Source organism: Dromiciops gliroides, chromosome 5 (assembly GCF_019393635.1).
Source record: "Dromiciops gliroides isolate mDroGli1 chromosome 5, mDroGli1.pri, whole genome shotgun sequence".
NCBI classification, from domain to species: Eukaryota; Metazoa; Chordata; class Mammalia; order Microbiotheria; family Microbiotheriidae; genus Dromiciops; species Dromiciops gliroides.
This window is the reverse complement of record NC_057865.1, coordinates 85,522,474-85,644,369: the sequence shown is the minus strand read 5'-3', so window position 1 is coordinate 85,644,369 and position 121,896 is coordinate 85,522,474. Positions and strand designations below refer to the sequence as shown.

The window sequence follows — 121,896 nt, the reverse complement described above, 5'->3', positions numbered from 1 at the left end:
TCCCTAAAAATGCACAACTGATATGTGCTGGAAGCCAGAGCATGCATGTTAAGAAATGTTTCATAGAAAATTAAGGGTTTTTTTTTTCTATTGGAGTTCACATCAGTACAAAGCCTAGCTTCACTGATGATATCTCAAGTTCCTACTGTCTTTGTCCTCTAAATCCAAGAGGAGCAGCCTCCACTTCTGATTGGCAAAGGGGTTAAGCAAAATCCATTTTTTTTTGCTTTATATTGGTTTGTTCGTAGCAATCAAGAAAGGCACTGTGAGCCCCAGCCAAGGCTAGAGGGCAGCAGTGCTCCATCCAGAGCCACAAACACACTCTGGATTTTGTCATTCCTACTCTTCCAGACCAGATCAGAATTTCAGCCTTTGTTCCAGATTTTTCTGCATGTATGCGTGTGTGTGTGTGTGTGTGTGTGTGAGTGTGAGTGTGAGTGTGAGAGAGAACTCTAATGGTGAAGTTCCAAATAATAATTTCCATTTTTAAAAATTCAGCAACTTATCTCATGTTTGCTTCTAAATTTTCCTTAGTCATAGAATTTTAGAATTAGAAGGGATTGTACGGGTAGATTACCTAGTCCAAAGGTTCTTTGCATCACTTTTCAAAGAGCCACAGAATCTTTCATTCTGTGTGTGTGTGTGTGTGTGGCAATTGGGGCTAAGTGACTTGCCCAGGGTCACACAGCTAGTTAAGTGTCAAGTGTCTGAGTTCAAATTTGAACTCAGGTCCTCCTCAATCCAGGGCCGGTGCTCTATCCACTGTGCCACCTAGCTGCCCCTAGTCCAGAGGTTCGTAACCTTTTCTGTGTCGGGGACTCCTCTGAAAGTCTGGTGAAATCTACGGACCCTTTCTCTGAATAACATTTTTAAATGCATAAAATAAAATACACAGCTTTATAAAAGAAGTCAAATATATTGAAATAGTTATAAAAATCTTTTTTCAAGTATATAGACCTCCTCCCAAAAAGTTTATAGACCAAAAAAAAAAAAGTTTACAGACCAGAGGTTAAGAACCCCTAATTCTAGTTCCCCTTGCCCCTTATTTTTAAAAGGGTGAAACTGGCGCACAGAGATTAAGTTAATTGCCCAGGTTTTAAAACTCCAGGTGTGGTTTTCTTTCCATTCCATTTTGGGGGAGGGGGTTCTTTGGGGTTTTTTTTGCTACACCTTTAACCTACCCTTTTTAATACACAATAAACTTTTATTTAGAACAAATCATCGCCTTGTGTAGAATATATACATATATGTATATATAATTGCTACATGGGGAAATAGGCTTTAAAGGACAGATTAACTCCTGACAGGATTATTAAGGGTGGGGGCAGGACTGAAGAAAGTGGGAACTGAGCTGTCTTGAAGGAAGCCAGAGAAACCAAGAGGGAAAGAGGGTTGGAGGCTTGAGGGCCAGCCCGGACAAAGGCAGAGTCAGGAAGTGCTGTGTTATGTGTAAGGAACAGAAAGGAGGCCAATATAACTGGATCACAGAAGAGAGTAAAGAGTAAGAAGACTGCAAAGGTGGGGGGGGGGGGGAAGGCCAGGTTGTAAAGGCTCTTAAATGCCGAATTTTATATTTGATCCTGGAGTTAATAGGGGGCCAATGGAGTTCATTAAGTGAGAGGCTTCGCCAAAAAAAAAAATGGCATTTGACCTCGGTCTTGAAAGATGGATGGATTTAATAGGCAAAAAAGCTGAGTGGGGTGGAGTGGGGCGTGGCATTCCAGGCATGGAAAATAGCATGAGCAAAGATACAAAGATAGAACTGTACGGGACACTGAAAGATTATGGGCAGAGTTCCCAGGGCTCTGCCGAATCAGCCCGAGCCCAAAGAAGAGGCAACCGGCGGCAACCTCTCTGCTGTCCTCGACTAGTCCCCGTAGCGTCCGCGGCCCTTGGGAAGAAGCAGGGTGGTTCGAAACCATCCACTCCTCAGAAGGCCAGGCCAGCTTGGCCCTTGACCAGAATGGTCCGGCATGGGCGGGTCCCGAGACGGGTCTAAAAGGATTCCCTTGGCCTCCTGGCCCCGCAGGTGTGAGGGGTTCTACCGACCACATCCAGGGACCTCCTCCGCGTCTAAGGCCGGCGGGGATGCCCGGGTTGCATCCCCGTGATGTCTTCACTCCGGCGCCCCAGTGCGCCCGCTGCTCCTGCCCGGCGGGTGCGCGGCCAACATACTGAGCTGAAGCTGCTGTGGGAGCTTCCTCCCTCTCTGGACGGGCGAAAAGCGCGCGTGTCCTGTGCTCCTAGGCCAGGCCACCTCCCCACGGACACGCACGCAAGCACACACACACACACTCCCTCTCACCTGTAACATACCTGTAGCCAATGGGCAGGGTCCGAGGAGATGCCACTGATCCGCAGAGCTGCGGAACTTTCCCCCAGGCCTCTTCTCCCGACAAACTTTTATTGGCTTCGTATGTTTTTACGCCTTTATCATTTTTCTGAACCGTAACGTTGTGTGTAGGAGTTTGGAACAAGTATATCTTTGTCACATTTGGCCGGGCTCCTTTGGAAATCCCCATTTGTTTCTAAAGGCAATTGACTAGGCAGACGATGCCGGTAGGGTTGTTGCTGTCTTTTGTTTTCAAAGAAGACCGTGACAACGTGGTGATGTCATGACTTGTCTTGAATTGGATTTAAGTGAGAGAAGACGTCAAAGTCACCAATCTCACTCTCTCCTCTAGAGGCATCTGGGTCCAGTGGCAAGATATAGATCAGGACGACTGGAGATGGCCCCGGATATTTAAGACAATTGGGGTTGAGCGACTTGTTCAGGGTCATACATCTAGTAAGTGTCTAACAGGGTCATATTTGGACTCAGGTCCTCCCAACTTCAGGGCCTATGTTCTAAAAATATGCCGCCTAGCTGCTACTGCTGGTAGGGAGAAAGCAGTTCAGTAGCAGAGACCCTCCCCAGCCAGACCTCCCAAACAATTGGGGATTGCCACTTTCACCAATACTGATAAGAAATGTGGTGACTTACTAACTTATGCCAGCTAGGAGCTGTTCATGTGTGTGCTGTTTTTCCTTTGGGTGTGGTGCGGTCTTACCGATACCATTATCGGAATGGAGTACTCCAGAGGCAACAGCAAAAAAAAAAAAAAAAAAAGGTTCCAGTTTGGGGTTTTCACTGACATTCTTTCATCTTTGCCATCTGTTGGCTTTTTCTGGACAACATTGCCATTCCAGTCAGCACACAAGGAGCGACTAAAATCTAGGAAGGACAAAAAGGAAATGGGTGCTCCAGAGACAACCTTACTGGGAACAGTTGCGTCTACATCAGTGACTCAGAAATTATTATTGGGGGATGAAGTGTACTTGGGTCTACTTTTGCTGCCAGAGATGGAAGAAAGGTGACAGTAATGGAGAGAGATGTGAAATAGCCTTGACAGGATACAAGCCTGGAGGGGTTTGTGCTCTTAAAGATCTGGGTCTTGAAAGTACAGCTGAGGGGGCAACTAGGTGTCGCCCTGAATTCCTGGATTCAGGAGGACATGAGTTCAAATCCGACCTCAGACACTTGACACTACCTGTGTGGCCCTGGGCAAGTCACTTAACCCTCATTGCCCCACCAAAAACAAAACAAAACCAAACCAAAAAAAGGACAGCGGAAGGCTTTGATACCTGTAGTAAATGGCTATGTAATTCATGACCATGGGTGCAGTGCAGTATGGGAGTTGAAATACCGTATCCAGGCTCAGCAAACAGTCAAATGCAGTGTGACCAAACATTTCATTATGGAAAATTCCTCAGGAGTCTTTGAAAGGCAGCAATGGCAGAATCCAATACAAAGTACATTGAAGGGGTTGTGTGTTGAAATTGCTAAAGGAAGAAGATATTGTGATGGGATTAGTACAGAGATAAAGAAACTGGAGAAATGGAGCGACTTGGTGCACCATGGGCAGTTGTTGCAGATGGACTTTTTTCCAAGTTCAGGAAAAACCTGGTTTCCAGTAAAGTGTCTGTCACATTCCATTTTTTTGGCTTCCTTATGAAGGATGTACCACAATTTAAAGAAAATCATGCTGATCTCATTTTAGCAGATTCTAGTCCAATTCTCATTTACCAAGGTCTATTCAATGGAACTCAGGTTTTGGTCGATATTCGTGGAGAGTTGCCAAGAACCTTAACAAACCATATGGTGGAGAAAATTAATCCGCAGTTACCTGATCACATAAAAGAACCATTCCTACAGGGAGCTCAGAATGATCTTTTGAGGTCCATGACTGCAAGTTTCCTTCCTCTGTCACCATCTTTTTGTTCATCTTTTGTAAGATGCCTATAATGTATAGGAATGAGTATTGTTTTCAATGCTATAAAAATATGCTAAAGAGCATCCCCAACCTTTATGATTAAAGAGTGATTCGTCAGGCCAAAAATTAATTCTGTGGGTCTAGAAGAAAGTTCCATTCATTTCTTGTGAATGTTCTTGCTCAGGCTTTTTATGAATTATTTTCTAGCAGAGATGAATCCCTGCATCAGTTAAGAAAAGCATGTTTCCTTTACTTCAAGCTCAGAGGAGAATGTATTGCTGGTCCAATTGGGTTGTTCTCTGTATTCTCACCTAATCCCATAATTTACTTGGACATTTCTTTAGTGTTGCATTATATGCTATTTACTTCTCTCTTAAGGCAGAACCCTGGATTACAAAACCATGAACCCTTTTCAGCAGTGGTGTTATCTTTTACAGAGCTGGCTATGTCATATTTCCTCTAATTTATTCAGAAATTAAATACTACTTAAACTTAAGGGAAGCTCATTGGAGAATGAATCCATGGAATTCACAAAGCCTTAAGAGACTTTTGAGAGGACATGTACTGCTGAATGCTAAACTGTTACTAAAACACAGACACATGCATCAAGATGGGGATTAATTTGTTTTTTTAAACTACTTTGCATATAAATAGTTATAAATAAATGGGGTTTTTTTGCAATTTTAAAAAAGATTATAGGCAGCCAAATTTGGCTGGGACCGAGTATTTGATTAATGACCCTCTGATAATAAATATGAGGCAAGACATAAAATGGGGAGATGTACGATTGTCAAAGGCATTTGCCATTGTGACAAAGAAGACCCAGCACCAAGTTAGTCAATAAACATTTATTAAGTGTCTACCATGTGCCAGGCACTGTGCCTGGGATTGGGTTCCAGTTGAAGCAATGATATCCTACAGATGCTACTGATTATAGAAGACATTGTGCTTATTGAATCAATCCTCTGAACACTTGGAAGAGATCTATAACTATTCAAAATATTTTGGCCTGAAACAAAGACCAAGTGGATGAAGAATGTCTGCTTAGGATGTTCATTTGAGCAGACACTCTGTATGGCTTTGAGCATGCTGTCTTTCAGTATGTATAATTAGGACAGTCATTATAGATGAACTAGTTGGACCAGAATTGAAGAAGAGGAGGACAGAAGGTTAAATTGCAAAGATCTTTTAATGACCCCATGCTTCCTATGGAAACAAAGGCCCATTTTTTTTGTGGGAAAATGGGGGTTAAGTGACTTTCCCAGGGTCACACAGCTACTAAGTATCAAGTGTCTGAGGCCAGACTTGAACTCAGGTCCTCCTGAATCCAAGGCCCGTACTTGATCTACTGTGCCACCTAGCTGTGCCTGCCCCATATTTTTAATACCAATTCTACTATTGTAACTGCTTGGCAAGCAATACATAGAACACAACAGTCTTTGAAAAATTAAAAAATGATTGTCACTGTTGTTTTTGTAGTTGTTTTGTCCTTCATTCTCAAACACGACCATGACAAATGTCATGACTTTCAATGAATTGGATTTAAGTGAGGAAGGGCTCTGCAAAGTCACCAGCTTCCCTCTCCTCTGGAGCCATCTGGGTCCAGTGGTAAGATATATTATCAGAATTCACTGCAAGTCATGACATCCGTCAAGGTCCTCTTTAAAAATGAAAGACGGGGGCGGCTAGGTGGCGCAGTGGATAAAGCACCGGCCCTGGATTCAGGAGTACCTGAGTTCAAATCCAGCCTCAGACACTTGACACTTACCAGCTGTGTGACCCTAGGCAAGTCACTTAACCCCCATTGCCCCGCAAAAAAAAAAAAAAAAAGAATGAAAGACAAGGGGCAGCTAGGTGACACAGTGGATAGAGCACCGGCCCTGGAGTCAGGAGTACCTGAGTTCAAATCCGGCCTCAGACACTTAACACTTACTAGTTGTGTGACCCTAGGCAAGTCACTTAACCCCAACTGCCTCACTAAAAAAAAAAAAAAAACAAAGAATGAAAGACAAACAAGACCCTGTGAGTAACAGCTGTCCCACTGGCCCACTCCAGTTGTGCAATACAGTTTCTTTCTTCCTTCCTTCCTTCCTTCCTTCCTTCCTTCCTTCCTTCCTTCCTTTCCATCCTTTCTTTCTTTCCTCCCCCTTCTCTCCCTCCCTCTTTATAAAGAATCATACCCTTACCTATGGGTGTTCTGGTCAAAGGAATACAAATTTGCCTGCAAAAATCTCACAAGATTTCTTGGGGTTTACCTGCAAGGTACCTTCTAAGGATTACTCCTTAGACCTAAATAACTCTGGCCCTCATTGATTGGCCAACAATAGCTGACAGCCCAAGCCTCATTTTGTCAAAAATGGTTCTCACACAAAGGGCAACAGAGAGGCACATGGTAGGCATAACCAGGTTGGAACCTATAGACAATGAGAACTATAAAGCACAGGAGTAAAAGATCTCAATAAGGTGTGTGTGTGTGTGTGTGTGTGTGTGTGTGTGTGTGTGTGTGTGTGTGTGTGTGTGTGTGTGTGTACATACAGGAGGAGAAGATAAAATGGTTGTATTGATGGATGCCAGGTGAGCAGCCAGAATGCTCCTCTGGAATCTCCAAGAAGTTAGAAGAAAGTGAGGAAGACTTCCAGGATATTGGGTGGATTTTCTGCATTTGAAGACATGGACAAAGAATCACACAGGAAGGGCAGGTATGAATGGGTTATGATTTTCATGGTTGGAGGACTAGATCGCAGATCCATTTATGTATTTGACTATTTAGATTTGGGAGTCATTTGCATTGATTTTAATTTAATCCATAGGAGCTAATGGGAGCACTATAAGGGGCTATATAGAGGTTATTCTTGCATCTGATAAGTTCATCACATCTAAATTCACCACTATGTAGCTAACTCAAGCCTAGATTAACATCCCTCAGCCTCCTCTCTCCTCTAACTGGAGGGCTAGAGGGCAGAATACAAAACTCCTCCCAATGCCTTCCTTTACAGAAACAACTCAGATCACTCCACTTTGCATCTACTGCCGGCCTGCTTTCAGTTCCACAGAAAAAGATACCCCTTTAGTGTCTTGTGCCTCCAGGCTCCTTTTGTGTGTTATCTTTCCTTTGGGATTGTAGACTATTTGAGGGCAGGGACTCTTTTTAAAGTTAATTAATTAATTAATTTTTAATTAATTGTATCCCCAGTGCTTAACACTGTGCCTAGCACCTAATAGGCACTTAAGAAATGTTTATCGGATTGGAGAGAGCTCTTGACAGAACCCCCTCAAGAGATGGGCCCCGGATAATGATCTAACAAAGGAGACTGAAGAGCAAACAAACAATTAAGAAGAGAATCTGGAGAAAGCAGTACCATGAAAGCCAAGGTAGGTGTATCCCAAAGGAAGAAGTGATCAAAAACCTGCAGAGAAGTCAAGAAGGATAAAGACTGAGAGACCATTGGATTTTTTTTTTTTAATGATTTGAGTTAATTGGGACCTTGGAAGAGAGTCTTGGAGAGACTTAAAGGCTCCTCCATATCACTGAGACATCAGTTTCAGTTGAGTGATGAGAGCAGAAGCCCATGAATAAAATGTGAGGAAATGGAGGCAAATGGAGGATTTTTCTAGGAGTTTGGCTCCGAAAGAGAAAAGATAGAGGAAATGAATGTGAGTGGAAAGGTCAAATGGGAATTTTTTTAAGCATGAAGGAGATCGGAGCATATTTAGAGGCAGTCAAGGAGAGATTGAAAATGATAAGGGGGGGGGGGCGACTAGGTGGCGCAGTGGATAAAGCACCGGCCCTGGATTCAGGAGTACCTGAGTTCAAATCCGGCCTCGGACACATAACACTTACTAGCTGTGTGACCCTGGGCAAGTCACTTAACCCCAATTGCCTCACTAAAAAAAAAAAAAAAATGAAAATGATAAGGGAGGGGGCAGCTGGGTGGTGCAGTGGATAGAGTGCTGGCCTTGGATTCAGGGGGACCTGGGTTCAAAGTCTGGCCTCAGACACTTGACACTTGCTGGCTGTGTGGTCCTGGGCAAGTCACTTAACCCCGGTTGCCTCACCAAAAAAAAAAAAAAGAAAGAAAATGATAAGGGAGGGAGAAGACCAAACAAAGGGGCAAACTTCTAGCAGAAAGAAGAAGGCATAGGATCAAGGGAAAAAAGTGGATGAGTTAGCCTTGGCAAGAAGAGTCTACTGTTGCTCAGAGACTGCAGCAAAGGAGAAGAGAAGGGGAATGAAGTCGGGGCTTAGAGAGTTCAGGTTTCTATATACACTTAGGGTAATCTGGAACGAAGGCATAGTTGAAGCATCATTTTATATATAACACTAGATGGCATCATATACTGTAAAGTGAAATTCACAATAAAATATTCAGGAAAATTTTTAAGAGATATTTTTTTTTCTAAAAAATACCTGCTTTTGTTCCAGCATTGAGCATACTTTTAAAATTCAATGTTCATTTTTCATAGTGGTTGGCCCAAGGTAATTATTTGCCTCTTCTCCTCAGTAATACATTTACTATCAACATATTACATAAAAGGATTTCATATGAATTCAAGGTTGTTTTTAGATTTATAGGCCTTTCAAGTGAAAAAGTGTTTTTCAGAGGTGCTTCCGATTTCCAGCGTCTGGGGAATCTTCTCTTCACCATCAATAATGCCACCTGCAGAAATTTAGCTTCAAATAAATCCAGCATGACATTTTCTATAATGTACAGTGCAAAAGAGTGCTCTTAGGGCAAGGAATAATATCCATGTGAATTATATTAGGCCAGTATGTGGAAAAACATCTGTCTCATAATTTATAGATTCTGGACATTTCCTGGACGTGTTTCAGTATACCAAATAAATTTTGGTGTTTTTATATTAGTTGGCTATTTAGATGAGTGTGCTCTACAAATGATACTGACATCTAGATAATCTTTTCTGCAATTCTCCTTTTAAACCTGTGTTCAAGGTTTATTACTCATGGGACGATATTTACACAGTCTACTTGCAATAGTCACCCAATTTTGCTCTCTTTATTTAATTCGGCAGTTCTCAAAATGTGATCTGCAGACCTCTGGAGGTCCTGAGACTCTCAGGGAGTCCGTGAGATGAAAATTATCTTCATAATAATACTATAATAGAAGAAGAAGGTTATTTGCCTATTAAAACACTCCTCTTTCTTCTATCTACATATCTGTGTAAGGCTAGGTTTTATTCATATACTTCAACCAAAACAATGTCATAATACATTGAAAGCAGAAGCAGATATAAGAATTCAGCTATCTTCTATTTAGCCAGGCATTAAAGAAATCTGCAAAAAATATTTAAAATAATGCCACTGATCTCACTTTTTTTTGTCTTTTTTTTTTTTTTTGGCAGGCCAGTGAGGGTTAAGTGACTTGCCCAGGGTTACACAGCTAGTGTCAGGTGTCTGAGGCTGGATTTGAACTTAGGTCCTCCTGAATCCAAGGCCAGTGCTTTATCCACTGCGCCACCTAGCTGCCCCCCTCATCTCACTTTTTTTTGCTGTGGAAAATATATTTTTCTTCCCCCCCCCAGCAGTCTATGGGTTTTTTTTTTAATTACTTATAAAAACAATTTTTTAACTTTCATTTTAAAAAACGTTGTGTTCCAAATTCTCTTCCTCCCTTCTTTCCCTCCCCCTCCCTTAGAAACTGATCGTACATGTGAATTCATACCAAAACATAGAAAATATATTTTCACAAAAATGTTATTTCTGTTAACATGTAATGTATTTATTATTGCTATTTTAAATGAATAAATACATTTTAATGCACCTCTTTAAATTTCTAATATGGTAAATAACGGCAGGTATAATATACCTAAATAAAAACATATTGGGGGTCTTCGGTAGTTTTTAAGAGTTTATGAGGGTCCTGAGACCAAAATGTTTGAGAACTACTGATTTAATTCAATGTGATTTAGTTCAATTCAATAATAAGTACTTATTATGCACCCAGCATTATATAAGCACTGAGAATACAAAAACTAAACAGTACCTACCCTCAAGAAACTTACATTCTATTTTCGGGAAGCAATATGTACACAGAAATAAATAAATACAAAATATACATACCAGAGAACCTGAGTAGAATGAGGAGGGAATCAATTAAAGCTTCCTTAATCAGTAAGGAGCACTTGCACTGAGCCCTTGAAGGAAGCTAAGGATTCTATGAGGCAGAGGCAGGGGTATGTTTATATATGTTTAACAACCAGCTTTTTTTTTGGCGGGGTAGAGTATATGCCTGAAACAGTTTTGTCTGCATTACTAACATTTTCCTCATCATTTTCTTAATTCTACACCATGAACAAAACAATTAATCAAGCCCTTATTTGTAGTGTTTGCTGATTTCTAAGATTTAAATACAAACATGGAAAATTTAACATTAGAGCACACCTCCAGCAGAGGTGAGGTGGGAGTGTATTCCAGGAACAGATGGCAAACATTTATTAATTGCCTACTATGTGTCAGGTACTATTATATGATCATTCACATATAACTAGTTCCTGTTAATGGTGCCAGCATTCTTATAGTCACAAGGTCCAATAATTCAAAGCAAGGAAGGGAACCAGACATGAAACCCACAGTATCTCTCTACAAATGAAAGATCCCAATACAAGGAGGCAAACTCTTCCTTATGATAGTGTGGCCTAAAGGTTAGAGACCTGGCCTTGGCGTTAAGAAAGCTCTAAACTCAAACCCTACCCCTCCCACACATTGACTCCATCACTCTGAACTTCTAAGGGCCCCCAGGCAACTTCCCAAGACTCATTTGCCCAGAAGATGAAGATCAGCATTAATAGAAGACATTTTCCACCTGGAGTTCCCCAATACCATTGAAATTACAGGTCCAGTAAAAGCAATGCAGTATCACTCCTACTCGGGATTCATGACTATGAAAGTATATTTCTTATTTAAAAGAAACAAAGTAGAGAGCCTTTAAAACTGCCCATTAATCTATTACATCCAACCTTTTTTGGTAATCAACAAACCATTACCTAGGAGTATCTTGTAGTCTCTATTACTCTAAGTCATTTGTGTGACTGTGAAGACTTGGTCTGCTATGGAAGGTCATCCCTGGAAGCTGGCCTGTTCCCTTCTTGTATTTTTGTCAAGGATATTCTCAATTCGTGCATGGGCCATTCTTATATAGATGTTGTTGTTATTGTTGTTGTTTGTCCTTCATTCTCAAAGAGGACCATGACATCAGGGTGATGACATTACTTGCAGTAAATTGGATTTAAGTGAGGGAGGGCTCTGCAAGGTCACCAGCCTCACTCTCTCTTCCAGAGCCATCTGGGTCCAGTGGCAAGATACAGATCAGGATGACCGGAGATGGCCCTGGATGTTTAAGGCAATTGGGGTGGTGACTTGCCCAGAGTCACACTCCGAGGTGAGATTTAAACTCAGGTCCTCCCAATTTCAGGACCAATGCTCTATCCACTGAGCCACCTAGCTGCCCCCACATAGATTTGATAGACAGACAGATAGATAGATAGATAGATAGATAGATAGATAGATAGATAGATAGATAGATAGATAGATAGATAGATAGATTATATAGATAGGCACATGGGTGAGTAGTTGCTGATATCCTATATCTATGAGTTATTTGTGTATTTAAAATGAGATATTTGTAAAGTGCTTAACACAGTGACTGGCATGTTAGTAGGCACTTATTAAATGCTTATTCCCTTCCCTTTCCCCCTATCTTATCTCTTATATTAGATGGCAAGCTCCTTAAGGTCAGGGACTATTGTGTCATCTTTGCAAACATCCCATTTGCCCAAAGGAATACAAATTTGTCTGCAGAAACCTCACAAGATTTCTTGGGATTTACCTGCAAGATGTCTTCTAAGGACCACGCCACAAACCTAAATAACCCTTGCCCTCATTGATTGGCCAACAAGAGGTCCCAGCCCAGCCCCATTTTGCCATTGTTTAGCCTCTGGATGGCTGAGAGTAGGACTAAATAGCAATTGTATCTCTTTTAGCCAGAAATCCTGAGGATCTTCCTCCCCTCCCCTCCTTTATCTTTGTTTTTTTTGACTAGGTAAAAGAGGCCTTTCTTTGCCTCCTTTCTTACCTAGCTTTAATCGCTGAATGAGCATTGTTTCAGGCAAACTGAGGCCTGTGAAAGGCCTTAGCTTAAAAGGGCAAGGTCTCCCACTGCATCCTGGGCCATCTTCAGGTGTCCTTATGTATATCTTGCTACTGGACCCAGGTGGCTCTGGAGGAGAGAGTGAGGCTGGTGACTTTGTACAGCCCTCCCTCACTTAAATCCAATTCACTGCAAGTCATGACATCACCTCCCCAATGTCATGGTCTTCTTTGAGAATGAGGGACAAACAACAACCCAGTGCCTAGCAGAGTACCACGCATCCGGTGAGAATTTAAGGATTTTTTTCTGCTATTTTTATATTTCTTTATCTGTTCTGTGGTGCTCAGAACAATTTCTTGTATACAGTCAACGGTAAATAAGTAATTTGAAATATAATTCCTTTTATTATAGGCTCCAACATCTGGATGAACCCATTGTTTCATTAGCCACATGTGATGGAAGTTGTGTTGGTTTTGTGTGGGCAGGAGTAGGATGCTAAAGAGCAATGCTACTGTCCCTATGCTGAAGGCAGAGGGTCATGTGGAGGGTGGGAAGCCCAAAGCCTCTTCTTCCTCATTTCCCTTTTACTCTCTGCTGGTAGCTCCCCTCGATTCCTTTTGGGTGTAGGGGGGATATTGCCTATTGACATATAAAAAGATGAGGCACCCGCGGAGGGTGGAAATCATCTCTGAGGTTATTCCTAAATGCCAACTGCCTGGAGGTTAGCTTCTAGAAGTCCTTACCTGGAGACCCTGGAGGCTAAGGTAGATAGCCTTTGATATCCTTTTTTTTTTTGGCGGGGCAATGGGGGTTAAGTGACTTGTCCAGGCTCACACAGCTAGTAAGTGTCAAATGTCTGAGGCCAGATTTGAACTCAGGTCCTCCTGAATTCAGGGCTGGTGCTTTATCCACCACGCCACCTAGCTGCCCCCCCCTCTTTGAAACCCTTTAATTTCCTAGCTATGTTCTTTTAATCCCTTCTTTTCCTCATGAGTACCTCACTGCCCTTTGAACTTGGAGTCTGAATCACTGGTCTGGCCTAGATTTAGTCCTGGCCCAGAACCTTTGGCAAAGCCATAGTGGCTCTTTTGTTATGACCTTATGGTGAAATTGCTTTTTTAAGTGAGGAAAGCATATTAGTAAAAGAAAGCGAGCTCTGGCTAAGTGAATGGTCTAATCCTGGACCCTGGTTTCCGGTAGATAAAATTGTTCATGGGTTTATTGAGAGGCCTGCCTATGGAGATAAGAAGAAAGCTCCTATTCACCCTGTGGAATTGGTGGGATGAATGCTCAATGGGGAAAGTATGCAGTAGTTTTTATAGATGCTCTGAAGAGGCTGGATTACTAAAAGAAAGAGAATGAAAAAACAATTTTCCTTGCTAAGACTCTGCCTTAGAGGTAGAAGACTGATAAAAATGGCTTGGGTAATCTCACTTGTGAAAAGTTCTCTATTGAGGGGACCTGGATGAGCCAGAGAGTGTCTAGAGAAGGGGGAACAGGATGGTGAGGGACCTCAATATCACACCATGTAAGGATAAGGTGAAGGACCTGGGGCTAGTTAGTTAACCTAGAGAAGAACAGGCTTAAGGTCAGGTGTCTTCAAGCAGGCCGAAGGTTGTCATGGGACACAGAGCAAGATGAGGGCTGGATGGGGAGTCAGAGGATTACAAATCCTGACTTTACCTCTTACTACTTCTGAACAAGTCAATTAATTGTAGGATTAAGTTTCCTCATTTGTAAAAGAGGAGGTGGATTCTCTGATCCTAAGGATGGGCGAGCAGGGGCTAGGATTTCTTACCCAGAGGACAAAAGTAGGAGCCATAAGTAGAAGTGGCAAAGACATAGATAGAGCTTTGATGTTTATGAAAAACTAACCAATAATTAGTGTTTGTCCTTACTTTCCAGGAAGGAAAATACTGGGGAGGCAAGGAGAATGATCCGAAAAAAAAAAATACTCCTGCCTGGTACCACCACCCAATGGGAGGAGGGAGGAGAGAGGGAAGGGAATAAGCGTTTATATAGTGCCTACTTTGTGCCGGAGAGTATCTCATTTGATTCTTGCAACAATCCTGTTATTATCCCACTTTACAGTTGAGGAAAACAGAGATTAAGTGACTGCTCAGTCACACAGCTACTAAGTGTGTGAGGTTAGATTTGAACTCAGGTTTTCCTGACTCCAGGCCCTGTGTTCTATGCTAGCTGCCTCTATGTAAGAGGCATCTGTATAGAGCCGAGAGCCTATACCAAGATCACTAAGGCCCAGAAGGCTGGAGTTTTTTTCTGGACTACATAGCATCTGACCTTCCTTTGCTAGGCCAACCCCAAGGACTAGCCCATGTAAGTAACTAGCAGTAAACTTGAGTCAGGCAGCACAAAAGCACCCTCACTGGGGCAATGACAGAAGATGAGGAGAATTCTCACCTCTCAAAGGGACACAAAGGGAAAAGGGTTTATTGTACCTTGCAGGGCATACCGGGGCTCACTCGCTGCCTAGTTCTAGGATCACAGAGCCAAAAGAGACGTCTAAAACTCATCCAGCCCTGACTTCAGACTCCAACTGGATCAGAATATAACGCATTCAGATGGCAGCAACCCATTTAGGAGGTCAGCACAGAGGGCTGTGCACTGGACCAGAAATGGAATTGTGCCTTGGCCAGCTAACAGCTGTGTTATCCTGGACAAGTCTCTTCCCTGCTCTTAGCCTCCCTTTCCTTACCTGCAAAATGAGAACTCAATTGGATTCAATGGCCTCTAAGGTCCTCTCTCCCAGATCTTCTACCAGGGTTATAAATCTCTTACAGTGATCCGTGTTCCTAATCCCACCCCCCATGAAAACTGGCAAACACCCCAATTACATTCCCTGTTAAACCAGTGGATGATCATTTGTTGGAAATGTTATGGAGAGGATTCTTGTTCCGTGGGTGGTTCCGTAGGTCTCAGATCACTTCTGGTTTTTTGTTTTGTTTTGTTTTGTTTTTTTGGTGAGGCAATTGGGGTTAAGTGACTTGCCCAGGGTCATACAGCTAGTAATTGTTAAGTGTCTGAGGCCGGATTTGAACTCAGATCCTCCTGAATCCAGGGCCAGTGCTCTACCCACTGTGCCACCTAGCTGCCCCTCAGATCACTTCTGACTCAAGATTCTGTGATTCCATGTGATTTTACCTTTGCAGGTAGTGATACCCCAGGAGCTCAGCTCATTTTAGAGTTACTGGAGGATAGAATTCAGTTCATTAGCTAAATGATTATCATGTTGGCCAACACACGATGAAATGTTCTAACTTCACAGAGATCCAAAATGAAATTAGGAATTATTTTTCTGTCCTGGAGTTTACATAATCACTTTGTTCAATTAAAGTATTGATAAGAAGCCATAGGCTATAAATTTTCTGAGACTTTTCCCCAAAGCATTAGAGAATCTAAAGGAAATAAATCAGATTCATTTTCACAATTAACAAGGGCAGAATTTATTCTGAAATCATGGGTATTCGGTTAAAATTAAAATCAAATGTGCTTAATGCCTCCCAGGCACATTAGGAGAATAAATGAGCTTTGGGGAAACCTTAATATCCTTGAGTCCTGTCAACAATTATACTGGGTGACTTAAAAAGCCTGATGACCAGTATCTGAAATACTCAGATCTTCACCTTCTCTCTTTACAAAAAATTAATAGGCTTGTCTTTTGGGTACGGTTTAATTTTGAGAATCCAGTGTTGTTCAAGGGTACTTCCAAGACTATTCAAGGATTTTGTTTATCCTGACCTCCTAAAGTGTAAGAGGAGAAAAAAAAAAAAAACCTTCCATCCTTCCACGCTCCTGGAAGGATCTCTTTGGTTAAGCTTGGTTAGTCAAAGGAAGAATGAGGGGGCAGCTGGGTGGCACAGTAGATAAAGCACCAGCCCTGGATTCAGGAGTACCTGAGTTCAAATCCAGCCTCAGACACTTGACACTTACTAGCTGTGTGACCCTGGGTAAGTCACTTAACCCCCACAGCCCTGCGCAAAAAAAAAAAAGGAAAAAAAAGGAAGAACGAGCTCCGTGCTGCTGGCTGCTATACAACCCTTTGCAAAGTCATCAGGACAACATCTACTTGAAGAAACTGTGTCCTTGCTTTTCTATATTAACAAGCTATGCCATATTTACAATGCTAAGCACGATGCCATCCCAAATTCTTTATGTCCTCTAGGACTGTCTGCCTTTTTTTCTTCTTCTGTGGTTGAGAATTCGCTTACCCTTCTAGGCCTGCTCCCGCTCCCAGCATCCCTGCCTGAAGATCATAGTGGAGAAATGAGTATGGGAGTTAGCTATGTCAGACTTTCCCCTCATGCCTGATTTCATAACCTGATGCAGATAAGGCAACTCAATGGTAACCTCAGTGAGCTGCCTAGCGCACAGAGAGGTCAGGACTAGTCCAAGGTGATACAGGACTTGAACCCAGGTCTTCCTATGTGAAAGGTTAGTCCTCTCCACTATGCCACACTGCCTTTCAGTTCATACTTATATTTTTGTTGTTGTTAAGTCAGTTTCAGTCATATCTAACTCTCCGATCCCATCTGGGGTTTGCTTGGCAAAGACATTGGAGTGGTTTGTCATTTCTTTCTCCAGCTCATTTTACATATAAAGAAACTGAGGCAAACAAGGTTAAGTGACTTTCCCAGGGTCACATAGGTAGTAAGTGTCTGAGACCAGATTTGAACCCAGAAAGATTGCTCATACTAATATAGCCCTTTATATTACAAAGTACTTTACTCCAGTTGATCCTTATAATAACTCAAACGGGGGCCTGGGGATGGGTTTCAGGGGATCTCTGAACTTGAATGGGAAAAATCACATCTTTTTTAAAACTAATTTCTAATTCCTTCAATTTTTGAAACCACTCCCCTAACAGGGGCTCCTAGGCTTTGCCAGGGGTCAAAGTGTCCATGACCCCCCAAGAAGGTTAAGAACGCTGTCCTTGAAGCATTATGACCCCATTTTGCAGGTGCAGAAGGCACCCTGAGGAAGAAAGTGGCTTATCTTAAATCATCCAGCTAGTAAGTGACAGGACTGAAAGCTTAATCCAGATCTTCAGACTCTTATCAGGGATTCCCAACCTGGTGCTGGTCCTCCCAGGCTGCATGAGAAACTTGTCAAAGGGGTGTGGGAAATATGTGATAAGTAACTATATTATCAAAATATTCCAAAAGTAGTAGTGCTAGTGGAAAAAAAAAAAGCCATGGATCACAGAGAGAACTGGTGAAGAGGTGGGGGAAGGGTCAAAAAAGGGAGTAGTTTTCTGGAATCTGGAAAATGTGAAAAACAATGAAAAGAATAGTTCCTATTGGCCAAAACCAATGAAATGAGGTTTGGACATAAAACCTTTTTCACACTGAGCTAGAAAAAGAATCAGCAACAACCCAGTGAAAAATGAGCTCATCAATCACTGCAATAACCATTAAGTCTAAATTGATTTCCAATAAATGAAGTTACAAAACTTTTGGTATACCTGTACAGAAGCATATTTCAATCCTAAAGCATACTTAAAAGGCTTGAATTCCCTTTATGACAACTTATCCCTAGGAATGAGGATTCTCAGTCATGATCTTAATAAAATCCAAAGCAAGGACCAAACTAGATGCTCAGTAAGATATTTCTTTCCAAAACTACACCACGAATAAAAACTGTTGGTTGACAAGAAATAGAATTAAGGTTCTTACCGTTTTATTTGACTATGTTCTGGTAAATATTTAACACTTTTAGAGTAAAAAAAAAAGTGATGTACAAAGTAAAGTTTTCTTTATGAAAAGCTAATCTTTTATGGTATTTCTTATGGAAATATGCAAGATGCACACTAGAATTTATTTCCTTTCATACTGAATAGGGGGTCTAGGAAGGCTGACTGAAAGCTAAGGAATATAGGAACTGAAAAAGATTGGAACTCTCCTGCTTTAAGCCCAGTACTTTTTCTTGTATTTAATTGGAAGGTCTGTTTTATTTCCATTAGGCGACATCACTGGCCACATGCTGGGTTAGTTTCATGTTTTAGCAGCAGAGGGCAAAGCAGGGAGATGTGTGGAGTTCTCCCTGCCCCAGGCCAATGAAAGGTGGATGCTCAAGCACAGGGTACTTTCTAACAGTCTTCTGTTAAGGCACTGGCTGCTGTAGTTTCTCTTGCAGGATTGAAGGGCTTGAATGCAGCAGATGGAATTTCACATCCTCCACCGTTATGGGCTCAATGATGTGACCCTGCCTGACCACAACTCGAGGTGCAGTCATTTCTTGGAAAGCCCTTGGTGTGTTCCAAGTAGAACCCCCAGGGATCTAGACAGTTTTTTCAAACTGATGTAGTGGCTGAAGGGAAATGGAATGACGTTCACCTTATGGGCAGCAGTCTGGATGTTATGCTTCTCATTGATGATCACATTTGGCAAACTCTTGCCTTTTCTTGGGAGACCATCAGGGACTTTGATGAGAAACCTGCATCTCTTCTCTTCCTGGTCCTCATCTCAAGGCCTACCCCCCACCACCACCACTCCACTGTCCCCAGCCAGGCAGGCTGAGGACCGCGGCCTTGGGCTTGCTTAGCTCCTTAGCTTCTTGCTTCTCCCTCAGGAAGTCAGCAATGATGTCATCCCTGACAAAGGCCTCCTTTATTATCTGTCTCTGGGCTTCCACCTCATCCAAGTCCTCCTCTACCATAGTGGGAAGAGATAAAGCACTGGCCTTGTGGGATTTCACAGTGAGGTTGGCCTGTAGGTCAATCACTACCTCTGTTTTTACCTTTGGGGAACTCCTCTGCTCAGCTGTGCTCCTCAGAGACTGCTGTGGCTGCCTTCCCACTGGAGATCTGAGTAGTCCCTGTTCTTGAGCACCTTCTCTCATGCCTGGAGCCTCTGTCTCCTCCAGCATCTGTACTTTCTCTGGAGTTTTGGGGAGCAAGGGTTCTTTCTCATCCTGGGCAAGCCCCCTCCCTGGATGGGCTCCTTGGGAGCTGTGGGAGCTGACCTCTCACTTTGCTTTCTATCTTGCCTCACCTTCTTTTTGGTTTTCTCAGTGAGAGTTCTTAGTTCATCCTCCTGCCTTCTAGGTTCCTTTATCCTCTGTTTCTGTGACTCTGAGAGGACACCTTCCCTTTTCCTAAGGGCCCTCCTCTTTTGAAGTTCTTGTAGCAGAGCCTTCTCCTCCTCTGCTACACCTTCTCCTTCCTCACTCTCAGATTCTTCTCTGACAACAGCCTCTGAAGGTTGTTGAGGGCCCTTCAGGGCCTTGGATGCCTCAGTGGGAGTGCCATGATCTCTCTGCATCCAGGGGTTCAGAGGCTCTGTACGCATCTTCGCTTCATTCACAACATGAGGGATGAGCTGGTGCTCTTCTACATCTTCCTCTTGCTCATTCTCAGTTGGCCCTCGAGGTTTCTGGGTCAGTTCTTTGTTCCTGGATTTCTTTATGGGTCTTTGGGTCATGCTTGGCCATGGCAGCCCTCGCCTTGACCCACCTCCCATTGCTCTGGTGACTGAGGCTCATCTTCTCTACCATTCTGGCCACTTCTCTCTTTTCAGCTCTTATAATGAGGCAGGAAGTGTCCTTTGCTCTGCCTGAGGGCTTCTTTGACCTTCTTTTTCCTTAACACTTGGTGAAGGTTTTTGCTTTTGCTTTTCTTCTCTCTTTGAGCCCTGGCCTCATAGTAGGACTGCAGAGCCCGGGCTTTCTGAAGCTCTGCTCGGCGCTGCTTGGCCTCCTCCGGGCTCATGGCTTTGAGGGAGGCCTTCTACACTGAGGTCAGTAAAGGATCCCTCAGTGGCTGCTGGTTCTTAGGGAGGAGGTTAAAAATTTCCTGTTCCAAGGGAGTTCTTGCCTTCCAGCTACCCTCCTCAAGGACCTTCTCAATAGGGGCTTGTATTTGTTTCTCTTACAGGGGAAAAACTAGCTGTTCTGTGTTCCTGTTCTTCAGAACCACCGGATCCCACTTGGCCATGGCCTGGGAGGTTATACTGTATGCAGCTTCCCTGTACGTCGGCTCAGTATCTTCTTTGCTGAGGGCTAACTCCACAGTCTTCTTATTTTTGACTTTCTTCGTCTGTCTTTTTCACTTTGAACAATGAAGAAGAAGTCTTGATACGTTCAAGCAGTTCCGAAAGGGCGAGCTTCCCCTCGATCCCTTCGGTGCTGACACTGAACTCTGACACCTGCAGACTGGCCTCGGACCACTCAGCCTATTTCAGCCTATTCTTTCCATCCAGGCAACTGATCATCTGTAAGAGCTGTAGATGTTTTCTTTCTCCATCACTGTCTTCCTCATCCTCACTGGCACTTAAGGGATAGTTGTTTGGAAAATCCACTACTTCTTCCTTTTGGCACAATGCCAGAAGGCTGCTCTGCACAGCCAACATCCTGTTCATCTTGGCAGGCAGCTTGTCATTCCTTATGCAGGCTGTCGTCCAGTGCTCTTTTCACAATACCACGTTTCCTCTCAGCCCTACAGAGAAAAAAAAAATGAAACAATTAATGTTATATAAGTGTTCTGAAGGGAAAATTAGTATATGGCCCCAACGCATATCCTTATAATTCATTTTTTTTTAAAACAAAGAGGCAGAGAGCATGAGGATACTCCCCCAGCAAAGGTCAAGTGGAAGAATCACAGGGAAGCTGGATAGTTTAGTGCTGTGGTGTCAAACTCAAATAGAAACATGGACCACTAAACCATACACAAGGATCCCTGTGGGCTGCAAATTGACTGTTTACTGTATTTTTATTTATTTTGTTGAATATTTCCCAAGTACATTTTAATCTGGTTCTGGCTGTGCTCAGGAGTGTTGTGGGCAGCATGCAGCCTGTGGGCTGTGTATTTATTTGACACTTCAGATTTAGGACTGAAATGAATGAAAACCCTGAGAGACAAAGTTTCTGGGTAATTAATTATCAATTAGGCTAGCTGGCAATCAATAAATTGATGGTCAGTGGTTTCAATAACCAAAGACACCAAGGGAGACTCTCAAATGCCTTAAATCCCTTCTGAAAGAGGATTCCCCTGACAAATGAGAAATCAACCCAGATTGGTAGACATTTAATGGGGAGATGGGCTAAAAGTCTTCAGGTCCTCCTGCTTGATTATGAACATGGCTTGATTATAAGACTCAGCAGCCTCAAAGCATCTGGGCAAGGGGAAGCCATCTCCATCCTGAGCCCTTTAGCTGGTTTTCCCTTTCATAAGCTGGGTCACACTAAACTCCAAAGGAGGAGATCAAGGGAAGGGATTCCTTTCCTCAGGGTATGGGCTTGCCCAGACTGAATTCTGTTTATAACCTAAACAGAAATTCGGTCTCCTAAAATTGACAAACAGGTTCCTTGAGGGCTAAGAACAATCTTATAAATCACCCATGTCCTTCAGAGACTGACTGATCTTAACCAGAATTGGGTCTTTACAGAAAATAGAAAGAAAAAAGGTGGGTTGCACTTAATAATTAGTTATTAATATAATAGTATAACATTAATTTCTCTCAATACATCATATTTTGTCTTGGGCTAGCTCAACTAGCACATAACTTCTTCACATTTTTATGATGATACAGAGAGCCTGCACACTAATGGATCACAGATCCGTTACCATTTCCCAAGGACCCTATGCAATGTCTTACTAGTAAGAGAGTCCCATTCTAGTATTAGCCAGAGAAGACGGTATCAGGCAAATAGGAAAATATTCATTTTATGATATATAACTCAGGTCACCCATTGACAAAAATAGAACTTTTAGTCAGTTATCTGAATGAATCCATCTCTCATGCTCTTGCTCTCTGCCTCCCTATATGCCCTCCCAGGCAATCAGGTCCTTGCTTATTTAATGAGTAAAATGGGGAAAAATTATAATTTTGGTAGAAGTGAGTTTGTCCAAATTATCCTGATAAGTATGTTAATTTTACATGCTGTTTTATTAGTGGAGCCTTGGATAGTGTCATGAATGTCTATGTTGCAAAATGAGACTTCTAAAATAAAAATAAATCAGTCCTAAAAAAGTTTGTTCTTTGAATTTATCTCAAATATCATAGGAGAGGGGCAGCTAGGTGGTGCAGTGGATAAAGCACTGGCCTTGGATTCAGGAGTACCCGGGTTCAAATCTGGCCTCAGACACTTGACACTTACTAGCTGTGTGACCCTGGGCAAGTCACTTAACCCCCATTGCCCCGCCAAAAAAAAAATTTTTTTAAATATCATAGGAGGGCACAGATGGCTGCCCCTAGAGAATGCACTAATCAGCAAGAAAAGTAGTGGGACAAGGTGGTGTGGAAAAAGCCTGGCACACAGTTTTCTGATGAAGAAATCAAAGTTATCTATTGCCATATGAAAAAATGCTCTAAATCACTATTGATTAGAGAAATGCAAGTTAAAACAACTCTGACCACTACATGACACCTATCAGATTGGCTAATATGACAAAAAAAGAAAATAATAAATGTTGGAGAAGCTGTGGAAAAATTGGAACACTAATGCATTGTTGATGAAGTTGTGAACTGATCCAACCATTCTGGAGAGCAATTTGAAATTATGCCCAAAGGGCTATAAAGCTGTGCATACCCTTTGGCCCAGCAATACCACTTTTGGGTCTTTTTTCCCAAAGAGATCATAAAAAAGGGAAAAGGACCCACATGTACAAAAATATTTACAGCTGCTCTTTTTGTGGTGGCAAGGAATTGGAAACTGAGGGGCTGCCCATCCATTGGGGAATGGCTGAACAACTTGTGGTATATGAATGTAATGGAATTACTGTAAGAAATGATGAGTAGGCAGATTTCAGAGAAACCTGGAAGCACTTGCATGAACTGATGATGAGTGAGATGAGCAGAACCAGGAGAACATTGGACACAGTATCATCAACATTATGTGTTGATCAACTGTGATAGACTTGATTCTTCTCAGCAATACAACGGTATAAGATAGTTCCAAAGGACTCATGATGGAAAATGCTCTCCAAATCCAGAAAAAAAAAAAAAAAGAACTGTGGAATATGTATGCAGATTGAACCATACTATTTCTTTTGTTTTTGGTGCTGTTGTTTTTCTTTTTGGGGTTTTTTCCTTTTTGCTCTGATTCTTCTCTTATAATATGACTAATGCATAAATATGTTTAATGTGATTGTACATATATAATCTATATCAGATTACTTGCTGTCTTGGGGGGGGAGGGGGGAAGATATGAAACAAGAAATCTTATAAAAAGAAATGTTGAAAACTATCTCTACATGTAACTGGGAAAATAATAAAATACTTTTTTTTTTTTTTGGTGAGACAATTGGGGTTAAGTGACTTGCCCAGGGTCACACAGCTAGTAAGTGTTAAGTGTCTGAGGCCGGATTTGAACTCAGGTCCTCCTGAATCCAAGGCCAGTGCTCTATCCACTGCGCCATCTAGCTGCCCCATAAAATATTTTTATAATTTTTTAAAAAGTGGAAAAAAAAGAAAAGGCCTGGCACAAAGGAAAAAGGAGAAAGAGGGTGGCTTGACTCATAAGGACAGAAATGTTTTTAAGCCTTTAGACTAAAAGAGGAGGCATAAAGTCAAGTGAAGATGGTACAAATGACGAGTAAGATGGTATTGAGGAAAGGGAAGAAGACAGTCATACAAGATGGCCTTCAAAAGAAGTAATACTTCCCAATGTGTCACCCAATTGATTCCTGTGTTGTTTCTGCTTAACTGTTAAGTATCTTTGAAATGCTCACTCTGCAGTGCCCATGACATGCAGGGTGCCTACTGAAAATACAATAAGAGTACTCTGTGGATACCAAACACCCAGATATTTTATGCTTATTCTCTTATGAAAATGGGAACTTTTTTTTTCTCCATAAACTCCGAGCTGTGTTCTAGCCTTAATGATCTTCTTAAAATCTGTTGTTGGGGGCAGCTAGGTGGTGAAGTAGATAAAGCACCAGCCCTGGATTCAGGAGGACCTGAGTTCAAATCTGGCCTCAGACACTTGACACTTACTAGCTGTGTGACCCTGGGCAAGTCACTTAACCCTCATTGCCTCACCAAAAAACAAACAAAAAAAAACCTTGTTATTCTCTAATCTGAGCAATGACAAGTGTAATTTAAAGGCATTTCATCCAATTTCTCACAGTGGAGAGAAATGAGAGTTTATCTATCCTAACTGCAATGTAATCTGGCTTTTATTTGGAACTCATGCCAAACCTTAGCAAAAAAGGACTTATACTCAATTTGATATATCCTAGCAACAACCTCCCATATTCTAACTGTAATTTTTATCCCACTTTTACATATTATTTCTTTGATAGATTTTAAGAAAAACATATTAGATAAACAACATACATTATGACTAAAATCCATATTTCAGGAGGAAAGCAGCTGCCAAGAGGGCTGTTCCAGTAGCACCACAAGCAAGGGCCTCCCTCTAATATCTCAAAGTATGAATTTCCCCTTGGGTATTTGTGTCATTTTCCTCAAAATCATGAGAGTCAATAGGGAGGACTTATATCTACTAGTTTTGAGGGATTAAGAAAAACTTTATTACTTGAGTTTTGCTGTCAGTAATATTTTGTTAGTGTAGTTCAATTTCCCTCCTGTATCACTTCCTTGTGGCAGAGAAGCTTGTGTTACAGTAGAAATCATGAGCTATGTTGTGCAGGGCTACCCAAAATGGACAGGTCATAGTGGAGAGTGCTGACAAAAGGTGATACACTGAAGAAGGAAAAGGCAAACCACTCCAGTATCTTTAACAAGAAGACCCCACAGACAGTATTAAAATGATAAAAGATATGACACCTGAAGATGAGCCCTTCAAATCAGGTGTCCAACACATTCCTGGGGAAGGGTGGAGGACAACTAAAAGTAGTTCCAGAAAGGACGAAGCAGCTGGGCCAAAGCCAAAAGGAAACTGAGTTGTGGATGTGACTGGTGATAAAAGTAAAGTCCAGTGTTGTAAAGATCAATATTGTATAGGAACCTAGAATATAAGATCTATGAACCAAAGTAAGCTGGACATGGTCAGGCAGGAGATATTAAACATCAACTTCTTGGATGTCAGTGAACTTAAATGGACAGGAATGGGTGAGCAAGGTTCCCTTAGAAGAAATAGACTAGCCCTCAAAGTCGATAAAAGGGTGAGAAAAATAGTACTGGGATATAGTCTCAAAAATGACAGAAAGATATCTATTGGAATCCAAGGCGAACCATTCAATATCACAGTAATACAAGTCTATGCTTTAACCACTGATGCCAAAGAGGCCAAAGTTGCTCAGTTTTCTGAAGACCTACAGCATTTTCTAGAAATAACATCCAAAAAAAGACATCGCAATCATCACAGGGGATTGGAATGCTAAAGTAGGTTAGCATAACAGGCAAGTTTGGCCTTGAAGTACAAAATGATGCAGGGCAGAAACTAATAGAGTTTTGTCAAGATAACTCATTGGTCATAACACTCTTTTTCAACGATCCAAATATGACCCTACACATGGACATGACCAGATGGTCAATATCAAAATCAGACTAATTATATACTTTTCAGCCAAAGATGTAGAAGCAAGTCTAGAGCTGACTGTGGCTGACAGAATGCCTGAAGAACTATGGACAGAGGTTCACAATATTGGACAAGAGGTAGCAACAACAACAAAAAAATGTCCCAAGAAAAAAGAGCATGAAAGAAAATGGCTGTTTGATGAGGCTTTACAAAAAAGTTGAGGAGGGGCAGCTAGGTAGCGCAGTGGATAGAGCACTGGCCCTGGAGTCAGGAGTACCTGAGTTCAAATCCGACCTTAGACACTTAACACTTACTAGCTGGGTGACCCTGGGCAAGTCATTTAACCCCAATTGCCTCACTAAAAAAAAAAAAAAAGCTGAGGAAAGAAGGAAAACAAAAAGTAGAATGGAAAAGATAAGAGATCTCTTCAAGAAAATTAGAGATATCAAAGGAAAATTTCATGCAAAAATGGACATGAAAAAAGACAAAAATGTGTTAGGGACTTAAGAGAAGTAGAAAAGAGTAAGAAGAGGTGGCAAGAATATATGGAAGAACAGGGGGCAGCTAGGTGGTGCAGTAGATAAAGCACCTACATGTATTCAGGAGGACCTGAGTTCAAATCCAACCTCAGACACTTGACACTTACTAGCTGTGTGACCCTGGGCAAGGCACTTAACCCTCACTGCCCCACAAAAAAAGAAGAAGAAAGAATATATGGAAGAACTATACATGAAAGATCTCAACATTGCCAATAACCATAATGGTGTGGTTACTGATCTAGAGCCATTCATCCTGGAAAATGACGTCAAGTGGGCATTAGGAAGCATTGCTAACAATAACCAAAAAGATGTTGCCATTAAAGTGGTACAGCCTATGTGGCAGCAAATTTAGATTGGAAAAGATCAATCCTAAAGAAATGCAATGTCAAAGAATGTTTAAAATTACTACCCATTTCACACACCATAAAGGTTATACTTAAGATTCTGTGAGTTAGGCTTCAGTAATATGTAAACCAAGAATTACCAGTAGAGAAGGCTGGCTTTTGAAGAGGCAGAAGAACTACTGACCAAATTGGCAAAATTCACTGGATTATGGAGAAAGTGAGAGTTCCAGAAAAACATCTACTTCTGCTTCGTTGACTACCCTAAAACCTTTGGCTATTTGGATCACAACAAAATGTATTAAGTTCTCAAAGACACAGGAGTACCAGATCCTCTTGCTTGTCTCCTAAGGAACCTGTATTTGGGTCAAGAAGCAACAATTAGAACCAAACACAGAACAACTGATTGGTTTAAGATTGAGAAAGGAGCACAACAAGGCTGTATATTGTCACTTTATTTATTTAACTTTTATGCTGAATAAACCATGTGGAATGCCAGGTTGGATGAAATCAAAAGCCAGAATTAAGGTTGCTGGGAGAAATATCAATAATCTCAGATATGTAGATGATACCACTCCGATGGCAGAAAATAAAGAATAATTAAAAAGACTCTTGATGAGGGTGAACGAGGAGAGTGTAAAAGCTAGCTTCAAGATTAACATTAAAAAAAAAACTAAGATGGCAACTGGTCCCTTCACTTCCTGGTGAATAAAGGGAAAAGAAATGGAAGTAGTGTCAGACTGCAGATGGTGACTGCAGTCATGAAATTAAAAGATGCTCACTCCTTGGGAGAAAAGCTATGGCAATTCTAAGAAGCAGAGACATCACTTTACTGACAAAGGTCCATGTAGTCAAAGCTATGGTTTTTTCCAGTGGTAATTTATGACTGTGAATGTTCAACTGTAAGGAATTGATGCTTTTGAATTGTGGTTCTGGAAAAGACTTTTGAGAGTCCCTTGGACAGCAAGGAGATCAAATCCGTCAAGACCTAAATTAATTCAGACTACTCATTGGAAGGACAAGTACTGATGCTGAAGTTTAAATACTTGGCCCCATAATGAGAAGACGAGACTTATTGGAAAAAACCCTGATGCTTGGAAATATTGAAGACAAATAGAAAAGGGAGGATGGAGGGAGACACGGAAGATGAGCTGGATAATGTCATGGAAGCAATGAACATGAACTTGGACAGACTTCAAAAGATAGTAGATAATACAAAGGCCTGGCAGGCTATGGTCCATGGGGTCACAAAGAGTTGGACATGACTAAAAGAATGAACAACAATAAATGGTTCGATGAAAAGCTGTATTATTTAATTTCTAGTGATCTGCATAGCTGTGAGTACAGTCTGTATTGTATGGGATCTTGAGCTGAACATATGTCCCAGAAATACTGAATTCAAATGAAGTGCGGGGATCTCCAGAATGAAGTGGGAGATCACTGCTACACAGCAATATGAGTGTTTTGGAAGTAGTGATTAAACTCTGGCAGATGTGAATTTAATTCAGTTCAACAAGCATTTATTAAGTGCCTACCATGTGGAGGGCACTATGTGAAACACTAAAGAAGCATATCTACCAACCCCAAACGGTACTTGCCCTCCAGAAACCAATGCTCTATTGGAGGGGTATAAAACACAGATAAATAAATATAATGTAATCTAAGTGGGAAAGAAGAACTAACAACTAGGGGAAATCAGGGAAGGCTTCACGGAGGAAGTGGCACAAAAAGCTGCACTGTTTAAATGAAGATAAAAGGTTCTGAAAGGAGGAAGTGAGGAAAGTGTGTATTCCAGTTATGAGGGTAGATGACTTATGCTACACAGCGCATATCCCACCTAGCTGCCCTCCTGTGGACTTTCCCATCATGCCCCTGGGTCAGTGCCTTCCTCCTGCCCCCCCTTGCTTTTCCTTTCTTTTGTGTGTCATCTCCTCCATAAGACTATAAGCCCCTTGAGGGCAGGGACTGTCTTTTGCCTTTCTTTGCATCCCCAATACTTAGCACCATGCCTGGCACATTGTAGGTACTTAATAAATGCTTCCTGACTGACACAGGTGCATGACATGAAAGGTTAAAGGAAGAGCTGCTAGTCCAGTTTGGCTGGGATGTAGGGGAACACTGTAAACAAGCCTGGAAAGGTAGAGTGAGATTGTGGAGAACATTGTTCATGCTTCTCTCGTGATGTTTATCACATGATAAATGGCAGTACAGTTGGTTGTATGCTTTTCTTGCTCTCCCTACTAGACTAAATTCTGATAGCTCTTCTTTCTAGAGCGTTTTACAATTCATTGTTACTACTACTATTGATATGGCAATTATGACTGAAAACAGATTCATTTTACAGAAAAGGAAACTGAGGCTCAGAAATGCCCAGACTTGCTTAAGGCCCCAGAAGTAAGAAATTCCAGACCTGGATTTGAACCTAGGTCCCTGATTCTGGGTATAGCATTCTTGCCACCAAACCACACTAGGCTTTCCTCACAGTGGCCCCATAAGAGAAATAATACAAACAATATGATCCCCATTTTACGGGTGAAGAAACTACCCTAAGGAGCTGGGAAGTTCAAGAGACTTGCTCATATATATAGACATACATCAGAAACAGAGTTTAAACTCAGGTCTTAGGGATCAGAGGGTCATGGACTTTAGAGCCAAAAGGAACCTCAGAATGATTCCCAAGGGTGGTTATTTTGTTCCTACAATGTGCTGCTTGCTCATTGTATCTTCTGTCACATAGTGTTTTAGACACAGAGGGTATTCAATAAACATTTCTAGAAAGAGTGAAAGGATGAATAGGAAGAGTTAGCCTCTAGTTATTCCCAGGGTCCTGGATCTATACAATTCTAAATTTATGAGTCTTATTTATAGCAGTATTATCCAAGGCAAGTTGCTGCAGCGTTTCTCCTTGATCTCAGGAATAATTTTTTTGTTTAGTGTAAAGGGAAGAGGAGAATGAGGAAGAAAAACTGTAAATAAAGCAAATGAATGATCTGACTTCTGCTTTTTTTTGATATACTCTCTTGGCAACCCTACACATCAATCAATCACTCTCTGAATCAACACCAGTGAATGTGCCCTAGGCTAGCGTTGGGGATCCCATGTTTATTTCTTTAGGCCTTGTGCCATAGTCCCACGGGCATCTCTACCTTTTTTCCAGATGATCTGTCTCAGAAGCCTGTTTGCAGCACAGAAGAGTCTAAACAAAGGGATTTAATATTCATAATAAAATCCAAAATAATGGTCTCATTCACACATTTAGTTAAAGTGGAAACACCTAAATGTGCCAAGGAAGTGAAGCCAAATCATCCAATATGAAAAAATTACATTTGCATGTTATGGTGAAATGTACATTAACTGAGGCATCATCATCATTCTTTCTCTTTGGTGATGGTCTTAGGGGCTCTACAGAAAATACACATATGCCTTAAATATTGCAGATTGTATCCAATTGACTAAAACAGCCTGTGTACAAGTCCAATAATGGATGAGACTGAGGTGCCAAGATTAAACTAAACTAGATTAGTGACAGAAGCCTAGTGTGCAGTTTCAATGTAATTAAATTGATGATTTAATGTGTTTTTTAGCCCAGAATCATTTTAAGAGGTTCTGTGTAGGAGCACAGAAATGGATGTGCACTCATCCAAGCTGCAGACGAATAAGAGCTTGTAATATTTTGGAGTCCTCTTGGCAAAATAATCCATTCTCATCAATCTTAACTCTATGGGAGAAAATAAGGCAGAGATATTTCTCAGCCAATCATTCACAGGCATTACTTAATATAAGAGAACAATCACAGTCTTCATTAATATATTAATCTATAGCCCAAGAAGGCTTTGTAGTCAATGGCATGAGAATACCTCACCACAGATGTGTCCTTGACATATTCCAATGTCTTCATTAGTGGAAGTGGAAAGGACTCTCTGGTGGCATTCACTAGCTTCAATATACTGGTAGTGTGCTATGTGGAAGTAGTCATCCTTGGTAACACTGGCACAGAATTCATATTAATCTTTTAAAATTTTTTTTTATTTTCCAGTTACATGTAGAGATAGTTTTCAGCATTTGTTTATATAAGATTTCAAATTTTAAATTTTTCTTCCTCCCTCCCCCCCTCCCCTAGACAGCAGGCAATCCAATATAAATTATATATATATGCATATATATATAATTTATATTAATCTTAAACATTTCCCTCTGAAATAAAGTTGTTAAGTGCCAGAGAGAGACATGTAAATTATAAATCCTAGATTTTCTAGGAAAGTTGTGTTGTGTTTGGGGTTGTGTGTTTTTTATTTGATTTTGTGTGTGCATGTGGGACAATGAGGGTTAAGTGGCTGTGTGTTTTTTAAAGAAACTTCTCTGCATTCTAGGCAAGTAGTAGGAAATCATGAAATTTTAGTCTACAGTTAGTCATTTAACCAGATAGTAAACTTCACAAAGGTAGATACTCCCTTTACTAAATAATAATAAAAATTTAATATTCATAATAATTTAATTCATGATATATAATAACCAACATTTATACACATATATGCCTTATATTCAACCATCTCATCTGAAGCTTACAACAGTGCTGCAAGGTGGATTCCAAGGATATAACTATTTCCATTTTATAGTTAAGAAAACTGACCATCAGAGGTAGCCATTTGCCAGGTTCACAAAGTGAATGCAGGAAGAGGGATTTGGACTCAGGTCTTCCTGACACTAAATCCAGCATTCTCTCCAATATGCTATGCTGCCTCTCAAATAGTACCAAATGAGGTGCTATCTAATAAATCAGTATCTTTAGCTAACTGGCTAATCTGAAGGGATTATCCAGGTTTATTCCTCTGAATCTAAGCAAATTTCATAATCCTAGTAGAATCAAGGAATCCTACAACTAGAAAGCACTTGTAAGAGACCACACTTATTCAACCCCCTTGCTTGCAACAGCACTACACCAAATATATCCCACATGGATGGATGCTATTTTTAGATTCCTACAGAAAAGATTCCAAACCCTTCTTCAGTATTACATTACAACCTTCACTGTCAGGACTTCTTCTTTAAGTCTGCCCTAAATCCCTCCTTACATTGCAATGTAAGCCTACTTCTTGCTGTTTACTAGCAGAGATAGAAAACAGCTGGCTACCATGCTTAGACTAATAATCTCTTACATGTCATATTTTCTCAGTGACTCAGTGGCTCTAGATCCTTTATCTTTTTTTGCCACTATTTTCTGAAAAATAAACTTGTTTTGCACTGGATTATTTTAAGGCAATTAAACTTATTACACAAATTACTTTATATTAGCATTTTTAAGCCTGTAATTTAAATTCACCCCCAAACAAGCATTTATGAAGTACCTACCGACTGTGTGTCAGACCCTCTGCTAGGCACTAGGGCAAGCTAGCAGAAAGAGATCTGATACATGTAAATGATGGAATTGTGCCTTAAATGAACCACTGGAATAGATAGATAATAAAAAATGTCATGTAAATATTTACTTGAGTAAAACTGGCATCATTTTCATCAGAAAATAATCAAGAAGACTAGATTCTTCTCACCAATACAACAGTACAAGAAAGTTCCAAAGGACTCATGATAGAAAAGGCTCTCTAAATCCAGAAAAAAAAATACATATATCAGATTACCTGCTGTCTAGGGGAGGGGGGAGGGAGGGAGAAAAATTTGAAATTGGAAATCTTTTAAAAACAAATGTTGAAAACTATCTCTACATGTAACTGGAAAATAATAAAATACTTTTATTTTTTTTTTTTAAAGAAAATAGTCAAGAAATTAAGGTTAAAATCCTGGCTATACAGACCACAATCTGTTGGGTCTTGGTAACTTCATCTCCCTTTCCTCTAGGCCTGAGTTTCCTCATTTGTAAAAGGAAGGAGTTATATGTTCTATAAAGTCTCTTCTAGCTCCAAACCCTATAATTTCTGACTTGGCTCATTTTCCAGAATTCAGACTGTCATGGGGCACAGAGCACCTCAGAAGTTCTCTGGGGCACATCAAGGAATCTTCTCCTTGAGAAACTAAATCAGAGGACCGATACCCTAGAGAAATAAGCAGAACCAGTTTGGACTGAGCTAGCTTTGGGACCTCCCACCCTTCATTCTGGTCTCCCTTACCCTGGGGAGATAAATTTGGGTGTGGCTGCAGCCTTTGTGTCCTGAAGAGGGATCCGTAGCCGCCCCTCACCCAATTCCTCTAGTCACTACCAGTGGGAGATGGTCCTCCCTCACTAAGGGAGCTTTCCACAGTCAAATGGTCACCCCTCCCCTCATCAGTCCTATAAAAGTACCTGCCAATCTCCTGCTCGAGGAGATTGGTACCTCTGAGCCTCATGCTTTGTGCCTATCTCCCCATGAGAAGTCCAAGGATTTCTGTCATGCTTTCCCTTCCCACCCCCCCTTCCCTTCCCCTGCCCCTAAATAAACTACCACCTTATTCTAACTACTTTTGTGTGCAAGAGAGTGTAATTCTTTAAAGAGGAATTCCTAAGAACCCCAACCCCTAATCCAAACCCGTACCCATTTCCCCCCATTACAAGATCTTGACAGTGATCTCTGGCCATTGCCACCAAGGTGTGTTTTCTTCTAGTCCTCCCAAATGCATACTAATAAGATCCTCATTCTTGAATTGTCAGGGTAAAACCTAGGTACCAGGAAAGTCAAGTTTATATGCCTACATTTCTAAGCAAGGGAGTAACTTCAGCATGGCATAATCCAGCAATTATTATCAGTCAAGCAAAGAGAGGACAGAAAGCAAAGTAAATTCACCTTGTTAAATGCTTACCGCTTGAGCACTAATGAAAGCTGCACTATAAATGACAAAGTAATGGGCCAGCTTTTGCAGTCCATAAGGAGGCAAATGGGCAGCAGGATCAGACCCAATACCAGTAAGTGTTCCCAAGGTGAGGGCAACTTTCATCTCCATGCTGAATCTCAACAAACAGGAAGAATTACTTTCCTTGGCAACAGATAGATGAATTGTATAAATTACACAAAGGAAATGCAAAGTTCCACAATGCAAGACATTGATTAATGATGCTCTCCTGATTTATGGTTGTGTATTTTTAAACCAAGGCTATTTAAAACAGAACTAATTTAAAAGCTGGTATTTAGGCAACACTTGATTATTGCTTAAGATTGACTCTTATGCTAACAAGAAAATTATTCTGACTACATTTTTCCAGTGTCCTGGTCAAAGGTTGAACAACTAATAAAGTGACTGGTCAGGTGGTAAGGACTCAGAGGTTGTTTTTTATGTACCCGTTTCTTTGTCTCTTTAATTGTTTTCCATTATTCTTGAGGATGTTCTTGAAGTCTCATTCTATAGAACCAGCTATTTCACTGTTATTAACAAATGGATGCTTTCTATTTACTTAGCAAATGTATTTCAATCAGTATAGGGAACTCCCTTTCTTTCCTAGAATATCTCAATTATGATGCAAATCACAATTGTTAGTGACTTAATAAACACATCTTAGAGAACTGCCACAGGTATGTAGAGATTCAGAGAATTAGCCAGAATCACACAGCTATTTAATGTTAAAGGTAAAATCTGAACCCAGGTCTTCCTGGCATCAAACCCAGCACTCAATCCATTATACCACAAATAGATCTTAAATTTCAAATATTAAGCAAAATTTCTTTTCTGCATATATATATATATATGTATGTGTATATATATATACATATATATGGCCCTGCTAAAATCCCCCAAAACATGTTAAATATGTCTATGTGAATAGTTAACCAAGGAAATTAAACATGAGATCTCATGCAGATACAAAAGGGCCACAGAGAGTTCTGGAGGCAGAGCCAAGGTGGCGTAGTGAAGCCAGGAAGCTGCCTGATATCCCAAATTTCCCCAAGAAACAACATTAAATTAAGCCTCTCAATGGATTTGGAGCTGCAAAACCTACAAAATGATGGACTGAAACAATCTTCCTGCTTATGATAACCTAGAAGGTCTTCAGGAAAGATGTCTCACCTGGGTAAACGGAACACAGCTCAATGCAGAGTAGTTCTGGGCAAGCCAGAAAAAGGCTCTTAGCCACAGCACAGATCAGCAGCCGAGAACCCAAGGTCTTAGCTCAGCAAGCTAGTGGCACAGCAGGCCATCAGTGAGGCCCCAACAGGCCCAACTAGGCTAGGTCACTCCAGTGCAGTGAGCAAGCTACAAGTGGCTGAGGCTTCAGAGCAGAAAGCCAGTGACTGGGCCCCTGGCCCTGAGCAAAAGAAGCTTGGGACACTGCATGCTGTATCCCAGGAATAAAACTCAACTTTAAAAGGCATGAAAGAGGCTAAAATATGAATAAGAAACAGAAAAAACCCTCACCATAGAAAATTAATATGGTGACATAGAGGATCAAAACTCAGAGGACAACAATGTCAAAACACCTACACTTGAAGCCTTAAAGAGGAAGAGGAATTGATCTCAAGACCAAAAAGCCCTCTTGGAAGAGATTAAAAAGGATTTTATAAACCAAATAAAGATAAGTAGAAAAATAACTGCTTTTTTTGTGGTGGCAAGGAATTGGAATTGCCCATCAATTGGGGAATGACTGAACAAGTTGTAGTATATGAGGATAATGGAATACTATTGTGCTGTAAGAAATGATAAGCAGGCAGATTTCAGAGAAACCTGGAAGGACTCACATGAACTGATAATGAGTGAGATGAGCAGAACCAGGAGAACATTGGACACAGTATCATCAACATTATGTGTTGATCAACTGTGATAGACTTGATTCTTCTCAGCAAAACAATGGTACAAGATAGTTCCAAAGGACTCATGATGGAAAACGCTCTCCAAATCCAGAAAAAAAAGAACTGTGGAATATGTATGCAGATTGAACCATACTATTTCTTTTCTTTTGGGGGGTTTTTCCTTTTTGCTCTCATTCTTCTCTTATAACATGACTAATGCAGAAATATGTTTAATGTTACATATATAACCTATATCAGATTACCTGCTGTCTTGGGGAGGGGGGGGAGGGAAGAGAGGGAGGGAGAAAAATTTGAAACTAGAAATCTTATAAAAACAAATATTGAAAACTATCTCTACATGTAACTAGAAAATAATAAAATACTTTTATAATTTTTAAAAAAATATAGGTAGAAGAAAAATTGGGAAAAGAAATGGGAGTTATTCAAGAGAAAGTCAATAGCTTGGGAAAAGAAAATAATGCCTTAAAAATACAACTTGGGGGGCAGCTAGGTGGCACAGTGGATAAAGCACTAGCTCTGTATTTAGGAGGACCTGAGTTCAAAATCCAGCCTCAGACACTTGACACTTATTAGTTGTGTGACCCTGGTCAAGTTATCCCTCATTTCCCTGCAAATAATAACAATAACAATAATAATAATAATAATACAATTGGACAAATGGAAAAGGAGGTACAAAAGCTGACTGGGGAAAATAATTCCTTAAGAATCAGAATTGGGCAGATGGAAGCTAATGACTCAATGAGACAAGAAGAAGTAAAGCAGAATCAAAAGAATATAAAAGTAGAAGAAAATGTAAAATACCTCTTCAGAAAAACAAAAGACCTGGAAAATAGATCTAAGAGGGACAATTTTATTTTACTTTATTTTGGTGGGGCAATGAGGGTTAAGTGACTTGCCCAGCGTCACACAGCTAGTAAGTGTCAAGTGTCTGAGGCCAGATTTGAACCCAGGTTCTCCTGAATCTAGGGCTGGTGCTTTATCCACTTCACCATGTAGCTGCCCCCTAGGAGGGACAATTTAAGAAAAATTGGACTACCTAAGGACCATGATTGAAAAAAGTGCCTGGACAGCATATTTCATGACATTATCAAGGAGAACTGCCCCAATGACTTAGAATCAAACTCCAAGGAATATCATAGTGAAATTATAGAATTATCACATAAAGGAGAAAATACTGTAAGCAGCCAGAAAGAAATAATTTAAATATCAAAGAGCAACAATCAGGATAACACAGGACCTGTCAGATTCAACATTAAATGATCAGAGAGCTTAGAATATGATATTCTGGAGGGGAAAGGAACTTGGATTACAACCAAGAATGTACTACTCAGCAAAATTAAGCATAATTTTTCAGGGGAAAAGATGGGCATTCAACAAAATAGGGAGTTTTAAAACAGTATTTCACCAATGCTGTGTCAAAATCTGTAATCTAAATCACCCTAGAGTACAAATGCTCAACCTAGTCTTAGCTTATTCCAGTTCCAAAGGACTGCTTTTTGTATTGTCATTAATACGCAGTCCAGATGAGGCAAATGTTTATAACTAGTAGCAAAATACGGCAGACACACAATCTATATGATTCAAAAAATATATTGCAGGTCATGGATAGCAAATTTCCATCAAATAATAAGTAATCTGATATACCCTCAGTTCCTATAGAATAAATTGTGTTCAATAATGCTCTGAAATCAAAAGTTAGGAAACAATTTTTATAGCAAGTCTCTCTGGTAAAAGCCTCATTTCTCAAATATATAGAGAACATTGTAAGAATACAAGTCATTCCCCAATTGACAAATTATCAAAGCATATGAATAGGCAGTTTTCAGACAAAGAAATCAAAGCTATATATAGTCATATGAAAAACTGCTCTAAATCATTATTGGAGAAATGCAAATTAAAACAGCTCTGAAGTACTATCACAACTATCAGATTGACTAATATGACTGAAAAAGAAAATGATAAATGTTGGAGGGGATGTAGGAAAATTGAAACACTAATGCATTGTTGATGGAGTTGTGAACTAATCCAACCATGAGAACAATTTGGAACTATGCCCAAAGGGCAATACCCTTTGATATACCCTTTGATATAAAGGTATACCCTTTGATCCAGTGATACTGTTACTAGGCCTGTATCCCAAAGAGAACAAAAAACAAAAAGGAAAAAGGCGTATATGTACAAAAACATTTACAGCAGCTCTTTTTATAGTGGCAAAGAACTGGAAACAGAAGGGAAGTCCATCAATTGGGGAATAGCTGAACAAGTTGTTGTATATAATTTTATTGGAAGACTATTGGGCTATAAGAAATAACATGCAAGATGATTTCAGAAAAACCTAGACTTAGATGAACTCATGCAAAATGAGCAGAACTATGCACAGTAACAGCAATACTGTACAATGACATGAATGACTTAGCTATTTTCAGCAATACAATGATCCACGACAGTTCCAAAGGACTCATAATGAAAAATGCTCTCCACATCCAAGGAAAGAACTGATGGAGTCTGAATGCAAATTGAAGTTTACCATTTTTCAATTTATTTTTTCATTGTGGGTTTTTTTTTTTAGTCCATGTCTCCTTTCACAACATGATTAATATGGAAATATCTTTTGCATGATTGCACATGTATAACTTATATCAAACTGCTTACAGGAGTTAAGAGCAAGGGAGGGGAAAGAGGGAGAAAGAGAATTTGGAACTCAAAAAATTTTTAAATGAATCTTTACATGTAATTGGGAGCAGGGAAAAATTAAATTAAAAAAAAAAAGATTGACCTGAAAGCATATGTCTTTTCTAGCCCTTGTCCAGAGAAGATAGGCAAAAATGTGATGCAAGTGTTAGGGTTGCAGACTTAGAGCATCTGAATGAACTGTCTAACTAGCACTAACTACTAAGTCACATGACCTCTCTAAGTCTCATTTTCCACAGCTGGAATAGATAATCTCCAAGATCCCTTCTAGCTTTAAAATGTTAGGATCCTTTGATTGTAGAGCATGCTAAATTGGCTTATGGTGTGATACTATTAGGAGCCAATTAATGTACTCCTGAAAAACTGCTCATGAGAAAGAAACTGCATAGATAGAAATATATGCATAAAAATAAACAGCCCAACATGAATAAAAAGCAGGCCCACAATCATACATGGCATTAAGACAGTCAGTTAAAAATATAACCCAAGAAATGCAAAGTCAAATCAATGGGACATCTTTTATGACTGAAAGAAAAAGGCATGATTTAGATCAAAAAGGTAAATTGTACCTGGAACAAGAGAATCAGAATCCTGTAACCTCTGGCATCTAGATTAGAGGGTGTCATCATGCAAATGGAAAAGTGTCTAGGTAGAATATGAAATATCTAATGAAAATTAATGATACATCTGAGTTTCAGCCAAAATTGGATATAACTACCATACTCAACTGGACAAGAACTGACAGCAATGGGATCTGAGCCAGGGGACAAAGACTTTGCTTGGACTTTGGTAATAATGACTGAGATGGATAACCATAAAGAGAGCTATGACATTAATAATGATGGGATCAATGACACAGACAAATCTAATTTAAAGATCATAGCCTCAGTTGGAAGCTTAAGGAAGCCCAAATGTGGACCACTATTTTTTTAAAAAATTATGTACAAGTCAGGGTGCTTGTTGATATGAAATGCAGTTCTGGCTTTTAGAAAGAAAATACTAAGTATCACAATATGCAATTAGTTATCATATTTCCATTTCTTTCTTATACAAGGGTTGTGAACATAGATCTGTAGTCAAGAGACATCCTTTCCCAAATGATGGATAGTGTGAAATGATGAGTAGACCCTCCATTCAATTCAACTTCTATTAAGCAGCAGAGCTAAGACCCTTCTCAGCAAGTTCAGACAAGCCAAGGTTTTATTACATATAGTGTTCATGGAAATGTTTTTCTGATATAAGAGCTGAGTGGCACACTGCTTAGTGCAGCTTACTTCTGTAAAGATGACCACATTCCAAAAAAGATAAGGTATCTACCATCAAAAACAATTAACCATATTGGATTGCCTGCTGTTTGGGTGAGGGGGAAGGGAGGGGAGGGAGGGAGAAAATTTTGAAATTGGAAATCTTATGTAAACAAATGCTGAAAGCTATCTCTACATGTAACTGGGAAATAATAAAATATTTTTATTTTTTAAAAATTAATCTAGAAAACAAATTGAAGACATATAACCTAAGAATCATCAACCAGACTCCCTGAAACCATGAATAAGAACAACAAATCCCACCTGAATATTTCAAAAAAAATCAGAACTAGGGGGCAGCTAGGTGGCACAGTGCATCTTTATCACCAGCCCTGGATTCAGGAGGACCTGAGTTCAATCTAGCCTCAGACACTTGACACTAACGAGCTGTGTGACCCTGAGCAAATCACTTAACCCTCAATGATCCCCCCCCCAAAATCAGAACTAAACACTTCCCTCATCAATTAAAACCAGAAAGCAAAAGGAAAATCTACTAGACATTTCCTGAAAGAAACCCTAAAATGAGAATTCCAAAGAATGTCAGAGCCAAAAGCCTGAGCTTCCAGATCAAAGATAAAAATACTGCAGGCAGCCAAAAAGAAAGAGTTTAAAATTACAAGGAACCACATACAGTAAGGACCACAGAAAACTGGGCATCTGCTACTATAAAGAAGAGATTTTAGAACATGCTATTCCAAAAGACAAAAGATAATGGCTTGGGGGCAGCTAGGTGGTGCAGTGGATAAAGCACCAGCTCTGGATTCAGGAGGAACTGAGTTCAAATCTGACCTCAGGGGGCAGCTAGATAGCACAGTGGTAAAGCACCAGTATGTAAACTCCTTTAGGTCAGGGACTGTCTTGCTTGCTTGCACTTGTATTCCCATCACTTAGCACAGTGCCAAAGAATAATAAATGCTCTCCAATGTCTGTCATTAGCTGTTGTCACACAAGCTATCATTTGATTCTATTAACTTATTCAGGGTGAAACAGTAAGAAGAGGTTTTTGAGCTCTCTTAGATTCAGTTCTTGCTGCTGACACTGTAATCCTCATTTAATCCCAGAGACAGGAGCTCACCTGCCATCTGTAAATTTGTTTTTGCTTTAAAATAATTTGAAAACTCTTTCAATATAATTGGCTTGTTGTTATTGGTTTGTTATATTGTTGTTTCCCTTTGACTGCTATGCATTTTATTTTATGTTCTTAAAAACATTACTCTGAGAAGGGTCTATAGGCTTCACCAGAATGCCTAAGGGGTCCGTGACATACATCAGAAAAGTGAACAAGACATCTCACCCTGCCTCGGTTTGCTGACCTGTCTAATGGGAAGAATAAAACCCAGCACCTACTTCCCAGGACTATTTTAAGGATTACATGAGATAGTATTTGTAAAGGGCTTAGCATAATGGCTGCTATATCTTAGTCATTTGGTAAATGATGGTTTCCTTCCTTTTCCTCCCTTCCTTCTCTCTTTCCTCTTCTCTCCCTTCTTTCCCTTCTTCCTTCCTTGTCTCTTCTTTCCTTATTCCCTTCCTTCTCTTTTCTCTTCATTCTTTCCTTTCTTTTCTCCTTTTTCTTCTTTCCTTTCATTTTCTCCTTCCCTCCTTTCTCTATTCTCTCCCTTTTGTTTCTTTCTTTCCTTCTTTTCTTCCTCCCTTCCTTCTCTCTTATCTTCCTTCCTAGAAAACAAACTGCAGAGAAGGTGCCCAGAGGGGTTGGTAAAGGGTGTTTCCTCCCCTGGGCGTTCCCGTCCCTATGAAATCGCAGGTCCGTCCCCATGCCTAGTTAATGGAAGAGACTATAAGCCCCTCGAGGGCAGGGCCCCCTACCTCTCGAGGCGAGGGGGCCGCAGCTCCAGGTCGCTCGCTTTCCTTCGTCCCAAGCCTTCTCCCCGCCCCCGCCCCCGCCCCCCACCTCCCATAATAATTACTTGTGTCCAGAGGGGTAGATACTTCCCCTAGACCCCGTCCACCACATCAAACTTGGTCGAGGGCCGGGTGCCCGGAGAGCCCGGGGTGGGGAGCCTGTGCCAGTGAAGCCGGCCCTTCGAGGCGGGCTCTGGGCTGGCCTTCCTCCCCTCGGGCCACTCGCCCTCCCGCCAGTAGGTGGCGCTGTGACGCGCGCCCTCCCCCGGCTCCCATCCCGGATGCACGGCTGTCTGCCGCTCTTCTTCCGCCCGACGGGAGCCTCGCGACCCTAGAAAGATGGCGGCGCCCACCTACATGAGGTAGTGGCAGATGCGGGCTAGAGCCGGGTGCCCCAAAGGGAAGAGGCCATGAAACGCAAAGCCGGCCCGGGCCGCCACGGCGGCGCGATGAAGCGGCTGCGGCTGGCAGTACAGGAGTTTGTGCACGCGGCCGAGGAGGACGAGACCTCCGGCGGAGGGGAGGACGCGGGTCACGCCGGGCGGCCGCTGGCACCCCCGCGTCCCAGCGGGAAGAAGCGGCGCAAGGAGCTGAAGAAGGAGAAGCGGCAGCTGAGGAAAGCCCGCCGGCTGCAGCGGACCGGGGAGCCGGCTAGGCCCCCGGGAGCCACGCGGGAGCGGCCCGGGGTGAACAAGCGGGCGACTGAGGCTGCGGCCCCGGCCCCGGCCCCGGCCCCGGCCCCTAGAAAGCCGCAGCAGCAGAGGCCGCAGCAGCCGCCGGCCAAGGACAGGCCCCTCCGCGAGTCCGCCCAGGCCCAGGCCCGGGGGCTCGGCACCGCGGCGGCGGCGGCTCGGAAACGGGCGCTTCTGGCGGCCAACGAGGAAGAGGATCGCGAGATCCGAAAGCTGGAGCGCCGCCTGGGGCTGAACAAGCGCCGTCGGAGGAAGAAGGCCGACGGCGCCGGCGACGGCGGCCCCGGCCCCGCGGCTGTGCCTTCCAGCTTCGTCCGCGACGGCCTGGACTACATCCTCGGGGCGCTGGAGACCGGAGGCGGCTTGGCCTTGTACGAGGAGGAGGACGACGAGGGCGGGGAGGGAGAGGGGCAGGGGGCCCCGCCGCCCCGAGGGGGCGGCCTGGACGGGGACTCGGGGCTGGACAGTGACGACGACGAGACCGACGACGACGAGGAGGAGGAGGAGGAGGCTGTTCTGGAAGAGGATCTCCAGGAGGAGGAGGAGGAGGCAGACACGCAGGTAGAGGCCCAAAAGGAAAAGAAAAAGGGAAAGAAGAGGGTGCGTTTTGCGGAGGAGGCTCGTGAAGATTCCTCTTCTGAGGAGGCGGAGGCGAGCGCCCCCAACGAGGTAAATAAAGTGCCCCAAGACGTCGCCTTCTCGTCCGATGCCTTTCTCTCCCCCCCCCACCCCCATCTCTCCCTGAGGATGAATGAGTGAAAAAAACGCAAAACATTTGCTAAGCGCTTAATGTATAAAATGCACTGTGCAGAGAGAGGCCTGGGGAAAGGAGAATTAAGGCAACCTTTCCTTTCAAGAAATTCACACTCCAATAAATGCAAAGATCACATAGTCACCATAAAAATCACATAGCTCTTAATGTGTGCCAGGCACTTGACAATATTTTTGATCTAGGGATCAAAAAGTTGTAGGCAACAACTCTGGGAGGTAGGTGTTTTTATTGTCCCCATTTTACAGATGAGGAAACAAGTAACTTACCCAGGGTCACACATATCAAGTGTCTGAGGCTGGATTTGAACTGGGGGGCTTCCTAACTCCAGGCCCAGTTGCTCTATACACTGAACCACCTAGCTGCCCCAATATAGGAAGTTTCTGCTTCAAGTCATGTAGAACAGCAAGGTGGCTGCATCTTCAGGAGTGTCATTTTTATTAACAACATGATACTATTTTCTGATGTTGAACCGTTGGATGTTACCAAGGACAATTTTCTGGGGTTTTGGTAGCTGGGACTTGGGTGGGGTGTGGCCTGCAGCAGCACTGGGCAGTTGCCAGGTAGTATTTCTGCAAGGGATTTATCAGTCTGGGAATTTATCGAGCAAGAGACAGATTTTTGATAACTGCTTCTTGGTGTTTTGGACAAATATTAAATTATTTCAAGCTATTTTTACTCTAGAACTATGTTAGTCAACTGAAGCTACTCTCTAGACTCTAGCTTCTTAAAGAAGTCCAGACCCCATATGGAGTTGCATAACTGAATGTAGGGGTTGTGAAAAATTTGGCAACAATAAAAGGTTACATATATTTTATATACCTATATACCCAGGGTTGAGTGAAAAATTTGTTGGGCAAAAAGGGGTCGCCAGTGGAAAAAGTTTAAGAAGCCTTGCTCTAGAACACTGCTGTGCATGCAGTAAATTTAACATGTTCTTAATATGGAAGAATCCCTTCTGTGTACCATTTGATCTAGTTTAACATTGTATCCATAGTGTGCTGTGATACTCATACACTCACTGAGCACAAGCTGGTACAATAGAGGATATTAATACATGCATTAGTATGAAACAGGCCATTGTTGAGAAATAGATATCCATTCTGTGTAATTTTTTTTTTAGATAGGCAATTGGGGTTAAGTGACTTTCCCAGGGTCACACAGCTAGTAAGTGTTAAGTGTCTGAGGCCGGATTTGAACTCAGGTACTCCTGACTCCAGGGCCAGTGCTCTATCCACTGCGCCACCTAGCTGCCCCTGTGTAATTTTTTTCATTAATTGTCTGTAATAATAATTAATACTTAAGTTTATAAGAAAAGTATTCATAAACTTTAAAGCCTTAAGTGAATATTAGTTGTTATGCCTCTATGTAGTAGATCTGGAACTTGGAATCAGGAAAGGTCAAAATTTGATTTAAATCCCAACTTAGAAGCTTTAACTCTGACCCTGGGGAAATAATTTCATCTCTCTAAGCTTCAATTTCCTTAGTAAAATGGAAACAATAATACTCATACTACCTACTTCACAGTTTTTGTGGGGGGTGCCCTTTATAAACCTTAAGACACTACATAAATATGAGTCCTTATAACCTTTCCCATTAATTTTTAGTTCTTTAATACTTTAATGGGATTATGACAAAAAGCAATTTGGAAATGAATTTAGAATTTTTTTTCTAATAGAAAATTTATCTCACTAATTTATTTCTATCTTTTTAATTAGGTTCTTTCGAAAAATGCAAAGTATATCCCACCTCATGTAAGAAGATCTGAGGAAACAGTGGATGCCAAAAAGAAGGAAGAACTAGAAAGGTTAAAGAAAAATGTGAAGGGTCTAATTAATAGGTAATATATCTCAATTCTTGAGAACAGTATTGTGTCTTGAAATTGTTCCTTCTCCATAGAGATGTAGAACATTATTTTTAAGTGAATTAAATTTTAAACAGCCAGCAGGAAAAATGATTAGATTATTATTGAATACTTTCAACAGGGATTTTATTCATCCTATGAATTCTCTTCCTCCTCCTCTCTGCTTCCTCCCCTCTAAGGCTACCATTTCTACTCTCTCCCTCTATACTAGCAAAAAGAGGGGGGGAGACTAAAATATCATATACTACAAATCACACTCAACGTACTTTGGAAAGGGTGGCCTTGTCTCCTTATGGGAGGAAATCAGAAAACGTGTAGTTTTAAGTTGTCTCTAAATAAAAAGTGTTACAGTTTCCTGAGAAATCAAGTCAATTGCCCATGGTCTCAAAGCTAGGGTCAGAGGTAAGAATAAATCCAAGTCTTTCCACTCTACAAGTCTCCTTTCTGGGAAGAAGTAGAGGTATTAAGTATACCCTACAATAGTGGGTTTTGACTCAGATTCAGAGAACACCAGCTTTCCCACCTCTGCCTAGGAATATCCCTGTCCCCTCAACTCCCTACCAAACATTTTGCTATCCTTTTCTGTTTTTCTGTTGTCAATTATAAGAAGTCCTAAGATTCATGTAATTTCCCTTTGTCGTTATTGATATCATCATTGAAGGAACGAGAATGAAATGATACTAATTCGGTTGTTTTCTATTTTAGACTCCCTACCCACAAAAGATTTTAAGAAGTGTAGTTTAAATGAGGAGACCCAGACAAAGAGAATACAGTGTCTTTGAAATACATACTATCCATAGACCAAGTGGAAAAGAAGTCATTCTGCTCTAGGTGGTTACACATTAAGAAATGACTATTGTATAGTTACTGACATGATAGCACATTGGTTGGGAAGAAGTAGATGAACATTGTTTGGTTTTTTATGGGTACCTTAAATAAGAACTACAATGTTTTATTCTATAAAATATTCTAGACTTCAATATGATTAATAAGATATTGATACAAGGTCCTTGTTGATCTATTTTTAATAAATAAATTACTTAACTTCTCTCCTTAATTTTAAAGTTCTAGAACAGGGATTAATTTGGGGGGAGAGGTCTGAGAGGTCACTGCTTTTCCTCTTCCATCTTCTAGAACAGGGATTCTTAACCTGGTGTCTGTGAGCTTGTTTTTAAGAAAATAAATAAATAAAAATAAAGATTTAGGTAACTATTTCAGTATGATTGGATCCCCTTGTAATCATATGTGTTTTATTTTATGCATTTAAAAACATACTGAGAAGAGGTCCATAGGGTTCATCAATCTGTCAGAGAGATCCATGACACCAAAAAAATAACTCCAGACCTAGAGAGGTCTTTCTGCATCCCGAAGGTAAAAGGCTTATAGACAAAATTAAGTATACACTGTCCTTGGATTCTCCTTTGCTGAACTCAGGACATAATGATAAAAGAAAAATATGTAGGGACCTTTGTTCTTCTAAGGGGAGAATCACTAGCATTATATTTTAACAGAAAAACCAATGGGAGAATGACAGTGAATGATCCCATTATGCTAGCCTTAGTATAGCATTCTTTCTATAATAACATCTAGTAACATGAACTGTAAGGAGTGCATTATTATTATTTTTTATTTTAAATGTTTTTGAGTGCATTGTTTTGAAAATATATTTATTATCTTCGAATAGCATATTTATTCAATATATTAAAAATTCTCCCAGTGGAATAAAAGTTTGAGGGGAGGGAGGTTTTTTTATCCTCAGTACCTTACACAGATTAAGGGTTTATTAGTATTTCTTAAATAAAAAGTGAATTGAATTGAATTGTTTAGTATCTGTTCAGAGTAAGGTAAAAGTGTTTTAAATGGAAAAAATACTTAGGATTAAAAGGATACAGTGGTGGTGGGTTTTTTTTTATTTATATCCAGGAACTTTTTAAAACAATAGAATTTGACACTCTAAGTACAAAAAATAGAATTAATTAATCTTGAGAGCACCAAAAATGTTATAAGCTAACCTGAAATAAATTTTTGAAAAGAAATATAATTTTTACTATAGGTTGAGTGAACCTAATATGGCATCTATAAGTGGACAGCTGGAAGAGCTATACATGGCAAACAGTAGAAAGGATATGAATGATACTTTGACAGATGTTCTTATGAATGCTTGTGTAACTGAAGCTGTGATGCCTGCCAGGCTGATGATGGAGCATGTCCTTTTGGTTAGCATTCTTCACCACACTGTAGGAATTGAGGTGAGCAGTTTTTACCTTCCTCATTTTCCTTCCTCTGTCTTTACTGCAATGAAGTTATACAGGCCCATTGTTTCCATTCTTTCCTATTGAGAATATTTTAAAATTCATAATTATTTTAATTCTCAAACTTATAATTCATAATACCCAGTTTAGCGCCTTATTCTGCCTTGTGTACTTCACAATTGATCCTTTTGTGTTAGCCCAGTCATTTTAGGTATGGGGAGCTCCCAATAAGGAGCCTTCCTTTACCTATGCAAATTGAAAATTTCTCTTACAACATAGTGTTAGAGGCTTCAAGAATTTCTTGGTCCTCTGGAGGACCAAGACTTACCAAAGGATACAGTATGTGTCAAGGGTGGATTCAGGTTTTACTTGAGCTTAGCTTTGTGACTAGCCTGTAAAGCATTTGAAGGTAGGAACTGTATTTTATAATTTTCTCCTACAGTCCAAAACAGGGTAGCTGGGTGGCGCGGTGGATAGAGTGCTATGCCTGGAATTAGAAAGGTCTGGGTTCAGGGGCAGCTAGGTGGCGCAGTGGATAGAGCACCGGCCCCGGAGTCAGGAGTACCTGAGTTCAAATCCGGCCTCAGACACTTAACACTTACTAGTTGTGTGACCCTGGGCAAGTCACTTAACCCCAGTTGCCTCACTAAAAAAAAAAAAAGGTCTGGGTTCAAATCCAGCCTCCAACATTTACTAGCTATGAGACTCTAGGCAAATCACTTAACCCTGTTTGCCTTAGTTTCTTCATTTTTAAAATGAACTGGAGAAGGAAATGGCAAAGCACTCCAGTATCTTTGCCAAGAAGTTCTCAATGGGGTCACAAAGAATTGTACATGACAACATGAAATGATAACCAAAACACATAGTAGATGTTCAGATCAATTACTCAAATGATACTTATTGATAACTGTTCCCAGTTTTCCCTTCTATCCTTTCTAATTTTTCATATATTACTCTCAGATTTCATAGATTTCCTTAGTTGGAAGGGACCTCAAAGCTTGTCTAATCCAACCCCTTAACTGAAGTGAGAACCCTTTCTAAACACTTCTGACAAGTGGTCATCAAGCTTTTGCTTGAACACTTCCCTTAATATTCTGAGATAACTATTCTACTTTTAGACAGTTCTAATTGTGCCAAACCACTCCAGTATCTTTGCCAAGAAAACCCCAAATGGGGTCATGAAGAGCTAGACACAACTGAACAGTGATTATTGGGAAATTTTTGTTTATATCAAACTGAAATCTGCCTAACTGTAACTTCCATACTTTGATCCTAACTTAGCCCTCTGAGTTCAGCTAGAACAAGTAATCCCTCTTCCATAGGACAACCCTTGAAGACAGTTCATCCCTACCCAAGGCTTCTTTTATACAAGTTGGACAGCTTCCATTCCTTCATTTGAATCTCTTATGGTGTGGTTTCAAGTTCCCTCAACCATTATAGTGGTTCTTATTTGAATATGCTCAAGTTTATTAAGGTCCTTCCTTAATGTGTCACTGAAAACTGAATTCCAGATATTGTCTGCCTAGGACATTATAACTACATCCTTCAAAATGCTCCTCAAATTTTGTCTTTTAAATGAATTCCTCTGAGCTCCCTCCTTAGAAAGTTTTTCCTCTGACTTCATGTAGCAGTTTGTACCAATCTCATTCTCTTCTACACGATAGTTTTTATTACATTCCATATTGCGTATGTCACATCTCCCCGTTTTAGAATCTGAGCACCTTGAATCTAGAGCCATGTCTTAATTATCTTTGTTTCTCCTCAGCACCTAACACAATGTTTTCTCTGTGGAAAATGCTTAACAAGTGGCTAGTGAGTGAATGAGAGAGAAAAACAAATCAAAGAGTGTCCGTAATTTCCGTTGTGAATAATCTGCACATAAATGGTTGGTAATTAACTCTGCGTATTAAGTTATCTGTTATTTCCAGAAGAGATACTCTTTTCTTCTGTACTTTAATGTTGTAAGCCAGTTCTTCCTGTCCATTATGAAATGTAATGAAACACCTGAATGCCATTCTTAGTACCTTTTGATTGCAATCACACAGTGCCATTATATGGTCATTTCTGGACGTGCTTAGGTCTTCCTAAATCACATTGTTACACTTTTGAGCAAAGTTACTATCAGGTTTTAGCACTGATAGTGTAGCATTTCAGTGAGTTATGATAACTCTGGACGATGACCATTCACAGCATGTTGAGGGTTTACTTTATCTGCAAACATGAGATTATTAGTCATACTTATCATCCATACCTTAGCTAATAGCATGAAAGACAGTTGAAATTACTTGTTCCGAAGGGGAAGTCATTACAGCAGCTTGCCTAATGACATCCACTGAAGCTTTTGCCAAGGTATAATGAGCTATTTCAGGATGCTAGTTCCATTAAACTTTCTTTTAATTCTATAATGGCAGAAACATCCTCACAGGAACTCATACAAAAAATGTATTAAAGACCATGGTGTCATTTAATGAAATATTTTTATTGGTCTTTTCTGAATCAAAATTAAATTCCGGATGGATGTAAACTTCCTTAAATTTCCCATATTAGAAATAATGTGTAAAGTTGAATAAACTTTTAATTCTTCCAGTTATTCATGTAGTGATATTGCTGACCTTCATATGTCTGTATTTGTAATATTAGACTATATATTAAATTTCCTTCTCAAATTTTATTTTTAATGTGTAATTTTAAAAAGCAGGTTTAAAGTAAAAACTTGAGAATTCTGTTCTGTATTTAAATCCATTCAAAAACAGAAAGTAGGGGCAGCTAGGTGGTGCAGTGGCTAGAGCACCTGCCCTGGATTCAGGAGGACCTGAGTTCAAATCCGGCCTCAGACACTTGACACTTACTAGCTGTGTGACCCTGGGTAAGTCACTTAACCCCAATTTCCTCACCCAAAACCAAAAACAACAGAAAGTACACATATGAATGTTTCTTTGTGTCTACATAATTCTACTTTGTGTTTTGTTTACTAAAAGATCCAGTTCACATCAAATGGACTCAATCAATGTCCTTAGCCACCTTTTCTCATTCTCACAGAGGAAGAGACAGCCCTCTAACTTAGCAAAGCTTAACCCTCCACTTGTGTCCTTAATCATCTTATTTTACATTCTTGTTTCATTAGTCATTCTTTCATACATTCTCAGTCTTTTTCCATCTCCCATATAGGTCTCTCTTCTCCTATAAAAGTCTCCCCCTTATTCTTTAATCTTCTCTAACCATTACATTTTTCCCCTTTCTCTTTACTTGTAAGCTTCTAGCAATAACAACCCCACCACTGGAACAGCTTTTCCAACATGAATGATGACCCTCATTGCTAAATCTAATGGCCTCCTTTCCACGTTCCTCTTGACTTTCCTATGACTTCCACCTTCTTGATACCTTCTATTCTCCTGGATTTTGTGACACTGTTCATAATCCCCTCTTCCCTTATCCTAGATTCACTTATCTATTTCTGAAAATGACTTCATCACCCTCTTAGCTACTCAGCTTCATGATCTTAAAGCCTTTTCTGCTCTTATTTTAACTCTGTGAATCTTTATGTTTCTGGAAAACAACCTATTGTTGGATTCTGCTTTCTGACTTCTGTTTATAGATGAGTTTATTTGTATATTTGCTTCTTGTCTCCGTTTTATAAAGAAGAGGGAGGGTAGTGAGAAAGAAGAACTGTGTTCAACACCATTGCTCTGAGTCTGGTACCATCTGCTTCTGCTCTCCTGCCCCTCATCTCTTTCCCTGACCCAAGGGCTAATCTGGAATCTTCCCTTTCTTTTAAACCCCTCTTCAAGATCTACCCTTCTTACTTAGACTTTGTTTTACTTAGGACTCATTCTTTCTTTACTGTCTTCTCCCTCTTTTTTTCTCTCTCACATCTCCCCTTTCCACTTCACTGTTGAGTGAACTCTATTTCTGTATCCAATTCTGTGTGTGTGTGTGTGTGTGTGTGTGTGTGTGTTTGTATTCCCTACTTTGAACAGTCATATGAGAGTGAGGTTCACCCCTTCCCTCTTTCCCTCTTGTTTGTGTAGTCTTCTGCTTCCCTACTCTTGGTTATATATGAGCTAATTTTCCCACCCTCTCTCTCCACCTAGTGTGTGTGTGTGTGTGTGTGTGTGTGTGTGTGTGTGTGTGTGTGTGTGTGTGTGTATTTTTTTTTAAGTGAGGCATTTGGGGTTAAGTGACTTGCCCAGGGTCACACAGCTAGTAAGTGTTAAGTGTCTGAAGCCGGATTTGAACTCCTGACTCCAGGGCCGGTGCTCTGTCCACTGTGCCACCTAGCTGCCCCTCCACCTAGTATATTCCTTTTTTATTCCCTTTCCATTCTTTTAATGTTTCTCTTAACCCTTGTGTTTGCATTGCAAAGTTTCTATGGAGCTCTGAATTTTTCATCAATAAATCAATAATGCTTGGAAAAGCCTCTGTTTCATAGGAAGCCCATTGTTTCCTCTGTAGGATTATACTCAATTTTGCTGGATGTGATTATTGATTGTATTCCTGTACTCTTTGCATCCTGAAATATCATATTCTAATCTCTTTGTCCCTCTATAGTGCTAATTACCAAATATTGGATGATCTTGACTATAGGTCCTTGTATTTGAATTCTTTCTGGTTGCTTCTTGTTGCTCTTTTTGTTGCTTTTGTTTTTTTTTTATTTAACCTAGCTCTGGATTTGGGCTATAATGTTCCTGGGAGTTTTTGTTTTGGAGTTTACTTAGACCTCTATGTCTCCATATTCTGACCCAGAGAAAAATGACTCACTGTGATTTTTTTCCCTCCTTGGATTTCTTTATCAGGCCTGTTTCTAGATCTGTGTGGAAGAGTTCTAGGGTTGGGCTTAAATGTGCTTCTTCCTGCTACTCTGACATCTTGGCTTCACTTATCCCATGGAGTTCTTTTTTTACTTTACGTGTACTTTACATATAGTCAGTTGCCAAGTCCTTTTGTTTCCATCTCTGTAAAATGTCTTGCATCTGACTTTCTCTTCATACCCACTGAAGACATGCCAGTTCAATTCATTTCTTCTTGCTTAGACACTTCTCAAAAAAAATTTTTTTTGTATCTTGATATTTATTTCCTTTTTTCCCATTAACTTTCAATTCCTAGTAACTCCCAAACCCCTCAGTAGAACTGTTAAGGGCAAAAAATCTAGCTAAACTTTCTAAAATATCTAATGAGTGGTCGCCAATAAATTATAAGCTTTAGCAAGAGTTAGACTTTTAAGCATTTATTAAGGAGAATAAGAATTTGGTTAAGAGAGAGAAAAAGGCCTACATTCCTATCTATTAAAGCGAGAGCACATTTCTAGCTCCGCTCTCCACCAGAGTCCAAAGGAAAGAGCCTGAGCGCGAGCACCAGTCTCTTCCTTCCTCCTCCCACTAGCCCGCGTCACTTCCTGACGCTAAAGAAAAGACTCCTGGGTCTTGCCCTCAAAGACCTTCGCTTCATGGCAGAACTCTTCTACAGTAAGTCTCCAGCAGGTGGCGTTATTCCAATCGTTATAGAACCCTCCCTTGTAACAAACAATTACAGTCAGCACTCTAATTTTGACTGAAAATGCAGGCTTCCTTCTGCCTCTGTAGTCTACTTCCTGTCTTTCCAGGGTGGGAGGAGTGTCATTTTGTTCTGGCAGTCCTCTCAAGTCATAATGGTCACCTAAACTATTTTAATAGTGTTGTAACTAGTCTTCTTGCTTCCAAGCTCTCCCTTCTTTCTTCTCAATCTTTCTTGCCCATAGCTGCCCAAAGAATATCCATAGTGTATTTACCATAAGGATATTACTTCACCAAATCTTAACTGATTGACTATGATTGTATAAAATAAATTACAGCAAGAAAGCTTTAAAAAAAATCAGAAGAGGATATTGAAGAAAACAGTTGTTTTTATTTTGTTCACATTTGTTGTTGTTCAGTCGTTTTTCATTCATGTCTGATTCTTCATGGCCCCCATTTGAAGTTTTCTTGGCAAAGATACTGGAGTGGTTTGCCATTTCCTTCTCCGGCTCATTTTACAGATGACGAAACTGAGGCAAACAGGGTTAAGTAAGTGCCTGAGGACAGATTTGAACTCAGAAAGATGAGTCTTCCTGACTCCAAGCCCTTCTTGTTCAAGTTTACACATTGTAAATAATTTGAATTTTAGGCTTTATAATAACTCACATCTCCATAGAACCTTAAGGTGTGCAAAGTAGGTAGTGGATATATGATGGTTCCTATTTTACACATGAGGAAAGAGACTCTAAAAGAATAAGGGACTTTCCTGTAGATACCCTGACACTAAATCTAGTATTCTACCATGCTGCACTGCCCCTTATATACTGGAATATGTTTTGTTAATGATTACTTGGCTTAGAATCTTAAAAATTAAATGTATGGGGGGCAGCTAGGTGGTGCAGTGGATAAAGCACCGGCCCTGGAGTCAGGAGGACCTGAGTTCAAATCCAGCCTCAGACACTTGACACTAACTATGTGACCCTGGGCAAGTCACTTAACCCCCATTGCCCTGCAAATAAATAAATAAATTTGAATGTACTGCTCAGATTGCCTAAGCACATTGTAGACATCAAACATGTGCTGAATTAGTATCTGTAAGACTCACCTGTAATATAGACTTGGCTAGAGATCAGCTCTGTGGTTCCTCCATGCCTGTACTTCTTCACTGTCTCTTCATTTAACCACCTCTTTATGGTCCAGCCAGTCTCTTTATAGTCCTGTTGGTTCCACCTTTGTAACATCTCTCATGTCCTTTTCTTCCCTGCTACTGTGAACACCCCAGTATAGGCCATCATCACCTCATGCTGGGACAATGTCATATTACAACAGCCTGCTCTTGATTTCCCTACACCATTCAATCTTCCACTCAGCTGTCAAATTGATCTCCCTAAAGCTTAAGTGACTACATCATCCCCTAAGTTAACAAACTCCAGTGGTTGCCTCTTGCTGCCAGAATAAAATACAAAATGCCATTTGGTTTTCAGAGCCCTTCTCAACCTAACCCCCTTCTGCCTTTCTAGTCTTACCTTTTACTTCCCCTCATGGACTATGCCATCCAATGACACTACCCTCCTGGCTCTTCCTCACACGTGACACTCCATTTCCCAACTCAGAGCAGCTCCATTCACCCAATCTCCTATATTTCAAATCTTGAGATAATTTTTGATTTTTTCTTTTCCTTAACTTCACATATATTTGTCAAGTATTATTGATTCTACCTTCCTTCATATGCATTCCCTTCTTCCTCTCTAAATGTTTGATGAGTTTGAATTTGTGTGAAATTAACCTGAAATTAAAATCAGTATGTATATGAAAATTATTCTGAGAAAGGTTTTGTTTAAATATTTAGTACTAGTTTTTAGGAAGTAGTACGATCTTTTAAAAGAAAACTAAATCTTAGAGAAATGTTCTGCAGATATTTTTAATGTTTCAGGTGATGAGTAACTTTTTTTGTTATTAAATACTTGTGCAAGGCATTGTACAAATGGACTTAACACTAGAGATTAATATGTTCTGTTGAAGCTTATGTTCTGTGCTCTGTGGGTGTAGTATGTTCATGAGAAGTACTATTTTAAATTTGGTTAACAAAGGTGGGGATCCCAAGAAAAACTTACTCTTGCTTTTAAAAAAATGCACTTTTTTTCTCTATCTACTTTCAGGTTGGTGCTCACTTTTTGGAAGCTGTGGTGAAGAAATTTGATGAAATACATAAAACTGGTAGTGAGGGGAAAGAATGTGACAACCTCTTTGCCATAATTGCCCATCTGTATAACTTCCATGTGGTACAATCTCTACTCATCTTTGACATTCTAAAAAGGCTTATTGGAACTTTCACAGAAAAGGACATAGAACTGATTCTCCTAATGCTGAAAAATGTTGGTTTTTCCTTAAGAAAAGATGATGCTTTGTCCCTGAAGGAACTGATCAGTGAAGCCCAGACCAAAGCCAGTGGAGTAGGCAAGAAGTTCCAGGATCAGACTAGGGTATGATTACATAATTTAAACTATGTTGTTCACCTATTGGACGCCTGATGAGAATATTTAAACAAACAACTTTTGATTAGCTATTGGATTTAATTTTCTATAGGTAATCATGTAACTTAAGCTAATTTTATAAGTTTAGTTTAACATGTGGAAAACCCAACTCCTTAAAATTGTCAGACTTCAGATAAATGTAAATCTGAAGTTTTAAATTCTAAGTATAAAGAAACATGATCAATAGCCGTTGTTTACATAATGAATGGCTTGTATTCTATTGACATTTAAATGATGTTGACTTGAATTTTGAAGACTATTTTGAAACAAGCATAAATGGTTATGTTAATGCAGGTTCCTTACATCCTACCTAAAGAAAATAATTACCTTAATATAATGAGTCACTATATATGTGCATACAGGGCTATGTTTTTTGCCCATTTAAGTAATGCTCTATTTACTATAGTTTTAAGTGTTTCTCTCTCTCTTTTTTAAAGATTAGATTCATGCTTGAGACTATGTTGGCACTAAAGAATAATGACATGCGCAAAATTCCAGGCTATGACCCTGAACCTGTGGAGAAACTAAGAAAACTACAGAGAACATTGGTAAAAGAAAAAAAAATGTTTAATGTGCATTTATATTATAGACTGCTGTGCCAGTCCTCCTCTGGTACATCATTTGGTCATGGAGGTGACCCTATGTCTTCAAGGCTATTCCAGTGTAGTTTCTATTAAGCTGGAAAGGCTCCACTTATGGGCCTGAAGAGAATGTTTGCCTGTAGTCTAAGAACCAGCCTTGCTAATGTAAGGAATAATTTCTATCAGATTAGATTGTTCATCATGATGTATTTTTTGATTTTAGTTAAAAAGAGAAGTTTTCTGCATTGGCAAAGATATTCTCAGTAAGTGGAATCAAATATGGTTAAAATATTGAAATATGTTGGTTAATATGTACCCATGATTATAGATTCATAAGTGAAGCTGTAGGAAAGCAATAATTTTAGTAAAGGTCAAAGTCTGACCCAAATTTCAGAGTACAAATAAGAATTATTGTTGAAATCATAATTATAACTACTGCAGATCTTTAGTCATAGTGACTAGTCTAATGGTCTCTAATCTGTTTTGCTACTATTTACCACAATAATCAATCTCTAAAAACCATGTACTAAGAAAATCTTGGGTGAACTGATATTGTAGACTAATGGCAATACCTTGTCTTTCACTTTACAGTGTCATCTAAGTGAGAAAAGCCAGTTCTGGTCCACCACTTTAAACAAGCTATAATCATTTAGGTTAATATCACTTAAATGACATTTCTAATTTTAATTGAATTTTATAAGTAACTCCATATAAATACATTTTTATAAATAGATTTTAATTGCAGTAGAGGAATTCTTGTTATAAAAGATTTTTTATAGTATAAATCATTATTCCCTAATAGTGCTTTTTGGCAAGTTTTGTTATTTATAATTTTTTTTAAATGAGGTCTAACTAAACTTCAACAAAACTGTGCTATTTGTTTAAATATGATTATTGAGATTATAGGGGTTAACAAATATATAATAGTACTGCTTGTTAGAAAACTTCCTTTACAACCTCATTTTTTAATTAAGAAGGTATTTGGGCAGCAGACATGTCAGATCCCCATTTTGAGACCTTTGTTTTCATACTTTAAGGGAGAACAATAGCAAAAGGAAAACAAAAAGATTAATTTGCCCAGTCAAGCCTTAGACTTGGTTTTATCCCTGAGCTCTACTAGACAATTTGTGAAATAAAAGATAATGATAGCTCTTAGAACTTCATTAACAACTTCTATATGTCTTTTTCAGTTCTTTCCTTATTCTGAAATTCATGAATTATCTACTGTTATTATTCCCAGCATCCTTTGTGGTGATAGTGATAAATTTTAAGTAAAGACAAAGCTATGTAAACTTATTATCTATATCCTATTTTTACTAATTTCTGGAATATAACAGCCTTTTTAATTTGGCGAAAGACCAGAAGGTCCTTAAATTGTGCTTTCTACTTTGTAGATTTTATTCTGCTTTTAACTCTAATAAATTTTAGAGACTTTTACTAAATAATTGATGTCTGAAAGCACTACATTTCTTTTTTTTTAATTAATAAAGTATTTTAATTTTTTCCCGTTACATGTAAAGATAGTTCTCAACTTTTGTTTATACAAGCTTTACAATTTCAGATTTTTCTCCCTCCCTCCCAGCACTAGATTTCTTAGGGCATGCATAATACATGGAGTATATACTTTCAAAAGAAGAAACTAACTCATTGAATAGTTTCCATAATTTCAGGATGTGTGTTTTTAACCAAATGATTTAATTGGTACAGGGATCTCCAAGAGAGGCAGTTTCTTCTACCAGTACAAATCTTATATTCTTTTTTTGGGCAGGGCAGTGAGGGTTAAGTGACTTGCCCAGGGTCACACATCTAGTAAGTGTCAAGTGTCTGAGGCTGGATTTGAACTCGGGTCCTCCTGACTCCAGGGCCATTGCTTTATCCACTGCACCACCTAGCTGCCCCCCAAATCTTATAGTCTTAAAGAATTCCCAGGGTGTACTAAGAGGTTTGGTGATTCAGTCAGGGTCTGTGTCAGATGCAGAGCCTTCTATATGTCTTCCCTACTCTGAGGAGATAGCTCTCTCTCCACCTTGTCATACTGTTTCTTGTACCCTTAATAATGACAAAAGCCTTTTTTTTTTTTTTTTTTTGCACGTTAAGTAAAATCATTTACAGGAAAAACGTGGCATAGGGCATAAGAGCTCTAGACTTGGAGTCGAGAAGATTCCTGCCCTTGACACTTAATATCTTTGTGAGCATAGCAAATTACTTAATATCTATGTGGTGCCTGTGGCAGATTAGCTGTGATCTTCATTGATAGAATGATTACAAGGGAATTCCCTACAGGTCCTTCAAATATTTATGTATGTTTACTGCCATAATATCACGAATACAGACACAATTAACACACATACCAGTGAACTAACAATCGAGTCAAACATAGTAACCAGATCCTAACCAAAACCTCCAAACTTGAACATAGTAATCAGACAGAAAAGGAGAAAGCGATATGATATCAAACATTGTAACAGGATAGAATCAAAGGTAACTTGAAAAGATTGTCTTCCATGTTATAGAAGGGTCAGCATTTGTGTGGATGGAAAAAGGAAACTATATTTATGAAATCCTGGATTATTGAAGTATCGAAGCAGTGCTGATATCAATAATTTAGTCTTTTAACTTTTTTTCCAAAATATTAAATTCACTAAGAATTGACATCATGGCAACTGGGTGGCGCAGTGGATAGAGCACCAGCCCTGGATTCAGAAGTACCTGAGTTCAAATCCGGCCTCAGACACTTGACACTTACTAGCTGTGTGACCCTGGGCAAGTCACTTAACCCCAATTGCCTCACCAAAAAACAAAAGAATGGGCGTCATCCTGGGATTACATAGTTTCTTAACCATTTCAGAAATCTCTAAATTATTTAGAGCAGGGGTGCTTAACCTTTTTTGTGACTTGTACCCCCTTGGCAGCCTGGTAAAGCCCGGGGACAGCTTCCCCCAATAATGTCTTTCAATGCATAAAATATATTACATAGGATTATATAAAGGAAACCAAATATACTGATATGGTTATCAAATTGTTCAAAAGTTCACAGATTCTGGGTTAAGAATCCCTTATTCAGAACATCAGAAAACACTGAGCAATATAAATTGACTATTGCTAAATAGTTCCCACTATTGTTAATATGGCTCTCAGTTCTAATTAAAGGGGCATACATAATGTATATTTAGGCAAGAAAGCCTCTAAAGCTTAATAAAATCTTAATAAAAGCTCTTGAAAGAGTTTCAACATTTATTTTTATATAATGAGTTTTTATTGAATATAGTTGATCCATACTTGGTATATCTACTCATTAAGTAGGCAACCTAGCCACCAGTCAGGGTAAACTCATACCCAGTTATTCACTTGTTGACAGTAACAATATATGAACCCCTTCTGCCTCTTATCTTTTCACCTAACAACCAACAACAGGTCTCTGTCTGAAAACAAGTAGCAAGTCATCCCTTCTTGAGTATCTGTTGTCCTCTTGGGGAAGTGTTTGTTCTATCTCAAGTTGTTTGAGAATATTACTCTCAGTGGATTGTAGAAGTAGGGATGTTACCGTGCATTGTCATGCGCCAGCTAAACTTCTTTTTTAAGCACAAAGAATAAGCTGACATTACCAAGCATACAACTGGAGAAACTTTTCTATGTGTTTAATATCTGAAGACAAATTGGCAAATTCATAAATTCAGGTCTTATTTATTTTTCTGCTGTTCAGGCAATTTAGTTCTTGGTTTTAAGTGAGGTCGTCTTTGAATAAGGCTATTAATGGTTAAAAGAAAATGTTGGACTTTTGTGCTCTTGGCACCTATGGAGGCATGGTCTTAAAATAACCAGTGATATGCTTTGCAAGAATTGGCTAATTATTCTGCTTTGTTAATATTTGCCTTTTCAGAGAAAAGTGGATCCAGCATCCCATTGTATAAGATAAACAAGTTTGCATTTCCATTCCATCTTTGCATCAAATTACAAATTATAAAGACAGAATTGGGGGGCAAATCATACTGTTTTGCTAATAACTAGTATTCTTACATGATTTACTATAACTAATTTTCTCTAGAGCATGAACACTAGCCACTAATAGACCTAAAAGGGACATAAGAGGTCAGAATCTAGACTTTTCCTTTTACAAATAGGGAAACTGAAGCCTAGAAAAATAAAGTGACTTTTTCAGTCAAATAAGCAATAAGTAACAGTTCAGATCCAGTGATTTGGAAAGTGATCAAGCACTACCTCGACTCTTTTTGCTTTTTTTTTTCTTTTTCTTTTTTTTTGGCAGGGCAATAAGAGTTAAGTGGCTTGCCCACAGTCTCACAGCTGGTAAGTGTTATGTGTCTGAGGCCGAATTTGAACTCAGGTCCTCCTGAATTCAGGGCCAGTGCTTTATCCACTGTGCCACCTAGCTTCCACCCTTGATTCATTCTTTTTTTTTTTTTTAATTTTGGGGGTGGGGTAGAGCAATGAGGGTTAAGTGACTTGCCCAGGGTCACACAGCTAATAAGTGTCAAGGGTCTGAGGCTGGATTTGAACTCAGGTCGTCCTCAATCTAGGGCCAGTGCTCTCTATCCACTGCGCCACCTACCTGCCCCCTTGACTCATTCTTTTTTTGTTTGTTTGTTTTTTTGGTGTGAGGCAATTGGGGTTAAGTGACTTGCCCAGGGTCACACAGCTAGTAAGTGTTAAGTGTCTGAGGCCTGATTTGAACTCAGGTCCTTCTGACTCTAGGGCCAGTGCTCTACACCACCTAGCTGCCCCCCCTTGACTCATTCTTAATAGTAGGTCCAAAGAGTACCTTGAGATCAAACTTCAAGCCTTCCTTAGTATGACCCTCTTAATGTAGAAAAAGTTTTCAGAAGCAGAAACTGAAAAGGCAGAGAATGTCTGTACTAAAATCTAACACCAACTTTTCTTACTTTAGTGTTTGTGATTTTTTTTTATTTTGATAATTATATTTTAATATAATTGGTTTCCTTTGTAATCATATGTTGTTGTTTTAATTTTATTCATTTAGAAACATTGTTCTTAGGTTTTTTCCATAAGCTTCAGCAAAGGTGTATATAACACAAAAAAAAAATGTTTTAGAACCCCTGCTATAAACCAACCCTGAATGAATACACACAGTCATACTCACATTCACGTAGTATCACCAGATTTAAGGTATCCTTTTGTGACAATTGGAGGACCTCAGAAAGGCTTGATTTTATAACCCTGACCCCTTAAAGAGAAGAAGAGGCATGGGGTTACAGAACATGAACTCTGGCATAACTAGAGAAGTTGGAAATCTGATTACTAGTGGGGAGGGTGGGTTCCTTGATAAGACTAACTTTAGCTTTTGAGTTAACAGTATGTTCTTGAATTCTTCTAGGAGTATGAAGTTCAAAATAATAAAAATAGATAAGTAAACTCCAATACTGAAAAGTTCTAACAAAGTAGACTAAAGCCATCAATTAAAATAGATGTTCCAAATAAAATAAAGTGTGTAGGATTAGAATATAGTCTATACATATAAATTGTTCATTGCCATGACTAAATTATTATTATTATGATGTTTTAAATATAGTTGATTGTCCATGAACTAACTGTAGGAAGATTATAGTATAAAATAAAGACCAAATTTTAAAGCTACAATAAGAACTTGTTTCATTTTTTAAATAGATACGAAACAGTGGTTCTGGTAAGGAAACTCAACTTCGGGTCTCTTGGGAAAGCCTTTTGAATGCAGAGCAGATTGGCAGGTGGTGGATTGTAGGGTCATCATGGAGTGGAGCCCCAATGATTGAAAGCAACAGTAATAGCCAGCAGAAACAACCTAAAGGAACGGTAAGCTAAACAAATAATAAGGGTTCTTGTTTGGATTTCATTCTTATTATGCTATTCTATTTATAGTTCCTCTAAAATGTAAGCTTTTTAGAATAATAACTACCATGTATACATGCACATAGTAGGTCCTTAATGCTTCTTGAATGAATAATATTATGCAAATACACACACATCTTTGAAAACTAAAAGAATGATCTCTAATTCCAAGGTGGAAGCCACATAGTGATGCATTTTTTTAATTCTGAAATCTACTTCCTATAAGTATGTAAGCTTCTGTTGTACTAGAAAGTTACTGTTGGAAGGGACTTTAATGGTTATACTTAAAGAAGTTAAGAGTAGGTGACATAGGGAGAAATGTAATACTGATCAGAATAAGTGGTTTTGAGTCTTGAAAGAGGTCTTTTACAAGATGGAGGAGAGAAGCCAGGAAATTGCCTGAGCTCTCCCAGGTTTCCCTCAAAAACAACATTTAATCAAGCCTCTAAACAGATTCTGAAACTACAGAACCTACAAAAAACCAGTCACAATCTTCCAATTTGAGATAATTTGGAAGATTTCAGGAAAGGTCAGTCTCAGTTGGGCAAGGGAGGAGCATAGCACAGTTTACAGCACAGCTTGCAGCACAGCGCTGCCCTGAGGAGGTCTGGGCGAGTCAGCAGGAAGCTCTTAGCCACAGTGGAGCAACTGAGACCCCTTGATCCTGTCTTGGCAAGCTGTTGTTGCAGCAGACCAGTGGTGAGATCCACCAGCACCCGCTGAGAGGGCAGGCTGCCAACTGGAGGGCCACCCACAGGACAGGCTCAACCAGGCCTCGCCATTCCAGCACTCTGGGAGCAAGCACAAGGAGCAAGCCCAGGTGATGAGAAATCCACAAGCCATAGAGGCCTCAGAGTAGAAAGCCAGTGACACAGCCCCTACACCCCAGCACGAGAAGCTTGAAACAGTCACCCTTGTGCCCAGGAGCAGACCTCAACTTTAAAAATAATAAGCTGCAATATGAGTAAGAAAGAGAAGAGGGCTTTTACTATTGAGAGCAAAACAGAAACTCAGGTGAAGATAATACTCTCAAATCACCTACATGTGAAGCCTAAAGAGGGAAAATGAGTTGGTCAAGACCAAAAAGCCTTCTTGGAAGAGCTCAAAAAGGATTTTTAAAATCACTTGAGAGAAGTAGAAGAAAAAATGGGGAGAGAAATGAAAGCAACACAGGAAAATTATGAAAAAAGAATCAGCAGCATGGAAAAGAAAGCACATTCCTTAAGAAATTCATTTAGCCATATGGAAAAGGAAGTGCAAAAGCTTACTGAAGAAAACAGTGCCTTAAAAATTCAAATTGGACAGATTTAAGCTAATGACTCCATGAGACCAGGAATCAGTCAAACAGAATCAAAAGAATGAAAAAAATAGAAGAAAATATGAAATACCTCATTAGAAAGACAGCTGACCTGGAAAATATATCCAGGAGAGACAATTTGAGAATTATTAGACTACCTGAAAGCCATGATGAGAAAAAGAGCCTAGCCACCATATTCCAAGAAATTATCAAGGAGAACTGCCCTGATATTATAGAATCAGAAGATAAAATCATCATTGAAAGAATCCACCGATCACCTCCTGAAAGAGATCCCAAAAGGAAAACACCAAGGAATACTGTAGCCAAATTCCAGAATTATCAGATGAAGGTGAAAATGCTCCAATCAGCCAAAAAGAAACAATTTAAATATCATGGAGCCACAGTCAGGATTGCACAGGACCTGGCAGCTTCAACATTAAAGGATCACAAAGCTTGGAATATGATATTCTGGAAGGCAGAGGAGCTTAGATTGCAACCAAGGATGAACAAAAGTGAGCATTCTCTTTCAGGGGAAAAGATGGATGTTCAATGACATTGGGGACTTTGAAGGTTTCCTGATGAAAAGACCAGAACTGAATAGAAAATTCAATCTTAACATACAAGACTCAAGAGAAGTTTAAAAAGGTAAATGGGGAAAGAGGTCTTTTAGTTTTAGTTAAAGGTCATTTTAGGTCATTTGCTTTAGCAAATGCTTTTTAAATCTTTATTTTAGTCCATTGTTTTCATGATCCACCTCAACTATACTGTTACCATGTAAGATTTCCTTAGTCAGGCATGATACCCATCTATTCCTACTGCTTTCTCTTAAGTCTTTTCTTATTTCTGTGTTTTCTCGTTGAATTAAGGCACCAAAAGTTAAATGATTGTCTCACTGTTGAAAGGTTTCATTTATAAGACTAAGTCATTTATATTGAAGCAGTTTGGTTCAACAGATTTTTGAGTACCTGATAGTTTTTTTTCTAGCTGCATTAGTTATGTCTATGTAACATAAAATTTATTAACTTTTAAACTTTGTGCAGAACAGTGGAGGTTTTTTTTTTTAATGCTGTAGAATTTCACTAACAACTTTTGATTTTATTATTTGGCATCAGATTTCTCCTTATACTTTATTTTGGGGTCAAGATGCAAAAAAAAAATTTTTTTTTAATTGAGGGTTTTTTGCTAGAGATTTAAATTTTAGAAATTTTCACTATCCATGGTATGCATAAACTCATGGATTTTTCCTTCGAGTCTTGTAAGAAAAAGAGTTTTTGTTAAGATATATGCTTATTAGCCATGACTTATTTTTTCTTCTTTCAAGGTTAGCTCAAAGATACTAGAGCTTGCCCGAAAGCAGAGAATGAACACTGATATCAGAAGGAATATTTTTTGTACGTTGATGATTAGTGAAGATTTTTTGGATGCATTTGAAAAGCTTCTGAAGTAAGTACATGTAGGAATTTATAAGTTTCTTTTGTAATTTGACTATTTTTGTCTCCAATTAGGGCTAAATCAAATAATTGGTCCTTTCTGATCTTCAGACTGAAAATGTTTCTAAAGCACATTGGCTGGGGAAATTTGCTTTACTTGACTATTATGTGGGTTTTCTTTTCCTTTCCTTTTTTCATTGAGAGGGAAATGTTCAGGAGAAAGAATAAATATTTGTTAAGTGCTCTTTTAAGAGGCACTGTGTATATACTGAACATATTTGAATTTTGATTAAGGATGGACTTTTAAAAACCTTTATTCTAAACATATGTGGTACTTTGGTCTAGATGGTTTAATGGATGGAACAGACTGATTACTTAAGAAATTTTCTACTGCTCCTTTCTTCCTTTTTATAAAAACTAAGCATCTCAATTCAGCTTACTTTCTAGTACTTGTCTTTCTCCTCCTGGTGAAGTACAGTAAACAACTTGAAGATAATTGAGGAATCTGCTGTTTGAGTTTTTTATTTAGATAGAACATTTACTTCACAAATTCTGGCACTTTCTATTATGTAAGACAAGAAGCACTCACTTTACTTTTTTACTTTTGCTCTAACTACTCTAATAACTACATTTTGTATCTATTGAACTATAGTTTATTTCATTTTCTTGAGATGTTTGGTGCTTGCCATTTCTAGTGCCTTCCTTTTCTTCATAAGTACTAAATGCTATACAGGCATGAAGCTTCTGATTTTGTTTCTTTTCCAAACTACTTTTTCTACCATATGGGGGGGGGGGGGGGGGGGGATGAGGGTTAAGTGACTTGCCCAGGGTCACACAGCTAGTAAGTGTCAGGTGTCTGAGGCCAGTGCTTTATCCACTGTGCCACATAGCTGGCCCCTATACCCACCTTTTCATTGAAATTACCAAGGATCAAGGTATATGTTGGCTTGGTTTCCAGGATCTTGTCAAATTCTTCATAGATTTATCTTCCTCCTCAGCAGTCGATGTTGGCATATAAACTGCAGTTATTTTCATAGTCATCTTTATGCTTATGGGAGGCCTCAAGGTAGAATAAGTACTGGCTCTGGAGTCAGAGGATCTGGGTTCAAATCTCACTTCCATTGCTTAATACCTGCATGACCTTGGACTTTCCTTGGACTCAGTGGCATCCAGCTATATATCTGTGATGATCCCACCTTCATAAATACTGCAAGACAAGATCATCAGGTGTTCCTGTAAAATGATGTTTCTTATTGCCTATGAGCATATGAAACCGATTCATCCAATTTCTTATTTGCCTCTCCAGGTAGAATACCTCCATGATTAATCTTTCCATTTCGCCACAACTTTCTGTTTTTCTGGTTTCGTTTAAATATTAGAAAAATCCTTCCTCTCCTGCTGGGCCTTTGCACCACTGGCTATGGTTGCCTTTCATATTAAAAGTAAACTATAGGGGCAGCTAGGTGGCACAGTGGATAAAGCACCGGCCCTGGATTCAGGAGGACCTGAGTTCAGATCTGGCCTCAGACACTTGACACTAGCTGTGTGACACTGGGCAAGTCACTTAACCCTCATTGCCCCCATACACACACACACACACACACACACACACACACAAAGTAAACTATAGGCACAAAATAATTAGTATTAATTTATCAGCAATTTGTGTTGATGTCGAATGATCTAGTTACAATATTCAGGTAGAGAAAGAAGCAGAAAAAAATTAATAGTTTTAAGTGGTTGGGTAGGAAAACTTTAATGCATTTTATTTAAAACTGAGAAGAAAACAAGGGAAAAGTTTCTTCCCCCATGACTTCAAGATTTCTGGAAACCCTTCTACCTCTAAAGTCAGACAATTTTCACTTTTTGAGGTCAAAAACACTAAATAGCCAAATGATTTCCTTAAAATAGATCTAATTCATAAGATTATATATGATTTGACAACAGCATTGATCTGGCCTTAATTCATAAAATTATTGAATTTTAGAGCTAAAGAGACCTTAGACATCTGCTTTAACCTCAGTTGAGGGGGAAAAAAAGGAAAAAAGATTTTGTCTATAGTTATACAGATAGCAACAGATCCAAAACTATAATCTCTGGTTTCCAACACAGTGTTCTTTCTTTTCTAATGCTGCCCTCTGTTAACAGATTTATTTTTTTCTTCTTATTCCATCTTTTGAAATTTATTTCAAAGAGATTTTATTCTCTTTTACTTATGTATAAAATAAATAGATCCTGTCTTAAAACAGTGAAAACTTTGGAAGTTAAATGATTTCTAAGCCATTGCTATTTCTTACTTGCAGGCTTGGACTCAAGGATCAGCAAGAAAGAGAGATAGTTCATGTCCTCATAGATTGTTGTCTGCAAGAGAAAATATATAATCCTTTTTATGCATATCTGGCTAGCAAATTTTGTGAATATGAAAGGAGATTTCAGGTAAGATGAATGCTTTATGACTACTTAGATGATAAGTACTACTCAAGTTTACTCATTGGCCAAATATGTTTTTCTTCTCTGTCTCCTCAATAATTTTTTCTTCCTCCTCACCATGCCCCCAGGTCCAGATGTATGGTATAAATTATGTTATAGCTCAAGTTAGTTTCAGAGCCAAGTTTATAACTTGAGTTCTTATTACCTAGTTGTAGGTCTTCTGCTAAAGAGTTTCTTTAGCAGTATTTGAAATATTTCATTTCAGTGTATTATCATCTACTTTAAATTAGGAAATTAGGTGTTGACAGTAATTGTTATAAAAATCCTTAGCTACATAAGAAACTGGCATGTTTGCTTTCAGAAGTCTTGACATGTTTAGTAATATTAAATACATTTTAACTTGTTACTAACTGAAATACTTCATTTTATAGGAAGTATGCAATTAATAAGGGTCACATTCCTAAGTGCTTTTCATATCACTTTTCATTGAAATGTCAACAAAAATGATGATTTGTGATAGCATTGTTTTAATGAGAAAAAAATAGAATGGCATTGTATTATATGATGTTACATCTCACTTCTACCTATGCATTTGTTGCATTGTGACTTTTTTTTTTCATTTGGAGTAGATGACATTCCAGTTCAGCATATGGGATAAATTTCGGGATTTAGAAAAATTGTCAGCTACTACATTTTCCAATTTTGTGCAGTTGGTGGCCCACTTGCTGAAGAAAAAGTCACTTCCACTTTCCATCTTTAAGGTTTGTAATTAGTTACCAAATTAATATTAACCTTTAAAATGTTTTTGTTTTAAACATAAATCTTTTTTTTTTTTTTAGTGAGGCAATTGGGGTTAAGTGACTTGCCCAGGGTCACACAGCTAGTAAGTGTTAAGTGTCTGAGGCCAGATTTGAACTCAGGTACTCCTGACTCCAGGGCCGGTGCTCTATCCACTGTGCCACCTAGCCGCCCCAAACATAAGTCTTTTCTTTTTTTTTTTTTAAGCGAGGCAATTGGGGTTAAGTGACTTGCCCAGGGTCACACAGCTAGTAAGTGTTAAGTGTCTGAGGCCGGATTTGAACTCAGGTACTCCTGACTCCAGGGCCAGTGCTCTATCCACTGCGCCACCTAACTGCCCCTAACATAAATCTTTTTAAAATGACTTCTGCTGTCTTGTTTTATCTCTTTATAATAACTGAACATCGTATTTGTATCCAGCGACCAAATAGCTTATTTATTCCATACGCCAGTACATTCAATAAGCATGTTCAGAGGTATTTTACTAGCCTAGCTAAGTGCTTATATAACAGAATTTAGTATTTATGTGCGAGTTGTGATTGTAAATTCTCAGGCTGATAAATCTCCATATTACTTGGAGATGATGGAAATATACCTATGCCAATGTTAAGAGAAAATAAGGAAACTTAGTGGATGTGCCCACATTTATAGAGGTAGGTTAGTGTCTACGGAATTCTGTCATTTGGTCTGGAAATGGGGTATTGGATCAGAGTCCCTGGTGTTAATCATCAGAGATTACTTTTTTCTCTCCCATCTCTGTTTCTGGGTACCTGGCTGAGAATGGGATTTAGTCTTATCCCTTGAAGTCAGTTGAACTTTTCCAACAGATACCCTGAGCTACTTGGCTATGTTATGGGCTTGAGAGTCTATCCAGAGTATCTGAGAAACATTCCCTTCCTTGGCATCTCTGCTAATAATGAATGACTTAAGTGGCTTCTCTTCTTCATCCACCAAATGGAAAGGTTGAACTTAATCCACAACCATCCTAGAGTCTTGTTATTGGGGGGGAGGGGAGGCAGAAGGATTGTGGAATATTGTAAAGGCAGAAAAATTTAACTTTTTAGAGAGCTTATGGTGAGGGATCTGTAAGAGCTGACTCCAGAGGGAGAGCCACCACTAGTGAGTCGTCTTCCTATGTGTTCCTCCCATAGAGCTGGCATAGAAGACAGACACGTCATTGTGCAGCCAACGTGTGTCCAGGACTTAACCCTATGCTGGGTGCTTCTAGCTCCTGACTTAGATTGTCAGTCACAAAAGAATGTGATCAAATATCTGTTAAGTGCATCATCTGTGTGCACTGTGAGGCCACAGTTTTTCCTTAAAGTATCATGTCTGCTCAAGGAAACTTTAACTCTTTTCTGCTCTACAGGTGGGCTCTTAGTCATTTATTTCAGTTTGGACACTAAATATTGACAGCTGTGTTGTTTTGTTTTTTAAATTTTTTTGGCTGGATTTGAATTCAGAGTTGTTGTGCTTGTAACGATTGGAATGACGCCACCTGCTGGAGACTTACTGTAGAAGAATTCTGCCCATGAAGCAAAGGTCTTTGAGGGCAAGACCAGGCTTCAGGAAGTGACTCGGACTAGTGGGAGGAGGAAGGAAGAGACTGGCACTCGGTCTCACGCTCTTTTTCCTCTGGACTCTGGCGGAGAAGGGAGCTAAAAATGTGCTCTCCCTTTAATAGATAGGAATCTAGGCCTTTTTCTCTCTCTTTACCAAATTCTTATTCTCCTTAATAAATGCTTAAAAGTCTAACTCTTGCTAAAGCTTATAATTTATTGGCGACCACTCATTAGATATTTTAGACAGTTTAGCTAGAATTTTAGCCTTAACATGCTCAAATCCTGGTTCTGCCACTTGTTAGACTTGTGTGACTTTGGACAGGTTACTTAGCCTCTCTGGGCTCAATTTGCTTTTCCACACGACGACAAAGTTGAACTAGATTATCTAGTGTCCCCATCCATAAGCTTGCTAATTTGCTTATTTTACATAGTTTTGTTGTTATTTAGAATTTATAGTTTGCTGTGAGTTTGTACTTTAAATTTTTTAATGGAGAAGAAAATTGAAACAAAGACAGTGCATGCATGCAGTCTATAGTGATGTAGTAATGGTTTTGCCCTTCTCTTTGGTAAAGAAGCCCATGAAGATTTGGCCTTTCATTTCTTGACCAAGAAGTAGTGGTTCATTAGAAATGTGGCAGTGGGGTATTGTACTGTTGTCTGGTTCATAATTTTATAAGGCAAACTAATAACCCTTTCAAAATTGTTTTTCTTCTTTTTCTGGAAGCCATTAGAACATTTTTAATAGAATTTAAAATTCTTTTTCACACTGTAATTAATATTTATCTTAGGTAATTGAATTCAGTGAACTGAACAAACCTAGAGTCCACTTTTTACGGAAAATATTACATATGCTATTAATGGAAACAGAAGTTGAAGAACTTACCACGATTTTTGGCAGGTATGTAATCAGATTATGAGATGTGGGGAGAAAATGACTTGAACAGTGAAATGTTCCTGGTTTTTTTCTTCAGTTCAATTGATTCCATCTACAAAGTTAAATTTTATATGGAAAGAATTTTTGAAGCTTCATTTTAAATAGATATTTTAATTATTTTGCCAGAAAGTGCTTGTTATAGAAAACAAAGCAACTAAATGCTAATCTGTCAGTACATAAAATGTTCTATATTTAGTATTATTAGAAAATGATGATTTTATTGCAATAGTCAGTCCTTGATTTTTTAAATTTATTTTTGGTAGGGGGAGGTATATAAAAGAAACTCCTTTTGTTGATTCTCATATTTTTACACTTTTTTTTTCCCCAGAGTATCTGATAACCCAAAGCTGGGAATGTTGCGGGAAGGTTTGAAGCTTTTTATTAGCCACTTCTTACTGAGGAATGCACAGGCCCTCCAGAGTGCTGAAGAAGCCAGTGCACTTAAAGAAAGAGCCGATCTTGCAACAAAAGCTTTGCAAGGAAAATCATCCTTAAAAATGTAGTGTTGGAGGAAAGGGTCATGATTGGAGTAAGGTGGTGAAACCAGAAAATCTGTAGCCTTACAGAGCAATGTTTCTGGATATGAGAACTCTGAGTGAGACATCACAAGAATCTATTTATTTTTATATATCTTTATTGTTTATGTATAAAGTATATTGGGTATAAATTTATACTATTTTTATATTGAAAATTGGTTTTCTTTTGCTGGATGTAATGAGACCGTGATACAAATTAAGAGCAAACCACTAGATGGTGCAATAATCATGAAAAAATTCAATGTCATTGGTGACTTTTTTATAAAAAAAAAAAGAATTTCCTCAATAAAATTATGTAAATGTAATTTTTATTGTATTTGTTTTTTAAAATATTATTGGGTATTTCGTGTATAAATTTTTTTTCTTTTACTTCTCTTTTTAAATTTATTGCATTTGTCTAAATAATTCTTTGTCCTCCCAGGATATGAGGATAAAATCTGCAAAGGGGAAAATGAAAAAGATGTAAAAAGCTCAAATTCTTAATTGAATAATAAACCTTACCTTGAAAAAGGCAACAAGATCAAACTACTTGCACTTGGGGGATAAGCATATATGGTGTTGGCTTCCAAATGTTTTTTAGTTAATAAAATAATGTACATAGAGGGCTTGTGACAGCAGCAGTTGCATTAGTAGTCTTAGAATTGTTGCTGATCTGACCAACTCAGTGGAGAACTGGGCCCTCTCTCTGATTTTCACAACCTCTTTCATGTCTCCAAAAGGAAGATTCTGCGCCAGAGCTAAAGCATCTTCAGCTGTCTCCGTGGTCTGGGACAGAGGATTCCAAGCTCCCTGCCCACAAAATTCCCTAGTACAGCCCAAACCAGATGGAAATGGAATTGAGAATTATTTAACAAAATAAATAAAAATATACAACTTTAAAAAATAAAATTTACTCCATTTAATGAAGTAAGGATGCATAAAAGAACTCAGAACTTGCTTTGGTAGTTTACGTTTTTTAAGTATTTTTCCTGTCTCCCCAACTAGAAAGCTCCTTGATGGCAGTAACTGAAGAATCTCCAATGCCTAGATGTAATAGGTGCTCAATATATTCTTGTTAATTATTTCTGGTTTTTAGAAACAATTTGATCGTCCTATTTTCAACAACGTGATATTAAGTACTGCAGATTTAAGTTTCCATGACAGTATTTTGAACTCTTTGGAGGAAAGATACTCTCTAAAAGGTGTTTCTTGTAAGTAATATAACTGAGGTGGTTTTTTTGTTGTTGTTGTTTGTTTTTTTGAGGGGCCAATGAGAGTTAAGTGACTTGCCCAGGGTCACACAGCTAGTAAGCATCAAGTGTCTGAGACTGGATTTGAACACAGGTCTTCCTGAATCTAGGGCTGGTGCTTTATCCACTGCACTACCTAGCTGCCCCCTATAACTGAGTTTTTAAAATTTTTTAACAAACTAACTGGTCCTTATACATCCAAACGAGTGTTATGTCCTTCATAGCGGTCACCTTTGGAAGCTATACATTTATGAAAACGTTTGTAAAATTCCTCTTAGTTTTGGTTTCATGTTATTTTAACTCTTGACAATAGCAAAGCTTGTCCTTCAGTGGTGAGTCTAGAAATCACAAATCATTTAAATCAAATATGGTAAATGAGATGGATGATATAGCTTAATGGTGCATTTAGACCAAAAAAATTTTTGTGACTAGAGCAGCTCTTTAAAAAGAGCTTCCAAAATTATTCTGAACGGCATTACACATTGTCGGAATAATTATTTGTCTTCCACAGTGATTATTTTAAAGGCTCCAATGCTGTCATTCCTGTACATGTGTGTGCGTGTTGTATATGTGTATATACACACACATATGTGTGTATAATAAATTCTAGTGTATTTTTAGAGTATCCATTCAATTTCTTTGTAGTTATTTCTCCTTAATCCACCTTCTATACCAGAACCTCCGTATTTCATCCTCAGATTCTATATGTAAGTGAAACCACTTTATGCTGTGTTTCTTTTAGTAAACAGCCTCCTTTGAGTAAAATCCAAAAAAAAAACCCAACCATTTTATAATGAATTTTATTTTGTAGTCAATAAATTGGGTAAAGCACATACAGCATAATAAGTTTTGACATGAGATATGTTAGTTTAACACCCACTTCAGCTATTTTTAGACATCTCTAGCTTCAATTTTTCCAAACTAGAATGAAATTTTTTACATTCAAGATACAAAGTCAGTTTTTGTAAGCTTTATTTTGTTTTATTTGTTCTAATCGTTCAAAGAGGAGTATGTAAAACTTTCAGATCCCAGACATAAACAGCACAAGATCTCCCCAGTTGCCCATTACGTGCTGATTGTCTCTTCAGTGGCAGCCTCTACTCCCCTCTGAGTCAAATTAAAACCCTATGTATGCCCCTCTATCAGTCTCTGGGTTTAGACAACAAAGAGTAGAGGCTGCAGGTGTTAGAAAGAAGTGAATTAAGTGAAATCCTGCTAGTCACAAGTAGGCTTTTATTTCAAGCTTCTCTAGCCAAGCTCCTAGGTGGTTTTTAGTGGTAAAACACAGACTGAAAGGAATGAATCACAGACACAGCTGTCAAAAGCAGAAATAAACCAGCACGAGTGGAATAATACTGTCCAATTTCATCATCACATAATATGTATGAGTTTCCCCCACTTAACAGAATAGATGAGTTCCACAAAAATACTGTTAAATTTTACTTAATGAATTTGAAAATGCATTGCACTGTTCTTTAGAATGAAGTTTTGACTTGACCTATTCCCTAAGAATAGGTTTTTTGCAAAGTGAGGGATACCTATATTAAGTTCATGTTTGCATGATATACCAGGGACCATAGAAGATTGCTAAAAAGACTGACTTCAAAGGGCCTACTTTCTATTAGAAGCATCTTCTATTTTAAAAATATGAAAAAAAAATCTATATTTTGTTTGGTTCATATTTTTTTTCCTGAAGGAATATTTTGTTGATTAACAAGGTCGAGTGAATATCTAGTCATCTTAATTTCATTTTTATTTAAGAAATACTAAAAGGAGGGAGATGAAATTTCAGGTCAATTAAAAAAGTGAAGATGTTTGACTTTTCTGACCCCTCTAGCATTTATCATTTTTCTTTTCTGTCATGTTAGCCAATCTGATAGGTGTGAAGCGGTACAGAGTTGTTTTAATTTGCATCTCTCCTCATTAGTGATTTAGAGCATTTTTTTGTGTGATTATTAATAGCTTTGATTTCTTCTTCTGAAAACTGTTCCTATCCAGAAAAGGGCCTTGTTAATGGAAAAAAAAATGTAACTGAATCATGGGCTTGTCAGGAAAACCTGGTTCAAATTATGCTCAGCAGCACTGACTGTGGGACTCTGGGCAAATCTCAACCCCTAGGCACCCTCCTAAGTGGTAGAGAGTTCCCTAAACTGATGCACTCACAGGCCTTCACATCTTCTATCTGGAGATAATGAATGCAGGTAGATCCCTTTAGAACTGCCTAACTTATCTTAGAGCTTAAACTGAGATAGTAAAGCCAGAATTACAATCAGGCTCTTTGTCATAATGTTATTGTTGAGTCTATTTCAGTCAACCCCATTTGGGGGTTTTCTCGGCAAAGATACTGGAGTCTTTTGCCATTTCCTTCTCCAGATAATTTTACAGATGAGGAAACTGAGGCAAAAGAGGATAATAAGTGACTTGCCCAAGGTCACACAGCTAGTAAGTATCTGAGGCCAGATTTGTTCTTAGGTCTTCTTGACTCCATATCTGGCCCTCTACTGAGCCACCTTGCTGCTGCCCATCTTAATGTTTTTTAGTAGAACTTTTTTTTTAACTAGTTAAACACCATTTATTTGGAATGTAAATGGTCAGTGGTTCCATTAAAATGAACAGCTAGGGGACTGGGACAAAAACCTTCCCTGTTTCCTGGTTAGAAGAAATTCAAGGATGAGGAAACTCTCAATGAAGGTCAGCAATTGATAGTTTTGTAGAATTGCCTACCACAGGGCAGCTAGGTGGCACAGTGGATAGAGCACTGGCCCTGGATTCAGGAGAACCTGAGTTCAAATCCGGCCTCAGACACTTAACACTTACTAGCTGCGTGACCCTGGGCAAGTCACTTAACCCCAATTGCCTCACCAAAATAAATAAATAATTGCCTGCTACACCACGAATTTAATTAAGGTACTTATTTTCCCAGGATCACATATCCAATATTCATCAAAGGCTGAATTTGAACCCATATATTCCTAGCTCTTAGGCCAGCTCTATTCACTAAACCATGATAGTTTGAATGACAAATACTCAGAAAGATAGTTTCAGTTTACCAGTTAGCCAACACTTTTTATTATTATTTATTTATTTGTATCAGAGGGCCAGCAGTTATTTTAAATCATACACTGTTTTGCACTAATAACCATTATTGGCTTTCTGGGCTGTGTTGAAATGGATTTGGCTCCATCTGGTGTGAATTAGGAAGATTTAACACGTTTAAAAAAATGCCATCTCCCACATCTAACAGTAAACAAAATAATATATCCTTTGCCCCAGCTTTAGAGGAATATTGTTTATTACTGGTGGAAATAGCTTCATGCCTTTTTATGGTTCTAATTACATTAAAAGTAACAGTTTGAGGCATGATGTAGCAGGCAATGCCAATCAGAGTAAATATAGTGACTCACCCCAGGAGGCTGGTATTCAGACACCATTGTAGATCTGCCTGTTGTGTTTCCCTGCCTCCCAAGGTTGTTAGAGTAAACGAGATAATGTTTGAGAAAGCTCTTTAAAAACCATTGCATGCTTTACAAAATGTAAGGTATTGGCCATTTTGCACAAGACAGTTTTTACTAGAATTTCCTTTTGGAGGGGCTAAAAAAATCAGTCTTTGTGACTTGAGGGAAAAGACCTTCATTTATATTTTTTCACATGCCCTTTTAGCTCCTGGGCCAGTGGTTTGTGACGTAGTAGAGGATAAATAAATGAATGAATGGGGGCAGCTAGGTGGCGCAGTGGATAAAGCACTGACCCTGGATTCAGGAGGACCTGAGTTCAAATTCGGCCTCAGACACTTGGCACATACTAGCTGTGTGACCCTGGGCAAGTCACTTAACCCCAATTGCCTCACCAAAAAAAAAAAGAAAAGAAAAAAAAAAGAAAGCAGTCTGGGAGAAATTGGGCATAGATCAATATCTTACATCATTCACCAAGATAAGGTCAAAACAGATGCATGACCTAGATATAAAGTGAGATATTACAAGAAAATTTGAAGAACATGGAACATATTACCTATCAGACTAATGGATAGGTAGGTTTGTTTGTTTTTTCAGGGCAATGAGGGTTAAGTGACTTTCCCAAGGTCACACAGCTAGTGTCAAGTGTCTGAGGCTGGATTTGAACTCAGGTCCTCCTGAATCCAGGGCTGGTGCTTTATCTACTATGCCACCTAGCTGCCCCAAGACTAATGGATAGATGAATGAACAAACAAGAGATAGAGAGCATTGTGAGAAGTAAAATGGGTAATTTTGATTACACTAAATTAAAAACCTTTGTACAAATAAGACAAATGTAGCCAAAAATCAGAAGGAAAGCGGAAAACTGGGGGGGGGGGGGGAGAGTTAGAATTTATAGACAGTTCCTCAGATAAAGGTCTTATATCTCAAATATATAAAGAACTGTGTCGAATCTATAAGAATGTGAGTCATTCCCCAATTAATAAATGGTCAAAGGTTTTGAACAGGCAGTTTTCAAAGATCAAAACAATTTATAGCCATATGAAAAAATGTTCTAAATCATTACTGATTAGAGAAATGCAAATTAAAACAACCTTGAGATAGCATTTTATACCTATCAAATTGGCTAAAATTATAGAAGGGGGAAGTGACAAATATTGGAAGGGACTGGAAAAATTGGGACCTTAATTCATTTTTGGTGGATCTGTGAGCTGATTCAACCATTTTGGAGAGAGCTATGGAATCATGCCCAAAGAGTTATTAAATTGCTTATACTCTTTGACCCAGCCATACCATTCTTAGGATTGTTTCCCAAGATCATTAGAGAAAAAGGAAAAGAACCTACATGTTCTAAAATATTTATAGCCATTCTCTTGGTGGTAGCAAAGAACTGGAAATCACAAGGATGCCCAGCAATTGGGGAATGACTGAACAAATTGTGATACATGTGAATGATGGACAATTACTCTGCTATAAGAAATAATGAGCTCAATGATTTTAGAAAAGCCTGAAGAGACCTCCATGAAATAACGAAGAGTGAAATGAGCAGAACCAAGAAAACAAATATTTTATTCGGTAACATCTGTATTGTTTTAAGAACAACTTTGAGCAACCAAGTTATTCTTTTACAAATACCCAGATTAACCACAAAGATTCTATGAAGGAAGAAGCTGCTTGAATACAGAAAAAAGAACTGACCTACATACACATACATATGCATGCATATATTTTTTCACTATGTGTATGTGTGTGTATATATGTATATATATACATATATATATACACACACACACACACACACACATACAGATGTATGTCCAATGGTGACCATTTCAAAGTTTGGGGTGTGGGGAGAGAAGGAGGGGGGGAAAAAGAAAGTCACATGATAACTGGGAGGTATATTTGCAATGAATAGCAAATTGTACATAGTGAATTGGCAATCTCAGGGCAATGCTCTGTTTTTCTATCCAACTTTGTTATGGAAATGCTTGTTTTATTTCTTAAGTTCAGAATATATAGAGATATAGATAGATAGATTTTCTTTTTTTAAATCTTTGGACATTCTCAGAGGTGGTGGAAATGATACTCAATTCAATTTCACAGGCATTGCTCAGGTTCATTGATGATGGTTCCTCTTAATTCCCTAACATTTCCTCAGCCTCCTGGACCTGCATTCTAAATTAGTCACACATAAAGACAGTCCCACAACAAATCTCACTGTTACCTGTTTGTTAGTGTTTCGCTTCTTTAATTAAAAACTCTGATATTCTTCCATCTGGCCATAACTACCCAACATTCCACATCTCGCTATGCCTCAGCCCTCCCAAACTTATTCTTTGCCTTTATTGAATCCTCCAATTCCTCCATTCCATGGTTAAGTGGATTAATGCCACCAGGGTTGGGAGGAACACATAGGCAGTTTTTCTCAGACTGTCAGTCCTGCTCTGTCTTCACTTTTCTCTTTCTGATCTCAGTTCTATTATAAACCATTTTAACTCTGCACTCTCCGTTACTCTTAAACCCTTCATCCCCTTGTGCTATTGGCTACCCATCACTAGGTTGTTTCCACCATCTGCTTCCTACTTGGAGATGGAGGAAGTAATAGCTCTGTTACTTATAAAATTATGTTATCTGAGTCCAGCTGGGCACTCATTGCAGCAAGCCAGCCCGTTTCTTCTCTAATTGGCCCCCAGCCTCATTGCCCACAGAAGCCATCCTATACCACTTCCCTTCTCAAGTCTCACACATTTCTCCCTCTCTCTCCCCACTAAGTTGAGGGACTTGCCTTTTACTGTACTGAGAAAATTGAAGCTATTTTACTTAAGCTACCTCTTCTCCCTTTTTCTTTCTTTCTTTTTTTTTTTTTTTTTTTTTGCAGGGCAATGGGGGTTAAGTGACTTGCCCAGGGCCACACAGCTAGTAAGTGTCAAGTGTCTGAGGCCGGATTTGAACTCAGGTACTCCTGAATCCAGGGCCGGTGCTTTATCCACTGCGCCACCTAGCTGCCCCCTTTTTTCTTTTTCTCAAACACCTTGACATCATCCCCAACTCCTTCCTTCTTTTCCCCAATCTCTAACAAAGGGGTAGCCCTTCTGCCAAGGCCAATCCCTCCACATATGGGCTTGATCCCATCTCCCAATTTCTACAGGAGATTGCAACCTTAATTGTCTCCTCTTTTTCTAGAATTCTCAAGCTCTCCCTATTTACTAATTTCTTCCCTACTACCTTCTCACAATCCCTTAAAAAAAAAACAACACTTCTCTAGTCCCTAATACTCCTGCAGCTATTCTTCTATACCTCTCCTTTTCTTCTTGGATAACTAAAAAAAGCTGTTTACACTCATTATCTCCACTCCTTACTCTTCAACCCTTCACAGCCTGGCTTCCAAACTCAACACTTAACTGGAACTTCTCTTTCTAAAGTTACCAAAGGTCTCTTTTTATTTATTTATTCATTCATTCATTCATCCATTCATTCATTTATTGCAAAGCAATAAGGGTTAAGTGACTTGCCCAGTATCACACAGCTAGTAATATGTCAAGTGACTGAGGCTTGATTTGAATTCAGGTCCTCCTGGATCCAGGGCTGGTGCTTTATCCACTGTGCCACCTAGCTGCCCCCCAAAGGTCTCTTAATTGCCATATTTGGTGATCTGTTCTCAGTCCTCATACTTCTCTACCTGTCTGCCATATTTGAACTGTTGAACACCCTCTCCTGGATACTCTCTCCTCTCTGGGTTTTTTGTGATATTACTCTCTCCTGGTTCTTCTAACCAACTGCTTTTTGTGTACCTCATTTGCTAGTTCATCATCCTCATCAGTCATCAATTGTGGGTGCCTCCCAAAATTCTTCCCTAAACCCTTTTCTTATTGTACTCTCAGTAGCCTCATCAGTTCCCATGGGTTTAACTACCATTTCTATGCAGGTGACTTCTAGAAAATCTAGAAATCTAGTCCCAATCTGTCCCTTGGGGTTTAGTCCTGTATTACCAATTATTATTATTATTTTTTAATTTTTTGCAGGGCAATGAGGGTTAAGTGACTTGCCCAGGGTCACACAGCTAGTTAAGTGTCAGGTGTCTGAGGCCAGATTTGAACTCAGGTCCTCCTGAATCCAGGGCCAGTGCTTTATCCACTGCGCCACCTAGCTGCCCTATATTACCAATTATTTAGCGAACATTTCAAATTGGATGTCCTGGATATATTTCAAACTCGCTATTTCCAAAACTGAACTCCTTATCTTTCTCCCTTCAAAAAAAAAACAAAAACAAAAAAACCCCACAACCCAACCCTTTTCTTTTATAAACTCACCTTTTTCTGCCAAAGACACCAATATACTTTCAATCTGCTAGGACAATAATTTTGACATTATCCTCGACTCCTCCTAGTCAGATTCCAGATCTTGCCATTTCTAACTCTACAACATCCTACTCTTTCTGTCTATTCACACAGCTACCACCTAAGTTCAGGTGTTCATCCCCTCCTGACTGGTCCTCAAGCCTCATACCACTCCAGGCCATTGCACATACTCCTACCAAAGTGATTTTCCTTCAACACAGATCTCGCTGTGTCACTTCTCGATCAACTCCAATAACTCCCTATTATTTCTAAGACAAAATATATAAACTCTTTAGCTTTTTCAAACCCTTCCCAACATGGCCCCAGCCTATCTTTCTGGCTTTACTGAACGTTATACCCCGTCTTTTACTCTTCAAACCAGCCAACCTGGCCTTCTCTCTTTGCCACACGTGTGATATTTCATCTCTGTACCTTTGCCATGGATGAATATACTTGCTCCTCACCTCTTCCTCATAGAATCTCTTTATTCCTTCAAGACATAGCAGGATCTTCACCATGAGAGCTTTTCTCTGATCCCATCAATTGCTAGTCTCTTACCTTCTAAACTTCCTTGTATTTTGATTATTATTGTTGTTCAGTCATTCAACCATGTTCAACTTTTTATGACCCCCATGGACTTCTGTCCATGGAGTTTTCTTGGCAAAGATACCAGAGTGATTTGACATTTCCTTCTCCAGGAGATCACCTTTAATCAGAACTCTTCACTATGACCTATCCATCTGGGGAAACCCTGTATAGCTTCACTGAGTTATGCAAGCCCCTCTGCTATGACAAAGCAGTGATCCAGGAGGGGCGTATTTCAACACCTTGTATTTATAATGTTGGTATTTATTACATATATGCCTTTTTGTTTACTTGTCTTCCCCATTAGAATGCAAGTTCCTTGAGAGTAGGGATATTTTTCATTCAATGTATTTCGATTCCCAGCACCTAGCATGGTGCTTTTAAAGCTTTAAATCATATGCTTCATTTGCTGAAGCAGGAATTGAGAGAAGACAAAATCCGGCTATTCCAAGAGGTTGAGTCCGTTCATGCTGGCCCAAATGTAATTGATGATGTCTACATGACAAACTGGTAGATGAGGGGGGAAATTTTTGTTTTGTTTTGTTCAGTCATTTTTCAGTTGTGTCCGACTCTGTGATCCCATTTGGAGTTTTCTTGGCAAAGATACTGAAGTGGTTTGCCATTTCTTCCTCCAGCTTATTTTATGATGGGGAGACTGAGGCAAACAGGGTTAAGTGATTTGTCCAAGGTCACACAGCTACTAAGTGTCTGAGGCTGGATTTGAATTTAGGTCCTCCTGACTCCAGGGCAGGTGTTCTATCCACTGCACTACCTAACTGCACCTGAAAAAAAAAATGAGGATCAGTTTTAAATGTTCTAAGAATGTCGAGGTGATTTTTGGAACACTGGTTGCTATGTTTACTTTGACAAACAATTCCTCACACAGATCCCAGATAGGCACAGGCTTCCAAAGTGGAGCTGCTTTGACCCAAGCATGCCCTAACACTGACTTTCCTTGGATTATTCAGTCACAGCTTTCCCACCCTCTCAATATGGGGAAAAAAATTAAAAGACAAAAAGAATGCTATTCTGGGAGACTCCGTTTCCCTTTCATCTTGTACCAAACCTTCTCTGTTCCACTAGTTTGCTCTGGGCTGTGATAGATCATTCACTGTGGCAGCAGCTCCCATACTGCCTTTGTGAATGCCAATTTGATCCCCCTTTTTCAAAGCTAGGCGCCGGTGATCTCCACTGCCTGGGGTGGATGTCGCAGTGAGTACCTTCCCTTCACATAGTAAAGGTGAAAAATAAAAAGAGGATTAGATTTTTGGCCTGTAATGTCAAGTTTGGGCTGCTAGGTGGCGTAGTGGGTAAACTTCCAGGCCTGGAGTTAGAAAGACTTAACCTTCCTCAGTTCAAATCTGGCCTCAGACATTTACTGGCTGTGTGACCCTGGGCAAGTTCCTTTACCCTGTTTGCCTCAGTTTCCTCATCTGTCAAATGAACCAGAGAAAGAAATGGTAAATCATGCCTGTATCTTTGCCAAGAAAACCCCCAATGGGGTCAAGAAGAGTGAGACACATCTGAAAAACGACTGACTGAAATATCATGCTTAGCCTAGGAGAGAGAAAAGGACAAAGAGGATGCTCCATTTATCTTCTACAGTGGTGTTTCCCAAATGCTGCCTGAACCGGGACAAAATGTAATTGGGAAATGTTTAACAAAATAAATAATACAATGCAACATAGATGATGTTAATTTTTGGTTTTCTAAGTCAGTATGTGGATTGTAGAGATGTGGTCCTCTAGGAAGGAAGGAAGGAAGGAAGGAAGGAAGGAAGGAAGGAAGGAAGGAAGGAAGGAAGGAAGGAAGGAAGGAAGGAAGGAAGGAAGGAAGGAAGGAAGGAAGGAAGGAAGGAAGGAAGGAAGGAAGGAAGGAAGGAAGGGAAGAGGTAAGGAAGGGAGGGAGGGAGGGGGGAGCCAAATCCCAACCCTCTTTCAAGGTATAGCTAGCATGCCTTCCATGCCTGACTCCTGTTAGTTTTCTCCATTAATCTACTTTATTTTGTATTTATTGTGAATAGCATACAATTCAGCACTTCATTGTTCCCTTGAATGAGTTTTGGTTTGGTTTGGTTTGGTTTTTGGATCCTTTCCCCTATAGGGTATTGAGCATATAGTAAGCTTTAAAAAACAAATAAACAGGGGGCGGCTAGGTGGCGCAGTGGATAAAGCACCGGCCCTGGATTCAGGAGTACCTGAGTTCAAATCCGGCCTCAGACACTTGACACTTACCAGCTGTGTGACCCTGGGCAAGTCACTTAACCCCCATTGCCCCGAAAAAAACAAACAAAAAAACAAACAAACAAACTTGTCCCTAGATTAACAGCAAAATCTCAATACATCTCACTGAAGATTCATTCTAGAGAATATTACAAATCATTTTCTCCACCTTCCCCCATATTTTGTGATATTTAATCTCTGACAAATGCTCCAGGATGATTTTCTCTGTCATTGTGAATATTTCTGATGTGGGGAAAATGGAGTAGGGGTTTCAGGATAGGGGTTAGGGGTCCTTAGGAATTCCTCTTTAAAGAATTACACCCTCTTGCACACAAAAGCAATTAGAATAAGATAGTAGTTTATTCAGGGGCAGGGGAAGGGAAACCAAGAGAGAAATCCTTGGACTTCTCATGGGGAGAAAGGCATGGCACAGAGCGTGGCTCTGAGATACCAATCTCCTGGAGCAGGAGACAGGTAGGTACTTTTATAGAGGACTGATGGTGGTGACCATCTGACTGTGAAAAGTTCCCTTAGTGAGGGAGGACCATCCCCCACTGGTGGTGGCTGGAGGAGTTGGGTGAGGGGTGGCTGCAGATCTCTCAAGCCATCTCTCTCCTCCTCCTGCCACAAAGGCACCCAAACTTATCTCCCCAGGGGTGAGGGAGACTGGAATGAAGGGTGGGGGTCCCGGAGCTAGCTCAGTCCAATCTGGTTCCACTTATCTCTCTAGGTGTGTCTGTCCTCTGGTTTAGTTTCTCAAGGAGAAGGTTCTTTGATGTGCCACAGAGAACTTCTGGGGTGCTCTGGGACCATAACATTCCAATGAAGGATAAATTCAAAATATGCAAGTCAGGTATATTAAAAGGAGATTATCCTGTTCAGCCAGACTAAAAATTCTCCCAACAGTGCAGGTAATTTGTCCCATATCTAGTCTTGAATGTCTCAATTCAGAGCATCCTTAATTTTTTTTTTTCTGGCCAACTACTCCATTTGTTACCTTGGATATTTTCAAACCCCTGATCTCTACAAGATATGTGTATATTTAGGAGTTTGGCTCTGTCAAATGGCATCATTAACAAGCATCTGTTGAGTGCTTACTCTGGAGAGAGAAAGAGAGAGAGAACCATGGTCCTCAACAAACTGAGGTCATAGGGACATTCTCTAATAGATGAACCTTAGCTCTGCATTCACTCACTGCCATGTGTGACCTTGTACAAGGTTCAAGTCACTTTAGTTCCCTAAGCCTCCATTTCTTCATCCATAAAATGATGGGGTTGAACTAGATGTCTATCTAGGGCCCTTCCAGCTCTGAAGTAAGAGACCCACAATCCCAAAGCCATATTATTTTCATCATTGAGAGTAGAGAGGGAAAGGGGTAGGTGGGAAAGAGATTCCTTCTACTCATTCAGATAGCTGACCCCTCTACTGATTATAGTGTGTTTGAGAGTTGCTACATTGGAGACATTCATCATGCTGAGCCCAATCTAGTGAGGAGCCTATTTGTAGACTGGTTCTCAGATACTGATATATATATATAGTTAGTGCCTGAGCCCTTACTGGAAGTCCTAGAAGAATTTATACAAAGAATATGCTTTATTGGAATAATGGCAGAGAACCTAGGGTCACCTGCCACAATCAAATGTATTATGTTATGTGACATTACATATTATTACATAATTATCATGAATTTAAACTTATATAACAATGGTCTATAATGAAATATGTAATGAAAGGATTCTAGTAGAAGAATAAGTAGATGTTTTATATTTAATTAGTTAATAATCATTGGAAATTTCTTTTATCCATACCTTTGTATAATAAAAATGATAGAATTGATATAGCATTTTAAGGTTTGAAAAACTCTTTACACATATTATCTCATTTGATCCTCACAACTCTATGAAATAGGAACTATTATGATCCCATTTTACAGATGAGGAAATGGAGGCTAACAAGAGGGTACAGATAAGCAAATGTCTGAGGCAAGATTTGAACTCAGGTCTTCCTGATTCTCATTCCAGCATTATATCCACTAGGACCATTTTTTTTACCAGAAAAGGAAATATATTTCAGTCTGAATTCAAGCTAGCTAATAAAATCCACTGCATAATTCATTAATGGGCAGCTAGGTGGCGCAGTAGATAGAGTACCTGGCCCTGAGTCAGGAAGACTATCTTCCTGAGTTCAAATGTGGCCTCACAAACATATTTAGCTATGTGACCCTGGGCAAGTCACTTACCCCTGTTTGCCTCAGTTTCCTCATCTGTCAAATGATATGGAGAAGGAAATGGCCAACCACTCCAGTAGCTTTACCAAGAAAACTCCAAATGGGGTCACAAAAAGTATGACATGACTGAAAAAAGTATTAACATCCCTCTGTGTCGGGTTAGGTTTTTTTTTTGTGGGGGGGGTGTTTAGTGGGGAAGTGGTTGTCTTTTTGTTTTTGTTCTTGTTTTGTTTTGCTCAAATGGACAATCGGATATTCAGAGTCCCTTTCTGTTTTCTAAATCAAAAGGCCCAAGGTCCAGAGTCTGGTTTTCAACTTTGTGGATTGTTTAACTAACACAGACAAATCAAATTTCAAATACCTTTGGCAATATTTTTACCCTAAGTCTTAGAAAACCCAAATTTTCTGCCAGACTTCTCTGGTCTCTGTGCTTCCTCAGTCTGAATAGAAAAGGTGGGTAATTATACTGGGAGTGGAGGGGAACACATATATCCCTATTTGCTTCGTTTTGTCCTAGTTTGGGGTTTTTTTTAAAGTGTTACTTTTAGAACTACTCAACACAGATGTCAGGTAAATAGGTGTCACAGTGGATCGAGTAGAGTGCTGGGCTTGGAATCAGGAAACCCAAGATGAAATCCAGCCTCACACTTACTAGATATGACCTTGGACAAGTCACTTAATCTCTGTTTGCCTCAGTTTCCTCAAGGGTAAAGTCAGGATAATAATAGCACCTACCTCTCAGGGTTGTTGAAAGGATCAAATGAGATATTTTTAAAGTACTTAGCATAGTGCCTGGTACATAGTAGGTGCCATGTAAATCCTAGCTATTATTATTAATACTGTTGTCTTTTCGTATTACATTGTAACTTCCTTGAGAGTAGACTCTATCATATCTATTCTTATATCTGGAGTATAGGAGGTACAGGTAGATAGTACAGGAGTGTAGGAAGTGTTTATAGAAGGTTGCTAGGTAGCTCAGTGGATAAAGCACCAGCCAGGCAGTTAGGAGGAAATGAGTTCAAATACAACCTCAGGCACTTACTAGCAGTGTGACCCTAGGCAAGTCACTTAACCCCCATTGCCCTGCCCCCCCCCAAAAAGAGCTCATCAGAAAAAAGGGGGGGCAGCTATGTGGCACAGTGGATAGAGTACCACACCTGGAGTCAGGAGGACCTGAGTTCAAATCCAGCCTCAGACACTTGACACTTACTAGCAGTGTGACCCTGGGCAAGTCACTTAACCCTAATTGCCTCACTAAAAAAAATAATAATAATAAAAAATTTTTAAAAAGAATTCATCAGAACTGCAGAGAGTAAATGGCTATCTTTCTGCAGTTGATTTTTTAATCAGTCTAACCTACCCCAGAACACATAATTTTTTTATTGGTACAATATCAGGAAATTGTGGTTGATGGAATCATCATCATTTCATCACACATCCTTTTTCATGATCTCATCTCTTTAAGGCTTGCCCCTCCTCCCCTTCTCCCCGAAATCAGTCCATAGTCACACAGGTAGATGGGAGAAACAGTATTAGAACCTACATCTTTGGGCTCAGAGACAGTTGAATGTTGGGTTTTTGAGTTTTTCCCCACTATACCATGAAGCCCTGTACCAACCTCCTTTGGAAATTCTTTCCAGTGCCTAATAAAACTCATAGTCACCTAATACTTGTATGTGAAACACCTTGCAAATCTAAAAGTTCCTTAACTGCTTAATAGGAATAATAAAGTACTTTGTTATCCCTGAATGAGAGGCCTGATAAAGGCTAAATCTTATCACTCCCATCAGTAATTAGGAGGCAGCTGGGTAATGGAGACATATTAACATTTACGAGTAAATATAATTTATTTCTGTTCCCTGATTATGAAGGTCACAGTGGTTTAACCCAGTTGAAAATGCCCCAGACGTTTTATCTGGTTAAATAGAACTGGGAAAGAAAACAAGGACAGTCATTAAAAGGGAATTATTTTGTTTTATGAAGATAGAATTGAAAAGACCTGTAAGGCCTGTCTGTTTCAGCTTAGGTAGTGTGGGTCCTGTGATGTGTCTTTAGTTTTCATAAAGTAAATATGAAAGGATAGTGGGCTAAGGCATGAGGGAGAAAGTGATTTTGACTGACAAAGAAGGCTTACAGCGCTCTTTAAAAAAAAAAAAACTTTTAGGGGCAGCTAGGTGGTGCAGTGGATAGAGCACCGGCCCTGGAGTCAGGAATACCTGAGTTCAATTCCGGCCTCAGACACTTAACACTTATTAGCTGTGTGACCCTGGGCAAGTCACTTAACCCCAATTGCCTCACTAAAAAAAGAAAGAAAGAAAGAAAGAAAGAAAGAAAAACTTTTAGTTTTTTGAGAGAGGCTCTAGGGAGCTGTTTGTTCAGTGCAGATTTTGACTAATGAACCATTCCCTTCGGACTTTCTTGGAAAAGCTTAGCAAACCTCTTTTCCTTCATTTATTGAGGTCTAGATGATATGCAGACTTGAAAGTTGCCAATATTGAGGCATATGAGGTGACTCCAAGTTATCATTTTCTCTTTTTCAAAAAAATAATAAACATTTTTATTTAAAGTTTTGAATTCCAAATTCTATCTCTCCTTTCCTCCCTCCCTTCAGCCCTCCCTGAGGTGCAATCAGATATAGGTTATACATGAGCAATTATGTAAAACATTACCACATTAGGCATTTTGTATAAGAAAACAAATAAAAGGCAAAAAAAGAAAGAAAGAAAGTGAAAAATAGCATGCTTCAGTCTGTGTTCTTTCAGTATCAGTTCTTTTTTTGGAGGTGGATAATATGCTTGATCACTAGTTCCTTGGGGTTGTCTTGTATTATATCTTTTTCTTTTAAAACTAATCAGGGGGCAGCTAGGTGGTGCCGTGGATAAAGCGCCAGCCCTGGATTCAGGAGGACCTGAGTTCAAATCCAGCCTCAGACACATCACGCTTACCAGCTGTGTGACCCTGGGCAAGTCACTTAGCCCTCATTGCCCTGCAAGAAAAACAAACACCCCCCCCCCCAAAGAAAACTAATCAGGGAGGGGCAGCTAGGTGTCAAAGTGGATAAAGCACTGGCCCTGGATTCAGGAGGACCTGAATTCAAATCTGGCCTTAGACACTTGACACTTACTAGCTGTGTGACCCTGGGCAAGTCACTTAACCCCCAATGCCCCCAAAAAAACTAATTAGAGAAAGATTTCTAATAGCTTAGAACAAAAAAATAGCCTAGATCTCTAATTCAAATCTTACAAGAATTTTTTTTTGAGGGGAAATATCTAAAATTTAGCCATGGAAGATATTTTCCTTCTATATCCCTTCCTACTTACACTATCACTACTTTCTTCCTCCTCCTCAGCCTATCTTACCTTTTACAAACCACAGTGGATAGAACACTGGCCTGGAGTCAGGAAGACCTGAGTTCAAATATGACCTCAGACATTTACTACCTGTATGACCCTGAGCAAGTCATATGACCTCTGCTTGCCTCGGTTTCCTCAGTTGTAAGACAGGGATAATAATAGCACCTACCTCCTGAGGCTGTTGTGAGGATCAAATGAGATATTTGTAAAGTGCTTAGCACAGTGCCTGGCACATAGTAAGCACTTAATAAATGCTAGTTATCATAATCATCACATCTTGAAATTTCAATCTACTCCAAAGAATACATCTTTAAGAAGGTTTTTGGTAAACAAAAACCAATGGATCAAAAAATAATTTCTTTAACTTTTAATAGGACTTGCAGTAACTCATAATAGGACACTGGTCTTATTACAAAATATCCTTTGGAGGTTTTAAAAGAAAGGCATTAAAAATTTTCTCAGGGGGCAGCTAGGTGGCGAAGTGGATAGAGCACCGGCCCTGGAATCAGGAGTACCTGAGTTCAAATCTGGCCTCAGACACTTAACACTTACTAGCTGTGTGACCCTGGGCAAGTCACTTAACCCCAATTGCCCTGCAAAAAAAAAATTTTCTCAGAGAAGTTTAGATGTTATTGTTTCTTAAGGCAGTAAAACAGATGTATTGTGAGGTTCCTTCTACTCCTGGGGTTTTATAATAATTGTGAATATTACTTAGTCATTTCCCCACATAAAGCATGTCTCCTATTCCCTATTTTCAGTCTATCAATAGGCATAGGATTTTACAAAAGAAAGGACATCAGCTTAATTAGAGTTTACTTAACATAATCTCCTTTGAAGGAGACTGCCTGACCATAATGCCTGCAGTGTATCCTGTTGAGAAGTTTACAACATGGGTAGCAAAATGACCAAGATATCTGATTAATGGCCTCAGCCGAACTGGATTCCACACATGTGGAATGCACTTTTCTGATGAGCCTTGGTATAATTTAGCATCCTCACACCTGATCAAATTTCCAGCCTAGGAAAGGTCTTATCTATCTGTAACCCCCACCCCCAAACACACACACACACACACACACACACACACACACACACACACACACACACAACTGACTTAATGAGAGTTAAAATTCTCAGACTGATGCTTTGTGTTTGGACCCCACATCACACACCAAACTGGAATACATTGGAATTACCCCTAGCATAGCACCCATATTGTCCCAATTTGGAAAAGGATATTAGCACTGAGAGAATCTTAGAATTCATCCAGGCTCCTAGACCCATAGAAATAGAAAGGCTCTTTGAGGTCCTTTAAGGTCAGTGATTCCAGTACTCTGATTTTACATATGAGGAAACTGAGGAACAGACAGATGAAATGTCTTGCCAAAAACCACAGAGGTAGTAAGCAGCAGAGCTAGGAATCTGAGATTCTCTGACTCAGAGTATAGGACTCTGGCCATATACAAAGTACTGAGGACTCCCGATTCCCAACACCACTGAGCTGGAAAACACCCTAAGATCTCCAATGTCGCAAAAGGTCCTTAAATCGACCCTGGGTGTTTAGGGCTTAAGGAGCATCTTGACCTTTCTTTGGTAGGGGGAAAACACCATCAACAATCTATATGTTAGGGGGCAGCTAGGTGGTGCAGTAGATAAAACACCAGCCTCAAGAGTACCTGAGTTCAAATCCAGCCTCAGACACTTGACACTTACTAGCTGTGTGACCCTGGGCAAGTCACTTAACCCTCATTGCCCCAAATAATAATAATAATAACAATCTATATGTTACTACCTTGTGATGAATACCCCACAGAAATGAAGTTCAAGGATTTTGGAAAATGTTATTGAAAAAGCTATTGATACAGATCGAGACTTTTTTTTGATGTGTTATTTTGTTTGTGCATATTTGTTATAAAGGTTGTGTTTTTCTTTTTTGGAAGATGGGTAGGACAAGGTAAAAGGAAGAGAAAACAGATTTTTGTTCACTGAAGAAAAAATTTTAAATATTTTTAAGCAAAAAGAAAATTGCACTGTCTCACAAGAGCCATACCTTTAGGCAGCCCTCCTTCATGGTGAAATTTGGAAAGCACTTGTAAGGTCTTCTCCCTTTAACTACTCCCCAGCCTATTACTAATGTCTGAAATTTTGCCTTTAGAGATTCATTTATCTGAATCAAGGGATTGCCCCTTATAAAACAGAAAATCCCCTAGACAGAGTTGCATATTTTAGCTCCTCTTGAGGAAATGATTTATTGGATATTTTCCAAAGTTTGAGCTAAGAGCAATTTTTTTTTTTTGGTGAGGCAATTGGGGTTAAGTGACTTGCCCAGGGTCACACAGCTAGTAAGTATCAAGTGTCTGAGGCCGGATTTGAACTCAGGAACTTCTGAATCCAGGACCAGTGCTCTATCCACTGTGCCACCTAGATATCCCCTAAGAGCAATTTTGATGGCAGGCAGGGCAGGGAGGGGGAAAAGTATCCCTGTCACAGCTCTGGACAGCAAGTCTTATTGGAGTTGTAGGAGTGGGGTGGGAGGGAAGCAGCCAGGAACAGCATGAGAGTACTGGATAGCTATTGAGTATGTTGGAGGGAGAACATGCTAACTAACACTCAGGAGAAAGAGAAGACTAAAAAAAATAATGGAAAAGAATTTAACTTGTTGTTTCCTTAACAGTTTGGCTAAGCCTAACCTTGATGCTAGATGTGTTAACCATGGTTAAATTTTCATTTAAATATTTTTTTTTTGGCAGGGCAATGGGGGTTAAGTGACTTGCCCAGGGTCACACAGCTAGTAAGTTTCAAATGTCTGAGGCCAGATTTGAACTCAGGTAGGGCCAGTGCTTTATCCACTGTGCCACCTAGCTTCCCCAAACCCTTACATTCAGAGGAGTAAAATTACTTGTCCAGGGTTACACAGGCATTAGGACAAAGAGCCAGGATGCAACCCCAGTCCTCTGAATGTGACTGCAATTTCTTCTATACCTTGCCTTTTTCATTAGTATAAGGGTCAGTCCACTGAGGTGTGTCAAATAAAATATTTGATCCCATCCTGCTGAAATTATACTGTGTCTGATGGAGTGCAGAGAATAGAATTCGCTTTTCCTGGGGACACAAGAAGGGCAGGGCAATATAATTTTTACTTTCCAATTGAATCTTACCAAGAGATTGCATTGGAAAACAGTTGATTAGATTTTCCTTCCCTCTTGTACGTCCCTAAATCAACCCAGCTGCCCTTTCCCCTCCAGTAGCGTCCTTGCTCATAGCAGCGTCCCTCAGGATCAGCTGATGTCTTCCATGGAGGATTTGGGACTTTTTATTTAGCAGAGGCAAACTGCTTTCAATTTAGTTTAAGAAGCATTTGTTAAATGCCTAGCAAGTGCCTGGCCCCCTGCAACAGAAAGGATCTATATGCATGCAATTCCTGCCTTGAAGAATCTTACAGTCTGGAACATTCATGAAGCAATTAGAAAGGAGCCTAAGACAAAGGAATGAGCTCCAAAAGGGGAGGCAGAAGCAATAAATACAACTTTGTCTTGCTACAGTTATGGGGAAGGGCTTCCTGGAGGAGGTGGGATTCTAGCCGGGCCTTGAAAGGTGAAGGGAATCTGGAAAATAATAGGGTTAGGGCGGAGAGAAATAAAGGGAACATTGCAGGGAGGGCAAATATCTGGAGCAAAAAACAAGGCTCTGTGCAAGTAGGAATGAGTTTGCAATGTTTGTAAGCTTATGGTAGAGAGCCTGTTGTATTTGTAGTCTGAGCAATTGGGTTCAAGTCCCAGCTACCTACCCTGCTACTTACATGTGTGACTAAGGAAATCACTTAACCTCCTCTTCATCTGTAAAACAAGAAGGTTGGACTAAATTACCTCTGAGGTTCCTGCCAGGTGTCTCTGATCCTATAAGACAGGCTTTGGTGGAACTAGACATTGCTCCCATCTGGCTTCTGTTCAGTTCTGTTAACAAATTCTCAAGTGGGGGCTATAGAGTCCACTCTAAATGGTACTCAATTCGCTTGAGTTCAGTCATTTTTCAGTCTGACTTTTTGTGACCCCATTTGGGTTTTTCTTGGCAAAGATACTGGAGTGGTCTGCCATTTCCTTCTCCAGTTCAGTTTTACAGATGAGGAAACTGAAGATGTGGGGGCAGCTAGGTGGTAAAGTGGTTAGAGTGTCAGGCCTGGAGTCAGGAAGATCTGAGCTCAAATCTGGCCTCAGAAACTTACTAGTTATGTGACCCCGGGCAAGTCATTTAACCCCATTGGCCTCAGTATCCTCTTCTGTAAAATGAGTTGGAGAAGGAAGTGTCAAACCACTCCAGTATCTTTATCTTTTTTTTTTTTAAGTGAGGCAATTGGGGTTAAGTGACTTGCCCAGGGTCACACAGCTAGTAAGTGTTAAGTGTCTGAGGCCGGATTTGAACTCAGGTACTCCTGAATCCAGGGCCAGTGCTCTATCCACTGCACCACCTACCTGCCCCTAGTATCTTTATCTTTACCAAGAAAACCCCACGTATAGTACAGTCCACAGAGTCTACAAGGAGTTGGACATAACCTGAATAGCAAAGCTGCCAAACACTATTTCTCTCATTTTGCAAAGTTCGTACAAAAGTAACTTATAGGATTTGAAATGGGAAGGGCCTTTAGAGAGCTGAACTCTTTCATCCCACAGATGAGGAAACTGAGGCTCAGAAACAGAAGTGATTTGCCTTTCTTCACATTGGTAGCAAGTAGCAGAGTTGGTATTTGGACCGGATCTTCTCACTCCAAGTGTAAACACTTATATCTATTTTTTTGTTTTTAATCACCTTCCTTTCCAAACATATGTGTTACCCCCATCCATGCCTTTGTAATTAAGAATAAAAAAGAGATTTTTTTTCCAGCAAAACTAAGCAATGAATCAGCTGAATCTGACAGCACATTTAGTGTTACATACCCATAGTCTTCTACCTCTGTGGAAAAAGGTGAAAGGTCTAGTGCTATTTTTAAACAGCTAATTTTAGCTGATTTTCTCTACAGAGAAATTTAGTATAGCGTACTCAATGTGTTCTGTTTTTGAAATTCTCTTAAGTAATGCATAAAAACTTTATCAAGTGGAAGGAAAGTACATGGCTCCCCTGTCCTGGAAATTAGCTCCACCCAAAGGGTTAAGGTCATTTGAAAATGTTTTTTAAGATGCCCATGATCACTTCTTTTATTTAATATCTCACTAGAAATGTTAGCTATAACAATAAAAGAAGAAAAAGAAAGGAAGGGAATTAGAATAGGCAATAAGGAAACAAAACTATCCCTCTTTGCAGATATGATGTTATACTTAGAAAATCCTAGAGAATCAAGTAAAATATTGCTCAAAATTATGAACAACTTCAGCAAAGTTGCAGGATACAAAATAAACCCCCTTAAATCATCAGCATTTCTATACATGACAAAGTCTAGCAGCAAGAAATAGAAAGAGAAATTCCATTTAAAATAACTGTAAACAATATAAAATACTTGGGAGACTACCTGTCAAAACAAACCTAGGAACCAAATGAACACAACTATCACTTTTCACATAAAGTCAGATCTAAACAATTAGAAAAATATTAACTGTTCATGGGTAGGCCAAGCCAACATAATGAAAATGACAATTCTACTTAAATTAATCTGTTTATTCGGTGCCATGCCAACCAAACTATCAAAAGCTATTTTATAGATTTAGGAAAAATAATAACAAAATTCATCTTGAACAAAAGTTCAAGGATATCAAGGCAATCGGTGAAAAAAATGTGAAAGAAGGTGGTCTAGCTGTACCAGATCTCAAACTGTATTATAAAGTGGTAATTATCAAAACAATCTGGTACTAGCTAAAAAATAGAGTGGTGGGGCAGTGGAATAGATTAGGTATAAATTACATTATAGTAAATGACCATAGTAATCTAGTATATGATAAACCCAAAGATCCAAGCTTTTGGAACAAAAACTCATTATTTGACAAAAACTGCTGGGAAAACTGGAAAACATGGCAGAAACTAGCTATAGACCAACATCTCATGCTGTATACCAAGATAAGGTCCAAAGAGCTGAATGATCTACACATAAAGTGTGATACCATAAGCAAATTAAAAGAGAATAGAATAGTTTGTCTATCAGATTTATAGATAAAGGAAGAATTTAGGACCAAAGAAGATATAAAGAGCATTACAAAATATAAAACAGATAATTTTGATTATATAAAATTAAAAAGTTTTCCCACAAACAAAACCAATGCAACCAAAATTATAAGGAAAGGAGAACACTGGGGAAATTTTTTGCAACAAATATCTCTGATAAAGGCCTCATTTCTCAAATATATAGAGAACAGAGTCAAATTTATAAGAATACAAGTAATTCCCCAATTGAGAAATGGTCAAAGGATATGAACAGGCAGTTTTCTGATGAAGAAATCAAAGCTATCTATTCCCATATGAAAAAATGCTCTAAATCACTAATGATTAGAGAGATGCAGATTAAAACAACCCTGAGGTACCACCTGACACCCACCAGATTGGCTAAAATGACAAAAAAGGAAAATAATAAATGTTGGAGAAGCTGTGGAAAAATTGGAACACGAAATGCATTGTTGGTGGAGCTGTGAACTGATCTAACCATTCTGTTTTGTTTTGTTTTTGTTTTGTTTTGTTTTTTGCAGGGAAATGAGGGTTAAGTGACTTGCCCAGGGTCACACAGCTAGTAAGTGTCAAATGTCTGAGGCTGGATTTGAACTCAGGTACTCCTGAATCCAGGGCTGGTGCTTTACCACTGCGCCATCTAGCTGCCCCTGATCCAACCATTCTGGCGATAGATTTGGAATTATGCCCAAAGGGCTATAAAGCTGTGCATACTCTTTGACCCAGCAATACCACTTTTGGGTCTTTTTCCCAAAGAGATCATGGAAAGGTGGGGGGGGGAAGGACCCACATGTACAAAAATATTTATAGCTGCTCTTTATGTGGTGGCAAGGAATTGGAAGTTGAGGGGATGCCCATCAATTGGGGAATGGCTGGACAAGTTGTGGTATATGAATGTAATGGAATACTATTGTGCTGTAAGAAACGATGAGCAGGAGGAGTTCAGAGAAACCTGGAGGGTCTTTCATGGGCTGATGATGAGTGAGATGAGCAGAACCAGAAGAACATTGCACACAGTATCATCAACATTGTGTGTTGATCTACTGTGATGAACTATATTCTTCTCACCAATGCAATGGTACAGAAGAGTTCCAGGGTACTCATGATGGAAGAGGATCTCCAAATCCAGGGGAAAAAAAAACTGTGGAGTATAGATGCTGATTGAACCATACTATTTCTTTTGTTTTTGGTGCTGATGTTTTTCTATTTTGAGGTTTTTCCTCATTGCTCTGATTTTTCTCTTATAACATGACTAATGCAGAAATATGTTTAATGTTATATATATATATAACCTATATCAGATTACCTGCTGTCTAGGGGAGTAGGGAGGGAAGGAAAGGAGGGAGAAAAATATGAAATTGAAAAGCTTGTATAAACAAAAGTTGAGAACTATCTTTACATGTGACTGGAAAAAAAATACTTTATTAAAAAAATAAAAACTAAAATGAAAAGATAAGCAAATATGTAGCCATTTTCTGACATTTATATTAAAGTAACATGGAATGATTAATTACAAAAACATTTTTAACTGAATATTGGGATGCTCAGAATAAATCTTTGAACATGCCTCAAAGACCACTCCCACTCAGCTCCTTAGTAAGACCTTAGTATGCTCTCCCCAAGCATTCTGATCACTACTACAACATATTAACTGTCCTTAGCCAATCCAATGGAGAGTGTGATTGAAATTTTTCATTTATGTTCAGTTGCGGGGGGGGGGGGGAAGGGGAGGGATGCAATTTGCCTTTGGTTTATAATACATTTGTAAGTTTATAAAAATGTAAAACCAGAAATAATCAATGGCCCTTTCAGTTAGAAAGTACTGGGGGGGGGGGAGACAAAAAAAGAAAGAAAGAAAGAAAGAAAAGAAAGTACTAGAGCCACAAGAATTTCATGCTTTGTCCCTTATATTTGGAGGACTTTTAGGAGGTTCAAGGTATAAAACAACAAAAACCCAGAAAGGCAGTTTGCACATTTTCCAGGGCAGCTGATCCTCTAAAAGACTCATGGGCAGTCCATACTTTCACACAGAGAAGGCTTTTGGACTGAATTCTCACAGATTGTAGAGGAGCAATGAAGAAATTACTGTTCAAATATAGAGTTATAGTACATGTCCTATCTGGGTGGGGTGGGGAGAGACAGAAAAACGGTTTATATTTATTCTAGGGGAAATGTTTTATACCTCTAGTAAAATTCTTCCATCACAAAACACAAAATCCATGTCAGACTGTTACTTTAAATTTACAGCTTATTATTTTCCTTCTATTGAAGAAGATCAGAGGCAAACAGACATTAAGTGACTTTCCCAATGTCACACAGCTAATAAGTGCCTGATGTTGGATTTGGAATCATAAACACACGCACATATATTTTGCCAATTTATAAATATTATCTCATTTGACCCTCAAGACAACTCTGGAAGGTAGTTGCTATTATTATCTTCATTTTATAGATGAGGAAACTGAGACAGTCATTAAGTGGCTTGCCCCATGTCACACAGCTAATAAGTGTATGATGCTAGATCTGAACTTGATTCTACCTGACTCCAGGCCTAGCTGCCTCCAAGTGTCCTCAGATAAGCAAGCCTCCCTCTAGATCCTGAACCTTGACAATTTTGAGCTACTGAGAAAAATCACTGTGCCTTCCCAGGGCCAAAGGAAAAAGAACATTTCTAGCTGGAAACACTGGATTTTGAGGAGCTCAGAGAGATGGGGGGAGGGAGAAAACAAAGATCTGAACATTTTTTTAATTGTTTTTTGGTTTTTTTTAGTGAGGCAATTGGGGTTAAGTGACTTGCCCAGGGTCACACAGCTAGTAAGTGGCAAGTGTCTGAGGCTGGATTTGAACTCAGGTACTCTTGACTCCAGGGCTGGTGCTCTATCCACTGCGCCACCTAGCTGCCCCTGAACATTTTTAAAAATAATGTAACGAATTAAAACAAAAATAATCATTTAAGGAAAGGGGAAGGGGAGGGGAGGAACAAAAGCAGGACAACTTCCCACCTATATTTCATCAGAAACATTTATTAAGGGTCTACCATGAACCAAGTGAGAAATAGATTGGTATAGTTCAGTGGTTCTTAAATATTTGGGACTTAGGACCCCCTTTGTACTTTTTAAGAATTATTCAGAATCTCCCCTCCCCAAGAATTTGTGTTTATGTGAGTTATGTCTATCCATATTTACAGTTTTACAAACTAAAACATCTTTGTATTATTATGAAAATTGATCTCACAGAACCCTTGGAAGAGTCATTGGACGCCCGCCACCACCACCCCCCCCCCCCCCCGCCCCCCAGGGATCCCTGGATCACCTTATTAAGAACCAGACAGCTTCTCTTATAGTCAGAAAGCCTTCGCATCCTTTTGATTCATCCTAGTTGAATTACTGTGGACAAGTTGCTTAACCACTAACAGTGACCTAACTGACAGTGACCTAGGGAATTCTCGATTTCCACCAGTGGAGAGAATTTCTACACTTATGAAATCACGGGTCTGGACAAAGAAAACAAAACCAAAAAACCAAACATACACAAACACAGGTCAGAGTGCTAGGCCTGGGCAAAATCGAAAGTTAAATTTTCAAGGACCCTGACTTCTTGGAGTTTATGGTCTTGTAGGGAGGGTGTGTCTCATACAGTAATACTGAGTGGTACATAATTAGGATCTCCACTATTGAACTTTTTCAGACGCAACGGTAATTATGACCTATTCTCCCAGGCTATTTGTCCCTCATTCTTCACCTCACTTCACTTTCCTGGAAGAAGACTCAGCCGAGCATCCAATGGCTGCAGCATCTCTCTCTCCTCCAACCTGCTCCCCACCCACGGTCCTAAAGTGAGTGACCTTTGGGTCCCTGCGGTGCTCCGGGCTCGCCCTCCGTCTGACCCCGGCGGCCCAGGTGGATCGCCCCCATTGACATAGATTCGTTCCAGGGGCCCGGGGTTTGGCCACCCCTCCTCTGTTCCGGGCCGGCTTGGGGAGAGATAAGCCTCCTAGAAGCCTTTGTTCCAGCTCCCAGCTGGGTAAACCGGCAGTGGCCTCAGTTATTGCCACCTTCGCCTCTCTCCCCGCCCCCCCCCCAGCATACACATACACTCTGTCCCCCGGTTCCCAGCGCCCCCTCCCACACCTCTCCGGTTACCCCTTTCCTCGCCCTCCCCGCCCCCAGCTGAGGCGACTAAGGGGAGGGCACCCTTTGTCCTCTCCCGGTGTCAGGACCGGACATTTGCTCAGAAGGACAGAGGCATTGTCTCGCACCTTGTATACATTTTAGTCGAGGAAAAGAGGGGAGTAACCAGGTGCTGGGGGCTGCGTAATGAGGCTGAGGTCGGGATGGGGATGGGGATAAGGGTGGGGATGGGGGAGGGGAGGTAGCACAACGAGCTGAGACGTTTGGCTAAGGAGAAAAGAGTGGTGGTTGGAGCTGGGCAGATACCTGCCAAGGAACCGGAGGAGAGAAGACACCCCCATCCTCAGGCTCCCCAAGGTCCCTTCCTCTCCGGGTCAAGCAGTCGTTTCTTCCCTCCCCTACTTCTCTCACTGTGAGATTCAGCTGCAGACCAGTCCCAACCCTAGGGCCTACTGACGGTACGGACGTGCCCCTCTCTAGTTCCGCCTTTTCTCCCCAGGAGAGATAAAGAGGAGAGATCTGGGCTAGTTTTCCGGCCACCTTTCACCCTCCCCCATCCCCCTTTCCTCTCATGGGGAACTGACTGGCTTTTTAGGCCAGGGGGAACCGATTACTTCTCCTTTAGGTAATGGATTCCTCACTAATCGCCTCAAAGCCTTTTATTACACAGCCGCCAGGAGGGAGAACTGGACTCTGAGAGTAGTTATCGCGCCTAGCAAGGTGTCGTTCCCAGAATCACCCCCACATTAGGGCTCCGCCCTTGTTCCACTACACCCAAACCCAGAGAGGGTAGAAGGACACCGGGGGTTTTGTCTCTCTTAGTTTTAAGGAGCTATAGACAGATTTTCAATAGGTTTAAGGTTTTGTGGGGGTAGGTTTTTGATGGGTTATTATTTTTTTTTTGTGGTTGCTTCCAGTTTTGGAAACACCTGGCAAGTTGTAAAATGATTTATGAAGTGAAAGTGTTAAATGAGGCCACCAGCTGGAGGACTGACAGAGCTTTATGAGTTTTATTAGGTGCCCTATTATGGAAAATAAACTTTAATCCGACCATAAAAACGGAATCTGAAAAACATATTTGCCCTTGTAGTCTGGAACACTGCAGCATTCTTGTTAGAGGTTACACCTTTAAAGGGATTAGTTTTATTGAGGTAGACACAATACACCAGTAGGACTTTGATACAGAGCCCAGGAGTAGTGTGCCTATGTCCTGCTAGGTGATTTCCCCCTGGTCGTTGATAGAACACACACACACACACACACACACACACACACACACACACTTTTTTTTCCCTTCTACAAATGAGTATTATAATCCCGAATTTACTAATCTTTTTCAATTCCTGGGAGTTGTCTGCTTGGGAGAACTCAGAGAGTAATAAATTCTTTTTGCTGGGAGGGTTGTTTATTTCCTTTCCCGTAGCAGGGTCCCCAATCTGGCTGGGGTCTTGATTTCTTCTCCTACCTTCTGATCCTAGTCTCCGATGAGGATTCGAACCCACGGATTTTGTTTGCTAATCCGGCCCTGAACCGTCAGATATTTTCCAGGGACCTCGGAAAGGAAGGAGGAAGCGATGAGGATCCCTCTAGTGGAATCCAAAATTACTCTTCCTTGAAGCCACATGTGAAATGCGATTTATTTGGCTTTTCACCCACCCTTCCTCAATTTCCCACCCTCCCTAAAAGATTGAGTACTGAACCACCCTTCTCATCATTATCAGAATCCTGCTTGTCTTCAAGTAAGAAATTTAAGCCTATGGCTTTATTGTTGGGATATTCTCTCATTGAAGGTGCAGGGAAGGGCCAAGACTGAACTAATATGTAAGTTTCCTTCTTGTAAACATTTTTAAACTTCACAGTTTACACTTTGGATTAGCGACACCTGAAGCAACCAGAGGGGCTGTGTGTGTGTGTGTGTGTTTTCTATTATAAGAAATAACTCTCCTTTTTTCCCCCGACCAGGGACAAGGGTGGGTGGGTGGGTGGGAGATCGTATTGTTTTCATTTTGAAGGAGAGCACTGGTTGGTCTCTGTTTGACATTAAAGGCTTTGTTTCAACGCATACATACAGACACGCAAGATGCACCGTGGAGGAAGGAGTCAGGGAGGGAGGGAAGGAAGGAGGGAGGGAGGAAGGGGGGCGGGAGCCAGCTTTCCAAGAAGGGCAGTACAGAAGTGTTCATTCCTGAAAAGAACAGAAAGAGAGCACCGAAGATCTCAGTTCTTAAAAGCATCCAGGAGAACTGGAGGAGGCGGGGACTGAATCATCGTCTATTGGATTTGTGCTGATTCCAGGCTACTAGGGTGACAGCCTCGAGGAGTCACCTTTTTGGCAAGGGAATGACAAATAGAGTTCCATTTCCCTTCCCCATACAGTAACCGATAGAGATGTTTTTAAAAAGACGGGGAACAATTCGATTTGGTCCCTTGGATTGCCAGACTTCGAGGAAGCTTGAGGATGGTTGGATGCTTTAGCTCAGAACTCAGCTTAAGGTCTCCCTTTCCTTAGACCAGGTCAACAACTTCTTTACTGGGGTGGGAGAAAGGGAATGGCTTACGTAGGTTTTCTGATATCTGTCTTTGGGGGAGGAAGATGGAAATTCAGTTATCCCAATAATTGCATTAATTTGGGGGAGGGGGGAACTTAGCTTGGGTTGCATAGACTCGGTTTTTGGTGCATTAGGAATCAGGGCCTTCGGTAGGAAAAAGCTGTGGTTCCCCATGGTATCGTTGGGGGCCACCCTGGTTTTCTCTGTTCCGACATCCCGGCCTTGCTCATCTCGGTTCCATTCTGTCGGGAGCTGCAGCCAAGCCAGCCCCCACTGGGCACGAAGCCGGGGAGGGCGGCGGGGGAGGCAGAGGAGAGCAGGGACACGCAGTCATTCATTAGCGGGAATGAATTGTTCGTCGTGGCCCCGAGTGGGTGAGGATGAGCCAGTGATTATATTTAAATTTGCTATAATTGATTTGGGGAAGAGCTGCAGTGACAAGAACGAATTGATCATTAAATTTATTAGCGAGATAAATTCCGCTGCGATTAAGCAGCTGGCTGGAGACACTGGGGCTGCCCGGCCTAGCCCCATGCCTTTCCCAAGGCAACCCCCGACCAAGAACTCCAAGTCCAGTGCCCGTCCCCAATGACTGGTTTGGGCGTTCAGTTTGGGGTTTGCGGTCTAAGAATTGGATGTGGGACCTGGGTCTGGGGGTGACTCGTTTGAAAAAAAAAAACGAGTGTTGGTTTGTCTCCTTTCACCTCAAGAGAAATTGCTAACACTTCTAAGGGTCGCTAAAAATGCCTAAGGATTATATCCCAATGTGTCCCTAGGGTCGTGTTTGGCGAGGGGATTGGGGTGCAATAAGGAGGGGAGTAAATAGGTAGATTGGGGCTTCAGCGGAGGATTGGATCTCAAAGAAGACCAGAACTCAAAGGTCATCCAGGCCCCAGGCGAGATAGAATTAATAGTTTCATTTTCTGATCCTGACCTCTCGCCCCACCCTATTGCTCTCCTCGTGGGACCTGGCTACTTGCAATGTGGTCACTGCCACAGAAGGGGAGGCCCTGGCAGAATAGGCCTGGGTGAGAAATAGCCCCTAGACGTGATTTCACTTCAGGCTCACCTTCGTCCAGCATTAGAAATTTTAAAGTATATGAGTGTACACACAAACAATGCATCGTTATGGTTCTTCCACCCATCCAATGGGTGAAGCGGGTGGGGAACTCCCGCTAAAGACTTAGGAAGAGAGGACTCCCTGCGTATTTGTCTCTTCTCTTCTTCTTCTTCTTCTTCTTCTTCTTCTTCTTCTTCTTCTTCTTCTTCTTCTTCTTCTTCTTCTTCTTCTTCTTCTTCTTCTTCTTCTTCTTCTCCTCCTTCTCCTCCTTCTCCTCCTTCTTCTCCTCCCCCTCCTCCTCCTCCTCCTCCTTCTCCTTCTTCTTTTTTCTCTCTCTCTCTGGAATCCCGAGTGGGGTCAGTCCTACAGCAGCCTAGTAGCTGCTAGCTTGATATCAGAACAACTGCTGGAGCCCATATTACCTTTGGACCCCGAGGGAGCCTAATAGTGCTTCTTCCCCCACCCTTTCCCACATCTCTCTCCCAATGCCCCTCCCCTCTTGGGTCCTCCCTAGCTTTGGCTGTGATTGGTTTTCTGGAAGGAGCGCAGGGTGATAATGATCTGCCACAGAGGATATTAATCTCCCCCCAGCCCTATAGGTAGATGAGCGTTGGGCTGGCCTAGGCTGTAATCACCCAAATGAAATACCAGACCCTTCTGAACTCATTTATCAACTGGGAGGAGGCAGGGGGTGGCAGCTGGTGGACACCCAAGTGCTTATAAAGAGAAAAGAAGAAAAGCCACCTGTGTCTTCTCCTCTCCCTTCCCTTGGAGATTGTTGAAGAAGCTTACATTTTCATGCTGCCAAGAAAAGGAGCAGAACCACAGATTGTTAGGGCTGGAAGGGAACTGGGAAGTTCACCTAAGGTCCATCTGAGAGAGAGAGAGAGAGAGAGAGAGAGAGAGAGAGAGAGAGAGAGAGAGAGAGAGAGAGAGAGAGAGAGAGAGAGAGAGAGAGGAGGAAATAGAGCTTCAGACTAGGGCAGACAACTTGTCTAGGGTCCCAGGGCTGGTAAACAGCAGATCTGACTCACAGTTCTGGACTTTTCCCATTAGGCCTCTTTCTTCCATATAGAGTGCAGAAAGCTGGGAGGATCCTGTCTGACCCCTTTCAGGCTTTTCAGCTCATGCCCTGGTCCTGCTCCCAGCTACTTGGGGATCTCAACCTGGCACTAGTTTGTGGCAGTAGGTTGGACTAGGAACCGATGCAGCAACAACTGCAGGCTTTTTGATCCAGGGTTTCTGTCCTCCATGTGCATAGCACATGGTCAGCCGCCCTTCTGCAGCCCCTGTGTGATTGATGAGACACATTGCAGAGGTTTATTAATCCAAAGCCATTGCAGCTCCAGTGTGAAATGTTTCTGCAGTTTGACTGGCTCTCCTCACGTTTGTTCGCCTGCAAATTTGCACAGATCTGAGAGCGAGCTATTACCAGCTAGGCAAAGGGAAGAGAGGAAAAGGTGCAAAGGGGTGGGAAGAATCTATTAAACATTAAAAACTTAATAGAGGATAGTTAATTTCAGAAAAGCAGGAAATGGGCAAAAAATGCATCTAAAAATAATACCAATGCCTATTGCAAGTGACTTTAAAATAATTCTGAAAAACTCAGAGGACTAGAGAAACAGGTAAATGGAATAAACAAAAAACAAAGATTACAAAAGGGTAAGGAGAAGATGGTCATTCTGGGTCCATGCTTAGTCCCCTGGGCTTCTCCAAGTCGGTTAAGTACCATATAGCTGCTTTTGGAAAGATAGCCCAGGTAGGGAGGTACCTAAACCAGTGTCTGAGGATTTCCCTTGACGCATAATTTAGCTCTGGGATGTGTCTCTAAGTTCTCATCTTAGTTTGCAATTCTGATTTCATCCCCCCTTTCTCGCCTTCACTCCTCAGTTCAATACACAAAAGAACTTTACACAATAGAGGCCGAAGTTGTGACCCTTCATATGTTCATTTCAAGCACTGATAAAATGGCAAAACTTCTGTGGTGGTTTGTAACCTGGGCCCAGAGAACTTGGTTTTGTTTTTTAACATTTGTCTAATTTCTTAAATATTTGGTTTCTTTTGTAATAATATGTGTTTTAACACATTTCATAAAATTTTAATTGCATTTATTGAACTATTATTTATTAAAAGTTATTATTTTATTAAAATATTATTCCGAGAAGGGGTCCTATGGACCAGCGCAGACCAGAGGGATTCGTAATAAAAAAACTTGAGTCCCTGATCTAGCGTCTAACTCTGGGCTGGGAACATGAGGCGTTTAATAAGTGTTTGTTGAGCTGAATTGTATCAGATTCTTTTTTTTTTTTAAATCCAGATTTGCACTCAGATCTAGTATAAAACCAATTTATTTTACATTCCATCATGGACGATGGGAGAAGCTAAATAATAATTTAGCATGCATAAGTAGAGGTATCTTTTTTTTATAAATACAATATACAAAAATAAAGACAGTACAGTCTTGAGATTTCCAGCAGTTCGAACGTTCATGACAGTTTTTTTTTCATGATACATATTAAGCACAAAACATTTTTTCAATACTCAGCAAAAGAACAGCGGTTCCACGGTTCAAGTTTTAAATGTCTCCTAACACTGTGTGGTAAGTTTTCTCTACTTGGTGGGGAGATGGGAGGGTCTCCTATGTATTATGGGACCCCTTGCAACATCTCACTCCTCTCCTCCCCCACACTTACCCAACCACCACAACAAAATTAAATAAAAACCAAAGGGGAAAAAAAGAGATTCAAGTTTGAACATTCCCCTGGGTTTCCTTCTTTCGTTCATTTCAACAGCAGCCGAAGCTCTGTGGCCAAAACCGACCAAAATTGGCAGGATGTTCAGGTCCTTGGGGTGATGGGGGCGTAATGGGGGGGGGAGTGTTACCAGATCTTCATCCATTTGTCAGTGGCAGAACTGGATTTACCAATCCTCCTGCAAGCCAACTCTGGGCTGCAACCCCCCTCCCCCCCGAAACCTTCGGGGAGGCAAGGAGATAGAAAGTGGAGATGAGAACTGAGGAGCAGGGATGAGGCAGTCAAGGAAAGAATGATCCTCTTTCCCCCGCTCTCTTGTCCTTTTGTGGGCAGAGAAATCGGGGGTTGCAGGTTGCTGAATTCAAAGAGCTGTGTCAGCTTCCCAAGTCCTGGATGTGACCAGGTCCAACTGAGCATGGAGGACGCTCTGTTGGATAGGGGAGTTGGGAGGGCGGGGTCACCCCCACCCCCTGCTTCCCCGGCCCAGCGGGCTTCGTGGGCTCTTCACTGGGGCGGGGGCTGATGCCCGGGTCCCGCGGGTCTTGTGTGCCGAGAGTCGTCCTCAGACGAGCAATCGGAGGAATGGGCCGCATTATTGTTCTTGTAGGAGAAATGCCCTTCCTCCTCGTCGTCCTCCTCCTCGTCGTCGTCCTCCTCTGGGTCACTGTCCCTCAAGTCCCGCAGGCGGCGGCTGCTATTCTTGTCTGAGGAAAGCAGCAGATCCTCGTCTCCCTTTTCCTCCCCCCCACCACCTTTCCCCGCCCCTCCCTTCTGCTTCTCGGCCTCCTGCGCCGCCTGTTCCTTGGCCTTTTTGCTCCGTTTCCATTTCATCCTCCGGTTCTGGAACCATATTTTCACCTGAAGTATAGAAACAGAAGGCCCCGAGGTTAGCAGGACTGTTTTGGGCTCATCTTATCCCTTCCTTTCTTGGAAAGCTTCCTTCCCAGGCAATTTAGGATTTGTGGTTGTGGTCTTAACTTTCTTACCCACAGAAAATCGGTGGCCTCGGGGTCCCTTGCTAATAGCTAGAAGCAGATCCACGTCATCTCTTTCCTTCACCTCACCACCTCATTTCCCTGAAAACTTGACCCTGGACAAACTACCTTCCTTATACCTACCACCTGCCTGCCTTGTGGCGACTTTGGTCCTCAACTTTTCCCTTTCCCTGCATTATCTTTCCCCTCCCCCACCCCCCAACCATTAGCTGTTTTGTTAGAACATCTCTCTCAAGTCTTGAAAGCTTCCTCCTTTTCTTCACTCCCACCTGTCCCAGAGAAGAAAGCAAATTCTAGGGCAGTACATTTAGAGAGAGGCCAGGTGACTAAATAGTTTAGGAAAAAGTGACCTCCAAACTCCTCTGTCTTCCTCAAGGGAGTGGGAGAGGAACAGAGATAGATATGATGGGATGAGTGTGCCTGGCGTTCAGGGTGACAGCCTGAAAGGAAGTGCCTTCTCTCTAAACCTGGGTATTTCCTGGCAAAAGGAGGACTTTTCAGCATGCTAGGGATACCTGCAATGGGGGGAGAGAGGGGAGGGGACCCGAGGACCTCTGCGGCAAGGTAGGAAATCCGAAGTGGCTACCTGGGTCTCGGTGAGCATCAGCGACGTGGCCACCTCGAAGCGCTTGGGGCGGGATAGGTATTTGTTAAGCTTGAATTGGTGTTCCAGTTCCAGCAGCTGCTGGCTAGTGAAGGCAGTGCGGGGCCGCCGGCATTTCCCCAGAAGGTTAGACTGTGCCTGGGCTACAAAGAACAAGGTAGGGAGGGGCAAGGGAAGAATCAATAGAAGAAGGAAGTGATAAGGGGTCTCAGAGGAACTGGATTCCTTTCTTTCCCCAAACCAATAAACGCTCAAAGCTATAAACATTCAGTTAAGTCCATGTCTTCCTATGGAGGTTTCAGGCTCAGACCACAAGGCTGACTAGCTCTTCTCCTATGTTTGTTTCCATTCCTTGCTCTCACTCCTTAGCATTCTCCAAGGACCTGAAGCTATTTCCTGCTAGCAGCTAGCAGCTCGCAGCCATCGAGATTCAAGGCTGAGACTTTTAAAAAGGAAGAAAAGAAAAGAAAAGAAACCAGGGTTGTTTTTTTAAATTGTGCAAAATCTTGTCATATTTCTCTGTGCCTGGGACCTCTGACATCTTGCAGGTGGCTCTGAGAGAAGAATACTCTGAGAAGAGCCAGAAACGATTCACTCCCTGATTCTCCATCACATCACTCATGGACACACATATACATCCTTTCTTATCCCATCGGGCAAAAATCAGGAGGGTGGAAAACTCAGCCAATTGTGAGACACAAATCTGCCTCCTTCCTAAAGCTCTAAACTACCGAGTTGCATTCTCGGTCTTTCCCCCCGTGAAAATAAAATCCACTTTCCCCCCTCTTTGAGTATTAAAGGGGTGTATGGGGCCGGGAAGGGAAGAGGTGGGGGCGGGGAAGCCTTTTCTGTTGAACTCTCATTACGCAAATTAAAGACCCAACCTGTCTGTGCTGACAGGGCTTAACTGGCTATTTGAAACAGCGGTTTTATTTACATAATTTCGCACGGTTACATCACAGGGAATTTTATGACCTCAAAATGAGACTCCCCTTGATTTCCCAGGAGCCCGACAAGTGGTAGACAATAAAAGAAAGGGGGGTAAAAGAAAGGAAAGAAAAGAAAAAGGACTGGGGATAGGGGTGGGATGAGCTCAGTCTCCCTTGGGAGCGACAATTTGCTTTATTTAAAAAGGTCCACGCCCCCCGCTTTAGTTACACAAGGCTCCGAATTCCCAACTTGACAATACATTAGAACTTTAATTAAAATGGAGGCTCCGAGGGGACCACTTGAGAAATTGCAATGGAGTGGAGGTGGGGGGGGGGGGGAGGATGAGAAAGGCTACTTAAGTAAACGAAACAAGTTTCTAACAGCCAAAGAAGGAGGTGACTCTTAGAATCAGTTTCAACCCCTTCACTAGTTTTTCATGATTGTATTTGAATTGTGTTTTCTGACCATAAAATGGGAGGGCGCTTTTGCTTTTAAAATTAATTTAATTTAGATCATTAGGGATCAAGGATGGGAGTGCAGGAAGGAAAGGAGTATTGGAGAATCCATGCTGGAAAGAAAAACTTCCAGACAGGTCTGAGGGAGTTACTCCTATCCTAACCAATTGAGGAAGAAACTACCTGGTTAGTGGTTTTAACTTCTCATTATATGGATTTTAATGTAAATTCCAGGTCTCCCTAAGGGTCGAAAGTTTCTGACCTCAATGGCTCCGTAAGAAAGATATCAATCCTCACCCCGACCACCACCACCCCAACCACAATGATTGAGTATCTCCAACGGAGGAAAACGCAGGTATAAATGGGAAACGTATGTGGGGGGAAAGGGCTGCATGGTGGGTGTTTTTTTCTTTTTTTAATGGCGTATGAATAAAAAAGGTGTTGGGTCAAGAATTTGGACAAAACTCGGAGATATCTGAAGGTTTCTGCCCCCAACTTAACTGCTCGCTCCCATTCTTAAGAGTTCACCGTCTCTTTTTTTGCTTTTGGAAACAACAAAAAAAGCCGCCACCTCAAAAGAATAAAAATCTTCGAATTATGCAGGGAAAAGTGGTAACAGAGAGAAAGCGGTTTTATTACCTCATTTGGAGCCAACCTGTTAAAAGGGCCAAGGGGAAAAGGGACTAGTGTCCGGTGAACAAATAGTAACCCAGTTGAGATTTTCTCACTGTCCTGTGATTTTTTCCCAGTCTCCATTATCACTACCCTTCTCAGTTCAGTTACAATCAAGCTTCCCTGAAAAGGAGGCAGAATTTTGGCACGTTTTTCTTTTCCAGTTTTTTTTTCTCTTTTCCTCAGGTCTGCATCTCCCTAGTCTAAACAAACCCATTCAGACGAAAACAATGGGTCCTTTTTGTTTAGGCGTACGGCCGCAGGAAAAAAAAATAAATGCGTATACACCTTCCTATCCTTCTGGCAGGGGACTAAGTAAACCTACACCCTAGTGGATTGAAGGCTTTGCCATCTGCACCAGAAAACTAGCATCCGAGCTAGGGATCTGCAGGGCGATTTAAAAATCCGTCCTGTCTAGGTCCTCGGCCTGGAAGGGGTAGACACCGGCACCTGGCGCCCCGAGGTTCGAGCTGCTTGGAATCTAGGACTGGGACCTTCATCATTGCCGCAAGGTCTTTAACTCTGGTCGGTTCTCTGACCAGTGATCTCCCACTCGCAGCTGGTATAGGATACCCAAAATGTTTCCATATAGGAGGATCTCGGTGAGGCAGGGAAAGTATGGTCTCTCCACTCGAAAAATTATTTCTGCCCAGTCAGACGAAAGTACTTCTTGCTCCCCTCCAAACTATACCTCTGCCCTCCAAAGCACCTGAGAACTAGACAGAATTAGTCCAAAGCTACAGGTCTCTGCAGCACTTGAAAACGTGTGGGCCCTGAAGGACCTTCAGGGCCTGGGATCCTACCGCAGAGGGGCTTCCTCCATAAGAACCTGCATTCACTATGCTGGCCCACTTTCCCAAGGAAACATTCTTATTAATGGATACCAGTCCATACAGCCGGGTATAATTCTTAACGTATTTCGGGTTGCTTCCCCATTCCTCGTACAATGAAAAATACCAACCAGCCAACAAGAAGAAAAAGGATTACTGGGTTGCCATTTTAATAATTTCTTTTAGAATACTCGCTGAGTGTCCATAACCTGGGTACGAATTATCATAGGCCCCACGAATCCCAGATACTTTCATTCTCTGTATCTCTGGACTCGCGTAAAGAAGGAGGTGGGTAAATACGCCCAGAGTCAGACCTCAATTTCTTCCCTCCCCCCACGCTCTGGTTTTTCCTTTCCACCTGCTTCCCCATCTCTAGTCCTCCCTCTCCCTACCCGGCCTGCTCCATTGTCCCGTTCACTCTCGGATACTCACAGTTAAAATCGGGCATTTTGGGCAAGATCATGCCCGCAGTGGACGCCCTGAGCCACTGGTCTAGCTGGAAGGTGCCAGCGCTGAGTTTGATGGGGTCTGCAGGGTGGGTGGGGTGGGCTCCTTGCACCTGGGAGTAGGAGTAAGACAGAGCCGGGTGCTGGCCGGCCAGCGCCGCCGCCGAGTAGCTGTACATGGGATGACCATAGAGAGCCGCTTGGGTGGGGATCCCCGCTCCACCCTGCGCTGGGTGCAACCCCAGGGCCATCCCTCCGGCTGCGGCCGCGGCGGCCGCGGCAGCAGCCGCACCAGGGTGGTGGTGGTGATGGCCAGCGGAGCCGCTGCCGCTGCTCAGGAAACCTGGCTTAGGTACCAGCCCGCAGTGGGCTGCGAGGATCCGAGGCGGTGACGGGCTCTCTGTCCTCAGGCAGTCCGAGCCGCCAGTATGGTGCTCCGAGGAAGGGGGGCTGCAGCTGCTGCTGCTGCTACTGCTGCCGCCGCCGCCGCCGCTGCTGCTCCCCCCGCTGCTGCTGCTGTTGCCAGATGTGGCCGCCGAGGCAGAGAGAGACGTGACCAGAGCCAGCGGAGAAGTCTGAGCCGAGGCAGCTTTCGGGGGGTCGACTGCTAAGAGAGCATCGATCCGGAAATTTTTGGATTTTTCCATCAGTTCTTTTTGGATATATAGATTATTTAATCTTTCGAATCGTTTGGGGTTTTTTCTTTGTTTTGTTTTGCTTTTTTTTTTAAGTGGTGGAGGCGGCGCTGGAATAGCCTTATTCTTAGGATGATGGTGGAAATCTCTTGATTTTTCTAATAAGAAAATAAGCTATTGGAAAATCAGACCAGAGTGACCATCGTCTAGGACACCCCTCCCTCCCTCCCACCCCAGGACTCCGCACGCCCAGACACACAACTCGCACAGCCCCGGAGGACACAAATTCTTCTGCACCTGGTCTGAGCAAGAGAGCCAAGAGTCTTTTCACTCAGCCCCCTGAAGTAACCACCGCAAAATGTCGCTCCCGCGATAGTAAGAACCCAGGCTCCCAACTCTTCCCACTTGTAGGCTCAGCTCGGTCGCTTATTGGCAGCCCAGGAAGAGACGAAACCCTTGGGGGTGGTGGTGCTGTGGGCCAGCCCCTGGGATTGGCCAGGAGCAACACCTGTCAATGTCTCTGGTGGCCGGGTCCCACCCTCCTCCCCTCCTCTCTCTCCTTTGGCTCTTTCCACCGACTCGCTCTCTGCCCCACCCCCGGCCAGGTTAAAGGGAAAGACTCTCACTGATCTGTCCTAAGAGATTTCCTTAATCGAATGCTGGGAAGGGGGTAGGGGGAGAGAGTTAATAAGACAGAAAGAAAAGAAAATGAGCAGAAAAGCTTCCGAATGCAGCCGACTGGTTTCCACTCCGGCCTTTGCGGTGAGAAGGTTTTGGAGGTGGCGGTTGTGCATGGACTCTGTTGTTGGAAGGACCTTGGAAACCATAAAATCCAAATCCTTCATTTTTCAGGTGAGGAAACTGAGGCCCAGAGAGAGGATGTCACTTGTCCAAGGTCGGACAGCTAATAAGTAGTAGAGTCGAGATTTGGACCCAAGTTCTCTGACGATGTGGTGAGCCAAAAGTTGAGTAATCAAATCTCTGAGATCAAACCCAGCAGGGTGCCCAAGTCACTCGGGTCTTTTTAATATTAGGGTATTGCAGGAGGTTGGTTTAAATAGTGAGCAGATTGAAAATTATGCCTATGTCTATATACACCCAACGCGCGCACTATTGGAACACACACACACACACACACACAGAGAGAGAGAGAGAGAGAGAGAGAGGCAACCGAGATAAGGTGTTTCCTTAAAGAGAGAGAAAAACTGGACCTCGTTTTGGTGGCCATAAGGGAGGTTAGTTCGGCGTTTTCTCTCTTTCAGACCCTCTTCCCACCCACCCAGACATTCGCCCCCACCGTAGCTCCTAGTCAAAGACTAGAGCGTGCTATTTTTTTCTCCAAACTCGAAATCACAACGCTCTGTTAAGAAATGATACTGCTAAGCCTAAAACTCTGCTAACTCATTTTAGGGGTAAGGGGTGGGAGCAGAATGTGTCTTCTTCATTCATAGATTCAGCCCCTTTGCGCATTAAATAATTTCCTCTTGGGAGTCTCGAGAATAATACAAATTATTTTATCTTTAGCATCTTACCTCCTTCACTCCGGCAGCCTCGTGATGCGGTGCCCCCTCCCCCATTTTCTCACAAGCGACTTTGCCAGCCGCCAAACCCCATTTTTGCAGTGCCTGGAAAAGCTAACCTCACTTGTAAGGCTTTCAACAGCACTGCACTGTGGCTTTTCAGTTCTCCCTTGGAGAATACATAGAAACAGATGGGAAGGCAGAATACTGTTTTCCATGGAGCCGGAACTCTTCCTCTTTGTAAAAATGTTGGGGGAGGAGGGTTGTTAAGGGAGAGGGCTCCCACACCTAATCGTGTACCTGTAGTTTTCAGGACTGATTTGGGAGCTGCAGGGATAGTGGACGCTGGTGTCAAAAGAACCACTCGCTAGAAGTCCTAGAAGCTGAGGGGAAGGTGGGGGTGAGTGGCTTGGGAGACATCGCTCTGGAATAAGCTAACCTATCACTGGTGGGGGAATCTTCTCACATCTCCCCCCCCCCACCCCGCCCCGTCATATTTAGTTCTAGAGAAAAAAAAAATTCCCTCTCTGCCTCAGCAGATTTTGGATTAGGGCTGGACAAGTTATGGGGTTAGATTCCAGTTTTCGACCATGCCTCAGCACTTCAAATATTTACAGTAAATGTACTTCCAAGCACTTTTTAAGGACCACGAAAGAATCAACACCTGTAGGTCAAAGAGTCAAGTCTGCCACCAAAAATGAGGCGTTGTCAACAGTGTTATTAGATTCACTTATCTTACCCAAACAGGCACACACAGAGAACTAAGAGAAAGAGGTCCAGGTTTTACAAAGTCACAGTTTCCTGTGTAGGTGATAGTTGAATGAAGGGGGCAGGAAGGAAGGCATGGAGAAGTATGGGGGGGGGGGAGTGGAGAGGGAATGTTGAAAGGGAAAATCCGTGGGGAGCAAATTTTGTAATGAACAGAAGAGGATCTATAGGTGTATCACAGCATGACAGCTGTTTGTTTTTTAAGTAAAGATAGAGTGCATCGTCTTTCTTCAAAAGGCTTCACCTGGGTTACAGCTGATTACACCGTTTCTGTCCTTACGTAAGAGATTTCTCTTAATACCAGACAGGTTATTTCTTAGGGCAAAATGCTGGGGGGTTGGGTGGGTGCGTGTGTGATGATCTAAATAATAAAGATGATGTAGATTTTGCATTACATTTAGACAGTTTCTTAGCTATGCCTGCAGATATTTTCTTCCAGGGATCATAATCAAAGTACCATCCCGCCTGGAGGAAGGGAATACTAGGCAGCTTGGTGTACTGGGAAAAAATCCTGGATTTAAAGGCCTGCAACCTAATCATAATAGTTTATTTTAATCTCTTGTTTAGCACTTACATATATGATCTCATTTGATCCCTACAATAGCCCTTGGTAGGTAATACAAGTATCATTCTTCCCATTTTAAAGATGAGAAAAGTTATGTTACTATACACATATACATGAATATATATATATATGTATACACACACACATACACATCTTCTGTGGCTGAACCTAGGTTCTCTATCTCTGTGCTCTGTGCCTTGGAGAAGCACATGAGTCTAAGCTTTGACTCAACTCCCTGCATGACCTTGGGCTCAACGCTTGAACTTTTTGGACCTCAGTTTCCCCATCCACAAAATGAGATTAAACTATTTTGGTCTCGTGGCAATGAGGGTTAAGTGACTTGCCCAGCGTCACACAGCTAGTAAGTGTCAAGTGTCTGAGGTCAGATTTGAACTCAGGTCCTCCTGAATCCAAGGCCATTGCTTTATCTACTGCATCACCTAGTTACACTCGACCCCCCCCACCCCCACTTTACACCCTTAAAGATTGAGGAGATGAAAGAGCTTTTGTTGATGTAGGCTATGTTTCTCAGTATTTACCATATTATAAATTTAAATGGTTACATTAAAGATAACAATAATAAGCATATTACATGTTAGTGTAACTATGAAAAATAATTGTTTTATAAAACAAAAATCAAATGAGAAGCATGACATTATTTTATATTTTTCTTTGCAAATACTTTTTTTTTTTAGTGAGGCAATTGGGGTTAAGTGACTTGCCCAGGGTCACACAGTTAGTAAGTGTTAAATGTCTGAGGCCGGATTTGAACTCAGGTCCTCCTGACTCCAGGGTCGGTGCTCTATCCTTGCAAATACTTTTAATATTTGACTTAATAGAAACCAGCTGGATTCTCATATCTGCTTCTGCATTCAATCAGCTGCAATATGTCATGTTGGTTAAAGTATATGAAGAAAATCTAGCTTCACACAGATGTGTAGTTGGAAAAGGGAGGAGTACTTTAATAGGTAAATGACATCTTACTATTATGAAAATTGTTTGACCTCTCAGGTCCCCTGAAAGGATCTCAGGAGCTCCTCTGGATTCTCAGACCACATTTTGAGAACCTTTGGACTAGATGAGCTCTTTCCAGGTCTAAAATCCTGTGCTTAGATGAGCACTGAGCTTACACAAAATCTCAGAGTTGGAGGGGCACTCAGATGCCATAAAGCCCAACTCAAAACAGAACAAGAATCTTGGCAGAACATATCCAAAAAGGAGTTATTCAGTCTTTTCTTGAAGACCTCTAGTGAGGGAGAGAATCACTATCTTCTTATAAAACCATTCTCTTTCTGCATAGCTCTATTTATTAGACCTATCACCTCCTTATTCCCAACAGCTATGCTTCTCTTAATGCAGCACAAGATCAGCACAAGATCAGCTCTTTTGGCTGTTATATCATACTGTTGATTCATGTTGAACTTGTGGTCCACTGAAGCCCCCAGATCTTTTTTTAGATTCACTGTTGGCCATCTAACTAGCCATCCCCCATTTTCTATGTGTGAAGCTGATTCTTCCCCCTCTTGCCTTACTCTTTTATATAACTACAGTTATGCTTCTAGTTTCATTTCTCCTTTTTATTGACTACTTTGAATAAGAGATTTTGTCCAGGGGAATTTACCCAGGATTTTTTCAGGAGATCAATGAAGTAACTAGAAGCTGTGTCTTTCTTCCCGCATCCGCTGTGTCTTGGCCACAGGTTGACTTTTTGAGTTGTGAAGCAGCAGGGATATGGCTAGTTGTGGGCTCAGTTTTCAATAATTTTCGGGGTACATAGGAGTTGGGAGATGGAGTCCCATTTAAACTATTTCTGGGAAACATGCTGTTTTCTCAAAAATAAAATGGCCACAGGGCATGACTTGAATCAGGATATCCTAAAAGTTCTGGGTTTTCTCAGTTGTCTTAGTCTAGCTTTAACCAACTCAGTACTACAGCTCAGCAGCTGTGGACATGGGTATCGGTGTCTCTGTATGTGTGTGTGCTCCCAAGCATAGGCATATCTAGGTGTCTGAATGTGTGTATAAATCTAGACTGTTTCCTTTGTACATGGGAGGCAATGGTATTGTGGAGAGAGCACTAGACCTATAGCCAGAAGACTTGAGTTCCATTCACAGCTCTGTCACTGGATTAAGGGTGTGGGACATTGGATAAGTCATTTCATTGCTTTAGGGCTAATTTTCTTCATCTGTAAAATTGTGGGGTTGGACAAGATGATCTCTCTCTAAAATGCACCCCCTTTCAGTTCTAAAAATAATTCTGTGATTTTATGTGAATAAGAAGAGTGAGTGGATGCATGACAGAGTTTGCATACTGTAGGCTTATTACATATATATGTAGTAGTGTAGGAAGTGCACATCTTCATGTGCATGTCTGACTGTGTAAACCTGGAGATCGGAGGGGGAGAAATCTCTTTATACACGTAAACCTTTCCAAAACTGGAGGTGGAGAAGGCCTCCTCCCCCAGGTAAACACTCAGGTAGGGTTGTCAGAAAAGATCAAATCTCATATCAAGCAAGCAACCTCACTCTGAGGACACTAACTATTAGTCCTTTCCATGATCTTGGTTCTGAGCCAGGACCAAAAAGGGAAATGCAACCTCCAATCAATATGAAACACTCTTGAGAGTTTATTGAACAATAGAAAGGTAACTATACATCCAAGCATTTAGAGTATTAGGCCTGCAGCCAGGAAACCCTGAATTCAAATCCAGCCCCAGACACTTATTCATTAGTTATGTGACCCCTGGGCCAGTGATTTAACTGATTTCTGCCTCAGTTTCCCCATCTATAAAAGGAGGATAATAATAGAAACTACCTCCCATGGTTGTCTTGAGAATCAAATGAGCGAATATTTGTAAATCTCTTAGCATGGTGCCTGGAACAAAGTAGGCTCATTCTCTTCCCCTATCTGTTAGAAGGATAATGCAAGATAAAATTTGTAAAATGCTTTGCAAACTTTAAAGTGTTATATAAATGCTAACTAATATTATTAGAGAGCAAATGTTCTTGACAGTTATGTACTAGTTCTCTCCCTTTTCCAATTGTCCTGGTCCTATACTGAGCATCAAAACGTGGTGATTTGATTCCTTGTAAGAAGAGAAATGGAAAAGGGTAGCCCAGAAAACCCAGAGGGTAACAAGGAAGTTCCAGTAATGTTTATTCATGTCTTTGAGAAGATGGGGTTTGTGTCTTAAGGTTTGAAAAGAGCCAAATGTGATGTTATTTGATCCTCACAATAACCTTGTGAAATAGGTGCCATGATTATTCCCACATTACAAACAAGAAAACTGAATTGAGAGGAGTTTAGTGACTTGGAAGAGGTCACACAGCTAGTAAGCATTTGAAGCAGGATTGGAACTTGGGTCTTCCTGATTCCATTCTATTCACTCAATGGCTCTTTGAAAGATGTCTTAATACAGGTTGGTCAGAGTGGAAATTTCTGTTGGTGTCTGGGAAAGAAACTCAGAGAGTACAGGTCCATAAGCCAAATAGGACAATGGAACCCTAATAGGTAAATATATCTGGTTTTTTCTAAGTTAAGACGAGAGGAATAAGTAATGGGTGGAGAAGAGGGAAGAAATTTCATAATCCTGTCCACATTGGCATCTGGGCCAAGCCAAAGTTGGTCTTAGCCTTGGAGGCAGGGGGCTACATTTATGAGGACTTGCCCTGAAGTTTACTGAGGGAAGTGGGTAATAGGTTGGACAGTCAGAAACCCAGTGGAAACTCCCTTCCATCACCAGGAAACTAAAAGCAGTTCATAGGCACAAAGATCTAGACTTCAAAGACTCCTAAAAAGCCAGCTAATCCATTGGCTTCATCCCAAAGATGGGGAGACTGAGGTCTGGGTAAATAAGAGACTTGTTCAAGGTCATAAAGGCAGTTTAAGAGGTAGAATTTGAACTTAAAACAAGTTCTTTGCACCACTATACCACAACATTTCCAACCTTCTATGGAGAACAGAAGCTGGATTTGTTTTCAGGTACGAAGAATGAAGTCCACAGATTTGTATAAATGCTTCCCCTTACAAAGGAAAATGGGGAGGGGGCAGCAGATGTGAGCAGTTCACTTATATTGGGAAATGGTACCTGAATAGAGATGCAGATTTCCGTATAATATCTCAGCACATGGGACATGTGTTTATGTAAATTCATGTTTTCCATTACAGATATTTCATTGTATCCTGATATGTGATAACACACAAATTAGATACAGCTAGAATGCATTGAAGGTGTGCTATCCATCTTCAAATAAAAAGTTAATGACATATCTCTTTATTCACATTTTCCATGGGAAAATGACTCCCAGCATAATTATGCATTTAAAATATCCATGCATATTACAAGGCCCCACAGAAGTAAGATACTCAAGAATGAGAGAAGACTTCTAATGAGTCCCTGTTATTTCTTATCTAGCCTGTGCCTGTATGACCAAGTATGTCCACCCACTTGGAATTCAGGCAAACACAAAGAACTTGGGGTGCAGGCAGGCAGGACACAATTTACAATCAGAAATCCCAGACCATTATCATCATTCATCATCATCATCACAGCTGACATTTATACTATGCTTTAGAATTCAGTAAGCACTTTACATAGATTATCTCACTTGAGCCTTACAATCACCCTGTGAGGCAGGTCCTATAGACTTTATTATTCCCCACTTTATGGAGGAGGATGCTCAGTGAGTTCTGTATGGTCACAAAGCTAGGAAGTGTCAAAGAATTGAGGTAAATGAGTGTTGCCAAAAGTGTGTATTCCTATCATATCTATATTTACATATGAAGGTAACAGGGAGAATACAGATGGGAGGAAGATCGCTATAAAATACATAGATAAGTATACATCCCTGTACCTGTACGTATAAATGTGCCCATTGCTCCTGGACATAAGCTTTCACCTTTTAAGGCTTCAGTTCATGAACTTTAAAGTGCATTCTGAGTTGAAATTATGGATGAATAGTAGCGCTGTAATGTTCGAATCCATGTTAGATAATGGCAGGAAGTCTTAGTTAATTGGTCTATTTAGTAGGTGCTGATGCTGCAGAAGTGGTAGATTGGGGAGAGGAGGGGCTCATGGCTCCAGTGCCTGGCCAGTTGGAGAGCACTGTGCCACTTCATTCTGAGGTTCAGGCCCAACAGCTGAAATTTCCCAGAGCCCCAAAAGGAGTTTGGAATAAGAGAACCACTTACCTGTCTTTCTCCTTCTAAATACTGAATGAATCTATCCAAGAGAATCCATTCTTTTGTGGGGAAGGATGATATTATAACTGACAAAACAGTTTTTATCTTTCATTAGGTATTTTCTTCCACTTCTAAACAAACAGGCCCTTTCTCTATGCAGCCAAAACCACTCATGCTTATTGTATTTATGGGAAGGCACAAATCTACATTTTATGCATCTCTACACATAGATGTACACATCTACACACACACACACACACACACAGAGATACAGAGAGGTCAAGACAGGTCCCACACTAGGGACCCCAAACATAAAAGTCTAATCTGGTTTTTGTGGGATAATTCTGATAGATATCATCTTTCCTGACTAGATAGCAAACTCCTTGAAGACAGAGAGAGACCATAACTATTTTCTTGTTTGTATCTCCAAGACCCCCAAGTAAATGACCTTGGACACAAACTTATAAAGGAACAAATGAGTTAAGCTGGAATTTGTTCTGAATTATTTGGCCCAGGGATCTTTATGCTTTCAAACCACATCATATATATATATATATATATATATATATATATATATAGAGAGAGAGAGAGAGAGAGAGAGAGAGAGAGAGAGAGAGAGATGAGATATATAGATATACATACATATATATCTACATATACACATGCATATATAAATATATATTCATGTATATATTTATAATTATGTATACAGATGAAAAACATTTTTATGTTTGCATTATGACTGCTCTAAACCTGTTAGAAGGCATAGTTGTCCTCTTGGTTCAGTGTATTCCTCTTATGCTACATAATAGTCTTATTCCATGATTTAAAAAAAAAATCTATGCACAAAATAACCTATTTCAGATTGCTTGCCATCTTGGGGGGGGGAGGAGAGGTAGGTAGGGAGAAAAATTTGGAACTCAAAATCTTATAAAAAATAAATGTTGAAAACTCTGGTTACATGTAATTGGAAAAACTAAAATACTATTTGCATTTTTAAAATAATCCATCTCTTGGGTGATAGAGGCCGCAGCTTGGCTGTAGTAGTGGTGCCCCTCGGCCATGTTGAGCAGTAATTCCTACTCCAGTCACTCGTGGCAGGTGTGTTTGTGTTGGCCTCCCCGCGATGGCAGGACGGGGGTGGTGGGTACTGAGACATCTTAACACAAACGCGAAGGCACCGAAAGGACAGACACCTGGCCGCCGCAGCGACAGGCGGCTCACCCTGTTCTCACCCCTCCTGCCCCTTGGCTTCCCCTCCCTATCCTTCGAGCAGAGATAATTTGGCTAATGAACTCGTTAAAGGGCCCCTAGTGACACTCGGCTCGGCCTGGGCTCAGCCCATCTGGGAAATTTGCTTGAAAGGCCTCAGAGCTCGCTTCTGCTGTAGCCTCCGCCGTCTGTCACTGACGGGAGGAGGGGGCAGGCCCGGGTGACTCTTGGGCTCTTGCATTAAAATAATTACCCCCTCGGAACAGGTGTCCGTTCGGCCCCCAGCTCCGCCCTGCCCCCCCCCCCCCGCGCCACAAGAGAGGGGTCAAGACTGGAGTCAGGGCCCCAGACATAGCAGTCCTACTCCTGGTTATGGTGGGGGGGGGGGAGAGGAGGGAAGAGGGTCTCTCGGGGAGCTTGGGGCACAACGGGTCTCTAAGAACGATTTGCTTTTGCTGAAGCTCTCGTTTGGTTTTGCAAGTTTAACGACATCACAGACTCAGAACTCGAGGTGCCCATGTAAGGGACCCACTGGACAGAGATAGCCATCATATATTCATAGCAGGATCTCTTCTTCGTAGGTCTAAATGTAGGATCTTTTGATACCATGATCCTGTATTCAAAATTCTTCTGGTCCTAAATGATGTAGTTAGTAGGTACAAAATAGCCTTGAAACAAAGAGGGATCTGGACCCTGGCTCAGGCACCTCATACTGTGTCCATCACCCTGGAACTCAATTCAATCCAGTTCTTAAGGGGCAAAAGAAAAGTATCTCTCCCCTCTCCCAGCCGGAGCAACTCCATTATCGACCCCAGGCCTAGAAGTGAAGAGGAAGATGCCAGATACGGGACCTAATGCTGACAACCGTACCGGCCAGTACTTCCAAGGCCTTAAGTGGATCCCATAGGTGAAAGAGGGTTGTAGGTGAGGGAGCCTGGAGCAGCGCTCGCATCAGTGTAGGGCAGCTATCTTCTCTCCCCCTCCCCCCGCCCAGGATGCCTACACCTCCTTCTATCTCGCCGTCCCACTTCCTGACCCCGCACAGCTTCCCCTTCCTACGGACACTTCGACCCATTTCTTCCCTTCTGCATTGTGGGTCAAGGAGGTCGGAGCGGCGCTTGGGCAAAAGAAGGCAGCGAGAGCACCAGGCGCGGGTCCAAGCCTATTGCCAAACACAGATATTACACTGCGACATTCTGTAAATGAGATAATGATACATAAACCCGGATGATAGATGTGACATCCCCGGGATGTCTTCTCTAAATTAGCTGCTCGCATCGACTGCTAATAATGGTGAGTTTATGAAAGCAATTTCGGTGCAGAAAGCAGGAGGGTCTTCTTACTCTAATCAGCCTGCCTCGGTTAATGGATGAGGGGGTCAGGCTGAGAATTATTGACACGCCGGTGCCCTTAACCTGTTTCCCAATAAAGCTGATTAGTTTTTGTCAATTCATCAGCTAACCACTCTCCCTGGAACTGCATCAAAGCCTTATTTGCTCAGGGGAAATCAACAAGTCACAGATCAGATCCATTAAGGAGCAGCTCCTGCCGAGGATGGGTCCCGTGTCAGAAACCCACTCCCAGATTGACTTAACCAGTTGGTTGGATCCAACCAAGTTAAAGAAGAGAATCTCTCTCTTTCTCTCTCTCTCTCTCTCTCTCTCTCTCTCTCTCTCTCTCTCTCTCTCTCTCTCTCTCTCTCTCTCTCTCTCTCTCTCTCTCTCTCTCTCTCTCTCTCTCTCTCTCTGTGTGTGTGTGTGTGTGTGTGTGTGTGTGTGTGTGTGTGTGTGTGTGTGTGTTGGGATGCAAGCAAGACGAAAACCCTTAAACTCCAAGTGAGGTATAATTAACCAATTAAAATTATTCTCCAATATCTAACGCATCATCCTTCGTTCAGGGCTCTTAAAGGTTCAGAGAGGATGGGATGGAGAAGTCTGCAGCATCTTCTCCCCTTGTCCTTTCTAGCTTTGAGTCGACGCAAAGTGAGGTTGATTCTCTTGGACCGAGAAGTCCCGCAGCTCAAAGGAGCCAGACTTGGATTTGCCTCAGCTCGGGGAGGAGGGGTGTGTGTGTGTGGGGGGGGGGCAGTAAAACAGAGAGGCAGGAAGATGTATTTGGAGGCTCAGAAGAGTCGGCAGTGGTGGTTAACTCCACTCAGGGCAGGACTGAAGTCCTAAAGTTGGAAGGAAAACTCAAGAGCCCGGTCTGTTGAGAGTGGTGGAAGGGAAAATCGAGATTTGGTCTTTAATTAAGGACACTACTAACGAAGAAAGTGGGGTGGAGTATCTAGAGAGAGGAAGCTCCAAAGAGTAGCAGGAGCCTTGAGAAGATTATGATGGGGGGAAAAAAACCCAAACATGGAATAAAACCAAACAGCCAACACCTACCCCGTCCCGACAAACAACGCAAAGCCCCCCGTCATGTCCCCCATCCCAAAACAACCAACAGCACCAGCCCAATCCTGAACGGAAACGTGAACCTGAAAGCAACAATACGACAAAACCAGCCAAGCACAGTGGGAGGGAGCCCAAGCAGCCAGCTCTACTTTTATTTATTCCTCCACAGAATAAAGTAACAGCAGGGAATGTATTGTTTTGGAAAAATCAACACCCAGACTCTTCCCAGTTGACCCCGGGAGGCTAGGGGCCTGACCCAGAGACCTCCCCAGAGCTCTGGTACTCTGGAGGGTGGGAATCTGCTTTCAAATGCAAATGAATTTTGGGGATGTGAAGAGCTTCTCGTTTATTGCCTCTACCTGCACACCTGGTGAA

At 40.8% G+C, this 121,896-nt stretch overlaps 2 protein-coding genes and 2 pseudogenes across 2 annotated transcripts; 2 read left to right on the top strand and 2 right to left on the bottom strand.

The window, feature by feature from the left end:
• The first annotated feature begins 2,553 nt into the window (after positions 1–2,553).
• Positions 2,554–4,356, top strand: LOC122728726 (annotated as a pseudogene).
• A 13,723-nt stretch (positions 4,357–18,079) lies between these two features.
• Positions 18,080–41,273, bottom strand: LOC122729914 (annotated as a pseudogene).
• Positions 41,274–41,579: 306 nt separating this feature from the next.
• NOM1 (nucleolar protein with MIF4G domain 1) lies at positions 41,580–72,046 on the top strand. Its single transcript, XM_043969049.1, has 11 exons — positions 41,580–42,623; positions 44,442–44,563; positions 46,641–46,836; positions 54,488–54,811; positions 55,300–55,410; positions 61,084–61,248; positions 63,903–64,024; positions 66,315–66,447; positions 67,071–67,202; positions 69,590–69,699; positions 70,064–72,046. Exons 1-11 carry the CDS (start codon positions 41,673–41,675, stop codon positions 70,236–70,238), a joined length of 2,541 nt encoding a protein of 846 aa, XP_043824984.1. The 5' UTR covers positions 41,580–41,672; the 3' UTR covers positions 70,239–72,046.
• Positions 72,047–104,816: 32,770 nt separating this feature from the next.
• Positions 104,817–109,891, bottom strand: MNX1 (motor neuron and pancreas homeobox 1). The gene is made up of 3 exons (XM_043968790.1): positions 109,231–109,891; positions 105,894–106,054; positions 104,817–105,170 (listed from the first exon to the last, which is right to left on the bottom strand). Exons 1-3 carry the CDS (start codon positions 109,889–109,891, stop codon positions 104,817–104,819), a joined length of 1,176 nt encoding a protein of 391 aa, XP_043824725.1.
• Between the last annotated feature and the right edge of the window lie 12,005 nt (positions 109,892–121,896).

Excerpts from the sequence above, each read along its gene's own strand:
- NOM1 (XM_043969049.1), top strand. The coding sequence starts at position 41,673 with ATGAAACGCAAAGCCGGCCCGGGCCGCCACGGCGGCGCGATGAAGCGG. Across the intron at positions 61,249-63,902 it reads AGAAACAACCTAAAGGAACG|GTTAGCTCAAAGATACTAGA; the intron begins GTAAGCTAAACA and ends TCTTCTTTCAAG. Across the intron at positions 66,448-67,070 it reads AATATGAAAGGAGATTTCAG|ATGACATTCCAGTTCAGCAT; the intron begins GTAAGATGAATG and ends CATTTGGAGTAG.
- MNX1 (XM_043968790.1), bottom strand. The coding sequence starts at position 109,891 with ATGGAAAAATCCAAAAATTTCCGGATCGATGCTCTCTTAGCAGTCGAC. Across the intron at positions 106,055-109,230 it reads CAAAATGCCCGATTTTAACT|CCCAGGCACAGTCTAACCTT; the intron begins GTGAGTATCCGA and ends TGTTCTTTGTAG. Across the intron at positions 105,171-105,893 it reads TGATGCTCACCGAGACCCAG|GTGAAAATATGGTTCCAGAA; the intron begins GTAGCCACTTCG and ends TCTATACTTCAG.